Source organism: Hyperoodon ampullatus (assembly GCF_949752795.1).
Source record: "Hyperoodon ampullatus genome assembly, chromosome: 14".
NCBI lineage: Eukaryota > Metazoa > Chordata > Mammalia > Artiodactyla > Ziphiidae > Hyperoodon > Hyperoodon ampullatus.
In genome coordinates this window covers 67,429,404-67,569,481 of record NC_136927.1, presented here as the reverse complement: position 1 = coordinate 67,569,481, position 140,078 = coordinate 67,429,404, and the positions used below count along the sequence as shown (strand labels likewise).

Genomic DNA, 140,078 nt, shown 5'->3' with positions numbered 1-140,078 from the left:
TGGGTTTATTAATATTTAGTGCCAACTTTGATTACTGCTTGTCAGATAGTGTACCACGGATTTCACATAGATTTGATTCTCATAACCACGTTTTGAGATGGGTATTATTATGATCCTAATTTTACAGATGAGAAGATTGAAGGCCAGAGGCTTAATTGCTCAAGGTCACACAGCTGGTAAACAGCAGAGCAGGGATTTGAATCCACAGCGTCTGGGACCACAGCTTCTGCGTTTAACCATCATGGCATGAGCTCATCAATGGTACCACTCATTCCTCACAACAACTTCATGCCACAGAGGAGGGCAAGGTTTTTCTTTCTTTTTTTTTTTTTTTTTTTTGCGGTACGCGGGCATCTCACTGTTGTGGCCTCTCCCGTTGCGGAGCACAGGTTCCGGACGCGCAGGCTCAGCGGCCATGGCTCACGGGCCCAGCCGCTCCGCGGCATGTGGGGTCTTCCCGGACCGGGGCACGAACCCGTGTCCCCTGCATCGGCAGGCGGACTCTCAACCACTGCGCCACCAGGGAAACCCAAGGGCAAGGTTTTACCTCTACTTCTCAGAGGAGGAAATAGAGGATTAGAGAGGTTAAGTGCCATTCGGAAAGTTGTGCAGCCCAAGAGGGATTGGGTTGACACGCCTTCTTCTCTCCCCCTGTAGGGTACCCCTCCTTCATATTTAAGTCAGCATTGCCAAAAGGAGCCCCAAGTGGGCAATGCTTAACCAGAAGTGAAGCTGCTCTGATGATGAGCTTTTAGGCAGTCCAGAGTGGACAATTCAATTCTTTTTTTTTTAAAACACCTTTATCAACATATTTCACATACCATAACATCCACCCACTTCGAGTGTACAGTTCAGTGGGTTTTAGTTTAGGGTTGGCCAAAAAATTTGCTCAGGTTTTTAACGGGAAAACCCGAATGAACTTTTTGGCCAGCCCTATATATTCACAGGGTTGTGCAACTCTCACTGTAATCTAATTTTAGAAGATTTTCTGCACCCCCCCCCCCAAAGAAAGCCTGTACCCGTTAGCCATCATTTGGAGTGAGCAGTGCTTAGCCTGAAGGGAGAAGCCACTCCAACAGTGGTTTTGTAGGCAGCGTGGCAGATAATTTGGAGTGTGTTGGGGGGGATGCCCCTCACATCAGACCTCCAAACAACTGCATATTTCTCAGCCATTAGTAAGAGGTCTCCAGGGCACACTGTGTCCCACTCACCAGTCTTTTTTTTTTTTCTTTCGTTGCTGTGCATGGGCTTTCTCTAGTTGCGGCGAGCGGGGGCTACTCTTTGTTATGGTGCGCGGCGCAGGCTTTTCATTGCGGTGGCTTCTCTTTGTTGTGGAGCACAGGCTCGAGGCACGTGGGCTGCAGTAGTTGTGGCGCACGGGCTTCGTTGCTCCGCGGCATGTGGGATCTTCCCGGACCTGGGCTCGAATCCATGTCCCCTATATTGGCAGGTGGATTCTTAACCACTGAGCCACCAGGGAAGTCCCACTCACAGGTCTTTAGATCCAAGAAATAATTGTACTTTTCTCTATAGAAAGTGGGGCACGGGCTGCCTGAATGTTTTGGAAAGTAGAGGGTAGGCGTGGGAAGGGGCTGACCATCTCCAAAGAGAATGATGGGAGAGGGAGTGAGGGTGGGAAAAGGCAGGGTTATGTCCCCTTACTTATCTGTTATGCTCCCACCCCAGCCAGAGGGGTCTTTAAAAAATGTGAATTAGATTGTGTCCTTCTCCTGCTCAAAACTCTCCAGTGGCTCCCCTTACTTTTTGGAACAAAATCCAGAGTCCTTAACAGTCTTCACGGCCTCCCAGCCTCATCCCATGCTGTGCTCCATTCGCCCTCTTCCAGCCTAACAAGCTGCTTTTCTCTGTTCCTATTCAGTGCCTCCATTAGTCTTTGGCAAACAGAAAAAGCGTACCCTTTTGGAGGACAAATTAGAGAAAGGGTTTTGTTCCCTCAGCCTGGTGCCTTTTTGCAGTGCACGGCCTAGGCAACTGAAACCAGTAGTCCTGCCTTCAATACGCCAAGCCCCAAACAGGCAAGATGCGGACATCTGGAAGGAGTGGAAACAGCATGGGCTCTGATGACATAAAAGGCAGGAATCCCAGCTCTGCCACTAACCAGATGTGTAATCCGGGGAGTGACTCAATCTACAAGGACTGAACAAATCTCACCCTGGGGGATGGAAAGTGCTGTGAGGATTAGATGAAATCATTAGTGTGCTGTGCTTGATCAATGTCCCTCCCTTCCCCTGTGGCCCCAGATTCTCTACCTCCATTTAACAGAGAATCAGTGATGTTAGCAGAAGCATGTACATTTTTCTTTTAAAATTAAAAAAAGTCTTTTATCTGCTTTTCCTCACTGCAATGTTTCTCTCTATTTTTACCAGCACCAGCCTGGATGAAGTCTGAAGGACAACAGACTCCTAATTTGTGCCCACCCCTTCCACTCTTGCCCTTCTAATGCTTTCAGAAGTCACACACACACAAAAAAACGTTTTTAAAATGAAATCTGGTCATGTCATCCGTATACCACTGCCTGCTTCAAACTCTTCTTCATTCTTCTGGTCTCAGACCAAATGTCAACAACTAAGGAGGCTTTCCAGGAACGTTCAACCAGTTTCACATACAGTGCTATTAGGACCCATCTAATGGCCTGAGATAGCCACACCTGATGTTCCATGATAGGAAATGGCCCAAAGTCCCCAAGGAAACTCACCAAGAGTCCAACAACTGTCTGGGCTGGTGATCGGGCTTCCATAGCAGCCTGGAGAGTCATGGGGAAGTGTTAATTGCAGCTGAGAATGTGACTGACTAAAAACTCCACAGGGCTCTGTCCCCTGGCTCAGTGTTCTGCTTTGGGCCCAATGGCTGGGCAGGAAAGCATGGACTAAGAGAGCCATCAAGGTGGAGCCCAAGTGTGGGGCAGAGAAAACGGGCTGTGCAGGATAAGCGCTCAACAGCGACCCCGCGTGGTGGTGACAGGAGCAACAGCCGCGGTAGATGACTACACAGGAAGACAATGGGCGGTGCGGAATCACTGTTCAACAGCGACGCTATGTGGCAGTGGCAGGAACAACAGCCCAATGGACAGAGCCACTCTACAGACCTCTGCCTGACATGAGGAAGCAAGACCCACTCCCTTTGGACTAAGTAAACCCCAATTATTCTTGGGGATTGTTGAATGAGGGATGCCCTCAAAAAGGGACAGTGGGAGTTTCTGCTAAGGAAGGCATGTGGGGGGCTCAAGAAATTAATTAGAGAACTAAAAAGAGGTGATTGTATCTTGGCCACACTGCATACAGCCAATGAACGAATGAATGGACATAAAACAAGAAGAAACCATACCATCACACAGAATTCCACAGAAAAAACAGGGTTTTTGTTTTTGTTGTTTTGCTTTTTTAATGTTGTGTGAAGCACAAAGAGAAATATTGTGATTACAATTGAAATGCAATTCCTGGAGGAAATGTCCATGCAGCCTTAGCCCTTGAAAGAAATTCATAATCCCTAAAATACACACCACACACTTTTCCAAGGAACAAGGTTCCCATGTTTAGATCATTTCTGAATCTGAGTTCAGAGAAGTTTGCAAGTCTCCGAGTCAAGAGCTAGAGAGGGAAGCCTGGAGGGAGGGAGCCCGGGCCCCATGGGGCCTGTCAGGGTTAGGGTGCTGACAGCCCCTCACCTCCTGATGTGATTGACAGCCCCCAGCACCCATGGGGACTTCAGCTGTAGTGGACATCTGCACCGAACAGGAGGAAATCCTGGGGGAGAGATGAGAAGGCCATCATTAGGCGGAAGAATACCCCTCACCTGTGAATATGGGGATGCTGGGTTTTTAGAAGGAAATTTTGGGAGCCTGTCTGTTGGGAAGCAGAGAATGGCGCAGGCCTGTCTGCTGACAGAAAGGCAGGAGTGAGTGGGGCGGGGGGCACCTGGCGTCCCACCCCTGGGGTCTGCACATCAGTGGCGCTGCCAAGTCCCGTGAATCTGTCAGCAGCTTCTCTGCCAGCTGTTTTCTTCTCAGACGTGGAGACCCCCGGGCTGCTGGGAAGGCCTTCACTTGTCATCCCTGCCTCTTGGCAGCTCCAGGGAGCCCTCCTTGCAATCACAGTTGCAAAAACACTTCTCTTTTGCTCCTTCCTACCCTTCACTCAGGATTTTCAGAAATGAAGGCATTAAATTGTGCCTATGGGGTCATTTTTTTATTTTAAGAATGAACTTGGTAAAATGTAGGGAACGTGGGGAATGTGTTTCCTCTGCTCACTCAGCTATTTCTCTACTGTCTCTTAGCCCTGGTAGTTCTCCCATTAAGTTTAAAGAATCAGGGATTGACGGGCTGGATGTTGGGGGTGAGGGAGAGAGAGGAAGCTGGGCGGAGGTTTCCCAGGAGGGTCACCAGGTCATCAGGAAGCCATGGACAGCGGTAAGGAATGTAAGAGTGGGTGATGGTTTCCTTGCAGAGTTATCAGCTTTGTTGGGACACAGTGGGTTTAAGGATGGAGGCACCAAGGAAACCAGCATATGTACACTTCGGGCACGTAGAAGAGACTGGAAGCATGGCCGGGTCACTGGGTGGCACAAAGGTGGCTGTTGAGCCCAGTTGATGAAAGTGACCAGGGAAAGCAATAGCGGGGGAAGGGCCGAGGCCGGGGCAGGAACCCTGGAGAACTCCCACTGGTAGGGGAAGGAGGAACCAGCAAAGGAGACCAAACAGCCCAGTGAGAGGTGGCTGGAAAACCAGGAGAGGGAATCTTCAAAGCTAAGAGAAGAAAGCATTCCATGGATGGGGAAAATAGTGTCAGAGGCTGTTGGGGGGTCAGGCTGAGGGAAAGGGAAGAGGAGGCCGTCCATTCCCGGGATCGTAATCTGCCAGAGCCTGCGCTTTATAGCCCAGGGCCTAGAAGGATGCTGGATGCAAAGGAAGGCATGTGACACCTACTTGTCAAGTATTTAAGTGCATCCACCTTATAAAAGAGGCTTTGGGGCCACCACGTGAGTTCCATTTTTACCAAGTGGAGGGTGGGAGTGGTGCAGCCCATGGTTAAAAGCAGGGACCTGGCTTTGACTTTGGACTTCATGGAATGGCCGTGTGGCTTTTCTGAGTCTTAGCCTCTGTTCTCTGTTTAGTAACAGCGCCCACCCTCTGGGATTATTGCAAGGGTAGAAGGCGCTTGATCCAGAGCTGACATGGAGGAAGGTGCCTATTGTGATGGGAGGTTTGGTGAAGGAGAGCTTGGGGACTCACCTGGTGAGGCTGAAGCACCAGGTTGAAGAGCCGGATGGAGGCGGGCAGCGGGAGAGGGAAGCCTTTCTGCAGCTTCTCTGCATTGGAGGTTAAGGTAGAGGTTAAGGTTAAGGTACTTCCTCTGTAGGGAAGAGGGAGGTAGAGGGAGGGAGGGGCAGGGATCCGAGACAGCACCCCTGGCCCGGCTCTGGGAAGAAACCTGTGAAGAGGCTGCCTGGGATCTCCCACTCTCTCCTCCGCCGCGCTCCAAGCACCCAGGACTGGTGAATTCCCACCCCCTCGGCCCCAAGACCACCCTCCTGAGGGTGCCGGCACTGCTGGTGCACACCCAGCCCGAGTGACAGCCGGAGCGGCTGCTTGCTGGGCTGTGGAGGCCCCCCGGGGACACGTGATGGATATGCACATGAAGCCCCTCCATGTTTAGGATGAAACGAAACGGGCTGTGGTCCAGCTCCCCCGTCCCACCCCATTCTGCTGTGAAACTCTGGAGAATTCTAAACTCCAACCTGGTCCCCTCAGGTCATTATGAAGCTGCATTTGTCAAGGTAGGAGGAGCCAGAGACTATATGTCACAATTTGTTGTTTTCATTTACAATGTCTAAGTGTTCTAGTTACACAGCACGGGGGCCTCTATGTGTGCCCTTGCCCCTGGCTCTGCCAAGGTCAGGGGTTTCACCAGTGAGTGAGCTGAGTGGAAGCGTTAGCCCAGGTTGGCTCTTCTTCCCTGGTCCTTCTCTCTCAGAGTTGGAAAAAGACCTATAGGGCTCTGGCTTCAGGGCTGGGATCAAGTCCCAGTTCCATCTCTCACCTTCTCTGTGACCTGGAACAATCACTTAACTTCTCTGATCTCCCATTTCCTCCTATGAATACTGATGCTGTTGCTAGCCCCTGTCTCTAGGGGCTACCAAACGTAAAATAGAGAGCTAGTGGGAAGCAGCCGCCTAGCACAGGGAGATCAGCTCGGTGCTTTGTGACCACCTAGAGGGGTGGGATAGGGAGGGTGGGAGGGAGGGAGACGCAAGAGGGAAGGGATATGGGGACATATGTATATGTATAACTGATTCACTTTGTTATAAAGCAGAGGCTGGCACACCATTGTGGGGCAATTGTACTCCAATAAAGATGTAAAAAAAATATGTTTATAATAGAAAGAATAATTAGAAAACTAGAATAAAAAACTTATGCATGGTATGATCACAGTGTGTGAACATATGCAAAGGATAATAAAAGACTGAGAAAATCTCAATAAAAAAATAAAATAATAATAAAAAATTTAAAAAAAAGAATGTGATTTTTAATTTTTATATATTCAATAATGTTAATGTATGCCATAGTTTACTTAATGACTCCTATAACTTAATTTTGATTGGTTGTTTTCAGTTTTTCCTATTACAGACAACAGTATATTAAACATTTTTGTAAATCTTAAAAAAAAAAAAAAGGCTGGATGGGCACATAGGAGGAACTCAACCCTTTTTCCCATCCCTTTCCTGGGTCAGATGCCATTTGAGGTCCCTTTGAGGCACCACTTCCAGCTACCACAGCTGGGGCTGGGTATTCGGTGGTTTCAGGACCGAACCCCCCACCCCCACCCCGCCTCTCCCCCAGGACTGAAAATCAATCCTTTCTCCAAAATTCCTTACTGTTAATCTTGGGAATCACAACAGTGGGCACCACGTAGTTCATGATAGTCTGCAGCAATTCAACCTGGGGGTCACGAGGAGGATGTGACACACATCAGGGCGCTGTAGCATCAGCTGTCCTCCGTCACCCTCCCTCCCACGCAGGGCAACCTTGCAGCTGGGAAAACCGCTGAGAGATGGACACAGGGGTGACGCGAAAACTCTGCAGCTCGATCAAGGTCACCAGAGTGACTCTTTTTGCTTTAAAGGTTCCAGATGCAAATCACATTCTAGACTGTAGGGGGCAAGGCTGAGGTAAGGAAGGTCGTCACAGAGTATTTAAATGTGAAAAACTTTGCATAAGAAAATGCACCCGCTCAGACACTGTGGGCTAGAGAGCAAATTAGTTCAAACTTTTGGAGGGCTATTCTGCAACGTTCATCCAAAGCCTTAAAAATGTGTGTGCGTGGTGGACCAGCAAACATGCCTCTAAGGCATTTATCCTAAGGAAATGAAGTAGTGCAACAGATAGAACCAAAACAATAAATTAACAGCAACCTACATGTCCAACAATTGGGGAATCATCTGGGGAACATGGTGGCACTTTGATACTAAGAGATACTATGCATCTATTAAAAATGATATTGTAGAAATATAATTATCAGCACAAATTTTTCGTGATATCTTTTTGAGTAAGAAAAAGCAGGCTAATGTATAACTGATTCACTTTGCTGTACAGAGAAACTAAGACAGCATTGTAAATGAACTATACTCCAATAAAAATTTTTTAAAAAGTAGGCTACAGAAACCATGTAATTCCATTCTGTTATTAAATATGCATAGAAAAAAGTCAGGAAGGATGTACTCCAAATTATTAATTAAGTGGTGAAAACAGGAATGGTTTTTATTTTTTGTTTGTTTGTTTTGCAAATCTGTAGGTTCTGACTCTTCTATAATGTATATGTTTTGCTTTTGCTATAACTGAAAAAATTCAAAAATAATGTAACACCCTCAAGATGATTGCCTGTAGTGGTGACATTTACAACTTGTAAATATGTACATTTTTGTTTCTAGGACAATTGAGTTTCCTTCCCCAGACTGTAGTCCCCTGGGCTCATCAAATGTGGTGCCCTTCTTCTCATGAATCTGGGAACTTTAAACTTTATTTTCTGCGGAAGCAGAAGTTAGTCACCGACTGAGTCCAGCTGCCACCATGAGAGCCTTGGCACCAGTAAATCCATGAAAATACAATGAGGTTGCTTTGGGCCCTTCTGTTTGTTGTAATCTTATGAGATGGAAATGGCTGGCTGGATGTCCATTGGGTTTGGAGGGGATGTTGGGACTGACTTCAGGGCTGGGTGGCTTATAAGGCACCTACTCAGTAGAAATCTTGGGGGGCATTTCAGAGATCTAAGGAAATGTTCTCCAGAGGTTTAGCAAGAGGCTCTCTGGAAGATTCGGGCCATGTGCAGTAAAACACTGTGGACAGAATTAGCACACTGTGGCTTCTAATGGAAGTCACAAGAGCGATGCTCATTCAGGTCGGCTGTTGAAGTACACTTGACCTGCTATCTACAGGGGCAACTCCCCACCAGTGCCAGAGGTTGGTGATGGGGGAGCAGCAGGGGTGCGTCTATTTGACGACAGCCTGTGATTCCGGGTAGTGGAATCATCTACTTGGGCTGGCGAGACACCTGTCGTCTCCCTCCCACCACCCCTACTCAATCTCTAGGTGACTCTGTCATTCATTCACCCAGCTGCTCAAGCCAAACATCTAGGAGTCACTCTTCATTGCCTTTTCCCCCACCACACACATCAAATCTCTCACCAAGTTCTAATTCTACTTCCAAAGTGTGTCTCCAATCCACCATCTTTCTCCTTCTTCCTGGCCTAGACCCAGCCTCCATCATCTCTCACATGGGCAAATGCACCTGCCTCCCCAACGATCCGCATGGTCTGACTCTCGCCCCCCATAATCCATTCCCCCCATCCCAGCCAGAGGCATCTTTTACAAAGTATAAATCAGATCATGTCACTCCATGCATGAAACGCTCACCAGCTTCTTGCTGCCCTTTGAACACAACCTATTCTAGTCCAGAAGGCTCAGGCGAGCCAGCCCCTGCCTGCCTCTCTACAGCCCCTATTTGCTTTTTCCAGCCACACTGCTTCTCTGCATTCCCCAAACATGCCAAGCTTGTTTCACCACAGGGCCTTTTCTCCTGCTATTCCCTCTGCCTGCAACAGATCTTCACCTTGCAGGCGCCTTCAGCCCAAATATCACCTCCCCAGAGAGGCTTTCCCTGATCACATGGTCTAACCCTTAACCTCCCCCATCACTTTCTACCCTACCTCCACTTAGTTTTTCATGGCATTGATCTTGACTGAAATGATCTTCTTCATTTCTTATTGTCTGTTTCTCTACTACAATGTAGGCTCTAGAAGAAGTCACTTTCTTGTCTAATTCATCAGCACATTCCCACACCTGGGGAACAGTGCCTGCCACATAGTAGGTACTCAATAAAGTAATTAACTTGTTTTTTCAACAAACATCTGTTGAGCAGATTTTCTGTACCTGACTGTGCACATTTAATCCCATTTAAAACTCACCACACTAACTCAGGTGGAAAGGATTATCCCTGATTTGTGGGGAAGATATGAAGTTCACAGAGGGGAAGGGACTTGCCCAAGGCCCACAGTTAGTAAGCTTGGAGCAGCAATTCCAGCTCGGGTCTCTGTGCGCACAAAGCTCCCTGCATCATTACTTCACAGGCAAATTATATGTAAATGAACCAGTGGTCTATTGAAATGATGCTATGAGCCCAGGTGTCCTCAGGACAGTTATCTCAAGATCAGAGGAAGGAAGGAGCCACCAATGGCCTCAGACTCACCGGGAGGGGGCCGACATCCGAGTGCTTTAGTTCCAGGAGCAGCCTGTGAGAAGGGGAGGGGGAAGTTGAGACCACCATTAGCCTGACTCACATTAGAGTTCAGTTGCTGGGGAGAAGGGGCCCACTCTGGTGGATGCTGTCTGGTTTTCCCATCCTGTATCCATTCCCCCTTTCTATGGTGAGAGCCCCCTGATTTTTCCTTTTGGACGGTCACCCATTCCCTACATTATTAATGCTGGGTTCTGGGGTGGGCTGGCCAAAGGGCAGAGTCTATCTCCCCTGCCATGGTGATTGCTTCAAGGATGGAACTCTAGCCCATGCTGGTCCAATGAGAGTTGGTCCCAGGACTTCTGCTGGAAATATTGGAAGTGAGGTATTCTCTTTTCTCCAGCAAAATAAGGGAGATGCTGGTAACAATTTTTGCCATCACTTGGTGACAGCCTGCTGGGAAATGAAGCCAGCATAAGGGATAGTAAAGCCAAGAGATCAAGAGAGTCAGAGTTGTAAGGATATCATTTGAGCACTTGGATCCACCCTTGCCTGAAACCCTTGGACTTTTCAATTATTTGAGCCAATAAACAATCCCATATTTACAGACTTTATGGCATCTTAACTATGATCTAGGAAACAGGTAAATAAATGGCTATTTATTGAACCCCTATCATTCGCTATGTTGGTTGCTTTATCCGATTGAATTCTTGTAATACCCAAAGCCAAGGGCCATCACACTCCCATTTTACAGACGAGGTCCTTGACACTCAGAGAGGTCAAGCAATCTGCCCAAGGTCATACAGCTAACATTCAGCTAAGCAGAATTTCAAACAGGTCTCCCTGATGTCAAAGCTTTTGTTGTCTCCAGTACCCTACAAAGTTTGAAAACTCTTGCCTATGGACTCTCACCACCCCCATCCCTGCATACTTTAGAAAGTCTGTGTTCAGCCATCACCCAGCTCTATGTTCCCCAGCTCCTCTACTTGAGAGGCCCATGGGTGTTTCCAGGAAAATTAAATCCACATGTTTCTAAAGCAGTAACACTTGTCAAAATGATGCCAGGAGAAATAAGCAGCACGTAAACCTCAGGAGCCAAACTCAAGGTTAAGAAGGACAGCTCTGTGCCAGAGAGAAGGCAGAAATGGGGAGGAATGTGGGTCAAGACTCAATTTAAACAGTGTGAAAGTGATGCAGATGTAGACGCCAGGTTGGAATGCGGGGGTCACCGCATCGCACTCTGTGCGTCTCCCTCGCTCTTGATCTCTGTGTATCTGCTTGTCTCTCTCCCCTCTTTCCTCCTTTTGTGTCTCTCTGTCTCTCCTGTTAATGTGTCTCTCCATCTGTCTGTCTGTCTTGCTCTCACTCTCTCTTTCTCTGCGTCTCTCCCTCCCTTCCTTTGTCTCTCTCTGTCTCTCTGTCTCTTTCTGACTCTCCCTCATTTCTGATTTTTTTTTTTCTTTTTCTGTGTGCTCCTCTGTCTTTCTCTTTTCCTCTTGCTTATTGTATCCCTCGAAGTGTTCTAAGCACTGCAATACATATTAATACCTCATTTCACCCTCAAAATGATGCTGTTGGCAAAGAACAATTATTGGGCTTATTTTGCCAGCCAGGGAAACTGACTGAAGTTTGGAGAGTTCAGTGCTTGCCAAAGGTGAGCTGCGCTTCCCAGGCAGCAGGCTCAACCTCAGAGCCCACATCCGTAACCACAGCCTCCTCTGCTGGGATTCCAACCCAGGCACAGATTCCAGAGTCTTCCAGCAGGAGATGGCTGACGAAGTCCCAAGGAAGGGTGTGAAGAAATTGAAGTGTTTTCCAAGTGCCAAGGAAGGCCAGGGACGTGGAGTGGCTGGGGGCTGGAGCAGATTCATCAGCTGGCACTGCCCAGCCATGAGTGGGCCTAGGATGGGGTGGGGGGTGACCTGGGCTGCAGGGCTTTCAGTGCTAAAACTGGGACACTGCAGACAAACCGAGATGGTTGGTCACCCTATAATGTGTGGTCTCAGGTCACTTCATCTCTGAGCATCAGTTTCACTGTCTGCAAAATGCGGATATTGTGCCCACCATGCACTGTTTGAGGCTTAAATGTGATGGATGAACAGGAAAGCTTGGCACGTTGTAAGGTCATTGCTAGCCCACGGGCACCAAGAACAGATGGGCAGTCCCTTCCTCGCGTGCCCACAGGCCCACTTACTTGTCCAACTTGAGCTCTCCAACAAGTCTCTCTGACCTGGCACCAATATCCACAGAAACGTTCATGTACTGCAAAGAAACAATCCAGGAAGTGAAGGCCCCTGACCCAGGGGCTGGGGACTCTGCGAAGCCTCCAAGACCGGAAGGTAAGCTTCACAAAGGCTCGGCAGAGGAGCCCTCATTGTTGGGTCAGACCTGCGGGACCCACGGAGGAGAGGACTCTTCCTTTTGCAAACCTTGTGCTTGTTGATGAGTCCTGGCCTGTCAATCAATTACCATTTTCTCCCCCTGCTTCTGAGACCATTTCAGCGTTCCCAGGCCACTCCCGTGGACTGTGGGAGACAGGCTGTGGGGCTGGAGTCCAGGCCAGCCCTAGTCTCACATTCATTCATTCATTCATTCATAAAACGAATGTTTACTGAGTCAGGAAACCAAGACTCCCAACCTCAGCTTTCCTGCCCACTGTCTGTGTGGCCTTGGGCAACCCCCTCAGAACCCACTGAATCTGCAAAGTGGGGAGAATGGGCCTCAGCCTGAGACTGGGCAGACCTGAGTACCTCCTGGTGGGGAGACTCTGGCCCTCACCTTCAATTGCCAGAGTGGGTACTACCAAATGTTTGCGGTGTGACAGAGTGATCAAATGAACGAATGCACAAGTCAATCATGGAATAAATACTTGAATAAGTGAAGGATTAAACTCACAATGGACAGAATAAAGATATGCATGGATGAATAAATGATAAAGGAATGAATGAACAAACAAATATACAAATGAATGATCAATTGAACAAAGGTATAAGTAAATGAATAATGGAATAGATGAATGTATGTATGAACCAGCAAAGGTATAGTATGTTTCAAGATAGCAGTCAAATGAATAATTGAATGAATAAATGAATGAACAAATCCACAAATACATAATTGAATGACCAAAGATACAAGTGAATGAATTGGAAATAGTACGCATGTTTCAAGCCAACGACGGAACGGACAACGGAATGAATGAATGCCGGTAGAAGTAAGAAGCAGTAGGACAGTGGCTCCAGTCTCAGGCCCTGGAAACACACAGTCCAGGTTTGAGTCTGGGCAGGAGTCACACTGGTCCCTCTGACTCTGAGGGCCATGCTCTTGGCCCTGTCCAGGGCTCCCCATCTGCTCTCACCCGGGAGCAGCTTACCATCTCAAGCAGGAAGAGGGGAGCCAAAGACGAGTCTGGGAGGACAGCAACGGCCTGGGTATCCAGGGCAAAGGTGAGGTCAAGGCCAGTGGGGCACACGGCAATGTTCGGTGGGGAGGAGGCCCAGATGAGGAGTTGCATCTTCATGTCAGGGAACCTCTTAGCCATCTGCAGCCCCCAGCAGGGACAACCAACAAAAGGGGCAATTTTATTAAAATGTTTCTAAATCCAGTCTTGCCCTGGTCCTGCATAAACACCACCAATGTCTTCCCATTGCTTTTGGAATAAACCGTAAAGACTGCATAATTCAGCACTTGGTACCCTGCCAACCTCACACCCCATGCTTCTACCTCTTGCCCTTTAACTCCAGCCACAAGGGACTTCTCTTCCTCAAATATGACCTGCTCTCTTCCCATCTAAAACCCTTTGCACTCTCTGTTCCCTCTCCCTGAATGCTTGTCCTGTATTCTTCCCTAGCTTCGCTCTTTTCCTTCCTTCAAGTCTAGAGAGCAGTGGTGGCTTCAAGGGGGGGCAGAGGAGAGCTTTGGCAACACCCCCATCTCAGCTCACCTCCAATCCTCCCCCAGGTAAACTCACAGTCTGAGTAAAAAGAATGCTATTGTTATGCAAATGAAGCTTCAAGATGATTCCCCTGGCCCCCTACCAGTCACACTTCCTCTACACCAGTACCTCCTGTATAGAAATTTCTGGAAGTGCCACCACCGAAGAGGCCGTTAGGGACTGAAAGTTTGTGTCTCCCCGCCCCGCCCCCCCCACCATCCCCCGCAAAATTCATATACTGAGGCCCTAACCCACAGTGTGGCTGTATTTGGAGATGGGGCCCTAAGGAAGTAATTAAGGTTAAATAAGGTCATCAGACTGGGGCCTGGTCCAACAGGATTACTGTTCTAATAAGAAGAGACACCAGAGCTTTCTTGTTCTTTCTCCATGTGCTCAGAGGAAAGGCCATCTGAGGACACAGCAAGAAGGCAGCCAGAAAGAAAGCCCTCACCAAAAACTGAACCTGCTGGCACCTTGATCTTGGACTTCTTGGCCTCCAAAACTGTGAGAAATAAATTTCTGTTGTTTAAGCCAGCTGGTCTGTGGCATTTCCTTATGGCAGCCCAAGCAGACTGAGAGGCCTTCCCCCGCTGCCTTGTCTGAAGTGACCTCATCAACTTCAGCCAATTAGTGTTGGCTTCACTTATCACAGTCTGCATTTTCTTTTTTATTGTTTTGGGTGTCTAATAATAATTTTCTCTCTCCACTGGACTGGAGCTCCTGGAGGGCAGGGATATGGTCTGTTTTGCTGGATGCCCAGCACAGGGCCCCAGAAATGTGGTGGGCACTCAATGAATATTTGTTGAATGGATGAGCCCTCGGCATCTACCCTCACACCTGGTCACGTGGGTGCTTGGAGCCTTTCTCTGTACTGGGGATGGGCTGCACAAAGCTCTTTCCATACTCTCGGGCTGGGTTGCCTCTGGATCTGGAGAGGGGCGCTCTCGGCAGGCCACTCTGCAGAGCCCTGTCCTACTTAGCTCCCCCAGGCCTCCTCACTGAGCTGACTAAAGGGGAGCAGATCCTTTCTCACCTCGGGTATGAGGGCTCCAAAGGATTTTGTTGTCAGGAGGAACTTGGATTCCTTTGGTAACTGTAGTGAGAGAAGAAGAGAAAAGAATCTTGGAAGATTATGTTATAGATTGGGTGGCAAATTCCATATGAGGGGTGAGAGGCTGAATATACAAACAGACCATGGCCAGACCACATATGACAATAGAATGCCGACCCAGAATGGTCAGGGCATGATCAGTGACTGCCAGCTTCCCTATTTTTTGCATTGAAAAAGTCAAATATGCTCCTCAAAGCAATCCCATAGGCTGCCCGGCTTCTGTTAGCCCACCTCCAGCTTCCCCGCACCGACAACCTCCATGAGAGCCTACCTGAAGCCCTCCCTTTTTTTCACTATAAAGCTTTCCTGCCCCCTGTCTGCCTTCGAGTCTCTGCCAAACGCAAATGATAGAGGTTGACTCCCTTGCCCTGAAGAGTTCTCATTCGGGTGGTCATTCTTTATTTCCACAGGGGGGACATGTGGGGGTCAGCATCCCTTTGGTGCCTCTACAGAGAGGGAGGATCTGGCATCTCTTCAGGGAGCAGCGTAGGAGGAACCCTGTGCGGGTGGTGACCAGGGTGGGATCAGGTTGCCCCTAGACTCTGGAGAAGATGGTCATTTCCTCATTTTACAGATGGGTAAACTGAGGCCCAGAGCAGGACTCAGCCACAAATATACAATGAGGATGATGACGATAACGGTGATATGATGATAAGGCTGGATTACAGACCAACACATGGCAGGTACTCAGTCAATGCTGGCTGTTACTGTTAGTATTCAGAGGACTTCCTCCATGCTGATAAACCTGTGCTGGGGCTGCACAAGCATTCATATCTCAATTAACCCTCATTACACCCTTTGGAGGAAATAGAGGAAACCGAGGTTCTGAGAGGCTGAATAACCACCTAAGGTCACCCAGCTGGAAAAGAGGGGAGCCGGGATTTGAACTCAGGTCTGGTTGACTCTAGAGTCCAGACCTTGATCTCCCCAACTGTGAACCAAGACTCAGATCCAGACCGTCTACCGCGCTCTGAGTCTAGAGCTCTTCACACATCTACCTCTACCTGGCCTTACCATGTCATCGCTGAGGGTCATATTCAGGACTCCAGCCTCTTGATACACGAGCCCGGCCGTGTTGAAAAGATATTCGGAGATGCCCAGGTACACCATGCGGTTGTGGTTGGTGGGGAGGGTCAGCGCCGGCGGGGCAAAGGGAGGGGGCCTGCGGTGGGCCATCCTGAAAAACTCCCCCTGGGGATGGAGGCGGAAGAGTGAGCCTGGGCATCCTTCAGGATATTACAATTCGATGTCTCCATTCCAAGAAAAAATGAGCTAAGGGTACCAATCACGTATTCACAGAGGAGAAAGCCATGGCCAGAAACGAGCAATAGCATCTCCTCCTGGGGCTACTTTCTAAGTGCTTTTCCCACCAACACTGTGAGGTAGGTGAGATTATACTCATTTTACAGGAGAGGACACCGAGGCTCAGGGAGGTGAAGTGACTTGCCCAAGGTCACTCGGAAGGGTAAGTGGCAGAGTCAGGAAGTGAACCTGGGCAGCCAGAGTCCGGCAAGCACGCACCCAACCATGCCGTTGGCTCTGCCTCAACCTTGCAAAGAAGCGCAGAAATTCTCCTAAGAGAACAAGGAGGCTCTGTTTGTTTGTTTTCATCTATCAAATTAGCAAAATTTTCAAGAGAGAGGTAAACTGTTTTAAGTGTGTGTGTATTTTAAGCTCATACTACCCAGTTTTTGGTGAAAGCATTCATGTGCTGCTGGGGATTATATGTTTATGTTTCTGAAGAGTAATTTGGCAACACATGACGAAAACAGATCATTTATTTAGCTGAAAAAATAAGAATGCCGAGTTATAAAAAAGCAAATTGTAGATGGATACATATGTTAGAATATCATTTATGTAAAATTTAAAGGCCTATAAAACATACTATATAAGAATTATTGGGCTTCTCTGGTGGCGCAGTGGTTGAGAGTCCGCCTGCCGATGCAGGGGACGCGGGTTTGTGCCCCGGTCCGGGAGGATCCCACATGCCGCGGAGCGGCTGGGCCCGTGGGTCATGGCTGCTGAGCGTGCGCGTCCGGAGCCTGTGCTCCGCAACGGGAGAGGCCACAGCGGTGAGACGCCCGTGCGTCGCAAAAAAAAAAAAAGAATTATTGACACACACGGGCAAGAAGGACACACAGGGGCATCATCCATGTGGTTCCCTGGAGGGTAGAGGGTCCCCAAGGGGGCCTCAGCTATTTATTTCTACAATGTTTCATTTCAAAAAAATCAGAGGTGTATATGACAAAATATGTAACATGTCTGAAGTCTGGGTTGTGGGTACGTGAGAATGTGCCATATTCTCTGTACTTTTGGATCATCTCATTATTTACAATTAATGACCGAGACACCCATATTATAGAATAAATACCATATGCAACTCTTAAAAATATCAGGTGTAAAAAAAAGACAAAGAAAACATAAAAGACAAAAATTAAAAAAAACAGGTGGACCTATGTACCAAACAGGAACCGGCTCTAATGTATATCATTAAGTGAGAAAAGCAAGTGAAGAACAGTGTGTATTCATACGTGCAAACAGATTCTCAGCAAAACTAGATGGGCTTTCACATATGTGTATGTGAATGCTTAGGACCAGGGGACTGGAGGGCTAATACCCTCCACGGCTGACAGCCATTACCTCTGGGCAGGAGCCCCGAGTGGGGATAGGGGGCAATAAACAGGACATTCTCATTCGCTAGGGATAAATAGGAATTGTTTTAATCTTTTATTCCATCGTATCACTTAGATTTTAAAAAGCTATACTACTTGGTCCAGCAATTTCACTACTAGGAAATAGTCAAAGATGGGCAGAGATCCAGCTATAAGGATATTCGAGGCAGCTCTGGTTAAACTTGTGGGAAACATGGAAAGAGCACAGACACCCCAGGAGGGGGCACTGTCCACGTACCTTACCACAAGCTGTCCACTGAGAGACCCAAGAGCCAGTAAAAGGGCTACGGGAGGACATGTCATTGATAGATGTTCACATTATACTGTTCTGGTTTAAAAGTTGTAAAACAGAATGTAAAATATGACGTATACATGCACGTGCGTGTATGTACTTCTACGTCTATATATGTGGTTTTTATGTGTATTTGTTTCTGCCTCTGTTATGCGTGTCTCTGTGTGTGTGTGTGTGTGTGTGTGTGTAATTTCCTGTGTCTCAGCAGAGACAAGGATTGGAGGGTTAGAAGACTGTTAACTTGTGTGTCAACAGTGCATATCTCTGAGTTGTAATATTAGGATAATCTCTCTTTCCTTCTTCCCTTCCTTGTTCCCTTCCTTCCCTCCTATTTATTTCTCTGCTCCTTTGTGTTTTCTACATTTTCTTTTTGACATCAAATGTGTTTTAGAACAAACAAGTCAATAGTAAACAAACAAGCCAGTCACCGATTGTGGAGGGACTGAGGTACATCCAGAGGGGATTCAGGGAGTGGGACTTATTCCAGCTGAGGAGGTCCGAGAAGGCTGCTCGGGGAGCGATAACCCAACCCACATCCACTGGAGGATAAGAAGAAGCCAGTGGGGTAGAGGAGGGCATGGGAGGGAGGGGAGTCCAGGCAGAGGGAATGGACAGGACGAAGGCCCTGAGGTGGGAACTAGCTGGATATGTTGAGGAAGTGCAAGGCCAGTGAGTTTGGTTGGAGGCTGCGGAATGAGGGGGAAAGTGGCATGAAATGAAACTAACTCCATCTACCCATCCATCCATCCATCCATCCGTCCATCCAATACCTATTTACTGAGCACCTATGATATGCCAAGCATAGTTTGAGGTGTTACACATACAGTAAAGAACAAAGTGGGCTTCCCTGGTGGCACAGTGGTTAAGAATCCGCCTGCCAATGCAGGAGACACAGGTGCGAGCCCTGGCCCGGGAAGATCCCACATGCCACGGAGCAATTAAGCCCATGTGCCACAACTACTGAGCCTGTGCTCTAGAGCCCACGAGCCACAACTACTGAGCCCGCATGCCACAACTACTGAAGCCCACGTGCCTAGAGCCCGTGCTCTGCAACGAGAGAAGCCACCGCAATGAGAAGCCTGCGCACCGCAATGAAGAATAGCCCCCGCTCCCCGCAGCTAGATAAAGCCCGTGTGCAGCAACGAAGACCCAACACAGCCAAAAATAAATAAATTAAAAAAAAAAAAGAACAAAGCAATCACAGCCCTTTTTCTTTCATCACGTTGAGGGAGACAAGCTTGCGACAGTGTGTATTACGTGCTGCTGAGAAAAATAAAGCAGGATATAGGGGAAGAGGAGGGCGCTATTTTAGCAACAGTGGCCTGGGAGGGCCTCTTTAGGGAGAGGATATTTGAACAAAGACTTGAAGGAGGAAAGGGAGAGCTTCTGTGGATATCTGGGCCAGAGCCTCCTGTTTAGAAGGGGCAGCAAGTGCAAAGGCCCTGGGGAGGGAGCAGTCGCAGCGCATTTCAGGAATAGCCTGAAGGCCAGTGTGACTGGAACCGGGAGAAGATGAGGAGAGTGGACTGGGGAGAGCAGTGAGGATGGATAGGAAAGGGGTGGAGTCATAAGATCTGTCTCCAAGGATGATGGGGAGTCTGCGGGGGAGGTGGTCTGAGGCAAAGGTGTGAGGGTGTATGATTCTTGGTGTAAGTCTTACCTTCAACAGCACATCCAGGTTATCAGCTGTGGCTTTTGGAGGTGCAACCAGAGAGTAATCAATCCCAGCCACGTTGTCTATTTTGGTTGTCACTAGGGAGAAAGAAGATGGACCATGAGCTGGCTCCCCATGGCAGCATCTTTGGGGCCTTGGATGCAGGGACAGCATCCCCTAAAGTTGAATCAAGACCTGCAGTGCTAATTCCATTACTACCTCCTCCAGGGAGCCCTCCCTGAGGTCTCCTTAAAGGAAAATGAGCCCACACCCCACATTCACAGATACCATCTCTCTCCCTTCTTCCAACAGCCCGGAGACGTGGCTAAAACACAGACTCAAGGAGCAGAAATACCTGGGCTTGAATTGAAATCTATGTGACCTTGGACAAGTCCTTTCATTTCTCTGAGCCACATTTTTTCATTTGTAAAATGGGGTACTACTAGTGACCTTGACGATGCCCTGTACATGGTAGGAACTCAAAAGCCAGAAGGGATCATTATTAGCAGTGATAATATTCCAGGCTGAGCCCAGACTGGCTTCAGGTCTGAGTGGTTTCTCTGCTTCCCAGCAGTAATCAATGAGGATTAAATAAATATTGGTTCTTCCTTTAGCCCTTTCTTCCCATGTTAGAGGGGAATAAACTGAGTCTCAGAAAAGGTAACTAGTCTAAGATGGCAAAGCTGGTGAGTGACAAGGGTGGGACTCAAGCCAAAATCTTTTTCCTGCCTGGTGAGGCCAAACCCTGGACACTGCAACTGCACTGAACACGTCCAGGAGGGGCCCTGCGCCTGGAGGGGCTGGGGCGATGCCTCAGGGAAGGGAATGTATCTGAAATGGACATGTGCCATGTGCCAGCCAAACCAGGCTCCACAGGGAGGCAACCCAGGCAGCAGTTTGGGGCACAGGCTTGGGATCCTGTTTCTGCTTGTTACTGCCTCTTGACCTCAGGTAAGACTCGGCTCCTTTTTTTTTTTTTTTTTTTTTTTTGCGGTACGTGGGCCTCTCCCTGTCGTGGCCTCTTCCGTTGTGGAGCACAGGCTCCGGATGCGCAGGCTCAGCGGCCATGGCTCACGGGCCCAGCTGCTCCGCGGCATGTGGGATCCTCCCGGACCGGGGCACGAACCCGTATCCCCTGCATCGGCAGGCGGACTCTCAACCACTGCGCCACCAGGGAAGCCCACTGTGCCACCAGGGAAGCCCTCGGCTCCTTTCTGAGCCTCTGTTTCCTGGTGGTAAAATTGGGACAAAACAGTGATCTCAGTGGGGTGTTAGGAGGCCGAGAGGAAACCGTTCTGCTGGGTACATGACACATGGTGAGTACTTGGCCATACGGGTCCTCCCCCACCTACTGCAGCCCTTCACCATTTACCAAGCATTTGGGGAAAGAGAAGATTGTCCCCATTTTAAAGATATGGAAACTGAGGCCCTGAGAGGGGAAGCGATCAGCCTCAGATCTCAGGCCAGCTATGTATCTTTGGCTCCAGAGAGCTGCAGGTATTTGTTGTTTGGCCCCTGCAGAGCTGCTTTTCCATTAAACTTCTGGACCTGTCACAAGGACCTGGCCCAAGAGGGGATCTGATGCCAATTGCCATTTGAAAATAATCTGTGCTACCCGTTCCCACCCAAGCCCAGGCCTGCCTAGGAAAATTGCTGGCTCCATCACACTCTCCCTGTGTCCCTCACCCCCTCCCCCTTCTACTCCAGCCTCCTTACCTGGCAGTGTCTGGAAATAAGGTTGCAGCTTGGAGGATACGCTACTGGTCACTACCTCGCAGATCTGGGGAGAACAAAAGAACTGATCAGCAAAGGTTTCCTATAGTGGAAAATGTCTTCTGAGAATAATTATCCAGACATGTTTCGCTCTTCTTGAATGTTTCCTTGAAAATCATATAACTACTCAAGTTTCCCTTTTCTCTTTGGCCACCAGGAAGCTCAGAGTTCAACATGTAACTTGGAAATAGTAAGTTTATATGACTGTATGACCTGCACATCTGCATTTTATTTCCTACTCTGGCATGGAGCTTTCCTGATGGTATTTATGCTTTTTATTTTTTAATGTGAGATTTTGTTTGTTTGTTTTTGTTTGCACTCAGACCCTTTGTGGAATGAGGTGGTGAAAAAATGAACAGGAGGTGGTTAGATGTCAGCCTTCCCCTGTGTGTGCTTCTAGGAGCAGGGGGCAGGCCCTCTGCTCAAGCCTGGGTAGGCACCCTCATCTTTGCTTTGTGTGGCCAGAGAAGACTTCCCAGCAGTCCCCCTCCCATAACTCATAGGGGAACAAGCACTGGTCTGAGAAGCCCTGGGTCACATGCTGATTTTGCCACTGAGGAAGTTACTCCATTTCTATGAGAAAAGAGACCCTAAAATGGAGCGCTGCGGGTTATATTTTCCATTCCTTTTGCTCTTCTGGAATGTGGCCCTGTCACACCCATTGAGAGGTGGAGTCTGTGAACTCTCCCCTACAGTCTGGGTGGGCGGGGTGGCTACTTGCTTCTAACCAATAGAAAACAGCGGAAGTGACATTGTGTAACTTCCCAGGTGAGGTCATAAAAGGCTGTGCAACTTCCACTTTGGTCTCTCTTTTTTTTTTTTTTTTTGCAGTACGTGGGCCTCTCACTGTTGTGGCCTCTCCCATTGCAGAGCACAGGCTCCGGACGCACCGGCTCAGCGGCCATGGCCCACAGCCCCAGCCGCTCCGCGGCATGTAGGATCTTCCCGGACTGGGGCACGAACCTGTGTCCCCTGCATCGGCAGGCGGACTCTCAACCACTGCACCACCAGGGAAGCCCCACTTTGGTCTCTTGAGATGGTCACTCTGGAACCCATTGATGAGCTGTGCAAAGCCCCAGCCCCATGGAGGGGACACGGGTAGATGCTCCAGTCGACAGCCCCGGCTGAGCCGAGCATCAAGTCTTCCCAGCTCAGGCACCACGGACATGAGAGAAGATCCCATTGGATGACTCTAGCCCCAAGCTTTGGAGTTTTCCCAGATGAGGTACAGACATCATGGAGCAGAGACAAGCTACGCTGGTCCCACTGTGCCTGTTGATTTCCTGATCCACAGAATCCGTGAACATTATCAAATGGTCGTTGCTGGATGACGCTGTATTTGGGGCTATTTGTTTCGAAGCTATAGCTGGAGGAGGATTAAAATCACAGGCTTCCTTAATTTGACCCATTGGGGCTGATGGGGTAGGTGGTGCAGTAGGTGGCGGCGGTCAGATAAGCCCCGCCTTCACGACGTTGCTCTCCCCACGTCTTGAATGACCTCATTCATCCAGCGGAGTCTCTCCAGTCCTTGCCTTTCTTGACTGTTGGGCAGCCCCTGGCATGATGGGCCACTGTCTCTGACTGAGGACCCTCCCCGCTCTCCGCCTGGACCTCTACTTCCTCTTCCTTGGACACCCAGTGAGCTCCTCTTCCCTCGTGAAGATGATGATCTCCTTCCACCCAGGAGCCCCTCTGGAGCCTGCCATACATGCCCATGGCCCCTGTGGGACATTGTTGGTCCACCCCGGGGGTCCCCTGCGCTTGGCGTGACAGCTCCCTACACACCCAGCAACTCTCCCTGCCTGAGGACTTTAATCCCTGGACCTTGCTCCCAAGTGCCAAGGAGTTACAGCAGCCCGAAAGAGGGGTGAGAGTTGGTGGATAAATACCCATCTTCCCCACCCCTTTGGGACAGCTCTGAGGTGTGTGCCCCAAAGTCCCGCAGCACTGAGCCCCAGCTGTCCAGAGCGGTAGCCCACTCAATAATGTTCCTGCCCCCAGGTCCCTTCCCCACCCCTCGCCTGGGATCCCTGCCCAATAAAACACTCGCACCTGAATCTTTGTCTCAGCCATGCCTAGGGGGGTGGGGGGACCCTGATTGGGTCCCCCGCTCCACGTTCCCAACCTGTGGCCAGCACCCAGACCTTGGTTTGCAGCCAGACATCTCCCCTGAGTTCCAGCCTGAGGGTCCAGCTGCCTCCTGGACCAAGTCCCTGGAGGTCCCACAGGCCCCCAAGGCCAGCACATCTCAACCAAACCCATCAGGTTCCCACTCCTCCGCAGTGCTGGTCCCCCTATCTGCCCACAGGGCAGATAGGGCACCTCCATACTTCCCTCCCGCCTTCCCCACTGTCAATCAAGTTATTTTATCTGGGGGGTGGGAGGGAGGAAGGAGAGAAAGGAAGGAGGGAGAAATTTTGGTTTTCCTGGAGTGTGTTTCTATCACATAAAACTCTGGATGTCCCAAGGAGACTAAGAATGTCACTCTCGGAGAAACCCATGCCTCTGCTCCAAGTGGCCCAAAGGTGAGAGCAGGCGGCACATCTGGCAGGGAGGGGCCAGCTGGACACCTGGGCTGCCTGCCCTCAGCTACTGCCCTCCAATGCCAGTTACTAATGAGGGCCACCAGGGGGGCTCCAAATCACAGCAAATCACATGGCAGCCTGGCGCCTGCCTGTCTGCTGCCACCCTCCTCCGCCCCCACCCCCATCCACACCCTATATAGGCCCTTCCTTCCCTCAGACGCCCACTCTTCTCTCTGAATTCCTGGGGGGTGGACTCCCAAACTCATTCCTCGCCATTTCCAGGCCTACATAACATCATGGACACCCTGACACTTCATTTATTCATCCATTCATCCATTCATTCATTCAGGCCCATACTCTCTTCTAAACAACATCTTGGACTGATTAAGAGCTTCACCTCTGAGGTGGGGTGGCATGGGTTTGAAGCCCAGCACTATCACTTCCTCTATCTGTGTCTCAGCGTTATTATTGTTCAGCTTGGCTGCTCTCAAGGGGTCACTCTTAAGGCGTTAACAAGAAATAATCTGTTTTAATAGTTCATTATGTTAAATACATGCTAACACTCCCCTCATACTATTACTTAATTACAGAGACGGTTGAGTTATGGTTGAGCCAGGCTGGTGGGGAGCCTTAACTATTTTAGTAATCCTTACAACGGCTTGGTGAAGAAGGTATCAACGTCCCCATTTTACAGACGGTGAAACTGAGGTTTGGAAAAGTCAAGTGATTTGCTCAACATCACACAGCTAAGCCCTGGAGCCAGAATCAAAACTCAGAGACCCTGACTCTAAAACCTGTTTTATAATCTCCTCTGTTATGCATTTTGACCACCAGGCATGGATTTTTTTTTTTTTTTTAACTTTTGACAGAGTGCCTTCAGATAGATGATCTCATTTGATGGATGTCTCCCTACCCATGTTGTCAGTGCCTTTCACTGGGAGACCAAGGTCTCCCACCTGGAAGGCTGCACAAGCCTCCGCAGTGTTGCCGAGACTCCTGCCCCTGCTCTTGGTCCCTCCAGCCATTCTCACGGCAGCCAGAGAAGTTGTTCTAAAGCACAGATCTGTCCAGGTCACCCCTTTGCCTAAAACCTTCAATGGCTCCCCATTGCCCTTTGAGAAAACTCAAGCTCACTTGTCTTGGGAGATAGGCTCAGGGGTTTCCTGGAGACTGACAGTTTATTAATGGAAAACTAGCCCAAGGAATAGCCCCTTTTCTCAGCTGAAGAGGTTGGCTTGTGTGGGGCGGGGTTAGGGTGAAGGTAGGCTTGGGAAGCTCTGGTCCGTGTCTGTCTTTCGTACCAGTTCCAGCCTCAGGACATAATGTGACCACACTCTAGTCTAGCAGCTTCATCAGCTGCACGTTTTCTGGGTGGGTATCGCCACCAAGGGGGTTCGGGGTTGGGGGATGGGGAAGGAGGCTGGAGCGCTATGAGGAGAGGGGCTCAGTGCGAGAGAATGGTAGTTTCTCTGCAGGAAAGAATGATGGGGGAAGAGCAGAGGTGGTCCAAGCATGGGGGAGTTTGCTGTGGGTCATGTGTCACATGACCCTTTCTTAGTTTCTCACTGGATCCCCAGGAAAATTGACATGACTGATTTTTAGAGCTGGACATGTGCTTTCCAAGGGCTGTGGGGGACTGCTGAAGAGTTCTGGGTGAGAGCAGAGATAAACCCATGCACATATGGTCACCTTATCTTTGACAAAGGAGGCAAGAATATACAACAGAGAAAAGACAGCCTCTTCAATAAGTGGTGCTGGGGAAACTGGACAGCTAAATGTAAAAGAATGAAATTAGATCACTCACTAACACCATACACAAAAATAAACTCAAAATGGTTTAAAGACTAAATGTAAGGCCAGACACCATAAAACCTTTAGAGGAAAACGTAGGCAGGACACTCTATGACATAAATCACAGCAAGATCCTTTTTGACCCACCTCCTAGAGAAATGGAAATAAAAGAAAAAACAAACAAATGGGACCTAATGAAACTTAAAAGCTTTTGCACAGCAAAGGAAACCATAAACAAGAGAAAAGACAGCCCTCAGAATGGGAGAAAATATTTGCAAGTGAAGCAACTGACAAAGGATTAATCTCCAAAATATACAAGCAGCTCATGTAGCTCAATATCAAAAAAACAAACAACTCAATCCAAAAATGGGTGGAAGACCTAAACAGACATTTCTCCAAAGTAGATATACAGATTGCCAACAAACACATGAAAGAATGCTCAACATCATTAATCATTAGAGAAATGCAAATCAAAACCACAATGAGGTATCACCTCACACCAGTCAGAATGGCCATCATCAAAAAAAATCTAGAAACAATAAATGCTGGAGAAGGTATGGAGAAAAGGAACCCTCCTGCACTGCTGGTAGAAATGTAAATTGATACAGCCATTATGGAGAACAGTATGGAGGTTCCTTAAAAAACTAAAAATAGAACTACCATATGACCTAGCAATCTCACTACTGGGCATATACCCTGAGAAAACCATAATTCAAAAAGATAAATGTACCACAATGTTCATTGCAGCTCTATTTACAATAGCCAGGACATAGAAGCAACCTAAATGTCCATTGACAGATGAATGGATAAAGATGTGGCACACATATACACTGAAATATTACTCAGCCATAAAAATTGAGTTATTTGTAGCAAGGTGGATGGACCTAGAGTCTGTCATACAGAGTGAAGTAAGTCAGAAAGAGAAAAACAAATAACACACATATGTGGAATCTAAAAAAATGGTGCTGATGAACCTAGTTGCAGGGCAGGAATAAAGACACAGACATAGAGAACGGACTTGAGGACACAGGGGGCGAAGGGGAAGCTCTGACGAAGTGCGAGAGTAGCACTGACATATATACACTACCAAATGTAAAATAGCTAGCTAGTGGGAAGCAGCCGCATAGCACAGGGAGATCAGCTCGTGCTTTGTGATGACCTAGAGGGGTGGGATAGGGAGGCTGGGAGGGAGGCTTAAGAGGGAGGGGATGTGGGGATATATGTATACATGTAGCTGATTCACTTTGTTGTACAGCAGAAACTAACACAACACTGTAAAGCAATTATACACCAATAAAGATATATATATAAAAAAAGAGGTCTGGGTGAGAGCAGAAGTGTCCAGCGATGCGTGAGGTATGTGGACACAGAAGGCCCCACCCGCTCTGACAGGAGGTGCAACTCTGAGCCCCTCGTACCTTGCGGTTCATGCTGTTTCGGAGCGAAGACTCGATTTTTTTACGGAAGAGTCGGATCAGCCACCTGGAGATTGACACGTGGGGCCAGGCATGAGGCTTCCCAGCTGTCCCTGGGATGCATTCCAAAGGCTGCCTCATCTGGGAAGCCTTCCTCCCTTTTCCAAATAAACCTAAACTCCCTCATCCCTGGGCTCCAACTCTGTACACCCCCATCAGACACTTCTTCCCCTGTGGGCAGTGACCTGCTTCTGAGGTTATTTCTTCAATGGGTGCACGGCTGGATCCCCACCCCATCTCAGCCTCATTCCTCACCACTCCCTCTCTCTGTACTCCAGCCACACTGCTTTGCCGTACCCTCCTGTGTCCTGTGCTTCCTCTCACCGCAGGGTCTTTGCACATACTGTTCGCTCTGCTTAAAACACCCATTGTCCCCAAGTTAATTAACTCCTACTTATTCTTTTCATCTCAATTGAAATGTCATTTCATCAAAGAAAATGAAATGGCCAGCCCCCTGGCTAGGTCAGATCCTCCAGTTCTGTGAGTTCATCGCACCTGGTACCTCTTTTTCTCAGGTCTTATTGTGAGCCATTCATTCATGCAATGATTTGATTAATGTTTGTCTTCCCCACAGGCTGGAAGCTTCAAAAGAGCAGGGACTGTGCAGCTAAGACTCTGGGGCCAGCAAGTCCTGGGCTGAATCCCAATCCCTTCTCAATACTCACTAGGTATGAAAACTCAGGTTATTTCCTATTCTTTCTGTGCCTTGATCTTCTCCTCTGAATATGGGGTAATAATTGACTAACTGCACAGAGTCACTGTGTGGACTGAATGAGATAAGGAACATGCTTGAAACAGTGCCAGGCATGCAGTAAGTCTCCAATCGCTGTTAGCAAGGCCAAATTTTTAGTGACCACTGCTATTTCCTGAGCACAGTGCACAAGCCTGGTGCATAGCAGATTCTTAGTCGATATTCGTTGGATGGATGGAGAGATGAATGCTTGCAGGCTTGTGGTAAGGACTGTATAACTTGGTGCACTTAAAGTGTTTAGTGCACAGCCTGGAGCATAAGTGCTCAGTAAAGTTTGCTGAATGAATATTGAATGAGCAAGTGACTCTTCAAGGCAGGGGTGTTGTGTGTTCCATCTGTAGACCCCTGTCCCCTTACACCTGAGGCCTGGCATAGAAGTGGCATTTGGGATGTGTTTTCTGAATACAAGAATGATTAGGACAGGGACTGCCCTGGTGGCACAGTGGTTAAGAATCCACCTGCCAATGCAGGGGACACGGGTTTGAGCCCTGGTCCGGGAAGATCTCACATGCCGCGGAGCAAGTAAGCCCATGCGCCACAACTACTGAAGTCTGCACTCCTAGAGGCCGTGCTCTGCAACAAGAGAAGCCACCGCAATGAGAAGCCCATGCACCGCAGCTGAGTAGCCCCCGCTCGCCACAACTAGAGAAAGCCCATGCGCAGCAACGAAGGCCCAACACAACCCAAAATAAATAAATAAATTTATAAAAAAAAGAATAACTAAGACAGTCCTGTCCCTCCTCCCATCCACAGCCCCAGGAGATCATACCCCAGGCTGCTGCCCGAGATGTGTACGCGGACTCTGTTGATGTGGCTGCTGCAGCTGGAGCAGGCGACTGTGGCATGGCCCGAGGTGGGGTCATAACCCAGCTTGAGACCAGCCACAATGGAGATGCCCTCCACACTCAGGTCAAAGTTGCCGCTGACTTTGCTGAAGGGAAACAGAAAGAAAAGACTTGGAGCGAGCATTTTCTGCTCGCTGCCATTCAGACTTCACACCAATGCCGGAAGGCAGGTTTTGCTATTATCTCCACTCTGGGTGAGGAGATGGAGTTCAGAGAGGGAAGGCAGCTTGCCCAAGGTCACACAGCAGCTGAGTGAAAGAGCCAGGATTCCACCCCGAAGTTTGAACCCATGTCTGCCTGGCAGAGCCCTGCTCTTACCCACTGCCTCAGCCTCTGCCTGTGCGCTGTGTGGCACTGAGAATGTTTCTCAACCTCTCTGAGCTTCAGTTTCCTTACCCAGACCCTGGACCAGCAGTGGGACACCAGCTTTGCCACTAGAAAGTTGAGTCTGGGGGACAAATGACTTTAATTAATGCCCTCATTCATTAAATGGGGTTAATACCTCCTCCCTCAGGGATGAAATGAGTTTGGGATAAGACAGTGAGTGTGAATGTAGTTTGTCAACTCTTCTATAATGTGAGGAAGCATTGTTATCATTTTTTGTATGTGTGTGATCAGTAAGTGAAATGATAGATGTGAAAGAGCCCAAGTGAAGAAGTAAGCAATTCTTGTTGTGGGGAACGGACACACCCAGCAGTCCTTGTAACAGAAGGCAGACTCACGCCCCTCTCCTCACCAAAGTGTCTGTTTTCTCCCTGGATTCACCACAAAGGAGAAGTTGATAAACTGACAGGTCAGTCTGAGCCCCTGTCACTGCTGCACGGAGTCACTGCAGTGAGGGCCCAATATTTAGATTCAGAGCTGTAGTTTGGATGATCTGCCCCAATTTTCACCCCTCCCTGCATCCATACCCTCACCATTGCCTACCTTGGGGGCATATGTGTGTAGTTCCATGCTCTTGACCTTGGACTTGACCACATGACTTGCTTTGGCCAATGGCATATGAATAGAAGTGACCATGGGTCAGTTCAATCCCTCCCGGGCCTTAAGGGGGCCTGCATGTTTCTGGTTGCCCTTTTTGCACCTCCATGATCACTAAATATGCTCTGGGTAGCCCACTGGTCCAGGGAGGAGGAGGAGGAGATACATGTGTAGCAGGGCTACCTCAGCTGAGGTCAACCTACATCAGGGAACCCCAGCCAACACATAGATATGTAAGTGATGATCTATGACTTGTTTTAGGTCACTGAGTTTCGGTCACTGATGGTTTGTTACAGAGCGATAGCTAACTGATAAAGGGGTAAACTAAAGGTCCCACTTAGGGCTTCCCTGGTGGCTCAGTGGTTGAGAGTCCACCTGCCGATGCAGGGGACATGGGTTCGTGCCCCGGTCCAGGAAGATCCCACATGCTGCAGAGCAGCTGGGCCCGTGAGCCATGGCCGCTGAGCCTGCGTGTCCGGAGCCTGTGCTCCGCAACGGGAGAGGCCACAACAGTGAGCGGCCCGTGTACCGCAAAAAAAAAAAAAAAGGTCCCACTTAGCCTTCCATCCTAAGCCACATGCACCAACTCAGCCTTGCCCGCGCCCTGCGTTGAGATGTGGGAAAATTCTCAGCTATTAACCAAGGGTTCTGTTGAAAATTCTTCTGTGAAAAGTTCCCCCAGGAACTCTGAGGGGGCAAATGGTAATGGGCCAGGCAAAAATTGGGCATTCTTGAGACCTTGGCTCTCATCTCCTCCAAATATCACCAAGAGCTCACCCACACACTCAACAAACACTGAGCTTGGAAACGCACATGAAATTCTTTCGAGCCTTCCATTTTCCACTCATCTTGACACTGGCATCTTTGATGGAGAGTTCAAGGCCTTGATCAGGCAACGGTCTTATCTGGGAATTGGGAAGCTTGAATCCATGAATAACCATGCTGCAAAGAAGAAATGATCAGTTAGTCTCTAAGTGTCCCCACAAGGACTCAGTCAATGGTCAGTGCAGACTCATTCCCCTCCATCCTGGCCCTTTACCCCAGTTATTCCAAAAGAACCCAGAAGCTATGGGAGCAGCCTGGGGAGCTCTGTGGTTAGGCTTTGAAGTCAGACAAATCTGCATTTGAACCCTGCTCTTCAGTTTACTATTGTGTGACCCTGGGCACATCACTTAATCATCCTGAGCCTCAGTTTCCTCATGTTGTAAAATGAGTACAGTAACCTCTGTCTTGCAGGGTGTGTGATGATCGGTGAAGATAACAAATGTTATCCCAGTGACTACAAGTTCTGTAAAGGGTGGAATGTGTCTGCCTTTTTTTCACTATTGTAGCATAGCCTGATGAGTCAGACACATAGTAAGTGCACAAAAATATTTGTTGAATGAGTGAGTGCATAAAATTCTTTAGAGGACATTTATGGATTTCTCTCCCCAGCACCCATACCCCTCTCTTGTGATAACGGAACTGCCATTTTACTCTGGAGGAACCCTTCCCCACATCTAGTCCGTGTTGCTCCAAAGAAAGTTGACTTCACTGCCATCTTCAGGGGGTGGAGCTTGAGACGTCAGCACAAGCTCCTTCGTGTCTTCTATCCCCTGGCCACAGTGATTGGTCCAAGAGTGTGTACATAACCTAAGACGGACCAATCAGAGTGAATCTTAGGAGTTTTGCTTGAGCTGTAAGGAGAAGGTGCCCTCCTCCCACAGGGCTGGGAGTGCTGAGAACATGCTGGTGAGTGCTTCGCGGGGAGGCCCTACCCAAGAATTAGCCCTCCCGAGGGAAGTGGTGCTGAGAGGTGGCAGGAGAGAAACAGGGTCCAGTGACATTTGAGCCTTCCTCAAGCTGAACCTGAAGACAGACAATTCCAGGGACTTGTGAGCCAATACCTTCTGGTTTAGGCCATTTGGGATTAGGTTTTCTGTCCTTGAAACCTCACCCCCACCCCTAATCCTAATTAACATGTGGGCTTGGCACAGAGTTTGGGGGTTCGTGACATCCCCGCAGGAGTCATGGTGAGTGCCTGAAAGACCGTTTGTGTGGTTTCCTCCACATGCAGCTTGGGGGGTTGGATCCCCTTGGGATGGTGTGAACATTAGCTGTGGGATCCTAATGTCTCTGAGTTTAGGAGTCTGTGGCTCTGTGAGTCGAGGTCTTGGTGGCCCCAACACACTACAGTCCTGCACACTGAGGATTGAGCTTGACGGACCTTACCTGTAGAAGCTATACTTCCCTTTCCCAAGGATGTTCATCTTAAAGCTTCCTGAGAGATCGGGAATTGTGATCTTCTCCAACTCCTTCTGCAGAGTAGCCACTCCCTGCTGGCAGGCTGAGGGGAGAGAGCGGGGTCAGTGGTCAGAGGTGTGCAGCCTGTTCATGGCAGGGACGTTGGGATCGGAAAGATCTAAAGCAGGGCTCAAGCTAAGGTTTTTGTCAAGGGCCCCAGAGCAAAGATTTTCTGCTTTGTGGGTCTTACTGTCTCTGTCACAACCACTCAGCTTTGCTTTTATTGCACAAAAGCAGCCGTAGACAATACGTCAATGACTAGGTACGGTTGTGTTCCAATAAAACTTTATGGATGGACACCGAAATTTCAATTTCATATCATTTTCACATGGTGTGAGATAGGATTCTTCTTTTGACTTTTTCCAACTGTAAAAGCCATGCTTAGTTCCTGGGCCATGCAAAAACATGCGTCGGTCCAGATTTGGCCTATAGGCTGTCATTTGCCAGCCCCTAGTTTAAAATATCACCCCCTCCAAATACCCAGTCAGGCAACCTGTGGGTGTTATTGAACATCTGCTCTGTGCTCTGCCCTCATGGATACTCTCTCTCTCTGGCTTTCGGACTCTCTCGCCACAGGACCTTTGCATGTGCCATTCCTGTTGCCTAGGAAACCCTTTCCTCTCATCTTCACCTGGTCGTTCTAGTCATCACTTCCTCTAGGAACTTTCTCTGACTCATCAGATGAGAGTGATCCCCCTTGTTATCATTCTCATGATGCTGTGGGCATCTCTTCTGGAGCTCCCATTACCGTTTGTAATTATGCATTTATTCATGTGATTTTTTTGACTACTATCTCTCTTCCCTACTAGATGTAAGCCCCCCAAGGTCAGTGGTAGATGTCACGGACATCCCCTATCTTTACCACAGTGACTGGAACTTAATACCTGTTGGAGGAATGAATGAATGAATGTTCCAGGGTCAGGAATTCTGCCATCAGTTATTACGTGGTTAACAGCATCGAAAAACCAGTTAAAAGGCAAACACGTTAAATGAGAAGAGTAAGTAGCAGGGTGAGGGATCCCAGGAGCCAGTTAGGAAGTAGTAAGAATAATAATAGTAATAATAACAGTTATCAAGCTCTTACTCTGTTCCACCAGGCACAGTTCTGGGCTCTATACACATATTAAGTTACTGAATCTGAACAATCCTGGGTCGTAGGTCCTGTTACGACTCCCAGTTCACAGATGAGGAAGCTGAGACTCAGAAAGGTGACCACACAGCTGGCAGGTGATGGAGGCAGGATTTGAATCCAGGCCTTCTGGTCCCAGAGCCCGTGCCCTGGGATAGGCCTTCTGGGGTTTCAAAAGTAAACAGTGCATAGATTGACACTGCCCGGAGGGAAAAGAAAATGTGGGATGGCCACGACCTGTGGGTCTGCAGCGGCCAGGTCTTGAAGGGTCTCTAATGCCAAGCCCAAGACATCCACTGAGGGCACTAGGGAACCACTGAACAGTGTAAGTAAAGAGGGGGAATGAGCAGCTTTGCTGTATTTCACAGCTCTCACCGGTTGCCGCATGGGGTGTGAGTAGAAGGGGGAACCGAGGCTGCTGTGACAGAACATGAAGACTTCTGGGCTTAAAGGCCGAGCCCAAGCCTCTGCTCTCTGGAAGACTTCAGGACCACCCCAGCTCTGGGTAGAGAGCAGGGACATAATCCTTTCTCCTAGCTCATGGGGAACTTCCGTCTGCACCCCTGGGATTCAGAGATGTCCTGCCTGGGCTGGGGTAGGAATTCAGGGGTGGGATACCAGGTCCCTTTGGTCCTGTCCTGATTCCCCAGGGGTCCACCGCAGCCGTGGTTCTTCTGCCTTCTGGATCTGATTTCTCTGGCACTGGCTGTCCCCCACTGTTCTGCAGTTCATCTCTCTGCCACTGAGAGGCAGCATTGAGCAGCCCCACCCTGGTACATCTGACAAGACCAGAGCTCAGATCCAGGCCGCCCACTTCCCAGTCCCTCCTCCAAGTTTGTCTGCTCATTTGTAAAGGTCGCTGGTAACAGTATGTCCTTTTAGCACAGTGCCTGGCACCGATCTGAGCAGGTCAGGGGCTGCTTCATGCCAGTCTCTCCTCTGTCTGGGCCTGGATGCATGGCCTGGGGGACCCTCTCTGGGTCACCCAGATGGCTAGTGTGCACAATATGGCTGACAAACCCCTGCCCTGGGGGAGGGCCTCCCCACACTGAAGACTGAGCCAGGGACCTTGAGAAAAAAAACAGGGCTGAGAACCAGCTTGGAAGGAAGTGAAAGGCCTAGAAGCCCGAGTTGGGTATTGCGTAGAGGGAGGGGACCGTGAGGGACCTGAGCACTGGACTCAGAGTCCTCCAGACCAAGGCTCCAATCCCGGTGCTGCCGCTTCCCAGCCCTGTGACCTTGGGTAGCTCACCTTACCTCAGCTTCTTCATATGTAACACAGGGGTAAGAGGGCCTCCTTGGAGGAGCTGTGAGCAGGCCATACACTGGATTTAAAGGGCTGCACACAGCAGGTGCTCAATCAGTGCTCCTCAGAGGTTGGAGGGGAGAAAAGGAAGGCATCCAGTTACCGTAGTCCAGGCCCTTCTGGGTGATCCTGGCCACGACGCCGGGGATGGTGTTTGCCATCACAGCTGTGCCCAGGGCGGCCAGCACCACCAGGATCGCCCACCTCCGCGTGTCATCAGGGCCCCTGGCCATGTCTTCGTCCTGCACAGCTGCCAAAACCTCGAGGCCTTGGAGGGGAACCAGGGACCTATAAATGAGGCAGCTGGGGAAGCGCAAGTCAGTGGAATGTGGAAAGAGGAAGGAACAGGAGCAGGGGCGGGAGACGGGGTGGATGGCCGCCTGCCTGCGGTCCCCCACCATGGTCGGGGCCACAGCCCCAGAGCAGCCAGCAGTGGAGCCTGGGAGCCCCGTGTCTGTGTGTGTGGTGTGTGTGTGGTGTGGTATGCTGTGTGTGTTTGTATGTGTGGTGTGTGTAGGTTGAGACTTCTGGCTCTGGGCATCATTCTCCTCCTTCAGCACCCCTTCTCCCTCCCTGAATCCCCACCCCAATCCCTTTATGTAAGGACTTCCTGGATGCTGGGGGGTAGGTACATCAGTGTTCATTATATTTTTCTTTTCTTTTTTTTAATGCTTTATTGAGGTACAGTTGACAAATAAAATTGTATACAGTTGGCCCTTGAACAACACAAGCTTGAACTGCGCAGGTGCACTTATATGGGGATTTTCTTCAATAAATACATGCTACAGTACTACGCCATCTCTGGTTGGTTGAATCCACAGATGTGGAACCTCGGATATGGTGGAACCGCATATGTGGAGGGCCGACTCTAAGTTATACGTGGATTTTCGGCTGCTGTCGGGGGGGGGGGGTGGTCAGTGCCCCAACCTCTGCATTGTTCAAGGGTCTAGTGTACATTTAAAGTGTACAAGGTGATAATTCGATAAATGCGTACATTGTCAAGTGACTTTCACAACCACGCTAGTTAACTCATCCATCACCTCACGTAGTTATCATTCTGTATGTATAGTGAGAAGGCTGAAGATTTACCCTCTTAGCAAATCCCAAGTGTGCAATAGAGTACTCTTAGCTATAGTCACCACGCTGTGCATTAGATCCCCAGAACTCATTCATTTTATAACTGAAAATTATATTTGTCTTTCTACTTTTGATTTCCTTGATGTTTTCCATAGTAAAACATTTAAGGAAACAGAACATTTAGCATTTTCTTGTCCTGAGAGGCAAAAATGGTAATAATTAAATGCTTGACTTTTGGAGTCTGGTATCTTAACTGTGGTTTTAAATCTCAACTCGGCCACTCTGTGGTGGTTTGACCTTTGTCAAGCCTCTTAACCTCTCTGAGCCTCAATTTTCTCTCTGTAAAGTGGGGATAAACAGAATACCCTCCCTCCCCGGGTTTTTGTGAAGACATAAAGGGCTTTAAACCACCTAAAGCAGCTAGCACAACACCCCTGCATAATAAGCCCACAAATGGTAGCTATCAATGTCACTCTGGCTTTAAAAGTAATCCATGTTCATTGACCAAAATTTGAGAAAGAACCAAAAAATTAAAAATTACCTGCCATCCCTAATTCCAGAGAGGACAAGCAGAAGTGTATTTTAGAGTATTTCTCCTCTCCCCCTTTTGGTAAGTGTAGATAGAGTGTGTTTTTCAACGAAGAAATAAGGGATCACACTGACCAGTTCTGTAAAGTTCCCTTTTTTCAATGAACAGTATGTAGGGTTCTGTCTCCTTCTGCATGCACTGCACTGTCTTTCATTGCTTCCTCCTCCCACAGTTTTCTTCACCAAGCTTTTGTGTTTTTTTTTGTTTTGTTTTTTTTTTTTTTTTGCGGTATGTGGGCCTCTCACTGCCGCGGCCTCTCCCGCTGCGGAGCACAGGCTCCGGACACGCAGGCTCAATGGCCATGGCTCATGGGCCAAGCCGCTCCGCGGCATGTGGGATCCTCCCAGACCGGGGCACGAACCCGTGTCCCCTGCATCGGCAGGCGGACCCTCAACCACTGCGCCACCAGGGAAGCCCCAAGCTTTTGTTTTTATTCCTTTTTACCGCTTCCTTTGACAGATGTGGAACCTGAGGGTTCGAGAGGGGAAGTGTTCTTCCCACAGTCAGGCAGCTAGCTGCTAGCAGAGCTGGAAATCAAACGCAGACGCATCCCACACCATCCTGAGTCCTTCAGTGTCTTGGGGCTTGAGGGGGGTGGTGACCAGCACATACTCCCCACACCAGCTTTCCAGAAGGATCTCTGTCTGCTCTGCAGGCCCAGTGTGGGCGGGAATCCCGCTGGGCAGCCGCACCATCTCCATGGTGATTAGAGGAGGGGCGGGGCTGCAGAGGGGGAGGATGGCTTCTCTTCCGCTGAGTCTTCATCAGCCCCCTGGCGCCCTGTCTCCCCGACTCTGATTTGATGAAAGTTTAATGAAGCCCATTGATCCAGGAGGACATGAGACCTCCTGAGGTTTTTTTGTTTTTTTTTTCCTTTTCTTCTCTTCCTCTGTATCTAAAAGGGTCTCCCTTCCTGCCCCAACCTGCCACAACAAGAATCCTTCTGGCTTGCTTAAGAATGAAAACAGTGACCATTTACGGAGCATCTACTATGTGACAGACACTTTACATACATTGTCTCCAAGCCTAAAAACAACCTGTGAGGGTGGGATAATTATTCTCCATTTTGGAGTTGAGGAAACTGAGTCACAGAGCGATTATGTCCCTATCAAGGTCACACTGCCTTTCATGGAGAGAAGAATTCTTCCCTCTAGCTTTCCAAGAGGACTTGTCACCCTGGGTCCTCACCCTAGCTCTACCTTCCTGGGCCCCCAGACTCACATGTCTGTATCTGTACAAGGAAGATAGATGCCAAAACACATAGATCCATGACTTGTCAGAAAATTAGATTTTTGAAGAGTTATCTTACACAGTTTTGAACACCTGCAGCTCTAACTGCCCCAAATTCCTGAGTCCCCTGGGTTCAGGCAGATGTTGCATCTGTGAGGGTGTCAGAGAGGAAAGAAGTATTAAGACGAAACTCACATGACGATGACTTACACTGCCACTGCATCAGAATCTTCAAACCAACTGGCACGTTTTTGAAGCAGCCAGCCCCACTGGCTTCCCTCTGATGTTCATGCTCAGTCAAATCCAGATGAGTCCATCAGCGACCCTCTGGCCTCCTTTTCAGCTCTGCCACTGGCCATGGAGGTGTCCTACTGCTTCAGGCCTGACTCTCTACTCGGTATGAGTGACAATGTCTTCAACCCAAGGAATAGAAATCCCCAGCTCACGTTGGCTTCAACAATAAACACATATAATATCTCAGAGACGAAGTCCAGAGAGAGGGCAGGTTTGAGGTTCTGATTAATTCAACAACTAACAGGACTTCCCAGATGTCCAGTGGTTAAGACTCTGTGCTTCCACTGAAGGGGGTGTGGGTTTGATCCCTGGTTGGGGAACTAAGATCCCACATGCTGTGCAGCCAAGAAAAACAAAAACAGATTTGCAATAAAAATGGGAATTAAAAAAAAAATTCAACAGTTAACAGACATTTACCATCTCTCCACACCTGTCTGCTCTGCCATCCTAGTGTCTCAGATTTACCCTCACACTGGCTTCTTTCATGGTTGTGTGAAATCAAATTCACATTTAATGGCAAGACAAGAAAATTTAAACGTAAAAAATTTTCTCTGCCCTTTGGCCTCCTCTCTCCCCTCTACTGTGCATTGAGTTAGGCATTGACCAAAACTTCCCCGTTGGCAGAAATACCTGCACATCTGAATTGTGTAAAATGTCAATAATATGTCATCTAACGTACAGCCCTCTGTCTCAAAAAACGTATGTAACTGTGTTTTGACTTCTAATGGGTGGAACAGCATCTCAGAGCTTTCTGAGATGCTGTTCCTGGGGTTTTATTTTTTTCGTTTTTTCATTTTGTTTTGTTTTGTTTTAGATTGAAACAATACAAGCTTTATTCAGTGGCCAGAGAATGGAGAAGCAGGAACTAAGTTAACAGATTAACTTCTCCGGTTCCTGGGTTATAATCCTCAACTTGGCGTGAATAAAATTTTTCATTTCTTTCTTAGATCTACTGATTAATTTTTCATTGACAGTTGCAAGATGGTTGCAACAGCTCCAGCCATTGCGTCTAAACAGGCTTCTTCCAATGTCTCCTCCTCCTTTTCCTCCTCTTCTTCTTCTTCCTCCTCTTTTTTGGTCTTTTTATCATTATTGTAAAATACTTCAAACATATAGATAAGAATAGACTACCCAGGCTTACAAAATCTTAACATTATGACGTATTTACTTCTTATAGTTTCTTTTAGTTCTGTGAATTGTAATGCATATATAGCTATGTGTATGTAACCAGGATCACAATAAGAATATAGAAAAATTCTCTCATCCACTCAAATTCTCTCCTGCTATCCCAACTCAACATGGCTTAAATTATAGGAAAATATATTACCTCAGCAGGAGTTTAGAGGTGGGATGGGTCAAGGGTGGTTAATTCGGGGGCTGGCTCTGTCCATCTTTCTAATCCATGCTCCTTAGGATGTCGAGTTTTTCCAGAGGAAAGTCCATTGGGCTTGGAGCCCTGGGTTCATAGTTTCAGCCAGGCTACCTACTCTGGTCAAGTTATTTGACCCTTCTGAAATTTGGGTTCCTCATTTAAATATAGGGAAACAGTGCCCATCGTGGGGGTTGTTCTGAGGATTAAATGAGATAACAGGTGTGGATCAATTTGCATAGAGAAGGTGCTCAACAAATAGTCATAACTTAACCTTCATGGCTAGCTGGCTGGAGAGTCCTGGAGCCCCCAGGAAAACACACTAGGGGCACAACATACTGAGCGCTCGGTCCTCGGGTCTTTGGGTTTGGGCTGGACATGTGCAGAGGGAGAGGAATCCAGGGCTCCCATGGCCTCTGTGAGCCGCCACTCCTCGGCCAGGCGCTCTGCGGAGGAACATCCACTCCCAGCACAGCAAGATGGTTAGGAGCGGAGGCTGAAACCTCACTGATCTGGGTGCAGATTCCAGCTGGCCACTTACTCACTCTGTGAGTTTGACCTTGTCACTTAACCTTGCTGAATCTGTTTCCTCATTTGTCCCCACACTCCATCCTCAGGGGCAGCTCTTCATCAGGCCTCGATGCTCAGGTGTTACCATGAGGTCATCCTTGCGGTCAGTGGAGGCCCCATAAACTTCTCCCTCCCCCTCAGCCCGATCCTCCAGCTCTTTCCCTCCTGGTCCCAATTTCTCTGTGTGTCTGGCTTCTGGTGTATGTTGTCAGTTATTTTCTGATCATGGATTGGGGATGCAGGAACAGGAAGGAGCTCGTGGTGGATCCGAGGGGTGGAGGGGAGGAGAAGAATAGGACCTCGTGGAGATCAGGCCTCAAGGTGTGTAGTATCTAAAAGGCAATCAGACGTTTTGTACCATGGAGAAAACCTCTTGAGAGGGTGTCCCTCCTACCTTGTTATGCTAAAAAAATATCTCTTTCTGAGCCTTAAATCTCAGAAAAAGACCCCTTTGGGTACCCTGGTCTTGGATGTGAGGGAAGGTCTTTCTCATGGTGCTGTTATTATTATTACTTTTTAAATTATTACTAGTGCAGTCCTGGGGTAGATCACAATGAATACAGCAAACTAGTGAATATAATATAAAAGAAGCAGACTCATGAGAACAAACTAGTGGTTACCAGTGGGGGGTGGAGAGACAACATAGGGGTGGGGCAGTGGGAGGTACAAACTATTGGGTGTAATGTAGGCTCAAGGATGTACTGTACAGCACAGGGAATATAGCCAATATTTTATAATAATTGTAAATGGAAAGTAACCTTTAAAATTTTATAAAAATTAAACATTTAAAAAAATGCCAATGAATACATGAAAGAAGGGTCAGAACCCAGAGCATAAATTCCAGACAATAAATGTATGTAGACTGAGAAGGACAAGCTCAGCCTGACAATCCCCAGAGGCTTCCGGGAGGAGGTGAGAATTGACCTTGGCCCTGGGGTGGCAGCCTTGGGGTTGAGAGAAGGAGGGCCACTTCTGAGTCTGAAGGCATTAGCTTTGCAGGAAGGACAGTTTCTGGGGAGAGCTGAAGGCTGAGGGAAAGGGAAGCAGAAAGCAATGTTGTTCTCCCAGGGGGCAGAGGGGAGAGAGAGTGTCACTCTTGCTTCTCCGCTCTCTCTGGAAGCTGAGAGTGTTGGCTCTAGCAGGCTGGGCCTCCTCCAGCCCCACGGTGGATCACAGGAAGTAAAGAAACACACAGTTGCCAAATGTCCAAGGAGCATCCAGAACCATTTCCCCTCAGGCACATTAGGAAATAGGTGTGTGCTCAGCCAGCCCTGGGGGTCTGTGGCTGGTAAAGGGCAAACCACTGCCAGCCTGGCCCTGCGCAATAGTGGTAAGAGCACAGAGATGGAGACACAGGCGGGCTGGGACCACGGAAGGCCAGTGAGGAAAGGCCTGGCTTTGAGCCCTGGCTTGCCTCTACACGGCTATGTGAACTTGGACAAGTCTTTGCTCCTCTCTGGGCCCAGGGTCCTCATCCATAAGAGCAGCCCCCTCTTTGGAGGGTTTAAACCACACTGGCAACCAAGCCAAACCCTTGGCTAACATTCCCTTTTAATAATCCTCACCCATCCCTGAAAGTAGGTATCACTGGCTCCATTTCACAGGTGAGAAAATTGAGGCTCAGAGAAGTTAAGTAGCTTGCCCGAGGCCACACAACTGAGGAATGGCACATGGGTGCTGAGGGCCTCAAGAAGAGGGGAGGGAGTGCTTCCTGTTGGGTTGCATGATGGAGTTGACTCTGCAATGTCAGGACTCCCTGAGAAACACATCCCCTTAGCCCCCTGAGCATTTTCCATGGACTGTGTGGGGGGAGGCCAGGTGGAGGGAACAGGTAAGCAAAGGCATGTTGTGGTATTGTTCTCAAAGCCCACTGACTCCCAAGTTTTTCAAGTATGAAGGTCCTCCGTGATAATAATTAACGTTTGCAACCAGGAGGTTGAGGAAAAGCCACTGCAAATTTAGCCACTCTTTTAAATGAATTTGCATTTTTCGAGCTCAGGGTTTAGACATTTGAGATGAGGAGCCAGGGGCACGTTCAGATGATAGTTGATAGTTTGGCAAAGGGACCTCTAAACGCCCAAAACTTGTCTGCCAGTTCCCCGCCGCCTGGCCCCCACTACACCTGGGGAGCTGAATTCAGAGACTGTCAAGCTCAGAAACAAAGTACTGATTCATTGTCAGCGGGACCAGTGGCCAGTGGCTTAGCCTGGCCAGGAGCACAGACGCCAGGGGGACGGGTCTCTTCCCATGGCTCATCCCGTCCCCTCCCAGCCTTTGACTGACCGCGTGGTGGAGAAATCCCAACAATGGCTGCCTTGCGTGGAAAGAGAGGTGGGGGAGAAAGCCAGAGTGAGCTTGGGTTTGGCTTACTGGTCACAAGGCACAGAGCAAAAGAACAGAGAAAGGGCACTTGAGTGTGTGGTCCTTTAGCCCCAGAGACTCCTGCCCAACAGCAAACAAGAACCCATCAGCGTCCTGGAATCCAGCCACTTGGAGTAGCAATTCCAAATTCCTAGCGGAGGGGGAAAGATGGCAAGAGCAGGGAAGCAGGTGGGGTTGAGAGCGTTTCTTACCCTCCTTGGGGATGTGAGCTGGCTTCCAGACAACGCTTCCTGACTATCTGGGTTCACAGATCCTTTGAAAGAATTCAGATCCTCCATCCCCACCTGCACCACAGCCCGAGGCCAGGACTACCTTGGTGACAGTAGGAGCCATTAAAGGATTTTGAGCAGAGGCGTAACATAAGATTATTCTTATCTTAGATAACATTTATGGAGCACTAACTCTGCGAAAGACACAACGTTATGTGTGCCTCTCAATTCATTTTAATGAAGTTCACTCTGTCTTCAGAGTAAAGGCCCGGAGATTCCTGTGATTCTGTGAAGCAAATTTTTATCCTTTCCATACATTGCTTTTCCTGCTCAAATCGGCCACAGTTGCCTTCTGTTGCTTGCAGTTAGGATCCCTGGTTAGAATATCCATAATTGCCTCGTGTGTGTGTGTGTGTGTGTGTGTGGTGTACACAAGCTTGCATGTGTAGATCTGCAGTGACCGCAGTGATAAGATCCATGAGAAGCAGTGTACTGGGTTCTGTTCCCGGGTGTCTGATAGTCTGAAGGTGGAGGATTTTTCTGAGAGAAAAGGGCAGACAAACATTAACAAAATGCTTCTGTGTACCACCTTTCATTGAATCCTCTCCACCCAGGAAGGGGTTAACATTTGTATTTTTTTATAGAAGAAGACACTGAGGGTCAGGAAGGTTGTCAAGGCTTCAGCACTACTAAGGGTGGAGCTGAGGACAAGTCCAAACCCTGGCCTCCTCCCACCGTATCCACTGTCTGTCCCCTGGAGCTCACAGGTGCATCTTGAGGACTAAACGTGTGGCAGACTGGCCAGGTGGGGTCTTCAAAAGGGGCAGAATGCTCTGCCAGCGTGGGGCGCTGTTATTTCTGTAAGTGCACGGAAAACCCTGGCTGGGCTGGTGAGTCCCACCCCCTTCCCCACACACCTCCCCAGCATATCAGTGGATTCTGACGTGGGCCATCCATGGCCTCTAAAAGAGATCTGTCCATGGGGTGCCCTACGGGGCCCCATTGGCCACCAAGAGCCTACTGCGCGCCTTGCCCTGTGGTGTACCTTCCCCAAGGACCGAACAACAGTGGGCTCTGTCCTGGAAGTTGCTGCCAGTCCAACTGGGGTTGAGATGACCGCTGTAAAATGAGGCCACCATGGCTAAGCCTTTTCCTGTGTGCCCGGCCAGAGCTGGAAATCTCCGTCTGTAATGGACATGGCTGTTGATGACTGGAGGTGCCCAGGCTCTGCTTGAGCCCTGCCTGCTAAAGAGAGGCTGGCTCAGCTTCTTCCTGTCCTCCGCCCTCTGTAGAGGGGGCTGCAGGGATCTGGGTGCTCTGAGTGGCAAAATGATGAAGCAGGGGTGGGGGAAGAAAGAGGGAAAAGACCAGGTTCCAGGGCTAGCTCTGGGGGATGGCTCTGTAATCTACATATGGATAAAAGGATTCTTATCTATTTTGCTCCTAAGTACCTAGACTGGCTTCTGGCACACAGTAGGTGCCTGTTGGCTGAATTAAGGGAGTTTGGAGAAGGGAGACCTCCAAAGAGATGACAGTGATGGTGGTGAGGGATGTGAACCATTGAGGAGAGGGAAATATTAAGAAGTATCTCAGGAGATTGTGCCTATTCATTTCTGGGTGCTCTAAATCACAATGAGTTGTTTAAAAATTATTTGGGGGATATCAGGACAGTGACCCTGTGAGCACCGCATGCCCTGAGATGGGACCAGTAGGCTCATACATCTATCAGCGGGATTTTCACAGCAATCCTCCTAATCATTTGCCGAGCACTTAAATGGTGCCAGGCATCATTCAAAACCCTTTGCACATGTGTGCGTGCTCATATACACATATGACATCCTGATGAAGGAGGCACCATCTTTATCCTCATGCTACAGAGGACAGCGAAGTTGAGTTCCTGGCCCAGGGACACACAGTTGATAAGTGATTAATTGCGAGTCGATCCAGGGGGCGCCAGAGCCCGCCCTCTTGACCTTATCCTCATATACTAGAGCCCAGGGTGTAGGGCCTCTGCCTGGGAGATGGCCAGCCTGCCTTGTGGCAACTGAAGGGGGCTTCTGGGTCTGAAGTTCTGCCCCCCTGTCCCAGTCTCCTGGCTTGTCTGCTCAGGGAGGAAAAATAAACACTGACAGGACGGGGCTCAGGGTTCATGTGAGGGCTGCTGTTTTCCCAACTGTGGAATGGCCACATCCTCCCAGCCTCCTGGACTCCAGTGGTTCCAAGGAGCCAGGACAAAGCGTGGTCATCGTGGGAAAATCAGCAAAAAGAGGGGCAGGGCTTCCCTGGTGGCGCAGTGGTTGAGAGTCCGCCTGCTGATGCAGGGGACACAGGTTCGTGCCCCGGTCCGGGAAGATCCTACATGCCGCGGAGCGGCTGGGGCCGTGAGCCATGGCCGCTGAGCTTGCGCGTCCGGAGCCTGTGCTCCGCAACGGGAGAGGCCACAACAGTGAGAGGCCCGCGTACAGCAAAAAAAAAAAAAAGAGAGGCAAAAGAGAATAAAGATCAGCTATGACCCCTCCACTCGGAGAGACGTGGACACCATTTCTGGTGTTGAGCCAGCAGTGTGTCTTCCTACCAGTGTGTGTGTGTATGTGTGCATTTGTGTGTATACACATTTGTGTATACACACATATACACACAAGCAGATGGAAGTCTATTACTTAGTTGTGTGCCATGGATATGCATTTGACAATGTTGGGAATGTTTTTCCATATCATTAAATGCTCTTACACAGCATATTTTTTCTAGCTTTCACGTGGTTGGCTTGTTTTAATTTATAAAGGTATTATACGCGTCACATTATACGCATCACCTTTTATACTTAGAATTTTTTAAATTGAGGTGTAATGTGCATACAGTAAGTCACCCTTTTTAGTGTTTATGTCTGAGTTTTGACAAACCCATAGTTGTCTAATCACCACATAATCAACATACAGAACAGTTCCTTCACCCCCAAAAGTTTCTTTGTACCTTTTTGCAGTCAGCCCCTCCCACCAGCCCTACCCTGGCAACCCCTGATATTTTCTTTTTCTATACATTTGCCTTTTCCCAAATGTCATAAATGGAGCGTATAGCCTTTTGAGCCTCGCTTCTTTTACAGAACGGAGCATGGAGGTATATCCATCTCATAGCAGTGTTTTGTTTTCTTTTTTAATTTCTGAGTAATATTCCATTGTATGGATGTATTACAGTTTGTCCATTCACCAGATGAGGGAATCTGTTTGTAGTTTTGGTGATTATGAGTGGATCTGCTATAAACATTCACATACAGGCTTTTGTGTTTAATTTTTTATTTCTCTTGGATAAGAACCTAGGAGTAGGATATCTGGGTCCTACTAACATAGGCAACATTATTTTTTAACATAGGAAAAACTAATTGTGTGTTATTTATGTTTGTCTGATAGCACTGTGAAAAACTCGAACAATACACATAAACTGCTGGTATTTTAACAAATTCTTCCCCTTCTTTGAAATGTATCTATGAACAGATTATATAAAGAGAATTATACTATAGATGTGGCTCTACAGTCTGCTTTTCTCAGTATTTCTTTCCATGTGTGAACGAAAAATGTCACCTACCGTATCAGTGGACAAAGGAGGTTGTGGCCAGCAAGCCATCAGCCACTGCAGCACCCCCAGCTGTGTACCCTGAGGGGCTTCAGGATGGAGGAAAACAGGATACTGGCCCTAGATAGTTAAGGTGCGTATCAAAGGAATGATTTCAATGAACCCAGACTCTTGCATCTTCCCATACATACAAAAGCACTAAATTCATTAAGTTGAGATGTTTGTTTTTTCTTTAATTAACAGTAATCTTTTGATGTTCTGACTACCTGGTTTTTGTTGCAAAATCTCCTATATATCCTGGCTTCTCCCTTACCTCTTCAGAGCAGTCCCTCAGAGCTATCTGAGAGGCTGCCTCCTGGGCTTAAGTCCTCAGCAAGTCTGCCAAATAAAACATAATTCTCAACTTTTAGGTGGTGCATTTTTTTTCGGTCAACATATATCACCACATTAAAACCTGCCACATCTTTTTAGATTACTATACTGTGTTCCAATGCATGGAGGTACCGTAATATATTTAAACAATCCCCTCTTGTTGGATATGCAAATAGATAGTTTCCTTTTTTTTTTTTTTTTTAGGTCTTATGAACAACATCCTTGAGCTAAGTGTTCTTTTGCATTTATAATTATTCCTTTAGGATAAATTCCTAGACGTGGACTTGCTGGGATGAAGACTTGCATGCCACTTTATTTCATTCTACTTTTTCCTTAACACTTTTTTTTCCTCATGCATATATGAGAAGTTGGTATACAACACAACTTGCATTGCAAATACAGAAGGAAATATTGGTCTTTCCAATAAAGTGCCAGAATAATTGGCTATTCATAAGGAAGAAAATGAAAATGATTCCCTACCTCATGCCATATATTAAAAACCCATTCCAGATGAATTAAGAATTTAAATGTAAGTGGTAAATCTTACAACTTTAGAATAAAATGTAGGAGAGCATTTTTATGGAAAGATCCTTTAACCAAAGCTTTTAAAAACAAGATACAAAAGGTTTAAACTGTAAAGGAAATATATGATAAGTTTGACTACATGAAAATTGAGAACTTCCATTCATCAAAAGACCCCATTAAGAGAATGAAAAGACAAGTCACAATCTGCTATATTTGCAACACACATAACTAACCAAAGAGTAGCAACTATAATATATAAAAACACCTATGAATCAATAAAAGACTAATAAATTACACCATAGAAAATGAGCAAAAATATGAACAGAAATTTCAAAAAAGAAGCAGAAATGATCCATAAACATGAGAAAAGACACTCCACCTGTTTTGTGCTCATCTCAGTCTATCAATAAGCAATGTGGTTGGACCGGCCTTTGTGGTTCTTATTATGATTACAAGATGTCCTTCAGAAGTAACCATCAGGAAACTTTGAGAAAATAAAGGTTTATTACTTACAGGATCTGAAAGTACACAGCACACCTGGGGCCACACAGCAAGGCTGCAAGAAGCAGTAGAGAGAACACATGTGAGGGCCTGAGGTTCTGCTTTTATTGGGGCAGAGGGTGGGGTCTTCAGGTTTCCTGGGCTCTCTCTCTATTGGTGAATTTAAAACATAAGAGCAGGAATGTAAAGTGCAGGAAGAGAAAAAACAAGTGGTCCATATGGTCAATTATTGAAATTAACCAGGATGCCTAAAACAAAGGAGCTTCAGTGGGGATGCGGCCTTGCTCTTTACCTAGTTGTTTATTCAAGATAGCCCTCTTTGAAGTAGATGCTTGAGCAATCACAGCTTAAGTCAGGCACATCCATTACAAAAAGAAAAGCCAGTCGTCAAGGCTTACACTACAATCTACCCTGTGATGTGGAGGCAACAGAGTCAACAATGAGTCAACTAACTGCCTGGATAGCTGGACGCTAAAAGTCAGGGGTAGGGCACGTTTCAACCCAGAAATTATACACCTAAATAAGATTACGTTAGCAAATTCTACAATAATTATACAGCCAATAGTCTGAAATCCAGTTCGTGGCCATTGTCTCAAACTTGAAAGGCCTCATGATGGAACTAAGTCAGTGATCTGGGAGCCCTAGCAATCTGTTCAAAGATTTGAGTAGTATTATGAAATATTTTAACATCTTGGGCCATTTGGTATAAGTAGGTTTGAACCTGTCCTGATTTGGTAGATTGCGCCATATCTAATTGAATCAGCCTCTTAGTCCTGACAATAGGTTGCTTCAGTTAAAGGGTTGTGTCTTCAGTTGGCTGTGATGCAGGTGAGTTCTCCAAGTTAGGCCAACATGGTGCAAGTACTTGCATAAGAGGCATTTCTATGGAAACAAAAGATTCTGAGTTTTGAAGGCAACCAGTTGAGAAGATTTCTAGATGCTGAGCTTGAAGCATCTTCAGATGGAGTGAGGGCAGGCAGTGGTGATCTGACAAATTTTCCTGGTTTGCAGTTTGAATGCCTCTGGTGATCTTTCTGAGGGGCCCACATAGCAACAGGCATGAAGATCATCCATATATGAGCTAGTGTGGTGATTTCTCTGAAGTTTATTTCAAGTTGTTCCACTTTAGCTTTTGCGACTTTGGGAAAGGGCAGTTTTAGTTCTCAGTGGTTCCAAGTCAGAAAGCAGGAGAAAAATTGGAAACATTAGTTTGGAGAGTTGGAGCCAGATATCAGAGGAAATGAAAAGGGTTCAGTGTCCATTCCAGTTTACAGGTTGAAAACAAAACCACAAAGACCACTAACAGAACTAGAATCTAAAAACCACAAAGACCACTCACTAACAGAACTAGAATCTAAAAACCACAAAGACCACTAACAGAACTAGAATCTAGTATCCACAAGTGTGTATATACTTTCTACTGAAACATAATTTTTTTTCTATGGTCACCCCTTTTTCTATCAGAGACAATCAAAGTAAGACTAATTTGTTCACAAAAGAAATCTAATCTCATTAAACTTGGCCTTATTATTCACATAAGTGCAGCAAGAATAGTGATTGACCATACAGACTCTTTTATGTCTGATTTGCTGGAACTTTTCATAAGGAATCTCAGATTGCACTTTTAAAGGCTAGGAAGACAAGCCAAACATTTACCATCAGACTTTGCCTGCAATACCTATAGATTTAGATGAATTCCTCTCTTCTCGAGGTCTCCCAAATATCCTGAGGTTCCTGGGCCTGCCAGGGAGTGACCTTTCTTAACCACTTGGTAAGGCTGCCAGAAACCCTATAAGAAAGGTGCCAGGCTGATTTTCCAAGGGGCTGTTACTGGGCAAGGGCTCATGTGCCCCTGGTGCAGAAAACCAAATTCTAACAGTGAGTGTTTGCAACAAAATAAGGGTTTATTTGTCAGGCACCAAGCAAGGGAGTGGGAGACAAGTCTCAGATCCACTCCAACTTGGTCTTTGAGTTAGGGATGTATTAAAGGGGAAGAACAAAGAAACTGGGACTAAACATCACGTTGGGACATTTCTGTGACATTTCTTAATCATAGTTTTGGAAGTCAGGATGTCTTTGTTTTACAATTCTCAGGTCAGGTGGTCCATGGCTTGGGGGTCTGTTCGTTTCATCTTGCCCTGGAGAAACAAACTGAATTTGTATATTAATGATGATACTATAATGGCAATTTTAATACATTAACGATATTATTGACCACAGCAATCTTAGTCTTCTGACTCTTGTTGATTAGTGTTTGGTTAGCACCAGATTGAAGTCAGAGGGGACGAGAAAGGGATTAAGGTCAAAAGAGACAAGGGGGGGAATAAAGTTTTGGATAGAGAGATTAATCATACACTCAGTAAGGGCACTCAATTTTAGGGAGACTTGGTATCGGGCTTTACTGGCTCAATATAGTCAGCCTTAGCTCCTTAAACCTGGTCGTGTGTATTTTTATGCACATTCTCAAATACGATGTTCCAGCCAAAGCCTTGGTAATATAACCAATGATTCAAATTTTATCCTGTCACAAGGAGAACAGATTCTTATTGAAGTTATGCAAATAATTATACTGCTATGAATGTAAGAATACTCAATGAGAGTTTCTAAATTCTGGAGGGATCAGGTAGTGAGAAAAAAAAGTACAGGTGACCCTTGAACAACACGGGTTTGAATTGTGTGGATCCACTTATAATCTTAAATTACCTCCTGGAGTTTTAAATTTCAAAGACATGGGGAGATTTATATCTTCAAGAGACAGAGAAAGAATGTAAGTTTTCTTCTAGAAGTTTTAGTGTCCTTTGGATGGTTTTGACAGTCCCAATAAAATGTAGTAGCATTGCCCTGCAATTAGGGAAGGCCCCTGTAAAAATAATTCCTTGGATTTAAGGTCAAATGGGGCCTCTTCAGGGTTGGAAGTGAAGAGGGGGTCTTTTGAGTCACAGTGTTCATGTAAATGATAAACCCATTGGACCAGGTCAACTTTGTGCACCAGGAGATAGGTCTCATCTTAATGTTTTTCATTCACTGTGAGCCTTAGCAGTGATCCTCACTGGAGGCCTCAATAACCCTGCCAGCTTTTCCCTTGGTGGCAGGGACTCCTAGTGAGGTGTGTATTTTAGTTTTGCCCCATTCAAGGGAAAGCCGAGGGGACTTAGGATCTGTGGTATCTTGAAGACAATGAGCATGTAGCCTGGATGGATCTTTAAGAAAATTATGGAATTTAGGGTCCTCAGAGATACAAACCAGTTGATGCATTTTGGCGGCCATGAATAATAATCCGGAGCCTGGGGCTTCCCTGGTGGCGCAGTGGTTGGGAGTCTGCCTGCCAATGCAGGGGACACGGGTTCGTGCCCCGGTCCGGGAAGATCCCACATGCCGTGGAGCGGCTGGGCCGGTGAGCCATGGCCGCTGAGCCTGCGCGTCCGGAGCCTGTGCTCCGCAATGGGAGAGGCCACAACAGTGAGAGGCCCGCGTACTGCAAAAAAAAAAAAAAAAATCCGGAGCCCGTTTTGGACAAACAAACAAAAACCTACAATAGCCAATTAGTTCCTCTCTCTACTGCATAAAATTTTGCTGCGTAAAATTTTTAGAAAGGTTTGAAGGTCTCCTGCTGCGTAAAATTTTTAGAAAGGCTTGAAATAGCCAATTCGTTCCTCTCTCTCCTTCCTGTTGCATAAAATCTTTAAGAAAGGTTTGAATTTTGATTAAGGTACAGTTTCTGATCTCAGTTTCTACCTCTTGATTTCTCCTGTTACCTTAATCTTTTGTGTTGTTCCTGGCAAATTTTGGATGACATCACTGTGAGCCCTCTTTCACTTCTTTTTTTCCACCCCTAGGGTATCCCAAGAGACCTCTTAGGGATTGGCTTTTGCCAGCAACATCACACCAGGGATTGAATCCATAGTAAACTGAAGAGCAACGAAGAGCAACAGTTGTGAGTGAAGTGGTGACACAGAGACCATAGGCCTCTGTTGTATTTTCCCTCTGGTGTTACCATTGGTTTCCGGTTGTAAGGCTATTTGACTCCTGGGGTAGGACACGTAGTCCAGGCACAACCCACTGACTCAGCGGCTGCAGGCTGAGGTCTCCCACCCTCTTTGTCCTCCTTACTTTTTCTTGGTGCCTTTACCCCAGAACCTCTCCCTGGGCAGTGACAATAGCCTTGTGATCCAATCCACTCTCCTTAGCTCCCCTTAGTCTTGACACGTGGAGGACCCTTATGCACATTTATAGTCAACTAAAGCCTTTATAAGTAATTGTCTAATTGTCTCTTTAAACCATATGTCCTTGATCACGCTGCTCTGGGGAGATCTTTGGATTATTATGGCGGCCATTACCTTTTGGGTTGGATACTGCAGGCAACACACCACAAAGGCAATATGCAAAAGCACACAGCAGTGCAACAAGCCCAGCAAGCGGTGCTCTTTCCCAGATGGGAGTCCCCACCTGAGTTAGGTGGTTAGTAAGAAGGTTGCAGGTAAAAGGGGCATTCCCCTTGATTCATTGCAAGGGCAATCACAGAATCCAGCCAACTTTACTAATTGTTGTGTGCTGGTCTCAGCCCATCAGTAAACAATGCTTGGCATGGACCGGCCCTTGTGGTTCATATGATTGCAAGATGCCCTTCAGCATGAAAAAATAAAGCTTTATTACTTACAGGAACCAGAAATTACACAGCACACCTGGGGCCACACAGCAAGGTTCGAGCAGAGAGAGAGGGTGAGGGCATGGGGTCCTGCTTTAATGGGGGTCAAGGGTGGGGACCTAGGGTTTCTCAGGCTCTCTCTTTATTGGAAAATTTGAAGCATAAGAGTGGGAATTTGAAGCACAGGAAGAGGAAACAACCAAAAACAAGTAGCCCAAAAGCTCAATTACTGAAATCAACCAAGATCTCTAAAACAAAAGAGCCTCAGTTGGGGCAGGTGGCCAGGCTCTTTACCTAGTCCTGTGGCCAGCCATGTGTTTATTTGAGATAGCCCTCTTGGAAGTGGATGCCCGGGCAATCAAAGCTTAAGTCAGGCACCTCCATTACGAAAAGAAAAGCCAACAGTCAGGACTGACACCTGATTATCAATCAAAGAAGTAGAGATTAAGACCCAATCAGATATCCTTACATACCCACTAGATTGGCAAAATTTTGAAAGTCAGAGATGATGTCACCAAGAGATGATGAGGGTCTGAAAGGGAGCTGGCAGGCATGTAAACTTTGGAAAACAGTTTTCCGTTATCCTCAGTAATGCTGAAGATGCTGTGCTTTGATGTGAACGTATTTGTACGTGCCCTTCCACTGCTAGGTTTACCCAAAAGAAGCACATCTGTATATCAGCAATATCTGCAGGAATACTCAGAGAAACGTTGTTCACAACAGAAAAACAACAACAGCGAAAACCTGGAGAAGATGCAAGTATCCATCCACAATAGAACATACATACATTGTAATTTGCATTGTACAATATACATTGTAATATGCAGACAACGAAGTACTATACAGCAGTGAAGGCAAATGAAACTGTCTGCTGCTTGTGTTCACATGGATGAATCTTAAAAGCAGAAGTTTCGGGAGGATTGGGAGGAAGCAACTCACAGAGGAATGTATTCAGTATGACTCCATTTATGTAAAGTTTGAAAACTGACAAAGCAAAAGAATATTTTGTTTAGGAAATTATATATAAAGAGTAAAACTATAGCGAAAAACAAGGGAATGGGTTTCCTGAGATGAGGCAGCGGGAGCATGGAGGGAGGGGGGCATATTAATCGTTTTGTTTTGGCCACGCGGCACAGCTAGTGGCTTGTGGGGTCTCAGTTCCCGACCAGGGAATTGAAACTGGGCCACAGCAGTGAAAGCCAAGAATCCTAACCACTAGACCACCAGGGAACTGATGGTCTTTTTATTTTCTGTTATCTTATGGTGTTTTGACATTTGGAAAATCTTGCTGGCCCAAGAGAGATGGCACTGCAGGGTAGCCAATTCTTAGAGATAGCAAAGGGTTTCTCGGGGAGTGTGCTTTTTACATGTAAACCAACGAATCCAGAGTCCATACCCACTACTACCCACTTTATCTAACTCTCACACACCAAACCAATACTTCCCTGCCCTAAATCATCCAGCTAACCAGGCAATTAGAGACCACCCCTACAGCCATGGAAACCCCAGTAAAGGACCTTAAGCTCCCTACATCCTTGCTTCTGACTCCTAATCACCCAGGTGTCTTTCTCATGTGACCCTGAGTGGCCTGGGGCAACCCCCTTCCCTTGGAAAGTGTAAGTAATCAATTCTTTTTTCAGTGACATTAGCCTCTCTGAGTCGTCACTCAGTCACCTCCATAAATTAAAATCTGTGGGTACAATCATTGAGACGAGGGGACTTGATCAGGGAGGAGCATACAGAGATCTTCAAGGTAACAGTAAGGTTCTATTTCTTAAATGGACTGGTGGGTTCAAGGGCATTATCATTATTCTTCAAACTGCACATATATGCCTTTGTATTTGTGATATATTCCACAATAAAAATGAAAAAATCCATAAGCGTCTTTATTTATTATAAAAGTAACGCAACGTTGCACCAACATTAATTTCTTAGCTTTGATAAATGTACTATAGTGAGGTAGGATGGCAACATTAGGGGAACCTAGGCAAAGGGTATGTTGGAATTCTTTATATTGTCTTTGCAAGTCTTCTGCAAACCTGAAATTACTTCAAAATGAAAAAGTTTTTAAAAAGTACTAGAGAGGGACTTTCCTGGTGGTGCAGTGGTTAAGACTCTGCACTTTAGGGACTTCCCTGGTGGCGCAGTGGTTAAGAATCCGCCTGCCAATGCAGGGGACATGGGTTTGAGCCCTGGTCCAGGAAGATCCCACATGCTGCGGAGCAACTAAGCCCGTGAGCCACAACTACTGAGCCTGCGCTCTAGAGCCCGCGTACCACAACTACTGAAGCCCACGCACCACAACTACTGAAGCCCGCCCGCCTAGAGCCCTTGCTCCACAACAAGAGAAGCCACCGCAATGAGAAGCCCGCGCACCACAACGAAGAGTAGCCCCTGCTCGCCGCAACTAGAGAAAGCCCGCGCGCAGCAACGAAAACCCAACACAGCCAAAAATAAATAAATAAATAAAATAAATTTTTAAAAAAAGACTCTGCACTTCCGTTTCAGGGGACGCGGGTTCGATCCCTGGTCGTGGAATTAAGATCCCGCATGTGCAATGTGGAAAAAAAAAAAAAGTACTGAAGAAGCCAAACCATGCAGGGCCTTCCTTGGAGGCCACTCTGAAGTGTTTGGATTCTGTCCTCTGAGCAACAGGGCATCACTGGAGGGTTTTCAAAAGGTGGGGCAGAGTCCAATGGATGTGAAAAGACAAAACACAGCTTCTCATAAAAATTGAAGACAAAAAAACCCAAAAACAAACCACCACACAGCTTTTGTTTTTTTATAAGCAGATACTCATTTTTAATTATTATTTATTTATTTTTGGCTGTGTTGGGTCTTCGTTTCTGTGCGAGGGCTTTCTCTAGTTGTGGCAAGTGGGGGCCACTCTTCATCGTGGTGCACGGGCCTCTCACTGTCGCGGTCTCTCTTGTTGCAGAGCACAGGCTCCAGACGCGCAGGCTCAGTAATTGTGGTTCACGGGCCTAGTTGCTCCGCGGTATGTGGGATCCTCCCAGACCAGGGCTCGAACCCGTGTCTCCTGCACCAGCAGGCAGATACTCAACCACTGCGCCACCAGGAAAGCCCCGCACAGCTTCTTAAGAATTTCCGAATTGTCATAATGTGGAGGCAGAGCTTCCCTGCCACTAGATGGAGGTGGCCTTGACTGACCCCGGGCCATGTGGTCCCTGTGACGGTGGACACATGGTGGGGGGAACGCCAGAGAGAACACAGCATCCATTGATGGAGTGGACAGCGGTGGGGAGGGAGTGTCCCACAGCCGTGTCATAGGAGAGTCCTGGGGGAGACGGGGAGGAAATGGGAAGGACGGAGGCTGCCGGGGCTGGTGGGGGATTGGGAGGGAGGCCTGTGGGCAGAGAGGGCTGGGGAGCCCCCACCCTGAAGCTTCCTGTGTCCCTCAGCCAAGCCCTCAGCCTTCTCCTCATACCTACCCTGACACTCATGCTGATACCCCCGCCTCTTCACTCCCTCCCTCCCTTCCTCATAGCTCCCAGAAGAGGCCCAGCTCTCCACCTGGGGTCTTGCCCCGCTTTCCTGAATTTTTTTGAGTCTTCTCAGCTCATGAAATTCTTCCTCGTAAAATTAGATGAAACTTCCCTTTGATCCCAGGCCTCTCTCCAGCTGTCATCCTCCAGCCCCTCCTCAGCCAAACCTCCACAAAGCCCCATTTGTCTCCTTGGCCCAGACTCCCACTTCCTGCCCTCAGGCCACCCCTCCCCACTCAGCCCCTGGAACCTTCCATCCCACAGATAAGAGCCACACCTTTCCTTTGGCCTACTCATCCCCTAGTGCTGCTGTCTCTCTCTCCATTACACCCCTCACCTCCTGAGGATTCATATGCTTATTGGCTTATCATCTGTCTCTCTCACTAGATTATAAGGTGAGGTTATGAGCTGAATAGTGTTCCCTCCAAATTCATACATTGGAGTCCTAACTCCCAGTACCTTGCAATGTGGCCGTATTTGGACATACAGTCTTTAGAGAGGTAATCACATTAAAATAAAGTCATGAGAGGGGGCCCTAATCCAATATGATGGGTGGCTTTATAAAAAGGGGGAAATCTGGACACATATACACAGGGAGAAGGCTTTGGAACATGAAGATGGCCGTTCTTAAACCAGGGAGAGAGGCCTGGAATGGATTCTTCTCTCAGAGCCTTGGGAGGAACTAACCTTGCTGACACCTTGATTTTGGATGTCTAGCTTCCAGAGCTGTGAGAAAATAAATTTCTGTTTTTTTAGCTCTGCAGTCTGTAGTGTTTTGTTATGGTGGCCCTAGCAAACAAATCAGTTGACAACAGCAAGAGCTTTGTTTTGCTCACTTCACTGTTTCTGGTGCCAAGAGCAATGCCTGGCACACAGTAGGAACTCAATACAAGTGTCTGTTGTTTGAAGGAATGAAAGAACTCCTTTCCAAACTCAATGGACACTTCTTCCAGTCACCTGATAATTATTGTTTAAAATATATTTATTAGAATAGGGGAAACATGTAAAAGATACAAAGGGATTAAACAGTGAAAAGCATATCTGCCCAGAGATGTTCTATGAAATAAGCATCACATGCTTATGTAGATGGGTGGCCTTTGAAAGACTTCCACAAATCATTGTGCACCAAACATGCTGCTGGGCACTTGATGGTCTTCCTGTCTTCACCTTGTGAAGCCAGCCTCCAAGATGACCCCCAGTGACCCCTGCCTTTATGTAGAGTCCCCTCCCACACTGAATAGGACTGACTATGATAGGATATTGTGGAAATAACAGTGTGTGACTTCTGAGGTGAGGTCATAAGATATTGTGGCTTCCACATGCTCTCTTGGATCACTTGCTGGGGGAGCAAGCCAGTCGCTACGTTGTGAGGCTGCTCAAGCAGCCCTGTGGAGAGGCCCGCTGGGTGAGGAACTGAGGCCTCCTGACAGTAGCCAGCACCAAATCAACAGCCATGTAAGTGCGCCATCTTGGAAGCAGGTCTGTCAGCCCCAGTCGAGCCTTCAGATAACTGTAGCCCTGGCCACCATCTTGACTGCAACTTCGTGAGACACTCTGAGCCAGAACAGGGCAGCTAAACCTTCCCAAATTCCTGATCCACAGCAACTGTGAGACACAATAAATGTTCACTGTTGCTTTAAGCTGCTGAGTTGTCAGTCATTTGTTACCCAGCAGTAGATAATGAATACAGTCTTGAAGACAGCTCCACATCAGCTCATTGAGAGCAGTGTCATTCTATTTAATGCCTGACAAAGATCCCATGGGCATATTTTAGTCCCTGATTGAATGTGTCTCTGAGCGCCCTTAACACAGCCTGTCTTTCTCCCGTTGAAGCATCCCCTGGCTTCACCCAAAAAACTCTCTCCTCACTTCCTTGGGTCCCAGCTCCCTGGTTCTTATTCCCTTGTGGGTGTCTATTCCACCCCTTAAACGCTGGGGCTTCCTGGGGTTCTGTTCTGGGCCCCCTTTCCTTCCCATTCAACATTCATGAACCATCTCAAATGACCAATCTGTCCAGCCTCTCCCCAGCCCCTCATTATGCTGCCAACTCCCCAACCCCCCTCTCTGTCCCAGATCCCTCTAGAGCCCTAGATCATCCTCCCTCTGGACAGGGGCATCCCACAGGAACCCCAGGCTCAGGAGCTAAAAACTAAATGTATCTTTTTCCCCAGTCCTGCTCGTCCAGGTCCAAGTATGCCTCCAACTAAGAGATGGTCATGCCTCCCACCTATAACCTGATGCCATCCTGGACACCTCCTTCTCTCCCAACAATAGCAACCAATCCAGCCTTGTGGATTTTGCTTCTTGGAGAGTTAGTTTAGCATTTCTTTTCTCTTCCTCATCAACCCCCTCAGTCCAGGCCACCATCTCCTCCCACCTGGACAGCCATAGCAGCCTCCTCACTGGTCTTCCTGCTGCCATCTGCTCCATTCTCTAAATGACAGTCAGAAGGAACTTTAAAGTCTACATTTGACTTTGTCCCCTCCTCTGCTTAAATCTTTTGCTGACTTATACTTTCCATAACGAAGAAAATCAAAATTCTTAACATGTTGCATAAGTTCCTCCTTGAATTGACCCCCACCAACATTTCTCCATCTCACTCCTGCCTCAGGACATTTGCACTTGCTACTCCCTCTTCCTAGAACACATTCCACTCAGATACTTTATGACTCACTGCCTTGTTTCCTTTAAGTCTCCACTAATGGCCATTTTCTCCAGGAGGCCTTCCTGTCTGTCCCTCATGAAACAGGAACCCCCAGCCTCTTACCCTACTTTATATTCCTCCTCAGCACTTATCACCTCATGCATGTTATTTGCTTGTTTGCTTACCAGTTTGTGTTTTTCTCTCCTTCCCACTAGAATGTAAGTCCCACAAGGGCAAAGATTTTGTCCACTTTGTTCACTGTGCCCAAACCCAGTGCCTGAAAAAGGTCCAGCATACAGCAAGCACTCAATAGATAGAATCAGTGAGTGAAATTCTACTTCTTCCTCCCTCAGATTTTGGGCTTCAGCCACACTGAACTGCTTTTGGCTGCCCAAGCACACCATGCTGTTTATCACCTCCAAGCCTTTACTCATGCTGATCCACCTTCCTGGAGGGCCTTTCCTCCGCTACATAGATATTTCATAGGATTCCTTGAAGAACCTGCTTGGGTTATCACCTCCTCCAGGCAGCCTTCCCTGATTACTGCTCCTTTGCCTGGTTAAGTACCCTTTTTTGGGCTCCTGCAGTATCTTGGACATCTCAATGGTCAGACTTATCATTGTGCTTTTGAAGGACCCGTTTGTTGCTTGTTTGCTTATTGTGAGCATCTTGTTAGCAAACCTTCTTTCTGGTAAATCCTTAACATATAGTCTGGTAGAGTCAGCACTGAGTGAATGCTTTTGTGACTGACTGAATGAGTTGGCTTGGGTCTAGCCATAAAAATCACTCTGTGACTGTGAGCAGCTCTCTGTGGACCTCCGTTTTTCTCAATCTGTGAAACCAGGTGTCTCATCAACCAGCTGTGTTTATGAAAATATACAATTTCCATTCCCAGCCCTGGAGGTCCTGATTCTGGAGAAGAAAGGGACTTCTGCATATAATATACCCCATGGGTCATTCTGATGTGGCGACAGCTGGACACCATGGCTTCTGAGACCCCCTTCTCACTCTGCAGACCTGAGATTCTGCTTTGACAAGAAACCAGAAAGGGAAAGTGGCACTTGATAGCCCTTGTAGAATAGTCCTAGGGGATTCCCTGGGGGTGGGGGGTAGAACACAGGCAGGAAGAAAGCGACCTTCCCCCCTCCCCTATCAGCGCTGCCGATTGAAAGAGGAGGAAAAAAACAAGCACAGCTGCACAGGACAATTTAGCCCTTTCATTAGGAGCTAAGTTCTTGGCTGGCTGGTGGGAAGAGGCCGCAGTATGACCCTGGCCCCCTCCCTGTCACCATTGCCATAGCACCATCTGCCCAGTTTTTTCGCACTGCCCAGGCCTTTTCACCACAGCAAGAGGCCTGGGGTGTCCTTGGGTGGCCCTAGAGCCTTGAAGTATGGCCACAAGGGGAAAAGGCATTCTCGTGAGAAAAGAGGGGGAAAGAGCTAGAGATTTGGGGAAGGAGACATTTTAGGGCTGAGAATTCCAGGGATGAAGGTAAATCAGGCTAAGCTGTGGCTGTTGGGGGCATACATAACTTGGGAAGCCACATATCCTATTTTTTTTGCAGCTCTGCCACTCCAAGGTGATGCGGGAGAAATTCTACCAGCCCCTCGAGCCCCACTTACCTTTTCTGTGAAATGGGTGTCCCCACAGTGGCAGCTTGGGTAATATTGTAAATAGGCCTGTTGTGTGCCTCCCATTTCCAGCACTCTGGAATTTGGGGGTAGATTCCTGGGCTAGAGGTCAGGGTAGAGGGTTTGAATCTTGATCTGCCATGGACACTCTGTGTGTCCTTGGAGAAGACTATTGCCCTGTCTGGGTATTTTTGCAAGGTAGGTGGGAACAGAATCAAGGCTGTCTAAGGCAGTTTGTACCTCAATTACCTTATCCTTGCCCACATATGAAGAGTATTTACTACCAACAGGATTTATCACTGTTGTTGTTGACCTTGATCACCTGGCTGAGGTAGTGTTTGTCAGGTTTCTCCATGTAAAGTTACTCTTTTTTTTCCTTTCCATCCTGTGCTCTTTGGAAGGAAGTCACTATGTGCAGCCCATACTTTAGGAGTGACAAATTATGCTCCATCTCCTTGAAGGTGATGTATCTACATAAATTATTTGGAATTCTTCTGCAAGGAGATTTGTCTATTTTCTCCCACTTATTTATCCACTCATTTATTTATATCAGTATAATGCTTTATTTTCTTGCTCAAATTGTCCCAGCTTTGGTCATTAGAAACTCTTTCAGTTGGTTCCTGTGTCCCTTTGACATGCTGCCATCATTGTGGGTTTTGTTTGTTTTTTAGCACTTCCTTACTTTCTGGCACTGCAAGATGATCCAGGCTCATCTTGTGTATTCCTATCCCAGTCCTAGCATAAGCCACTTTTCCAAGGAGCCCTGGTTCTTTTATTGGAGAATGGTATTAGAAACCAAGTTGTGAATGCTAGGTGGGCTCATTGTTACTGGGGTGTTGTTGTTTCTAAGCCCTCTCAGCTGATGGAGAAAAGAAATAAGTGTGTATAGGCTAACTTCTGTGTACACACATATCCATACTTTTTTTTTTTTTTTTTTTTTTTTTTTTCGGTATGTGGGCCTCTCACTGTTGTGGCCTCTCCCGTTGTGGAGCACAGGCTCCGGACACGCAGGCTCAGCGGCCATGGCTCATGGGCCCAGCCGCTCCGCGGCATGTGGGATCTTCCCGGACCAGGGCACGAACCCGTGTCCCCTGCATCGGCAGGCAGACTCTCAACCACTGCGCCACCAGGGAAGCCCCTATATTATGAATCTGACATACAATAAAGCTCATTTTTTTCTCTTTGTTTTCAAGCTTAGGGTCTAGGTTTTCATCTTCTCATTTAATTTTATTTTTGAAAATGTATACATGGTTAAAAAATCAAAACTGTATAAAAATATATTCAGAGAAGTCTCACTCCCATCTCTTTATTCTCTACTGCATTGCCACAGACTCCTTATAAGTAACTGTTTGGGGTTGGCCAAAAGTTTGTTTGGGTTTTTCCAAAAAACCCAAATGAACTTTTTGGCCAACCCAATAATAAGTTTCTGATTTATCCTTCCTGGGTTTCTTTTGCATGATCAAATAAATACATACATGCGAAAATATATAATTAAAAATTTTTTTCTTACATGAAATGTAGCATACTATACATAATCCTTTACACTTGTTTTTATTTTATCTTTTGGTTTAACAATGTATGTTTTAAATCACTCCATACAGGTTCATAGAGATCTTCCTCCCAGCTTTTATGGCTGCATAACATTCAGCCATATTCAGCCGTTGTATGGTACCAAAACCCATTTTGCTATTACACATAATACCTCAGTGAATAATCTTGTATGTAAGTTTTAAAATATTTGTGTAATTATAGCTTTAGAATAAGTCCTAGAAGTAAGAATCCTGGGTCAGAGGGTACAGCATGTCATTCTGCTGATATTACCAAATTCCCATCAATGATATATAAAAGTGCTTATTTGCTCAAAGGCTCATCAACACGTGCTGTCAAGCTTTTGAACTTTTGCCAATTTGATGGATGAGAAATGGCATCTCAGTGCAGTCTGATTTGCATTGAAACTTCTCCTATATGTCAGTCCCATTCATATATACATTGCCCCAGAAGTGCTGGGCCATTTCAAACAACCCCAGTAGACTGGATTTCAGGGTTGACCTAACCCCATGTTTGGTTGGTGGCCATGGCTCCCGTCATGCCCAGGGCCAGTGGGGTCTCCACAGAGGATCGCAGCCCCTCACTCCCCCTCTCTGGTTCCTGAAGGCCACTGACCCTACCCTCAGCCCCCCACCAGGCAAGGGAGAAACTGCTTCCTCCACACAAAGAAGACTCTGAGTGAGAGGATGACTAGGCCTCTGAGAAATGCTGAAGTCTTGACCTCCTCCACAGCTCAGAGGGCCAGCTGGGGCCAAGGAATGACGAAGCCAGGACCTCAGGGTGCAAAAGACTGTGGTAGGACTGCTTTTCGAGGAAGTTGGATTTGGAGACACAGGGCACCCAGTCTCCCCAGGATGACTGACACAGCCTCTTGCTTACCTCTCAGACTTAAGGCTCTTCCACTCCATCCTCCCCTAGCTGGCTGCCTGTGTGACATGCCTAAAACTTAGAGATGACTACGGCACTCCTGTATTACAAGCTTTTTTTGGCTTTCTAGTTCGGATCTGACCTCTACTCACTTTCTGAATAGAATCTCCCTCCCTCCCTACATACGCTATATCCATCCAACCTCTCATCCATCCATTTATCCCTTCATTCGTTCATCCATCCATCCATCTATATTAGTTAGATGCACAACAAATTACCTCCAGCTCAGCATTTGAAACAAAAATAAATACTTATTTTTTTACACAATTTCTGTGGATCAGGAGTTTGGAAGCAGCTTAGCTGGGTAGTTCTAGCTCAGGGTCTCTCATGAGGTTGCAATCAAGTTGTCAGCTGGGGCTGCAGACACCCAAAGGCTTGTCGGGCTGGAAGGTCCACTTCCAAGATGGCTTGCTTGCATGGCTGCTAAGTTGAGCAATATGGCTATTGACAGAAGTCCTCAGTCCCTCGACACGTGGGCGTTTCTGTAGAGCCTCTTGAGTGTCCCAACAACATGGTGGCTGGCTTCCCCCACAGCAAATGATCCAAGAGACAGCAAGGTGGAAGCCACAATGTCTTTTATGACCTAGTCTCAGAAGTCACACACCGTCACTTCCTCCACATTTGATTCTTTCAAGGTAAGTCTCTAGATCCAGCCCACAATGAAGGGGGCTCCACTTTGGGAAAGGAAGAGTTAAGAAATTCGTGGAGACTTCCCTGGTGGCTCAGTGGTTAAGAATCCGCCTGCCAATGCAGGGGACACGGGCTCGAGCCCTGGTCCAGGAAGATCCCACATGCTGCAGAGCAACTAAGGCCGTGCACAACTACTGTGCCTGCGCCCTAGAGTCCGCAAGCTGCAGCTACTGAGCCCACGTGCCACAACTACTGAAGCCCGCACGCCTAGAGCCCATGCTCTGCGACAAGAGAAGCCACTGCACTGAGAAGCCCATGCACGACAACGAAGAGTAGTCCCCGCTTGCCGCAACTAGAGAAAGCCCAGGCACAGCAATGAAGACCCAATGCAGCCAAAAATAAATAAATAAATAAATAATTTTTAAAAAAGAAAGAAATTCGTGCATGTTTTAGAATCACCATGCTATCCATCCACCTAGCTAACAAACATTAATTGAGCACCTGTTGTGTGCCTGGCCTTGTGAGCAACTCATGGTCCAGAACCTTAAAAGAAGCATATTATCTGGATCAGGGGTGCAAACTCAGAAGTCCGCAGGGTCCAGGAAGTACCATGAACAAGTAAAGTGAACCAGGTGGGGACTCTGGTGAGCTGACTACCAAGTGCCTCAGCGAAGGGAGAGTTTGCTGCCCAGCTTCAGAAGTTTATGTGAAGCCTTCTTATTTTTAGACATTGACAACTGATTCGCTTTGGTTTTTTTTAAACCTTCTGTTTGCCTGGTTTGGCTCATAAGCCACCAGTTTGCAGCCGCATTGAATTTTCTCAGTGTTCTTCCCAAACATTCATTTATTCATCACAAACATTTGAATGCACGGGGTCCCTTTCACACATTACAGATATTACCTGCCATCAGCCCCTGCACATCCTGTTTCTTTCTCCCCACAGTGAACTCCTATTCTTCCTTCACAACCCCGCTGCCAGTGTCCCTCCTGTGGGAAAACTCCTTGGATCCCACCTCTAGGGGGTGTTACTGGTTCCCTCCTCTAGGCTCCTAACATATTTGTGTCCACAACTCCATTCCAGCAGTTTCCTGCTTCCTTTACCAGAAAGTGAGTTCCTGAGGGATGAATGAAAAGACAGGTGCTGCTGAGCAGAGCGGGGAAGATCGCCTGGGGCCACCAGGCAGGGCTTCCCAGAGGAGGTGTTCCTGGGAGGATGAACAGGACTTGCAGAAAGGGGGTCCCCTGGTGAGGGGAAGAGGATGAATAAATCCACAGAGGCAGGAAGGTGTAGGTCATGGCTGAGGCTGACAGAGGCCAGCTCCTTCCTCCTTGGACCTCCCCTCAGCTGGGGGGCTCTTGGCTGCCTCCCCAGATGGTGAGGGGCGAGGTCTGCAGGCCCTGAGGAGCTCCAAGTGGCCAGGGGCGGGGACATGGCTGGAACGAGAAAGCCAACTCCTGGATGAGTCATCCATGGAGTCAATCCTACAATAACAAGCAAGGGCTGGACTAAGAGGAAAAGAGACGGGGGGATGGGGGGGCTAATGGATAGACTGAGGGAAGCAGGATGGCCCTCAGTGCCCCCTGCCTTGGGGTCTCCAGCCCCAAGTTCCCCTGGGGCCTTGGTTCCTGGTTTCCACTGCCCTTGGAGCTAGACACTTCTCCAGCCCTCCATAGCGCCCTTGCTGGTGGGTCTCCCTTCAGCCCCTGCCTTCCTTCTACTGTGTTCTCTACCCAGCAGCTAGAGGAATCTTGATTTTAAAAAAAGCTGATCACATTACTCCCTCCTTAATTCCCTCCATGGCTTTTTCAGGGCTCTAAGGAGACAATTCAAACTCTCTGTGATCTGCAGAACCCTGCCCACCTCTCCCACTTCTCACGTCCCTGTCCCTCTCACTCTGTCTCTTTTGTGCCTTCAACCCGCTCTCCTGCCACAGGACTTCTGCATGTGCTGTTCCCTCTGACTGTAATGCTCTTCCCTGCCTTCTTTCACTAGTTAATGCTTCCTCTCTTGTCAGATCTCGGCTTAAGCCTTCAGGGCACCTCTCCCAGATCCCTAGAATCTACTGGGTTCCTTTGATATATACTCTTTTTTCCCTTTAACAACCATACCCCCATTTGTATGAAGTGTTCATTATTAAGATTTGATCCCTTATCACACTGTGTGCTACACGAGGGCAGGGACCCTCTGTTATGTTCACCCTGCTACTCCAGCTCCCAGTACACATGCTGTCCCTGGAATAGAGTGGGCGATCAATCAGTGCATCTCAGGAACCACTATCCCATGCAGGACATGAAAAGTGCTTGTGGCTATTGCCTCACAACAGGCAAGGGAGGGAGCCAAAGCAGAGGCTACTGGTCCCATTGTACAGCCGAGAAAACCGAGGTTCAGAGAATTTAGGCAAACCCCCATGATCTCCCAGGGAGGTAGTGGGCAGCCAGGGGCTTGAACTCAGTGGCCTTACATATATATCATGGGCTCCTCTACCACGAAGCAGTTTTAAGAGCTGACCAAGTAAGAAAGATAGTAGTTCTGGCTGGGCAGTGTGACACTGCGTGAGTCACCCCTCTCTGGGTGGATCTCCCTGCTGTAAATTAGGACAGTTAAACAAGTTAAGTTTTAAGTTTCATGGGCCCTGAGAGGTTCTGTTCTCATGGATTTCCTTCTCTGTCCCTGCTACCAGATTGTGGGCATCCTAGGAGAAGTTGGGACAGTGTCTAAAGTACCTGTGTGTCCACAGGCGTCCTCCACTCCCAACCCAAGACCTGGTATCAGGGAGCTCACTTAAACATCATGTTTTCCCCTGCAAGAAGAGAAGGTCACTGAGGGAGAAAGCCATGTCTTTTCTGTCTTTTTTCTTCCTACTATTTATGAAGTGGGCAATGATCATCAAAGCTTTTGTTGGCTTAACCTGCATTTCCATCTCCCTCCTTCTGGTTTCTTCAAGAAGTTCTCCCCACTCCATGCAGTCCTGGTAGAGCTACCACCATGTGTTCCCACCTGAGGGGTGGGCACAAAATCTATTCTGGCCAATCAGTTTATCCTTGTTACCCTGACCATAGTGATTGGTTCAGGAATAGACATGTGACCCAAGCAAGGCCAATCAGGATCTTCCCTAGAATTAGTATATAGATGTAGGGGTAAAAACTTCTTGTCATTGTACTAGGACCTGAGTAAGCCTGGAGTTCCTGGAGGCCTTCTTCCTTGGCCGCAGGGAAAAAACCACCAGAAGAATGATGACAGAGCTCTGGCACCAGTTCTCACTTTTAAGACCCTAAATCCCTTTTTTATTTAAGCTAGGTTGAGTTGAACTTCTGTCATTTACAATCAAGAGTCCTTGATGGGTAAGGCCAATTTCATCCAGGGGAGGCCATGGGTTATGTTACTGTGCCCTTCAGCCTCCCTGTTCTCAGTCGCTCTTGGCCCCCAGCCCTCACAATCATCTCTGTGCCACTCCCTACTGTCACCATCAGAGAAGAGGAACAAATCACTCCTTTCCAGCCCAGACTTACGCAGCTCAGTGCTGTGTTAGTTGCAGCCTCTGAGAAACAGAAGCCAGAGACAGAGTTAGAAGTGCAAGAGATTCATTGGGGGTGATGCTTGTGAGGAGGATAAAGGGGAGAGGGAGCAGGGAGAGTCAAGGAAGAGCCTTCAAACCATGCCACAGGTTCGACATCTGGGAAAGGAAAGGGGGAGGAAAGGAGGATTGGGTAGAGAGAACTTCAACCTGTGCTAGAGCACTGAGGAAGCCTCAGCCAGCCCAGTGGGGAGCTCTGGCACAGAGGCTGTTTATAGAAGAGTCCCATATCAGGCAGAAGGGGCAAACCCTTGGACACAGGGTGCTCAACCAGGGGCTGTCCAGGAAGCATGTGGCCTCAGCCACAAGCTGTATCCTGAGTCATCCACAGCTCACCGAACTTCCTGCAGCAGGCTTTCTGTTGAAGGGACATGTGAGTGGCACACTCCATGGCTGATACAATACCTTGGAACCTACTCATGTTAAGAAGGGTGTGTAGGGGGCTAGATTCAAACCCAAGCCTTCTGTCTGCAGAGCCTGTGTCTTCTCCAGTGTCAATCTTCCTTGTACATTAGGGACCACAGATGGTAAATAAGCCTTGTCTGTAATGCCAGCTCATATTGATTGGTAGCAGCTGCCTGGGCTCTGTGTTGAGGAGGATTCTGAGGCTGCTTTTAGGTTCAGCAGGAAGTTCCACAATTGATTAATGATGTCTACTGTGGGTAGGAGAGGGGTGAATGTACACACGTGTTGTGCTAAGTATTTGCTATCCTGATAGTAGGAACAAATAAGTATTTATTGAATGAATAAATTCTGAACCCCATGACATTTTTTTTTTTTTTTTTTTTTTTTTTTGCGGTGCGCGGGCCTCTCACTGTTGTGGCCTCTCCCGTTGTGCAGCACAGGTTCCGGACGCGCAGGCTCAGCGGCCATGGCTCACGGGCCCAGCCGCTCCGCGGCATGTGGGGTCTTCGCGGACCGGGGCACGAACCCGCGTCCCCTGCGTCGGCAGGCGGACTCTCAACCACTGCGCCACCGTGGAAGCCCCCCCCCCCACATGACATTTTTTAAAAATCAGGCAGCTGTCTTCCCCCAAGTAAGACTGTCCCCTGATGAGATGTCCTGGCATCTGGCCCTCGGAATCTCAGAATCATAGGTAGAGCTGCCACTTGCCAGGGACCTATTATATGCCAGGCACTGTGTGAAGCCCTTTCAATGCATTATCTCATTGGATTCTCACTAAAATCTCATGAGGAGAGGATTATAACCTCCATTTTATGCTGAGGATACTGTGGCCTCAATCTGTGCAAGGCTACTCAGCACATCAGTAGCAGAGCCCATTTCCACATCCCTTCCCGGTTTTCTCCACTCTACCATACGTAAGACCGGTGATGGATTTTGTTATTTCTCCAAATTCAGTGTAGCAATTGGAGCAAGATTCAGTTATTCATTTACCAAAGAGAGAGGAAATGAATACTTGAATAGTCCTTGGAAAATCCTTTGGAAATTTCCTGAGAGATGAACCAAATCCAATCCAGCAGTTAAATTCTTGTATTTAGAGGCTGATTTCACAACCATTCGTCCCTAACACAAACACCACCATTTTATGTGTTGTATATTAATTCTGCTGTGTACCAGACACAGTGCAAAGCACCTTACACTCATTAATTTACTTAATCCCCACCATGATCCTATGAGGTAGTAAATATTATTCTCTCTGGCTTACAAAGGATGAAGCTGAGGCTCAGGAAGGTGAACTTTTTTGAGGTCACACACAATATGAGGCCAAGGGTGTATGGATATGTATGTGTGTGTATATCTTTGGTTGGATGTGGAATTGAACCATCTAAGTAGAAAGTATTTTTGGAAGAACATGTAATAGTAATAAAGTTGCAAAGAATGTCAAGAGACCCAAGGAATGGACTTTATAATGAGAACTTGTGGTTTATATGCAATTTCAGATCCATTCCCACCCTTCATACGCAACCTAATTTCCTTTTGGATGACCAGCTGTTCCTGATATGTTCAGGGTTAGTGGAACCTTGGGCACATGGCCCAATGAGCATCGCTCTTTTAAGTCTTTGAACCTGTCAAGGAGAGACGCATAGCTTGGGATTCATTGTGGTAGCACAGGAAGGTAGTTTGTACCATCATTTCTAGAAATGGATAGGCTTGTTCAATTTTGGACTCCACAGTTAACTCCTATCCAACTTTAGGCAAGCTACATAACCTCTCTGTGCCTCATTTTTTTTCTTCATCTGCAAAATGAGGACAACAATAGAATCTTCATCATAACTCCGTATTACACACTTAGAGAAGTATCTGACACAAGGAAAGTTCTACTTTGGTGTGTTTGTCTGTCTTGATGTAATTCCATCGGTCATCAAGGGTTTACAACTCATTCCTGCCCATGAGACTCCTGGAGCATCTCACTTATCTTGTGCTTTTCAGAGGATGGACCCAAGCCTTCTCACTGATTCTGTGAGCACCCGATACTCCACCAGTCCTGCATTTCTCTGCCTAACTCACAGTCAGTCCTGCTGCCTGCAAACCCAGAACACTAGATGTCATGTCAATTCTGTCTCACTGCAAAGCTGGAACTCTAGAACCTCCAAGTTACGATCCCCCCAACTCCCAGCGGAATTCTGCACCTGACATCAACAAGTCTGTTCTCTCGAAAACTCGGGTCTGGAGTAGTGACACCAAAACCATCCAGACCGGCTCTTGCAGGTTGGAGAGGGTTTATTTGATTGCTGAATACATACCATCGAGGGATTCCCCCAGGCTGAATGGCACGGTGGAGCTAGTGGGGATTCTTAGTCCCGAATTAACAATGAACCAATGGAGGTCCAGGGATGTGAAGGGACTTGTTGAAAGCTACATAGCAAGATGGAATGGCTCCTAGCTCGGGTTCTATCTGCTAAAAGACTGGTTAACCTATGAGGGTTGGGAGATGGGCTGTGAATGTTGCTTGGACTTTGAACTTAAACCCTTACTACTATACTCTGTTTCAGTTCTTCACTTACTCCCTTTTTTTTTTTTTTTTTTTTGCGGTACGTGGGCCTCTCACCGTTGTGGCCTCTCCCATTGCGGAGCACAGGCTCCGGACGCACAGGCTCAGCAGCCATGGCTCACAGGCCCAGCCGCTCCGCGGCATGTGGGATCTTCCCGGACCGGGGCACGAACCCGTGTCCCCTGCATCGGCAGGCGGACTCTCTGCGCCACCAGGGAAGCCCTACTCCCAATTTTTTTAAGCTTAGTACCACCTCAGGTCCTTTGTACATGCTTTTTTTTTTTTTGCCTGGAACTCTGATTCTCCCCCCCACCCCACCCCCCACTCTTCACCTAATTCCTTCCCCCTTTAGATCTAGGCTTCTCTCCTCCTTCCTAGACCACCAGCTCTAGGCTGATCCCCCTACTGTGTCCAATGCTAACATTTGTCTGTTTCCTTATTAGCAGTTCCCACACTCAGGTATTACTTTTTTCTGTTTTTCTGTTTCTTGCCAATCTTCCCCACTAGGTTGTACATTATCTGAGGGCAGGGGCTCTGTCTTGCCCTGGCTCAGTGCTTGGTACAATGTTTGATAAAGTAATGGGTGAATCCGAGAGTCATCCAACCAGAAATAACTTTAGTTATCATCTAGTTTCCCAGTCTCCCTCCAAAGCTGAGGCCTAGCAGGGAGCGATGGCTTGGCCACAGTCACACAGCCAGTCACTATTTGAAAGAAACAAGACCAGAACTCACAAACAGCCGCCATCATCTCTAAGCCACGAGTTGGGTGGTACTGGTGGGGTGTATGCAGGTGGGCTTCACAGGGGAAGGGCGTTGGGACATATGCTTACTCCTCACCACCAAATCTAAGAGGCAGGTACTATCATCACCATCATCACCATCACCATCAGCATCCCCATCTTACAGATGAGGAAACTGAGACTTAGGAGAGTTCGTGACTTGCTGGAATGCCCCAACGGGCAAATGCATGAGGAAGAGATTCGACCCCTGTTCTGAATCCGAAGTCAGTACGCGCTTCACCCAGTGTCTGGACTGCGCTGGAGCCTCGCTCTGTGAAATGGGCGCTTCCCGGGGATGGGCGGGCTGCGAGACAAGGGAGGCGGGAGTGCGGGGAAGGAGAGAGGAGCAGCGCCGGCTCGAGTTCCCCTTGGCAGCCGCGCGGTCCTGGGCCGGGAGGGGGGCGTCTGGTTCTCATCACACGCCGCGGCGGGCGGGGTGGGAGAAAGGCGCCGGCTCGTAGGGGCGGCCATTGGCCGCCGCCGGGTCCCACGCAGGGAGCAGCTCCCGCCCCGCCCGCCCCGCCCCTGCGGCCGCCCTCGGTGATGGCCCGGCTGGCGCCGCCCGCTGCTCTTCCAGTCTCTCCCTGTCTCCAGTCTCGGTCTCCGCGCGTCTCTCCCGCACCCCTTCTCTCTGTCTCTCTCACCGTCTCCCCAGCTCCCTTCGAAGATGAGGCAGGGGTCGGCGCCCAGGGCCAGCCCGCTCCGCCCGCTCCAGGGCTAGGCGGGGGGCCGGGGGCTGCACCGGACAGACCGACGCGCGGACCGGACCCAGTGAGCCGTCGCCCAGGAGAGAAGCAGCCGCCGCCGCCGCCGCCACCGCTTGTACCCCGTCACCATGGTAACGCCTGCCAAGGCCTGGACCACCTTGCCCTGTCCCCTTTTGATGGGGCACAGCCCTCGAGGGGGTGTCCAGGGCAGACCCCCTACCTTTGACACTGAGACAACCCTCAGTTCCTGGCTGGGGGTCTGTGCTTAACTGCCTCCACCAGCAGGGGAGGGGTGGAGGGTGCAGGAATCCATCTCTGGCAACGATGTCCTCGCCATTTGTCCATGTGTGAAGTGGATGGAATAAGATTGCATGTCTGGTAAACTTTGATACTGCCCCATCCCATAGCACAGATCAGAGCTGGAAACCTACCTCTGGGCCTTGGACAAACTTGAGGCGGTGTTGCATTTCAGACTTGGGGCTGAGGGTCAGATATGCCCACTGTTGCCACACGAGTTTGGATGGGGTTGGGGGTTAAAGTCCCCTCTCAGCCCAGTCAGGCAGCACAGGGCAAGGAGGGTTAGGGTACAGAGTGGAGAGAAGGGAATTGCTCACCAGAACTTGGGGTGTTGTTGCTCCTTTAAACTCAGGGCAGCAGTGTCAGATCTGCACATTGGCCCAACATGAGGTGCTCCCATGGGAACTGGGTGGCGCGGTAGGCCTAGGGGAGGGGGAGGACAGAGGGCAATACCCCACACCGTGTCTTCCTGGGCTGGCACCTCAAGAAGGCTGCGGTGTTGTGTGTTTGTGTTTGTGTCAATATCTGGTAACAGAAAATGAAAGAAAAGCCTGTTAGCAGGGAATCTCAGCCCAGCTCCAGCCAGGCCGAGGAGCCCCAGGCCGGTTCACAGGAGAGTAGGGATTTGGAACAGGGCTGTGGGGACAGGTCAGGGCTTTAGCCCCTTGACTGTGATTGACCAGGTTGAATTTGTGTCGGTTGAATTTGTGCACACGCAGAATTCTCTACAGACATGTTCACACATACACACAGAGAGCAACCAAACATTCTCCCACTGACTCACACGGCTGAATACACGTGCCCTCTCACACACGAGCCGTGTCCACCTGCTCTCCCAGATTGCTGGAATATGAGCATACACCTGCATACATACTACAGACATACTACAAAACCAGGCTCCTAAATCCATGTACTGCAGGGCAGGTGTACACACACGTCACTCTTGGAGCTGTTTGGCAGTAATCATCATAAGCTAATGGTTATTCACCTCTCACCACAGGCAAGGCTCTGAGCAGGGCAGTTTACATGCGGGAGATCACGTAACTCACACCTACTCTAACAGTAAACCTGCTGGTGTCTCCACTCCACAGATGGAGACCCAAGGCTCTGGGAACTTAACTGGCTGCCCAAGGTCACTCTACCAGGAAGTGGCAGTTCGGACAGCCTGAATTCTGAACGTGACTCGGCTGTCATGGCCACCCCAGAGCCACCTGCACCAGGTGGTGTTTGCCAAACTTTGCCTGGCTTCAGACTTAGCCCAATTATTAGTTTTCGAATCCAGAAATTCCTCGCTGAACCCCAGACCCCTCAGATCAAGGGTCAGGCACTGGGTGGCTCCTCTCAAAGGGTGAACAACTCTTTTCTGAATGGGAGTGAGGGACAAGTTTTCCTCCCACCTTTGTCTTTAAATATTAAAGGTTGTCACCTGCCCATCTCTCTGGCTTCACCTCTATACTCCAGCCACTCTGACTTTGGTTCAGAGCCTCTTGTGTTTCGTGCTCCCTCCTGCCACAGGGCCTTTGCACATCCTGTTCCTGCTAAGTGGAGCACCTTCCCCTAATGAATTCCTGTTCATCCTGTGAATCTCCACCCAAATGTCACCTCCTCAGGAAAACCTTTCCCGAGTCCCCTGACTTTCACTCTAGCATGCTGTATACCTCTCCTTCATGGTACCCATCACAGTTGTAATGTTTGTGGGGCAATTTGATTAATGGCTATTTAGTGTTCTGGTGCAGCCCAAGGTCAGAGCATCTTATGACAGGGGGATGTAGGGTTTATCCCATCCCACATTTCTGAAGTTTCAGTATTGTCATAACAAATTTTGCATATCCACTTACTGGATAAGGTATTATAAAAAAATTATAAAATTTACTACTTATTATTTGCTTAATATTTTTCTTTAAATCAACTTACTTTATAAACTGAAAAATATATTTAAATAGAAAATTTTATATCATGACCATGAAAAATCAGTATTCATTGTCATAAATAGAAAGTAACTGTCAAAATACATACAATGAAGGCAAATATATGTTAGAAAATTCTGGCTCCATCAGGTTGGCTATGGATGATTCTAAGCCTGAGGATGATTTTCTTTTTCTTAAAAGGAGTAATAACTAAGTGTCTGAGAGGTGTCCAAGGTATACTGGCACTGGGGCTTCCCTGGTGGTGCAGTGGTTGAGAGTCCGCCTGCCAAGGCAGGGGACGCAGGTTCGTGCCCCGGTCCAGGAAGATCCCACATGCCGCAGAGAGGCTGGGCCTGTGAGCCATGGCCGCTGAGCCATGGCCGCTGAGACTGCGCCTCCAGAGCCTGTGCTCCACAACGGGAGAGGCCACAACAGTGAGAGGCCCGCGTACCGCAAAAAAAAAAAAAAAAAGATATACTGGCACTGAACTTTCTCTTTGGTGTCATCAAGAGGACTGGGAGAGAATTGGAGTAACTTTCTTACTGTGATTTCACGTCAGGTTCGTGTCCGCCCCACATCGTCTTGTGGGCCACCTGTGATCCCATCACATGCTTTGAGAAAAACTGATTGAGTCCAATTCAGTTCATTCAGCATTGCCAAAGTACTTACCTGATGGTGGTCCCCCAAAGTACCTACTGTGTGCCAGGCCCTGTGTAAGGATCAGGGCCTGGAGATGAGTCAGCCCTGCTCCCTGCCTGGGGGGCTTGCAGTCCCTGGTGAAGGCAGACCATTCACTGAGAATTCTGTGCTGTATGATGGGTAGTGGGAGTCTATCCCTTTGCCTAGAAGCACATGTATCATGAAAAAGAGATGTGGGTCGAGCAGGGCTCTGAAGGGTGGGAAGGAGCTCACCCAGTCTGGAGAGGGGTGAGTGAGAGTTCAGGCAGTGCTTCCCAAAGTGAGGAACCCACCAAGGGTCCTAGGAGGGGAGACTTTTGATGGCACTTAGATGAACATATTTTATATAGCTTTTCATCTTAATGGGTGTTAGGAAGTGATTTAAACAGCACAATCACATGATAATAAATACAAATAAATTTAAGTTGAAAATGAAGTGACAAAAAGACTAAAATGAAGTAAATAATTAATATTAAGGAAACAATAAATTAGGTTAGGTGAACAGCAAGAAAAACTCATGAATGCGACGCATGGGTCTTCGGGAAGCCCCGAGCTACAGTGTTGTGTGTATTAGACATAGGAAGGGTATGCTGGGTGTAGATTGATGGGCCACTGATGCCAGGCTGAGTAGCTCAGGCAATGGGGAGCCACTCAAGATCGTTGAGCAGTAGAGGGTCACAGTTGGATCTGTGTGTTAGAAAGGCTATTGTCGTGGCCAAAGGGGAGCCTGGCCTGGTGGCAGAGAGCCTGGGGAAGAGGCAGAGGAAATGGGAGTTATGTGGGCAGGTTCATACCCCAGCTCTACCATATACTTGGGCTCAGTTTCTTAATCTGTAAAATGGGAATAAATATACCCATCCCATAGAGTTGTTGGGAAGATGAAATAAAAGAATGTACAAAAAGTTCTTAGGATAAGGCATGTCACAGAAGCCTTGCTCAGTAAGAAGAAGCTCTAGTAAAATTGTTATTATCCTTATGTGGTTTAGGTGGGGGATGGTGAACCCCACGGCAGAGGCAAAGGGGATAAGAGGGAAAGGAACAAACACAAAACTAAGGCCCAGAGAGGTGAACTGACTTGCTCAAGGTCACACAGATGATACATAACAAAGCTGGACTTGAATGTGGGTCATCTAACGCCCACTTGTTTCTCAGTTCACTGCATCTGGGTTGTTTTTCCAGTTTCTGAAAGGTTTTATTAAGGAGCCAATTCTCACTCATACTTCCACCCACACAAAAAAGGATTTAAAGCAGGAGAAGCTTTAGTTGGATGTGAGCAATAACTTCCTGGCAGCCAGAGCAACAGAACGCTGGGTTTAGACTCTCCAGCCTGGAGAAGTTCAAGAGGAGGGCCCCTGGTATTGAGCCTTGTGGTCGCAGCTTGACACCCACTGGGCTGCATCTGGCTTACAGATGTGTTTGGTTTGGCCAACCTTTAAAATTTTGGGAGGTTTTACTAAAATTTCAATAGACCTGGCAATGCTGGGCAAAAACAACTCTTGGCTGGAGCTGATGAGATGCGGTGTGTGCCCCAGGCCCCACCACTCCCTATTGTTTCCCTGACACTGAGGCCGACTGTCAGGGGCCACTTACCAAGGGGCTAGAGGGGTTATTTTCTCACACTTGGACCAATTCTGTCTTCCATGTCAACTCTCAGGACCCTGTAGGCATTTGTATTTGTGGCTGCTGGTTTAGACCCTCCCTGGACCTGAATAGGGAGATGGATGAGACAGACCTTTGTTAACTTTCTCACCAACTGTGGGTTAACTGATCCCATTTGGGAGCCATCCCAGCTCCAAACCTTCCTGAACCTGATTGTACCTTGAATTCTAGAATGGCCCCACTTGGAAGGACCCTTAGAGATAGATAAGCCCAATGGTCCCATTTTACAGATGGGGAAACTGAGGCTAAGATAACCCAGTGAGTCAAAGGTGGAATCTCACCTTTCCTAGGCGTTTCTGCCACGGAGGAGAACAGGGGTTGAAGGTAGTAGCCCTCGGACACTGCCTACCTCAGCTTTTCTTAGTTCTCTCTCTTCCCAAGCTGGGAGGTGTCGATGCTGAGTGATGCTAAAATTTTTGCCTGTTGGAGTAAATGGATAAATCTGGACCTTTAAGAAGAGTTCAGCCCACCTCTCAGAAGGCCCAACTAACAGCATCTGGTGAGACCATTTAAAAAGGGAACCAGACTTAAAAACACACACACACAATCACACTTTTATATCCCCACCCCCAATTATAAGAGCTCCACAGTCTGTTAACTGAACGTTTGGAAAATCCAGCAACTATGAGGAAAATTAAAACTGTGACTTACAAGGCCCCTGTCCCTCACAGCCCTCAGGGGTAACTGCAGTTAACACTTTATTTCATGGCCTCACGGCTTACACACATTTTTACACAGTGGAGATCACACTGCATGGGAATTTTTTTAAAAATTCCAATGGTCAGAAGAGTAGTTACTGCTGGACTGGGGGCTTGGCTTTGGAGGGGGCTTCTTTCTGGGGTGGTGGAAATCTTGTCTGTCCATCTGGGTAGTGGTTCCAAGGGTACATACAGAGGTAAAAATGCATCAACCTATGCACTTTATACTTGTTTATTTTACTTGATAAGGCTTAAGATCACAATAATAATAGAGGCTCATTGCAAAGACATTGATCAGAAATTTACAAACACCTGTACTTCTACTCCTCCTTTGCCCAGACAGGACTGCTGGGAACAGACACTCTTCTGTGTCCTTTGGTACCATACAAGGTTCCTTGGGTCAGTCCAGAAGGTCTGTGAGCATCATATAGGTGCCAGCCCCCTTGGTGGGCTCTGTCTCTGGCCCTGAGTCGCAGGGAAGGGGGCTGAAGGGCTTCAGACTGGCTCTGGCCTGTGACACCCTCTTCTTTCTCAGCTCACACCGTCTCCTGCCTCAGCTCCTGTCGAGGAACAGTTAAAGGCCCGGCTGGGCTACGCTTATGGGGGAGAAATGGAAACATGTCGATTAAGTTTCACGGAAATCATTTTGAGGGGCCCACGTCTGGCCGATGGTGTTTGGGTTCCTGTGGTCCCAGGCTAGGCTGCCTGTTTGATTTTGAGTGGAGAGTAGCCAGCTTTCCTCCCTGCAGCCGCCTGGGCCTTGTCACCGTGTGCTTCCCCCAATACTTGGACAGCTTTTGAGCCCCTGGGGCTCAGGCCTGTAGCAGGTAATGCTCTGGCCAAGAGCTCGGAGTCCCGTTGACTTGGAACATTCTTCCTTTTTACTGGCTGCCCCTTATATGGTTACAGTGTGCGGCCCGCTGAGCCAGTGTGTGAAAGCCAAGGCGTTCCAGGCTGCAAGCCTTGGTCTGTGAGAGGCAAACATCATTATTGGGCCCCACTTGAAACAGTGCAGGATAGACAGCTGGGAAGGCCGCCTCCAAGGCTGGTGGCTGGTGGTGGCCCCAAGGCAGACACCCAGGGACAGAGGCAGAGGGTAGACTTGACCCGTCCAGACCTGCGTTGGATCCTGGCTCTGTCTTTCTCCCCTTCTCTGTGATCTTGGACCAGATAAAGAGTCTTAGTTTCTTTATCTGCAGAATGGGATGTTCCTACTTTGCCCCTAGGATGGTTGTGTGGCCAAGAAAGAGAATGTGAGTAGAGGGCCTGGTGAATCGCAGGCACCTAGAAACTGTCATTATTATGGGGGTGACCCTTGTGGATTCAGGAAGGGACCAGGAGGGGAAAGATGTCTTCAAACAGAGGCTGAGACTTGAGCTTTGTCCGACGGGATGAGTAAAAATAAATAACAACAGCAAAAACAACAGCAGCAACAACTTTACTTTTCTTAAGACTCCTATATCTGTTATCCCCTTCTATCTCCAGAATAGTCATCTGAGCAAGGCAGGATGGGAACTAGAATCCCCATTTACAGATGGGGAAACTGAGGCAGGTCACTGTTTTCCAGAAGTTGGAATGCAGACCAAAGTTGAGACACAGGTGGTCACAGACCAAAACTAAATAACACGGAATCGTGTGGTGAGAATCAGTCTCTTTTGAACTTTCCTCTGATCTTCTGAGGACCCAGGGAGAAAGTCTCCCTCTGGTGAAAAGATGTCTTTAACACCTTTCTAGGGTGTGGCAATCTCCTTTTGGAAGAAAGAGAGATGTCTTCACTTTCAGGAGATCACCAGATGTCCCTAGAATTTAATGGCAGTATTTCTTTTCATTGTTTACTTTTTCTTGTCAATATTTTTTTTTACTGAAGTATAGTTGATTTACAAGGTTGTGTTAATTTCTGCTGTACAGCAGAGTGGTGCAGTTATACATATGTACACATCTTTTGATATTCTTTTCCATTATGGTTTACCATAGGATATTGAATATAGTTCTCTGTGCTATACAGTAGGACCTTGTTATTTATCCATCACTTTTTCTTTTAAAAATAGTTTATTTTTCTAGAAATTGAATGGTAAAAATAGATTTTATATAATAAATGTGTAATTATTTTATAGTTCTATATTAAATTATATAAATATATACATAGCTATTATAATCATACATATAAATATACTTATGAAGAAATATAAAAATATATATTTAAATAAATTTTAAAAATATAAATATATATATTTAAATAAATAAAATAATATAAAAACCACCCAATGCATCATTGATTTATTTTTGGAGTTACATTCTATTTATGCCAATTGATACTGATTTTTCCACTTAAAGTAGTGATATCCATATAACAGTAACTATAATCTGACTACAAAAATAGAAGTGATGGCTGTTGTTTAAAGAGCACCTACTAAGTGCTAGTCCTGTGCAGAGAATCTACATGTATTCTCTCATTCAACCTCACTCAACTCTTTAAGACAGGTACAATGACAGTCTCCAGGTTTTTCTTTGTTTTGTTTTATGTATTTATTTGGCTGCGCTGGGTCTTAGTTGCAGCGTGCAGGATCTAGGTCCCTGACCAGGGATCAAACCTGGGCCCCCTGCATTGGGAGTGTGGAGTATTAACCGCTGGACCACCAGGGAAGTCCCAATCTCCAGGTTTAAAGATAAGGAAACTCGGTCTTCCCTGGTGGCGCAGTGGTTGAGAGTCTGCCTGCCGATGCAGGGGACGCGGGTTCGTGCCCCGGTCCGGGAGGATCCCGCATGCTGCGGAGAGGCTGGGCCCGTGAGCCATGGCTGCTGAGCCTGCGCGTCCGGAGACTGTGCTCCGCAACAGGAGAGGCCACAGCGGTGAGAGGCCCGCGTACCGCAAAAAAAAAAAAAAAAAAAAGGAAACTAAAGCAGAGAGGGGCAAGTAACTTGCCAGGTCACATGACCAGTAAGTGGCAGAGCCAGAATTTGAACTCGGGCAGTCTGGCCACATTCTCATAACCAGTATGGTGACATAGAGTCTCCACTTAAAATGCAATTATGTACATTTTTTAAAGTAAGTGGATTTGGGGAAAACCAGTAAGTGATAATAGTACAAAAGGTATTCAGCTATGCTAACATTCATGAAGGTGACAGTGAATGATTAAATTTCCAAAAACAAAACAAAATACAGCTAGCCCAACTCCATGTGCACACGAGGAAAGAGGCCCAGAGAGGGAAAACGATTACTCAAGGCAGCACAGTGAAGTAGAACCTAGGAGAGGGGAGGGATGTGGCAGGGGAGGGGTATTGGCCTAACTGACTTAGTGTGTCTATGTATTCACGGATGTCAGAGATGTCAGATGGGGTCCCCCAACTTCGTGTCCTCACTGCTGTCCTCAGTATTACATGGTCGGGGAGGGGAGGTGGTATTGGGCATGCTTGGGGTTTGGCCTTGCTTGGAGGGAGGTGAGGCATTGGCAGAGGTCACGAGGCCAGATGAGCCTTTCCCTGTTCTGCCAAATTGAACTCGCACCCCGACTTCAATGTGAAAGTAGCCCCTCCTCAGCTTGTACACTTGTGTGTGTGTGTGTGTGTGTGTGTCCCCTCTGGACTTACCAATGATGGTGCCAGGACCCTTTTTCCTTCAGAATGGGGGCTGTAGACATTCATTCATTCCTTCATTCATATATTCATTCTATAGATAGCGATGGAGGGCCCACCTTGTGCTCAGCTCTGTGTGGGTGCTGGGGACACAGCAGTGACACCAACATTTGTCTAAATGCCCTGGGCTAGCGTCTCCTATTTTACGGCCTCCTGGCATTAGAATCTTTCTGGGATGGAGACATGCTCTCTTCCTCTCCCTCAAAGTCTTTATTTTATTTCCCTGTCTCCAGGGGCCTCATTTATAAAAGTGATTTTTCTGTTCTAAATAAGCTCCCTTTATGCTGGATTCTTGTTTATTCTCATCTTCCTTTACATCCTTCAGCGATACATAGACTCAGAACTTGCAGCCAGTCTGGGGCAACCAGAATGGCTTTCATCAGGCTTTTTTAAGAGTCGAAAATCACAACCCTTGGATCCTAGTACCATACCTGGTTGGGACCCTCTGGCCTTGTCCCACTTGCCTATTTTACAGATGGAAAAGGTGTGGTCCAGAGAGGGACACTTTATTTTTCCTTCCACATTACTGAGCACCTATATTGTGCCAGGCACTGAAAACCCTAGAAGAATAGGAGTCAGTGCCGGCTGTGTTAGTTTCCATTGCTGCTGAAATTAACGACCACAAATTTAGTAGCTTACAGCAGCATAAATGTGTCATCTTGCAGCTCTACAGATCAGCTGTCCAATGTGGGCCTCGCTGGGCTCAAATCAAGGTGTTGATGGGCTGCATTCTTTTCTGGAGACTCTCAGTGAGAATCTGTCTGCCTTTCCCAGCTTCCAGGAGTCGCCCACATTCCTTGGCTTTGCCTCCGTTTTCAAAGCCAGCATCATTGCCTCTCTCTGATGCTTCTTCCACAGTCACCTTTCCTTCTGACTCTCGCCCCTTCTGCATTCTCTTCTACTTTTGAGGACACGTGATTGGATTGGACTCACTTGGATAATCCAGGATATCTCTCTACTCTAAGGCCAGCTGACTAGCAACTTTTATTCCATCTGCAACCTTAATTCCTCTTTGCCATGTAAGGTTCCAGAGATTAGGATGTGGGCATTGGGTGGCTGGGGGAGCATTATTCTGCTTACCACTCCTGTCCTCAGGGAGCCCTGGGTCCACTGAGGGAGACAAAAATCAGTGTGGGATTTGCCATGGGAGCCCAGAAATGGGGACACCTGACCCAGCTAGGGTGGGAGTGGGAGATCAGAGAAAATCTCCTAGAATAGACGAGGGCTGACCTGGATCTTGCAGAACGGGGAGTTAGCCTGGTGGGAATGGAAGTAGAAGGCATCCCTGGAGGAAGGAACAGCATGTGCAAAGTCCTGGAGGCAAGGGAGGGAACGTGTGTGTCATAGTGGCAGAAGCCTAGGGAGAGCAGTGAGGCTGGAGGTGAGGCCAGGTGCTTTTTGAAGGCAGTGGCGAACCTTTGAGCAGGAGACTGACAAGGCCAGATTTGCATTTGAGAAAGATCACCCTGGGGTCCTGGTGGAGAAATGCTGGAGAGGAGGGAGACTAGAGATGGGAAACCAGTGAGGAGGTGATTCAGTGGAAGAGGTGACGGGGGCCTGGATCTGGGCGGGGCAGGCGAACAGAGCAGAGAGAGTGGGTTGGTGAGCTGATGGAGGCGAGAAGACTGTATAGGATGTGGCTGAGGGTTGTCTGTGGGCAGGGGAGGCAGGAGGAAGGGGCGGGATGATGAGCAGATTTCTGGTTTAGGAGTCTGACTGGATGGGGAGGCAATCACTAAGGTAGGGATGTGGGGAGGGGTAAGCTTAGGAGGGTATTGAGTTAGATTTATGTATTGATGGTCTGTGCCCCATAAACATCTAGAGGAGGCATCCTGGATAGATGAAGATGGAGCTCGCATCAATCATATCAACTTGTGTCAGTTAGTTACTGCTGTGTAACAAACCACCCCAACTGAGTGGTATGAAACAGCAATCACTCATTATCACTCATGCGTCTGCACGTGGACTGGGGCTTGTCTCATCTAGGCTGGGCTTCGCTGGTGGCTCAGCTTCAAACTGCAGCTCTGCAGGTCTGCAGGTCTGCAGGTCAGCCAGGTGGTGAGATTTGGGGATGCTGACCTCTCCTTTCCCTCTGGCCCTGACCTGGATGCCTTCCCCTGTTTCTCTACTCCACCTTGGATCAGCAGATGACATTTGAGCAAAGATCTGCAGGAGGTGAGGGAATGAGGATGTCTTAAGGAGGAGTATTCTAGGCAGAGGGAACAGCCAGTGCAAAGGCCCTGAGATGGGATTGTGCCTGGGATGTTTGAAGAACAGGAAAGAAGGCCAATGTGGCTGAAGGGGGTGTGTGAGTGGGAGGGTGTAGCAGAGGAGTTCAGAGTTAGCAGGAGCCTTAGTTATCTGAGGCCAGGAAGGTCAGGGGATGTGGCCCCTACCCTTATTATTATTGCTACTATCACTTTTCATCCTCTCCTCCTGTCCCCCACAGGACCCCCCATCCTTGGATGCAGCCATCCAGCATGCCCTGGCAGGCCTCTATCCCCCTTTTGAGGCCACAGCACCCACCATCCTGGGTCAGGTGTTCCGTCTCCTGGATTCTGACTTCCGGGGCGATGGACTGAACTTCCTCCTGGATTTCCTGATCCCTGCCAAGCGCCTGTGTGAACAAGTGCGCGAAGCAGCCTGTGTAAGTCAGAGGGATGTGGGACCAGGGGACAAGCTCTCCCAGAAGGCCAGGGGCTGGAGGTTTGCACTTTGACTAACAGGGAGGGAGGCCAGCCTTGTGGGTTCTCTGGCCCCCCAGGAACTGGCATTGTTGGCATCGTCTGGCTGTCTTGGCTGAAGTGGTGCAGCTTCAATGGAAATAGTAGAGAATGTCCCAGACCTTCCCTGGAGCCCTCATGGCATCAGGACTCTCACTTTCTTCCCTGGAGACTCCTTCAACCCAGATCTCAGGGAGGCCTCTCCTCAGGCAAAGGGGAAAGAAAAGTGTTTTAGGCAGGACTCACTGGCTGCAAATGACAGATCCTTACTCAGACCAGGACAGGGTGATTCGGACCAAGGCCCGAGATGTTCCACTGATCAGACTCCTCCAGGACTCTTTCTGTCTCTTGTCTCTGCTTCTACTGCTTGCCAGAATCATTCTTACAGGCTAGGTGTTTCTCAAGGCTGGAGCCCAGGGCAGCACTAGGATCAAAATCCTACTCTGGAGAGGAAAATGAACTCCTCCCCATCAGCTGCAGATAGAAAATCACAAGGAAGGATCCTGATTGGCCAGGCTTGGCTCCTGTGTCCCTGCTTGGACCAATCACTGTGGCAAGAGGAATGGGGTACCAGGATTGGCCAGGCTTGAATCCTGTGTCCATGCTTGGACCAATTATTGCAGCCAGAGGAATGGGATACCAGGATTGGCCACGCTTGAGTCATACGCCTACCTCTAAGCTCAGAGGGTGGAGACTGTTTTAAGAAAGGGTGGGGAGAGGCCTTTGGAGACTAAAGCCTCAGAGGCCCACTGCTAGAGCTTACCCACACCCTTCACAGAGTTGCTGACTCTGCCCTACTCTTCTGTTATTCAGTGCCCACCCCAGCGTCAAGAATCGCTAACAGCATCTTAGGTCCTACTAGCCTTTCCTGAGTTGCTCATGCCTGTCAGGGACCTGGCACATCGGGAGGACAAATAAGCAGAGGGACCATGTGCGTCGTTTCAGTGATAGAAAGAAATTGAATGTAGCAGCTAAAAGTTCAGGCTTAGGAGCCAGAATTAGAGATGGTTGGAACTGGAAGGAAATAGATCATTCATTTAAGCTACTTAGCACAGTGCCTGACACACAGAAATAGCTCCATGCACATTTGCTGTTCTTTTAGGAGAAGGAAGAGTCTTACTGAAACATTGCAGCCAGTTTCCACATATCCATGTTGACATTATTTAAGCCATATCCTCCCCATCCTTATTTCTTCTCCCTGACAAGCTGTACAACTGCCTCCTTCCTTTATTTGGCCATTAAAACTGCATTTGCACGGTCTCTTTCCCCATTTCTTTCAGGGACAAGGGTCACAACATTTAGATTTCTTTATTTCCAATTATCTTTAACTTTAATCATAATTATAGATGAATTCGTGTCGTCTCAGAGCAGGGGGTAGTAGCATGGGATTAATGTATGCCCCCAGGTTCAAATCCAGGCTCCATCACTATGAAGTTGGGGGATCTATGTCACCTCTCTGAGCTTCAGTTTTCTTATGTAGGAAGTGGGAATGTTAATAACACAGGATGTATGTACCTCACCGAGATGATACACGCAGCTTAGCCCAGAGCCTGGCATGAAGTAATTGCTCAGTAGCTGCTGGCTGTTACTTTCCCACTGTCTCCTTTCTCCCTCTGAAATAAGAATGTGCCAGCCTCAAAGTCTGCCTTTATAACCACCAGCACCCAGAAAGACAGCCACCATCAATGAAGTCTAGAGGGACTAAGGACAGATACAGCCGACTCCAAATGTGAAAGTCTAGGCACAGGTCCCGCTTTTGCTACTTTTCAGCTGTGTGACTATGAGGCAATTCTTTAGCCTAGGTTTCCTCATCTGTAAAGTTGAGGAACTTTCCTGAACTGCCTGCACCACTGAGTTACTGAGAGTCAAATAAGCTGATCGTAACAGTCATTTCTATGGTGCTTTGCTATTTGCAAAATACCTCTGGACTGTTTCGTCTCGTTCACTGAGAAGGTGACGGAAAGGATGCTGTAAACAGCAGAAGGCCATGTGAAAAGGCTGGAGTAACACAGACTCGTGGGGTTTATGGATATGAAGCTTCTTGGAGACAGCCGAATCTGCAGTGTAACTGAAATGAACTGGTTTAGCAACATGGTAGGTTCAAGTATGGTCAGATCACATTATTTCCCCAATTAATAATTCCAGGAAACACCTGCTTAATTAACAGGAAGTTTAGTGTCACCCTCTGGAGGTCTCCTATATACACATCCAAATTATATATGAGATTATCCAGGGCTTATTCAATCTGTAGGAATCAGATCAGACTCTTTTCCAGAAGTCAGGTAGAGAAAGACCTGTTGTCAGTCTGGTGGAGCTGTTGTTTCTGTTGTTGCCACATGGTGTCACTGTTGAACACTGGGTCTGCACAGCCCTGACAGCCCCCTGGAGAGGCCCCAGGATGACTTGCTGCGTCTACCTATATAGAGAATTGCTGGCACCTTCTGTTTAAAATTTTTTTTTTTTATTGTTTAGCCTCACCTGCCGTGTTGTTAACTGCTAATGGGAAATAAATAAATAATAAACAAACAGATAAATATTCTGGGTCTGACTTTCAGACCCAGAAGAGCAGAATGATTTTTCAGGGCCATCCAGCAAGTTCGTGGCAGGGTCAGATTTCCTATCTTCTCACTTAGTAGTGTTTCTACTTCACTCTGTAATCTCTCTACTTTACAAATTAGAGAATGGAATAAAGGCAGTAAGTAACCTTTTTTAAAGGTTGAAAATCCTACAACTTTTCAAAAGGTAAATATTGTCAAAGGGAGAGGGAAATAATATTTATTGAATGTCTACTTATTATAAGTTATGCATTGTGTTGGTTTTTAAAAAAACATAAATGTACTTATAATCTAACTTAATCCTCATACCAACCCAATAATACCACTATGTATCATTATTCCTATTTGCAAATAGGGAAATTGAGACTCAAAGAAGTTAAGTCATTTGCACAAATTAGTGATTCAGACCTTGGAAGCCACGTCTCCCTGGCCCTAAAGGGGAGGGTTTAGCTTGAGCTGGCTTGAGAGAAGTTTTGATAGATGGAGAGGAGAAGGGAGCCAGCAGGACGATCCTCATGGGAAAGGTGCTTGCTAACTGGTGCCTGGCACTCAGAGCTTTTCTCCTTTGGACCAGTAGGCTAGCAAGTATTTTCAAGGTCAGGGCCAGGACTAGGGTGAGCAGGAGGTGTGGGAGGCACAACATTTAAGGATGCGCTCCCTCTTGGGTCTGTGTGACTTGCAGGATGCTGAGAGTAGGGCCTCCTTGGATGCTGTGTCCTAGGCACCTTTCTTGCCTCACCTGAGTCCCCGACCCATTCAGCGTTCCTTCTGGGAGAGGGAAAGAAGCAAACCCGTGGGTGGGGTTTTCAGGGCCAGATTCTCTGATGCTATCCCCTTCTCTCTGTAGACCCCCTACTCACACCACCTCTTCCTGCATGAAGGCTGGCCGCTGTGCCTGCGGGATGAGGTTGTGGTCCACCTGGCATCCCTCAATCCCCTGTTATTGCGCCAAGGTGACTTCTACCTCCAAGTTGAGCCCCGGGAGGAGCAGTCCGTCTGCATCATGATCAAGTGCCTCTCTGTGGACCTCCACACAGTGGACACGAAGCCTGTTCCTGAGTCATCCTACCCTATACTTTTCACCCAAGCCTGGCTGGAGGCCATCAACAGTGACTTTGAGGGCAGTCCCCTACACAACTGCCTGGTAGCTTCAGAAGATGGGATTGCCCCTGTGCCCTGGACCAAAATAACCAGCCCAGAGTTTGTGGATGACAGACCCCAAGCAGTAAATGTCCTCTCCCCAGCCTGGAGATCCCTTCAATTAGAGGCACTGGATTTGAGCAGCCCCCAAGAGCTGCACCAGGCCAGGTCCCCAGGCAGCCAGGTGCTACTTGCCCAGAGTTTGGCCAAGGGCAAGGGCAGGACACATGGGGACAAGTATCCAGGACTCATCAAAGTGGAGCAAGCTGGGCCTGGGGAGGTGGGCTTCAGGATGGACGAAGTGGCCAGCCAGGACTTGGAGGGAGATTATGTGGCTCTCCTGGACTTTTCCCAAGAGAACCGAGGAGGGCCTCCCAGTAAGGAGGTGGAGACGCCCAGTGGGTTTCCTTCTGGGGCACAGGAGGAGCTATCTGGAACTAAGGAAATCCCTTTCTCTCAAAGGATACTGCCTCTCTCAGGGGCCAATGGGGCGCCTTCTTTGGAAAAATGGACTTGTGAGAAGCCAGCAAGTTCGGGGGAGAAACCCTGTGTTTGGGACTTGAGGAGAAAGGTTAATCATAAAGTTCCTACCCAAGACTCAGAACACCAGCCCCAAGAGCCCTACCTCAGCGTCCTTGTAAACCCACTGCATTGTGCCTCTGGCCTCGGGCCAGGTGTCTCAGAAGAGCCAGCTCCCTCCAAGACACAGGGACCTCTGGGAGACTCAGAGAACATAGTCCAGTTCAATCCGGGACCAAAACAAGCATCCTCTGCCCAGCTGCGCCCAGCTTCCCCTCCTGCTTCTCCAGCCCCTGCAACCAAGATGGAAGAAAGGACCCAACAGGAAAATGGGAGACTTCCCAAGCCTGTGACCAAGCCGTGTCAAAACACTTCCCCCACTCCTGGGCTCAAATTCTCTTTCTTAAAGTGGCAGAGGCAAGGCCCTGTGACTCAGGAGAAAGCCTCGTTCCAGCATGACGGGCCCTGGAAAGTCTTGTGTTCACTCTACTCTCCCAAACCCAACCGAGACAAGTGCTTGGGGAAAGGTAAGTTGCCCACTCACTCAGCTGGACAGGGGAACTGTTCTCTGCATGTGATCAGGTGACAAGGCGGCACAGGCTGTCAGGGGCAGAGACCCACCTGGGCTGTCTCTGTCTCAGGGATTTAGAGCATGGGGTGGCATGTCAAAAGGCGTGAGGTCTCATGGGCCTGGAATTGAGCAAGGTTCTATGATTGTGTTGAGATGGCCTGAGTCTACACCCCAGCTTGGCCACACACTGGCTGGGTGACCTTGATCAAGAACGTAACCTCTCTAAGTCCAGGTCTCCCTGTCTATACAATGGGGATCTCGTCTGCCTCCTCAAGTTGTTTTGAGGGTCAAAGACACACCAGAAGTAAGGAGCTTAGCACAATGCCTGCCCCATAGAAGGAGATCAGTATTGTAAGCTGTTACTATTAGAATGTGAAAGAGAAAACATTTTCCCTGGGAAAATCCATCTTCTGCTTAACATTCTTTGTTGTTTTTTTTCCCCAGCTGGAACAACTCAGACCAAAACATCTGGTCCAGACGCTGACTCAGACCCACTGACCGAGGAAAAGTCTGGCTTCCCAGAAGCTTCTGCAGGCCCTCCAGAAAAAGGCCCCACTCTGAATGAGGAGCCCCCAGGGCCTGAGCCCAGGTTTGGGGCTCTGAGCATGGAGATCTTCCATTCCAGGATAGCATGCCTGCCAGGTCCTCAGGGATTGTAGGGGCAAGTGGAGGTGGAGGGGAGAGAGCTGTGGGGATGGGGAATGGGGCTGGGGTCCCTGAGTACCCTCAGATGCGGGTGGGTAGAGGGGAGGCAGGGAAAGTCCTAGAGGCCTGTGTTCTGGATCAAGCCTCCCTGGGACTCAGGTTCCATATGTTTCCAATGAAGGAGGTTAAAGCAATTTCTAGCAATCCATCCATCCATCCATCCTTCCACCTTACTTTCAGCGAGGCCATCAAGGTGGATGTCTTAGGTCAGGTTCCCTAGAAGCAGAGCCTAAGACAGGGATCTGTGAAAAAGTGATTTATTTTACTGAGGGTTGCTGTCAGGGGAAGTGGGTAAGGGAAGCAGGGCAGGGCAAGGGAGGAGCTAAGCCTGGATGTGGCCTGATTCCCCGGGGCGGGGGGTGGGGGATGAGGGGTGGCTCCTGGAGCATGAATTCCATCACAGAGATGGTTCCATCTTAAGGTCCAGGGGCTGACTTTGGTACCCTGGATCTGTCAGTCATCATCTGCAGCCTGATCCTGGGATGGGGATGCAGGTGAGCCCATGATCCAGTTCAGCCGAGGGCAATTCTTCAGACAAGGGGACATCTCTAAGCCAATTTACAGCCAATAATTACAGTCTCTGGGGGATGGGTGCCCTGGCCTGATGAAGGGGTCTGGTTGGGCATTAACATCATCCAATACCGAGAGCATTATCACTCCTGTTTAATATTTATTCATCTTTGCAATGAATATTTATTGAGCACCACTGTGTGCCACGCCCTGGGCTTAGCACTGAGGATTCAGCAGGGAACCAAGCCTGCCCTCAGGAGGCCTATATTCTAGTGGTGGAGAAAATTCAACAGGTTATTACAATACAGTGTAAAAAAATTGTGACTGTGGGGCAGTACAGGGGGCTGTGGGAAGACAGATGAGGCCCCTGGCCCAGGCTTGGGGTGGAGGAAGTAATGTGAAGCTCAGTCCTGTAGTATGAGTAGGTGTTATCCATGTAAAGTGGTGCGAATGGTGTTGCAAGCTGAGGGAACAGCATGTGCAAAGTTCTGGCAGCAAGAGAAACCACTGTGCTTTCTGGGAACGGACTGTTCTGCAATTGTTTTACTTCATAGACTTCTAAATCTCTGCAGGACACGTCTGGGGGGACATTGCTCTGTCATTTTGAAGCTCCTGGGGAGCATTGTCTGTCATCTTCTTGGTCCTCGCTGTTGAAGCACATGCTGTTTATTCCCATATTAATGTACACAGAATCTCACGATCCTTTTAGGGCTGTCATGTTACAAGAGCTCAGATTTTATACATCCAAGTCCCTGTTCTTAGAGGCTGGAGACCTTCATTCTAGTTCCAGCTCTACCCCTAGCTCCCTGTGTGACCTTGGAAGAGTCACTTGCCCTCTCTGAGCCTCATGCTCCTCCTTGTGTAAGAGGAGAAGGAGAGGAAGCAGACTGGACTTGACTTGCTGTCACTCTTTCCCCAATTACTCTCTTGTAATTTGTTTGGCTTGCAACATACACTGATGGGTCCCAAGTGCCCAAACAGTGCCTGGCACATAGTCAGTGCTCAAAAATACTGGAGTGAATGAACATTCTCCACATGGACGTTCTTTCCATTCCCTTCCTCAGCCTCCTCTTCATCAGCGATCTTGTCCTCATTACCCCAGCTACTCCTCCCATGGCCGTCCCCCATAACTCACTGCTCCCTCCCTCATTACAGTGTCTCTCTTCCCAGATCACACATTACCTCAATTTTTTTTTTTTTTTTTTTTTTGCAGTACACAGGCCTCTCACTGTTGTGGTCTCTCCCGTTGCGGAGCACAGGCTCCGGACGCGCAGGCTCAGTGGCCATGGCTCACGGGCCCAGCCGCTCCGCGGCATGTGGGATCTTCCCAGACCGGGGCACAAACCCGTGTCCCCTGCATCGTCAGGCGGACTCTCAACCACTGCGCCACCAGGGAAGCCCGCACATTACCTCAATTTTAATAGCCCTTTTGTCCCCCAGAACTCTCAACCCATTGATCCAACCACCTTTTCACTGTCCCTCCCCACCCTCCATCATGTCCCCACTTCCTCCTTCCCAGCCTCCATTCCATGGCTCATCAATGTGATCACTTCCTTTTAAATACTCTCATCTCCCTTGCCTTTCTCTTCTGCCTTCGTACTTTCCTGGAGAAATCCCAACCTCAGTTAAATCCAACTCTCTGCCTGCTTTCCCCCCTTGCGCCTTTACAGCTGAACAAAGCCAGAAAATCCACATAACCACACCGACTGGTTGCCCATTTGATTCCTGATCACTGGCCTCCAGTGGGTACCACTGGTGCCCATGGATCCTGTTACTCTTCCAGAGTCTTGAAAGGTGCCCCCACTGTCCTTCCTGAATGACGATTTCACACCTGCTCCCTCCTCTGACCTTCACCACCATCTCCCTCAGCCTTACTCTCAGCTGATGACCTTCCTTCTTGTTTCACTGAGCAAGTAGAAGCAATCAAAAGGAAAGTCCACAAACTCCTACCACCCCATTTAGCTACCTACCTGCATCGGTACCCACCCCCTCAGCATTCTATTCCAGATACAGGGAACAATCCCTCCACTGGTGCACTGCACCTCCCCACCTACTCAAAGACACCCCTCTGGCAAGATTCTCCTCTCTTCTCTACATAATCACCTTTCCTCCTCTCCATTGGACCATTTCCATCAGCATAAGAGCGTGCCCAGCTTGGAATGACCCATTCTAGGCCCCTGTTCTCATCTTTCTTTTACATCAAAACCCCACATAAGAGTTGTCTGTGCTCTGTATCTCAGTACCTCCTCTCCTCTTATTCTCTCTTCAACTCACTCTAATCAGAGTATTTCCTCCACCTTGACATTGGAGCAGGTCTTTTCAAGGTCACCAATGACTTCCATGTTTCTAGATCCAATCGTCAATTCTCAGTCCTCATCATCCTTGACCCATCAGAAGCATTTGACACAGATGACTGCTCCCTCCTTACTGAAAGGCCTTCTCAACTTGTCTTTCAGTCTTTACTCTCATCTGGGTTTCTTCCTATTTCACCGGCCACACCGTCTCAGCCTCCTTTGCTGCCTCCTCCTCATGTCTCAACCTGGAAACCTTGGAGGCTCCCCAAAGCTCAGTCCTTGGACCCCTTCTCCTCTCCCCCTAGACTCACTTCCTTGGTGATCTCATCCCATCTCACTGGTGAATATTTGTTTTAAATGTTGTCTCTACACTGATAACCCCCACATTTATTTTTCCAGCCTGGACTCTGCCCATGAACTCCATACTCATCCATCCATCCGTGTACTTGATGTTTCTACTTAGATGTCTAACAGGCATCTCTAACTTAACATGACCAAAGATGGACTCCTGATTTCACACCCCCCTGCACCCTTCCTAGCCTTCTAGTCTTTCCTAAAACACTAGATCCTGGAGGACTTTCTCTTACACCATACATCCAATTTGTTAGCAAGTCCTGTCAACTCTTCCATCAAATTATGTACAGAATTTGATGACTTCACACCACCCAGGGCCAAACCAGCATAGTTGCTTGCCTATTACAGTAGTATCCTCACTGGTCTCTTTGCTTCCATTGGAGTTTCCTTGTAGCGGAAACAGTCTCTAAAGTCTGTGCTCCAAGATCAAGATCTGCTCCAGGCCCGTGTGAAGCAGGCATCCCAGGCTCCCTATTAGGATCTTTCCCTCACCTCCTTGCCTCCTTTCTTCTCCTCAGGTCCCTTCAGCTCCAAACTTTCCACAAAGATCTGTTCTCAGGAAAGAGACTAATCAACACTAAGGTGTGAATGACTGCTCCCATTCTGAGGGTGGGAGTTACATATTCCTTTCCAATTGTGGTCATAGCAAATTACCAGAAACTCAGTGGCTTTAAAAAACATAAATGTAATATCCTACAGTTCTATAGGTTAGAAAGCCCAGATCTCGCTGGGCTGAGATCAAGGTGTCAGTGGACTGTGTTCTTTTCTGGACGCTCTAGGGGAGAATCCATACCTTGTCTTTTCCAGCTTTTAGAAGCTGCCTGCCTTCCTTGGCTTGTGGTCCCTTCCTTCACCTTCACATCTAGCAACAGCACATCCCTCTGACACTTCATCTGTCTTGATATCTTTCTCTGACTGGCTGAAGCCAGGAAAGGGTCTCTACTTTTAAGAATCATGTGATTAGATTGGGCCCACTTAGATAACCTAGGCCTAGATTATCTCCCCATCTCAAGGTCCTACCTTAGTGACATCTGCGAAGTCCCTTTGCCAGGTAAGCTAGCACATCCGCAGGCTCTGGGGATTCCAGAATGGACATCTTTGGAGCCATGAGTCTGCCAACCACAGGCACAGAGCCTCTGGAGAGGGCTTTTCACAAAAAGCCCCTGATGCAGAAGAGAGGGAACAGGGTCCCAGGGGTTGAGACCTCACCCTGAGCTTTCAATTGCTCTGTACATATCTTTAAAATCTTTGTCTTTAAAATTTCTATACATTATTATAATTCTTATAATTAAGAATTATAATTACACTTTCATATAAAAATGTATATTTCAATATTTTTAAAATGCTTTAAATTGCTTGCCAGTTAAATTACTAACATCCCCCCCACCAAGACTTGGAGTGAGTGCTTCAGAAGGTACAATAAGTTTTTCAGTGCCTTTGGGTAACACCACCCACCATCTCCCAACCTGCTGTCTCCATTTCTTCCTGAGATCATAACCCATTGTGAACAGCGCAGCTTCCAGCCAGGCTCTGAGATGCTAACGATGGTATTCCTGGCACCAGCTGTCAGACAGGGCAGCATCTGGGGCAAAGGGGCCTTCCAGGTGAAAGCAGATCAGGTGGACAGCTGTCCATCACTCCAGCGCACTCAGCCAGCATCTGCATGCTCAGCCGGCCCTGGCTGTGTGCAGAGCCCTGTGCCAGGCAGAGCTTGGCGGGGGGACCAGACACTTGAACTGGTCACTGTGTCCCAGCATGGAATGTCCTGAGTGCTTGAACCTTTTGCTACTCAAAGTGTGGTCTGGGGACCAGATACATCAGCATCACGTGGAGCTAGAGAGAGATGAAGAATCTCAGGCTTGCTGGACCACGGTGTGCACTGTAGCAAGATCCCTAGCACACCAAAGTTTGAGAGGCCCTACTCTGACCATTTATTCATTGGTCAATTCCTGACATTGATTATTGGCTCCCATCCTGTGCTGAGCACTGGGATATAAAGAGTTTGAGCCAGTGAACACCCTTAAGGAGCCCTCAGTCTTGCAGGATCTAAAAGAGGCCTAGGTTTGCTGGGGGAACCTGGGGTGGGAGAAAGGTCTCTCTAGAGGGCAGGGAGGATGTCTTCCTGGAGGAGGTGGCATCTCAGCTGGACTTTGAAAGCTGAGGAGAGTTTCACCAGATGGAGAGGGGACAGGGAAGGGAACCTCTGGCAGAACAGTGTGAACAAAGGTGGGGAGGTGGGAAGGGGTCAGGCTAATTTACGCAGTGACAGATGACCCATTCCAGTTGGGCCATTGGTGACAAGGAGAGACATAGTGTATTAGTCTGCTAGAGCCGCCCTAACAAAGTGTCATAGACTGGGGGGCTTAAATAACAGGAATTTATTTCTCACAGTTCTGGAGGCTGGAGGTCCAAGATCAAGGTGTTGGCAGGGCTGGTTTCTTCTGAGCCTCTCTCCTTGGCTTGTAGATGGCCGTCTTCTCCCTGTGTCCTCACATGGTCTTCCCACTGTGTGTCTGTGTCCAAATTTCCTCTTCTTATAAGGACACCGGTCATATTAGATTAGGGCCCACCCTAATGGCCTCACTTTAACATAATCACCCCTTTAAAGACCTTATCTCCAAATGCAGTCACATTTTGAGGTATTAGGGGGTTAAGACTTCGACATATGAATTTAGGGGGAGAGGACACAATTCAGGTCATAACCCAAAGTATATGAAATGAGACTGGAAGAGTGTGCAAATCCTGGGGAGACTTAAGTGCCACCAGGTTGAGAAATTTGTGCTTTCTGCATGAGGCCATGAGGAGCCATGGAAGGTTCTAGAGCAGGGGAGTAGCACCACTGGAGCTGTGACTGAGCTCCAATACAGCAGACAAGAGCTCATTTCTCGGTGTGGTCCAGGGTTAAGGGCTGAATCAGGCATGACCCCCACCTTAACTGGCAAGTTGGGTACCGTGGCAGACGGGGAAGCTGCTTCCTCTTTCCAGGCCTCAGTCTCCTCATCAATAAAATGGGCCCAGGGACATAATGTAGCATTTCCTGACCTGAGGGACCCAATGGCTCTGAGAGGATTTCAGAGGGATATGTACAAACATCTCTAACTTTGCAAGTTATGTAATTTTTTTCATGGTTTAATTATTTCACTTTTTAAAAACTTTCTTTTATGAATAATTTCAAACAGAGAGAAAAGTAGAGACTATAGAATAATGAAAACCCACATACCCATTACTCAGATTTAATAAGTCTTAATATTTTGGCATGTTTCATCTTTTTTTTTTCTTGAAGTATTTAAAAGTAAATTACAGATCTTCATATTTTACCTGTAAATATTTTAATGCGCATCTCTAAACTACAAGGACATTTTCCCTAATAACCACCATGTCATTAAGCACACCTAAAAAACTTAAAAATAATTCCTAATACTACTCAATACCCAGCTCATATTCAAATTTCCCATATCGTCCCCAACAAAATGTATTTCCTTTTGGAATTTAGTATAAATGAATATTAGGAAAAATCAAACCCATGATATCAAGAGGATATAAAAATATATATATACATATATATGCACATATATGTAGAAATATATATATTTGTGTGTATATACAAATGTATATATTAATGTATATATTTTTGCATAAAATGTATATACAAATGTAGATTTTTAAATTTTAAAATTTTCAAACATATGTGAAAGAAAGAATGCTCTAGATGGTTGCACCCCTGTGTAAGGCAGCACTTGTGAAGGTGGTTAAGTTTGTCCAAGGCTTCATGAGCTACAAAGGGTCTCACACACTTATACACTGCGGAGGGTTGTACCTGCATGCAGTAGATCTTGCTCATTGCAGGGTGGCCTTGAGTGAGGTGTCTCTGGGGGGCAGGGCTCCGAGCCCAGGGTGCAGGACAGGCTCAGTTTCCAGAGGCCTGGGACTCTTTCCCCCTGTACTTCCCCTTCCCCGCAGCGTAGACAGGCTGTGCTGACCCCCTGGGACTCAGACTCTTGACCCCTGTGGGGAGCACGGAGCACCCTGTCCTGATTCCTGGAACAGGAAATAGTCGGTGGAGAACTCGTGGCTGGAAGTCAGCAAGAATAAATAATGAGCTGGCAGCCATGGGCTGCACACTCACCACACGGGGAGCTGAGATGAGGACAGAAATGATGATTGTTATAACGACTGCTTTTATTAGGCCCTTGCCCTGTGGCAAGTGCTTCTCAGGAACTGTTTCATTTAGTCTTCAAAATACCTTCATAAGTTCAGTATTGTATTCTCCCCACTTAACAGATGACGAAACTGAGACTCAGAGACACACTGACTTGCCTAAGGACACACAGCAAGTCAGTGTGTCCCTTAAACATGGGTTTAAGCTGGGACTTAAACCCATGTCTGTGTGACCCCAAAGCTCATTCCGTGAGCTTCGTTTCCCAGGTTGCCCAGTACAGAGGGTGACCAGAGGAGGGTGAGGCTGCCTCTGCATGGAGGAGTGTTTCAGGGATGACTTTTCTGAGGAAGTGGCTTTTGAGCTGGGTCTTGAGGGATGAATAAGAGTTCAGAGTTCACAGGGGGAGTAGAGAAAGGGTATTCCAGGCAGAGGGACCGGTACAGGCAAAGGCTTGGAGGCCACAGAGCAGGTTCCCGTAGAGGGGGCTCCACCAAAATTCTCAATGTGTGTGCTTTCTCCTGTAGGAGGTCGAGACAGGGCAGGGCGGCCCCTGCTTCTGGTGTCAACCACCAAGGGGCCCTGGGAGGCACCATGGTGCACGGCCTCAGAGGTCACCAAGCTGTTCTCCTACCTGTGCACCATCCCCAGGTAAGGGGCTGGGCTAGCCTGACCACCCCATCCCCCCTTGACCTCTCAGTCCAGAGCCCAGCACCAGGTAGCAGATGGAGAGATCCTTCAATCCAGTCATCTGTTTCCAGAGCTGGTCCTGAGCCAGATGCTGGGGGGAAAGCAGGACAGACTTGGTCCCTGCCATCAGGGCGTTCACAGGCTGGCAGGGGAGGTGGATGGTGTGCAAGAAACAGACATGGACAAGCAGCTCTCAGGGGTGTTAATGTGGTGAAGAAAACAGGGATGTTGTAGATCAGTGGTTCTCAAACTCAACAGGCATCAGAATCATCCAGAGGTCTGTAAAAACAGATGGCTGGGCCCTATCCCCAGAGTTTCTGATTCACTAAGTCTGGATAAGGACTGAGAACATGTATTTCTAACAAGTTCCTGGTGATGCTGATACTGCTGAGCTGAGGACACATTTTGAGAGCCACTGTTGTAGAGTGAGAAGGGGGTTGGGGGCAGCTAATTTCAGTTGAGAAATCAGGGAAGCCTTCTCTGAGGAGGTGATAATTGAGCTGGCATATGAATTATAAATATTTTTGAACAAATGAAGGAAAAGGTGAATGGATGAATGAATGAATAAGTGAGAGAGTAAAAGAATGAATGAGTGATGAGTGACCAGGCTGATTTCTAACACCTCCCCTTCCCTCCACCCCCCCATTCAGACTTCATGTTGGACTGGCTGGGGAAGAGGCACCATCTTTCCTCTGAGTCCCAGCCCCCAGCCAGAGTGGTCTCAGAGGTGGTGTTTGCTTGGGACTGTGGCTATAGATCCCAACCTAGAGGTTCTGCTGCTGGGGTAGGGGGTGGAGGGACAGATGGAACCCTTTGGAACCTTCTCCACCTCACAGGAGCCATCACCACCACCTGCTGGCCACTGAGATTTTTCTTCTTGTCCAAAGTGGAGTGGCTTTTCTGGTCTGAGGAGGAGATGGAAACCCCCATTCTGTGCTAAGTGTCATGGTAGACAGAATGCTGGAATCCCACCAACCTGCTGTGTTACCTGTAGGTGGTAACCTTCCCTCTCTGAGGCTTCCCTGAAAAGGGGGGATGACTAAGTGGGCTCTGAGGACCAAGCATGGTCACAAGAGGTGGGGGTGAAGTGCAGTGTGAACTATGCATGGGGTTCTCATATGCTGGGCTGGCTTCTCCACTCCATTGCTGGGCACCTGCCCTGGGCCAGGCTTCATGCTGGGCCATGCTAGGGACCCAGATACTCCTATATTGGGCCTTGACCTCTAGGGGCATCCAGGCTGGTAGTGGAGGCAGGTGGAGAAATAAACCTCTCTCCCAGCATGGGCATAGCGAGAGGCAGGTGAGGTGTGGGGCACAAAGTCAGAGCCCTGGCCTCACCTCCGAGAGCCTCCTCTCACTATCTGCTATGGCACCGCCGTGTACCTCGGTTCCCCCCCCTAGGATAGTGATGACAGCAGACATTGACATGCCTGTTACTCTGTGCAGTCCCTGAGTACTTTACAGTAATGAATCCATCAGCCCTCGGCACAGACCCCTGAAGCCCGCACGATTATTATCCTCCCAGACAGGTGAAACAGCGTGCCGGGGTGACTGCCATAGCTCCACCCCTCCACTGGCCACCTCTGGTTTCGTCTATGAACTGGGTGGTTGTAAGACTTGAAGGCGGTTGGGGGTTATTTTCCCAATTTGGCTGAATGGTCAGGGCACTTGGAAGCATAGACTCCCTGGTTCCACCCCCAGCCTGCTGGACAGATTTCTTGGGGGGTGGAGCGGGGGTGGGGGTGAGGAATTGGTATTTTAACAAGTCCTGCAATTGGGCCACTTTGGAAAATCCTAAGGTAATCACTGAAAAGTGCACTGTGAACCCATGAGTGTGTTTTGGCTGCAAGTAACAAATTCCAATTCAAAATGTCTTACCTGGTAAGGAAATGTATCAGTCTATGTCTCTGCCTTATATCTCTTTGTAAGAACTTTTTAAAGGAGAGGATATCTTTCCCAAAAGCCCCCAGCAAACATCCCCTGACATCTCATTGGCCAGAAAATGTCACATGTTTCCTATCTAAACCAATCATTGGCCAGGGGAATTGGGTCTACTGTGGGCCTCAACCAATCAGAAACCAGCCCCTGGCGGAGGGGGGACGTGATTATATGGAGGGAATTGAATTCTTGACCAAAGTGAACCTTCTGCCCACACAAAAGGGGTGGATGAAGGTTAGGTGACTCCTACTGCAACTGGGATAGTAGCTTATAGTTCATGATTATTAGGGTGTAAGAGAGAGCTGTGTGAGGTACTGTGGGAGCACCGAAGAGGGAATAACAGACTCTGCCTGGAGAAGAATCATGGAGGGCTTCCTGGAAGTGGTGTGTGTCAGAGGCACAGGGAGACACTGGAACTTAGTCCCATGGGATGAAAAGTTCACCAGTAAATCCAGGCTTCTAGCAGCCAGTTTCCCTCACCTTCCACCAGGTCCTTCCCCCTCGAGGGCCCTAGTTCATCCAGCAAGACTGCCAATTCTGTTTACCACCCACAGGCCTGAAGATAAAACCAAGGGGCTGGCAGTCGTGATTGATGCCAGGAAACAGCCCCCACATCCTGGTCTGGTTAGTGCCTTGCAGGCCACCCAGGTGAGTGGGAGGTGGACAGCCTCAGCCTCGCAAGTCTTGCGAGCACCGGGGGCCTTAGGATATTCACAGATCCTGAGGGGCTCAGAGCTGGGACCAGGAGCCCAGGTAGGGAGCCTTAGCTGCACATAACAGAAACCCCAGCCCAGCCACGCTTAAAGACAAGGGTCATTCATTCATTTATCTGACTCGACTGTCCGGGAGTTAAATCCAACTTCAGGTATGGCTTGATTCAGGGGCTCAAATATTGCCACCAAGATCGGGTTGCTATCTCCCTATTTCTGGCCCCATTCTCCTGGGAGAGTGCCATTCTCAGCCAGGTCCCCCTCTTGGTGGCAGTGTGGTTCCCTGCAGCTCTAACTTCATATGGGCTTTCATTTAAGTCCAGTAGTAAAGAGTGATTCTTTTCCCACAAGTCTCAGCAAAAGTTTCTTTGTGTCTCCTTAGCCCAGGTTCGTTCAGCTGTCCATCCATCAGCCAATCTCTGTGTCAGGGGAATGCGACATACTGATTGGCTTAGGCTTAGCTCATGAACTGAGAATGGGGGAGGGAAGAGATTGCTAACTCACCAGTATGGGCAGCAGCATAAATGGAAGTTGGGCATATGCTCATCTCATGACCTCCACCCCCTCTTCCTCTTCCTTCTCCCTTTACAGATGAGGAAACTGAGACCCAGAGGGGGTGGGGCACCTGGGAAGTTTGCAGTCCAGCTTGGACCTGCTGTTCTCTTGACTTCCAATGACTCCCAATAAGTCATTTGACTCACCCTCCAAATAAGGATCCAAGCCCTCCATACCACATAAGGGTCCCAGCCATGGGGAACCCTCACCCCATCCCTGTGGCCCATTTGCCTACATCTTAGCCGGGAGGCTCAGTGAAAGCCTAGGCAGATCAGCTCTGAAATGATTCTCTCTGACAGGCTCTGGTCCCAACCTGCATCCGTGCTCTGCTCTTCCTGGGGGAACAGGAGGCCGCTCTCCAGCTGGAGGCATTATCTGACATCCAGGTGAGGGGAAGGCAGCATCGGCTGAGGCGGAGGGGAGGTGGGCTGGAGCTGAGCTGGGGTGAAGAATGGCAGAATTCACAAGCTAGGAGAGGCCCTGAAATAATCAAGTGTAAGTCCATTAGATATGAGTCCAGGATGCTACAACTCTTCTGCCCAGCCCCCATGGCAAGCATTGCCAAATCAGCCCCAGAATTATTTCTCCCTGGCAACCCTAGCAGCTGCCGGTGGGCACGACCACGTGATTGAGAGCTGCGCACAGCACGAAACCCACTTAAAAGCTTCATCTTGTCAACCCCTCCCCCCTTCTTCTCAGATGGGGAAACTGAGGTCCAAGGCCACACAGCAAGCTAGAGGGGCCGTTTCCACACCTCACCTGGCCCTTCCTGTATCTCTCTCCCTAGTTTCTCTCAGCATCTCCAACTTAGATGCTAAGTTGATTCGGGACTTCACGGGAAAGAGCACTGCAGGTCCCTTTAATCAGTGCCATGTACCACAGTCACGAGCGTGGGCACCCTGCCCTCTGCCCTGTTTCAGGAAATGATTTTAAAGGTCTCCTTCTACCTCCTGGTTAGCAAAGAGGCACATTGTAAACTAGAGATATACTTTTCAAGCTTTTAGGTGCCTATGAATTTCTTGGGGATTGTCAGAGTGCAGGTTCTGATTAAGTAGTTCTGGATGGGAGCTGGGATTCTGCCTTCTAATGTGCTCTTAAGTCATGCTGGTGCTCCTGGTCCTTGGACCACACTTTAAATACCAGGCATGAAAAATGGGCTCCAAAACGCCACAGAATTCTCCCCATGCCAAGCTTAGGTATCTGGAGCCATTCATAGCATAGCCTCAAGTATCACTGCCTGGGAGATGCGGTCACCTAGTCCCTGCTCCATATCTTAGGGGATACTGTTAGGATTTGGTGACCTTTCTCAACAACCCCAAGAAGATAGTACCTTGATGGGTCTCCAGAGAACAGTACAGTGATTACAAAGAAGTTACATGACGTGGGCCAGCTTCAGTCGGTTTGTTTGATTGCCTGGACAACTGTGCTGGGAAAGAGCCCAGCTCAGAAGGAAGGGGTTCCGTGATTGATTAATGTCTGCCTCGGGCACAGGCTAGGAGAGTGGCAGTACGAATGCTGTTTACTTGCCATTCCTTACCCAGGGTCTGGTTCTCAATTTTGATTTGTCAGAGTTTCCAGAGAAGATCCCTTGCCCAGAAAGCAGCTCTTAAAGCCAGGGCCAGCCTTACCCATGGGAAGTGGAGTGGTGCTGGGGCGTGGGTCTGGGCAGGACCTTCTCAAGCATCTGTCTCTACACTGAGTCCCCTGGTCCTTCTGACTCGCTTCTTTGTCTGCAGGTAGAGGTGCTGACCTCACTGAAGGCCCTCAGCCACCACGTGGACCCCAGCCAGCTGCCCGTGGCCCTGGAAGGCCCCTTCCCCTACTGCCACGGTGAATGGGTGCAATTCTTCCAGGTGTCTACCATCACAGCCTTCACCCCACACCCTCACCCCTTCTGTTTCTCCCTTCACCGTCCTGCCCCATGGATCCACTGAACTTATCAGGTTCAAAGACAGTCATTCAACAAGTGTTTATAATGAGGGTGCAGAGTGGAGTGACTAAGAGCTCAAGCTCTGGGGCCAGAAGGCCTGGGTTTCACTCCCAGCTCTGCTGTGTGACCTTGGGTAAGTTATACACCTTCTCAGAGCCCTCCTCCTCAATGACGAAATGGGGCTTATGGGAGGCTTGAGTTACTGTGTGTAAAGATCTTAGAAGAGTGTCTGGCACGTGCTAAGAGTGATGTTAGTGTTAACTGCAAATACATTTACAGACATCTGCTTTGTGGACACACAAAACTCGGGGAGCTTGGGGTCTGGTGAGGAAGGCAGATGTGCTCCCTCCTGTAAGAGGGAGGAAGTAAGGAAACTTCCAGGGCTGGGCTCCTTTCCTGTGAGACCTCAATCCTTCTTCACCGCAACCCTGCGAGGGGGCACCTCATGCCCAGTTTAACACATGAGGATGCATAGGATGAGCACAACTTCCACAGCCACACACAGGAGCTTATGGGCTTAAACCACAGCAGGACCAGTGCCCATAGTTGCCCGCCCAGGGCTTTCTCTAGACCAGGGCAGCTCGACTTCAGCACTATTCACATTTGGGGTCAGATAATTCTTTTCTGGAGGAGCTGTTGGTGCACTGTCATGTGACTAGCACCGTCCTTGGCCCCTACCCACTCTGACAATAGCATCCTCCAAATTATGACAACCCAAAGTGTCTCCAGACATTGCCAGATGTCCCCTGGGGTACGAAGGCATCACCCACGCAGAAGCACTGGTCTATAGTCTAACGTGGCTGTTTGCTTATTTGCTTTTGGCCTGATGCTCTTCTTTTTAAGATTGGGTCTATTTTTGAATAGACCCTGTGTTCAAAATTCAAATGGTACAAAAGGGTATATACTGGATGAAAGGGGAAGATGGCGGAAGAGTAAGACGCGGAGATCACCTTCCTCCCCACAGATACATCAGAAATTCATCTACACGTGGAACAACTCCAACAGAACACCTACTGAACGCTGACAGAAGACCTCAGACCCCCCAAAAGGCAAGAAACTCCCCACATACCTGGGTAGGTCAAAAGAAAAAAAGAATAAACAGAGACAATAGGATATGGACGGGACCTGCACCAGTGGGAGGGAGCCGTGAAGGAGGGAAGGTTTCTACACACTACAAGCCCCTTCGAGGGCGGAGACTGCAGGTGGCAGAGGGGGAAAGCTTCGGAGTAGCGGAGGAGAGCACAGCAACAGGGGTGTGGAGGGCAAAGCAGAGAGATTTTGGCACAGAGGATCGGTGCCCTCAGGCACACACCAGCCCGAGAGACTTGTCTGCTCGGCCGCCAGGGCGGGCGGGGCTGGGAGCTGAGGCTCGGGTATCGGCTTTCAGTCGGAGCGCAGGGAGAGGTCTGGGGCTGGCGGCAGGAAGAGAGCCTGAAGGGGTTAGTGCTAGCCCGGAGGGAGTCCGGGGAAAGGGTCTGGAGCTACCGGAGAGGCAAGAGACTTTTTTCCCTTTTGTTGCCTGGTGCGCGAGGAGAGGGCATTCCCCTCCCTCCCCTCTGCCTGAGTGAGCCAGAGCCCCCGAATCAGCGGCTCCTTTAAACCCGTCCTGTCTGAGCGAAGAACGGACGCCCTCCGGCGACCTACGCGCAGAGGCGGGGCCAGGTCCAAGGCTGAGACCCGGGAGCTGTGAGAGCAGAGACAGGGAAATCTCTCTGTGCAGCCTCCGAGGCAGCGGATTAAAGCTCCACGGTCCATTTGATGTGCCCTGCGTCTGTGGAGTGCATGAATAGACAGCGAATCATCCCAAATTGAGGAAGTGGACCTTGAGGACAAGATTTAAGAATTTCCCCCCTTTTTTTTCCCTCTTTTTACAACGAATTATCTCAAATTAAGGAGGTGGACTTAGCAAGATTTCAGACTTTTCGCCCTTTTCCTCTTTTTACAACGAATTATCCCAAATCGAGGAGGTGGACTTGGAGAGCAAGATTTTTGATTTTTCCCCCTGCTCTCTTTTTGTGAATGTGTATGTGTAATCTTCTGTGTAAGATTCTCTCTGTATAGCTTTGCTTCCACCATATGTCCCAGGGTTCTTTCGGTCCGTGTTTTTTTTCAATAATTACTTTTTAATTTTAATAACGCTACTATATTTCATACTTTATTCTATTTTACTTTACCTGCTCTTTCTTTTTTTCCTCCCTTCCCTTCCTCCCTCCCTCCCTCCGCTCCTCCTTTCCTTCTTTCTTTTTCTTTCCTCCATCCCTCCCTCCCTCCCACCCTTCTTCTTTCCACTTTCTTTTTCTTTCCTTCCTCCCTCCCTCCCTCTCTTCTTCCATTCACTCTTCCTTTTGCTTTCATTCCTCCCTCCCTCCCTCCTTTCTTTCCTTTCTTTCCATCCTTCCTCCCTCCCTCCTTTCTTTCTTTCTTCCTTCCTTCCTTCCTTACTTCCCTTCTTCCTTTCTTTCAATCTCTCTTTCTTTCTTCTACTAATTATTTCTTTCTACTTTTTCTCACTGTTATTCTGAGCCGGGTGGATGAAAGGCTCTTGGTGTTGCAGCCAGGAGTTAGTGCTGTGCCTCTGAAGTGGGAGAGCCAACTTCAGGACACGGGTCCACAAGAGACCTCCCAGCTCCACATAATATCAAGCAGCGAAAATCTCCCAGGGATCTCCATCTCAACACCAGCACCCAGCTTCAGTCAACGACCAGCAAGCTACAGTGCTGGTCACCCTATGCCAAGCAACTAGCAAGGCAGGAACACAACCCCACCCATTAGCAGAGAGGATACCTAAAAACATAATAAGGCCACAGGCACCCCAAAACACACCACCAGACGTGGACCTGTCCACCAGAAAGACAAGATCGAGCTTCAACCACCAGAACACAGGCATTAGTCCCCCCCACCAGGAAGCCTACACAACCTACTGAAACAACCTTAGCCACGGGGGACAGACACCAAAAACAACGGGAACTACGAATCTGCAGCCTGCAAAAAGGAGACCCCAAACACAGTAACATAAGCAAAATGAGAAAGCAGAAAAACACACAGCAGGTGAAGGAGCAAGATAAAAACCTACCAGACCTAACAAATGAAGAGGTAATAGGCAGTCTACCTGAAAAAGAATTCAGAATAATGATAGTAAAGCTGATCCAAGATTCTATTTCCCAGATCCAAAATCTTGGAAATAGAATAGACAATATGCAAGAAACAGTTAACAAGGACCTAGAAGAACTAAAGATGAATCAAGCATTGATTAAAAACACAATAAATGAAATGAAAAATACTCTAGATGGGATCAATAGCAGAATAACTGAGGCAGAAGAACGGATAAGTGAGGTGGAAGATAAAATAGTGGAAATAACTGATGCAGAGCAAAATAAAGAAAAAAGAATGAAAAGAACAGAGGACAGTCTCAGAGACCTCTGGGACAACATTAAACGCACCAACATTCGAATTATAGGGGTTCCAGAAGAAGAAGAGAAAAAGAAAGGGACTGAGAAAATATTTGAAGAGATTATAGTTGAAAACTTCCCTAATATGGGAAAGGAAATAGTTAATCAAGTCCAGGAGGCACAGAGAGTCCCATACAGAATAAATCCAAGAAGAAATACGCCAAGACACATATTAATCAAACTGTCAAAAATTAAACACAAAGAAATCATATTAAAAGCAGCAAGGGAAAAACAACAAATAACACACAAGGGAATCCCCATCAGGTTAACAGCTGATCTCTCAGCAGAAACTCTACAAGCCAGAAGGGAGTGGCAGGACATAATTAAAGTGATGAAGGAGAGAAACCTGCAACCAAGATTACTCTACCCAGCAAGGATCTCATTCAGATTTGATGGAGAAATTAAAACGTTTACAGACAAGCAAAAGCTGAGAGAGTTCAGCACCACCAAACCAGCTTTACAACAAATGCTAAAGGAACTTCTCTAGGCAAGAAACACAACAGAAGGACTATACCTACAATAACGAACCCAAAGCCATTAAGGAAATGGGAATAGGAACATACATATCAATAATTACCTTAAATGTAAATGGACTAAATGCTCCCACCAAAAGACACAGAGTGGCTGAATGGATACAAAAACAAGACCCATATATATGCTGTCTACAAGAGACCCACTTCAGACCTAGAGACACATACAGATTGAAAGTAAGGGGATGGAAAAAGATATTCCATGCAAATGGAAATCAAAAGAAAGCTGGAGTAGCAATTCTTATATCAGACAAAATAGACTTTAAAATAAAGACTATTAGAAGAGACAAAGAAGGACACTACATAACGATAAAGGGATCGATCCAAGAAGAAGATATAACAATTGTAAATATTTATGCACCCAACATAGGAGCACCTCAATACATAAGGCAAATACTAACAGCCATAAAAGGGGAAATCGACAGTAACACAATCATAGTAGGGGACTTTAACACCCCACTTTCACCAATGGACAGATCATCCAAAATGAAAATAAATAAGGAAACACAAGCTTTAAATGATACATTAAACAAGATGGACTTAATTGATATTTATAGGACATTCCACCCAAAAACAACAGAATACACATTTTTCTCAAGTGCTCATGGAACATTCTCCAGGATAGATCATATCTTGGGTCACAAATCAAGCCTTGGTAAATTTAAGAAAATTGAAATTGTATCAAGTATCTTTTCCGACCACAATGCTATGAGACTAGACATCAATTACAGGAAAAGATCTGTAAAAAATACAAACACATGGAGGCTAAACAATACACTACTCAATAACGAAGTGATCACTGAAGAAATCAAAGAGGAAATTAAGAAATACTTAGAAACAAATGACAATGGAGACACGACGACCCAAAACCTATGGGACGCAGCAAAAGCAGTTCTAAGGGGGAAGTTTATAGCAATACAATCCCACCTTAAGAAACAGGAAACATTTCGAGTAAACAACCTGACCCTGCACCTAAAGCAATTAGAGAAAGAAGAACAAAAAACCCCCAAAGTTAGCAGAAGGAAAGAAATCATAAAGATCAGATCAGAAATAAATGAAAAAGAAATGAAGGAAACGATAGCAAAGATCAACCAAACTAAAAGCTGGTTCTTTGAGAAGATAAACAAAATTGACAAACCATTAGCCAGACTCATCAAGAAAAGAAGGGAGAAGACTCAAATCAGTAGAATTAGAAATGAAAAAGGAGAAGTAACAACTGACACTGCAGAAATACAAAAGATCATGAGAGATTACTATAAGCAACTCTATGCCAATAAAATGGACAACCTGGAAGAAATGGACAAATTCTTAGAAATGCACAACCTACCAAGACTGACTCAGGAAGAAATAGAAAATATGAATAGACCAATCACAAGCACTGAAATTGAAACTGTGATTAAAAATCTTCCATCAAACAAAAGCCCAGGACCAGATGGCTTCACAGGCGAATTCTATCAAACATTTAGAGAAGAGCTAACACCCATCCTTCTCAAACTCTTCCAAACAATGTCAGAGGAAGGAACACTCCCAAACTCATTCTACGAGGCCACCATCACCTTGATACCAAAACCAGGCAAGGATGTCACAAAGAAAGAAAACTACAGGCCAATATCACTGATGAACATAGATGCAAAAATCCTCAACAAAATACTAGCAAACAGAATCCAACAGCACATTAAAAGGATCATACACCATGATCAAGTGGGGTTTATTCCAGGAATGCAAGGATTCTTCAATATACGCAAATCAATCAATGTGATACAGCATATTAACAAGTTGAAGGAGAAAAACCATATGATCATCTCAATAGATGCAGAGAAAGCTTTCGACAAAATTCAACACCCATTTATGATAAAAACCCTGCAGAAAGTAGGCATAGAGGGAACTTTCCTCAACATAATAAAGGCCATATATGACAAACCCACAGCCAACATTGTCCTCAATGGTGAAAAACTGAAACCATTTCCACTAAGATCAGGAACAAGACAAGGCTGCCCACTCTCACCACTCTTATTCAACCTAGTTTTGGAAGTTTTAGCCACAGCAATCAGAGAAGAAAAGGAAATAAAAGGAATCCAAATTGGAAAAGAAGAAGTAAAGCTGTCACTGTTTGCAGATGACATGATACTATACATAGAGAATCCTAAAGATGCTACCGAAAAACTACTAGAGCTAATCAATGAATTTGGTAAAGTAGCAGGATACAAAATTAATGCACAGAAATCTCTGGCATTCCTGTACACTAATGATGAAAAATCTGAAAATGAAATCAAGAAAACACTCCCATTTACCATTGCAACCAAAAGAATAAAATATCTAGGAATAAACCTACCTAAGGAGACAAAAGACCTGTATGCAGAAAATTATAAGACACTGATGAAAGAAATTAAAGATGATATAAATAGATGGAGAGATATACCATGCTCCTGGATTGGAAGAATCAATATTGTGAAAATGACTCTACTACCCAAAGCAATCTACAGATTCAATGCAATCCCTATCAAACTACCACTGGCATTTTTCACAGAAGTAGAACAAAAAATTTCAAAATTTGTTTGGAAAAACAAAAGACCCCGAATAGCCAAAGCAATCTTGAGAACGAAAAACGGAGCTGGAGGAATCAGGCTGCCTGACTTCAGACTATACTACAAAGCTACAGTAATTAAGACAGTGTGGTACTGGCATAAAAACAGAAAGATAGATCAGTGGATCAGGATAGAAAGCCCAGAGATAAACCCACGCACATATGGCCAACTTATCTTTGATAAAGGAGGCAGGAATGTACAGTGGAGAAAGGACAGCCTCTTCAATAAGTGGTGCTGGGAAAACTGGACAGGGACATGTAAAAGTATGAGATTAGATCATTCCCTAACACCATACACAAAAATAAGCTCAAAATGGATTAAAGACCTAAATGTAAGGCCAGAAACTATCAAACTCTTAGAGGAAAACATAGGTAGAACACTCTATGACATAAATCACAGCAAGATCCTTTTGGACCCACCTCCTAGAGAAGTGGAACTAAAAACAAAGATAAACAAATGGGACCTAATGAAACTTCAAAGCTTTTGCACAGCAAAGGAAACCATAAACAAGACCAAAAGACAACCCTCAGAATGGGAGAAAATATTTGCAAATGAAGCAACTGACAAAGGATTAATCTCCAAAATTTATAAACAGCTCATGCAGCTCAATAGCAAAAAAACAAACAACCCAATCCAAAAATGGGCAGAAGACTTAAATAGGCATTTCTCCAAAGAAGATATACAGACTGCCAACAAACACATGAAAGAATGCTCAACATCATTAATCATTAGAGAAATGCAAATCAAAACTACAATGAGATATCATCTCACACCAGTCAGAATGGCCATCATCAAGAAATCTAGAAACAATAAATGCTGGAGAGGGTGTGGAGAAAAGGGAACACTCTTGCACTGCTGGTGGGAATGTGAATTGGTACAGCCACTATGGAGAACAGTATGGAGGTTCCTTAAAAAACTAAAAATAGAACTACCATATGACCCAGCAATCCCACTACTAGGCATATACCCTGAGAAAACCATAATTCAAAAAGAGACATGTACCAAAATGTTCATTGCAGCTCTATTCACAATAGCCCGGAGCTGGAAACAACCTAAGTGTCCATCATCGGATGAATGGATAAAGAAGATGTGGCACATATATACAATGGAATATTACTCAGCCATAAAAAGAAACGAAACTGAGCTATTTGTAATGAGGTGGATAGACCTAGAGTCTGTCATACAGAGTGAAGTAAGTCAGAAAGAGAAAGACAAATACCGTATGCTAACACATATATATGGAATTAAAAAAAAAAAAATGTCATGAAGAACCTAGGGGTAAAACGGGAATAAAGACACAGACCTACTTGAGAATGGACTTGAGGATATGGGGAAGGGGAAGGGTAAGCTGTGACAAAGGGAAAGAGAGGCATGGACATATATACACTACCAAACGTAAGGTAGATAGATAGTGGGAAGCAGCCACAGAGCACAGGGAGATCAGCTCGGTGCTTTGTGACCGCCTGGAGGGGTGGGATGGGGAGGGTGGGAGGGAGGGAGATGCATGAGGGAGGGGATGTGGGAACAGATGTATATGTATGACTGATTCACTTTGTTATAAAGCAGAAACTAATAAAAAAAAAAAAAAAGCATAAAAAAAAAAAAAAAGGGTATATACTGAAAAAGTCTCTTTTCCTATTTGTCCCACAGGCCCCCAGTTCCCCTCTCCAGAGGCCTCCAATGAATCCAGGGGCTTTTGAACTATATTTTGGCTTTAAAACCTTCCCTTTAAATGAAATCTTACCTATAGAGCCAGCATATAAAACTGATAATGAGGATGAGTATCGGTGCTATTCTAAGTGCCTGACACAAATAAACCCATTTAGTCCTCCCACAAGCCTCTAAGGGAGGAAATGGGGAAATGGTCCCATTTTGCAGAAGAGGAAGTAGAGGCACAGAGAGGTTAAGAAACTTGCCCAAGGCCTCAGAGCTAGTAAGTGGTGGAGCTGGGCTGAAGCGGGACCCGGAGAGGATGTCCTCTACCCCTGCCCTCTCACCCCCTCCTACCACTCCCTCTCCCACAGGCCTGGGAGTAGGTCAGGCCTGTCTTCTCTCTTTTTCTCTCTCATTCCCAGCATGAGTGGTTCTCAAACTGTGGTCCCTGGACCAGCAGCATCAGCGTCACCTGGGAACCTGTTAGAAATGCACACTCTCAGGACCCACCCCAGAGAAACTAAACCAGAAACTCAGGAGGAAGGCTCAGCAGCCTGCTTTTTAACTGACTTTCCAGGTGATTCTGATGCAGCTAAAGTTTGAGAACCACCACGCCGCGTGTCCTCCTGGTGGGAGGAGGGGCGAGGCACCCTCTTCACCGGCCCAGGCTCACATCCCCACTCTTGCCTCCTTTCCTGCAGAAGCTGGACCCTTTCCTTGCTGACCTCCGCCAGGCCTCCTCGCTGCTAAAGGCTTCCATCAAGGAGTTTGAGAAGGGTGACCCCCCTGGAGGGATGCAGGTGAGACAAGAGCCTGAGGTGGGGAAACCACACCACATCCCTTATTTCATGAACCAAGGGCTCAGTGAAGGGGCTCTGTTTTCACTCATTCACTCAACCGATATTTAGTGGGCAGTCACCATGTGTCACGGCCTGGAGACCCAGCCTGGAGACCCAGCCTGGGGCAAATCGACTTGTCCCTGCCCTCATGGGGCTCATGGTACAGTGCGAGAGGTCATAATTTAAAAAATAAACAGAAATGGACATGTCATTACAAGTGATGCTGAGTGCTGTGAAAGTAAGATTGAGAAAAATGGGGAAGGAGGGTATAGAAGTTGAGCCTTGAAGGATGAGACGGAGCCATGGGACTTGGTCTGTGCTTGGTCTGTTCAGGAAGAGCAAGGAGGCCAGTGTGGAACAGAGTGGGGGAGGGGAGGATAGAACGAGAGGATCTTCTGGATCCACGGGGCTGTATCAGGGAGGAGTTGGGTTGGGATTTGATTCTAAATGGGCAGAGACGCCGCTGGAGAGTTCTAAGCAGCGGCACTGGGATGATCAGATTGGCACTTTGAGATCCATCCGGTTGTCATTCAGAGAACAGACTGCAGGGGGAGCCAGAGTGCCTCAGAGATATCAGTGAAGAGGCTGGGATGGGCATCCCAGCAAGAGATGAAGGTGCTTGGACCAGTGAGGTTTCCACGGTGATGAGAGGAAGCTCGGCTTGCGGAGATGTTTTAGAGGTAGAAAGGAGAGACTTTCTGTAGAACCTTGAACGCCAAACTGGGGGAGTCAGGCGTGATTGGGGTGTGGGGAGCCCTGGAAGGTTATAGAAGGAAAGTGGGGATTGAGCCTCAGACTACCTCCCTACCCTGGCAGGAGGCCTCCAGGTGTCTGAGCAAGTCCAAGGAGCTGATGGAGGCTGTGCTGAGGGACCCAGGCCTGTTGGGCCTCCAGCAGGAAGGCGGAGCCACCCTGGCCAGGCTGCGACAGGAAGGCAGCAGGCTGAACTTCAACCCGGACGTCAGGTACGGACACCAGGCTTTTCCTTCCCCGCCCCATCCTGTTCCCCAGGCTGGGACTCGGGGCTGGGGTCACTTCGCTGAGGGGACACATAGGGTGGGCTCTGAAGATGCCCAGGATGGGGTGTTTGCTGGGCCCATATCCTGGGCTGAGGCCTGATCACAGGCCCCCAGCCTATACCTTGGCAAGTTCCTTCTCTGCTGCTCCTCCTCGGCCCAGGCATCAGAGGACAGCACCCCCATTTCTGGTCACTGTCATGGACCAAGGACGCTCTCTGACCCAGACACTGGGCTGAGCCCCTTTAAGAGCCCACCTCTTATTCCTCAAAAGACCATGTGAGTCTCATATCCTCCTATTTGGCTGATAAATACCTGAGGCTAAGCGAAGGGAAGTAACAGCCAGACCAGCTGAGCACTAACCCCTGCACTGCCCTACCCTTCGTGGGAGAGGCCAGGGGAACCTCGTGCTGTGCCAGGGTCACAGAACCACAGAGCAAGAAATACGCATTCCTAGAAAGAACCAATTTTCTTAAATTTAGGAGTGGGGTGGAGGAGAGGTGCAAATCAGTCATTAAATCAGCCGGTCGTTGTATATATTTTATCTCTGTTAGAATGAACACAATTACAAAGTTTGCATAATCCAAGAACATTTAATTTATTTAACCTCCTCCTCCCAATAGCACTTAGTATGAACACAGCATTGTTCTGAGAGCTTTAAGAATATTAATGTGGTTAATTCCCACCCACGAAGGGGCTCCTAGTGTTATCCTCATTCTACAGTGGAGGAGCCTGAGGTTCAGAGAGAGGTTAAGTGACTTGCCCAGGGCCACACAGCTGGGATGTGGTGGGGCTGAGACTTGAACCCAGGCAGCCTAGCCCAGAATCTTGAACACACCACCCTGAGCTCTGCCCACAGAGAGATTCATGCTGATGTGAGCGCTGGGCAGCAGTGGACCCTGGTGCTCGGTGTGGAGTTGTCCTCACTACCCCTCACACAGCCTGGTGGGGCTGGCACTGCCTTTCCCAGCATGCCCCTGCCTCACTGACTGGGCCCCCAAGCCCCTTTGGTCCAACATAGGCCCCTCCAGACCGTTGGCCACCAGCAGCTCCACCAGGGGGCGCTGTGGTCCCACGTGAGCCGCTGCGTGTTTCTCAGGCAGCTCCTGCCTGCCCGCCCGTTTCTCCCTCCCTTTGCCAGACAGACTGGCATTTTCCATCCCGTTAATGCACCCTGGGTGCTCACCCCTTCCATGGGAGGGCAGTGACCTGTGGGAAGCTACAGTCAGATAAGGAGGCTTAGGGCAAGGCTCCCTCCAGGAAAACGGGCTCTCCTTCCATCTCCTCTTTTTCCTTTTCCTTCTAAAGGACCCCAAGGGCAGAGGAGGGTGGGGTGGGATTTGAGGGGTGTTGGGAAAGCCCTGAGATTCCTCCCTTCACCCAAGTTTCTCCTGAAATCCCATCTGCACCCCTTCATTTATGTCTTGCTGGCTTTGATCATTTTTTTAAATCATGTGCAGAAAAGGGCGTGGGCTGAGTTCCAATTCAGACTGCCATGTGTGTGAGTCAGAACCTCTCTCTGGAGGATCAGTTTTCCTAAGTGTAAATGTTTTCCTATCTGTAAAATAGAGGCCAGAGTGGAGAGGTGTGTTACAGCCACTTGTCATCATTACAATTGAAATAACAAGCGCTTTGTAAATAAGTTCATTCGTACCATTTTTTTAGATTCCACATAAGCAAATGAACTTATTTACAAAACAGAAATAGAGTCACAGAAGTAGAAAATAAACCTGTGGTTACCAGGGGGAAGGGGGGGCAGGGATAAATTGGGAAATCGGGCTTGACATATACACACGACTGTATATAAAATAGACAACTAATAAGAACCTACTGTATAGCACAGGGACCTCTGCTCAATACTCTGTAATGACCTATATGGGAAAAGAATCTTAAAAAGAGTAGATATATGTATATGTATAACTGATTCACTTTGCTGTACAGCAGAAACTAATGCAACATTTTAAGTCAGCTACACTCCAATAAAAATTAATTAAAAAAAAAAAGAAATAACAAGCGCTAACAGCACCGTGGGCCAGGCACTGTGTTAAGTGTTTTGAGTGCGTGAGGGCGGGTTTGCCTGAGGAGCTTTGGAAAGCGCTGAAGTCCAGGCCACTCTCTGAGCAGGACTCCGGTGGGTCGGGGAGGGGCCTGGGCATTGAGATTTTTAAAGCTCCCAGAGCAGGTTCTAATTGTGTTGCCAGGGTTGAGAGCCAAGGGGTTAGATCATTTAATTCTCACAACCCCCCTGTGAAATGGGTTCTGTTATCCCCATTTTTTATAGCTGAAGAAACGGAGACAGAAAGGTTGAGAAATTTGCACAAGGTTCTGTTCCTAGAATGTAGCAAGGCTGGGATTTGAACCTAGGTCTCTCCAGCTCGGTTCCTACCCTCCTGGGGAAAGGGAGGGTCATTTGGTTTCTCGCTGTGTCCTCTGGTCCTCCCAGTCCCACGGAAGGCCAAGGCTGAGGCCCGGAGAGGTGTAGGGACCTGCCCAAGCTCACACAGCAAGTCAGCAGCTGAAATACCCAGGCCAGGGCCACAGAGCTGGTGGGAGCTGGGGAGGCATGCCTATGCTGGGCAGGAGTGCTGGGGCTCCAGGGCAGGGGGTCAGCATCTTGGGTTTTCTCTCACACTCCTCGGCCTCCCAGGAGCCATCTGGCCGAAGCTGCTGCCCTGTACAGCCTCGTGGATGAACAGCTGCATGTCCTCGTCACTGTGTCCAACCACCTCCTGAGGAGGCTGGAGCTCCGCGTCCGCCTGGGCCGCCTGGAAGCTGCCATCCACCAGGTGAGAGAGGAGGAGGAGGCTGGCCCTGGGACGTGAGGGGGGGTGGGCGGCTCCTGCCTCTCCAGGCCCCACCCCAGCCAGGCGCTTTGCTCTGGTAAAACGACAGGAGGCAGGCATTCTTGGAGCACATGACATGCACTCCATAGTGCTTGATAGGTGAAGACATAACTCCAGAAGCTGCATTTCTTTTTTTTTTTTTTTTTTTTTTTTTTTTTTTTTTTTTGCGATATGCGGGCCTCTCACTGCTGTGGCCTCTCCCGTTGCGGAGCACAGGCTCCAGACGCGCAGGCTCAGCGGCCATGGCTCACGGGCCCAGCCTCTCCGCGGCATGTGGGATCCTCCCAGACCGGGGCACGAACCCGTGTCCCCTGCATCGACAGGCGGACTCCCAACCACTGCGCCACCAGGGGAGCCCCAGAAGCTGCATTTCTTAAACACCAACTTTGCGCCAAGCCCTGGGCCAGAGCCTTTGTGTCCATCACTGCTTTCCAACCGCATCCCTTACCAGTGATGTGGGGAAGATGCTAGGATTTCTCCTACTCATCGATAAGGAAACTGAGACTGGGAGACATTATGTCATCTGCCCGTGGTCGCACACCTAGGGATCTGATCCTGGAGCCCACACCTGGCACCACTCTGTCCAGCTGTTGATGCCTAGAACCAACGCATCCCTTCATGCTCTGGGCCGTGGGACACAGTGTGCCTGGAACCAGACGGCCTGGTTCCAATGCTGGCTCTAGCACTTACTAGCGGTGTGACCCTAGACAAGGAATTTAACTATTCAGTGCCTCGGTTTCCTCACCTGTTCAATGGGGGATAATATTAGTGCCTGCCGCATGGGGCTTTGTGAGGATAAAGTGGGTGATGCTCTTTTAAGACACCCCAGAATACGAAGAAGACTCCTGATTATGGGATCGAGAGCCATTTTATCCCCTCTGTCCTTCCTTGAATCCTCACGTCTACCCCATTTTGCCACTGAATAAACTGAAGCCCAGGAAGGGGAAGGGACTTGCGCAGTTCACACAGGGAGTTCATGGCAGGTCCGTGCACCTTCCTCTGGCGCTGTTTGGATGGTGTGAACCACGCCCCACCCCCACCCCAAGCTGTCTCTTCTCCTCCCCAGAGTTGGGAGGGTTTCAGTCCAGGCCGGTGGCATAGGCCCAGCCCCCAGATGACTGAGGCCAAGACTTCAGCTTCCCAGGAGGGCGGCGAACTGGCCTAAGGATGTCTCCTCAGCAGCCCCTCATGTCCAAACCTCCCTCCCTTGCCCCAGGTCAGCAACTGGATGGAGCAGGAAGGAAGCCAGTGCCTGCAAGTGCTGACCCCCAAGGACGGAAGCTTGGAGACAGTGGAGAAAGCCCACGCAGAGTTTGAGGACTTCTTCCTTCAGGCTGCGGTGTGTTTCTAAAACTGAGGGGGGCAGTGGGAGCAGATAGAGAGGGCAGGATATGGGGGTGGCACTGCTGGGGAAAAGTTGCGGAGGCGGGAAAGTGGAAGAAAGCTTCCCAAGACAGTGAGGAGAGCAACTTGGAACACAAAACATTCAGCTTAGATATTGTCTCCTCCAGGAAGTCTTCCCTGACTACCAAGTGCAAAGATGACCCATCTCAGAATGCCTGGAGGGTTTCTTAAAATACACATTCCAGGGTCCCACCCTAGCCCTACTGAGTCAGCCTCAGAGAGCTGGGGTGGGGGGAGAGAATCTGCATCCTTGATTTGCTGGGTCCTGGGGCACAGTGTGATTCAGCCTCTGTTTCAGCCCTCGGTGAACTTCCAGGCCAGTGGAGGGCGGAGACAAGATGAGGGGCTGGGGGCAACAGGGAAATAGCCAGAAAGGGAGAACTGTGGGGACACAGATGAGGAGCCTGTAACCCAGACTCTGGGGTTGGAGAATTTTGCCAGAAGAGGGTGACGCTAAGCAGAATCCCAGCAGGCAAAGTAAACCCTGGGTTCCCATTTTATAGATGAGGAAACTGAGGCTCAGGAAGTCTCATAACCCGGTAGTAAGGCTGGAGCTGAGTAGACACCCCTCCCCTCCCTGCTCAGGCCCAGTACCGCCGTGGCCTGGAGCTGTGCAAGCAGGCGGCCCAGCTGGGATCTGCAGCCAGGGCCAGGGAGGCGGGAGGAACAGAGCTCCCGGAGCTGGCAGGCTTCACCTTCACCCAGCGGGCCTTCCAGGCTAAGCTGACCCACTTCTACATGGCAGCCGAACGGCAACGCACAGACCTGGAGACGCTGCTCCACCTCCACCACTTCTGCAAGAAGGTGAGCCTGGCGGCCCACCTGCATAGACTCCCCTCCCAACACCTAGGATATAGGGTGGGGGCAGGGAACAGCCTAGACACAGCACTAGGCTCTTTTCATTCCATAGTCCCCGTGAGGGGGAAAACGCATTACCTGCATTTTCCAGAAGGGAAACAAGGTTTGCAAGGTTAAGTTACCCTCCTTAAACCAGGTCCAGCTAATCCCTGACCCCAGCTTGTCCCACTACACAGGCAGTCTCCCAGTGACCCGGATATCATCTCTCAAAGGAAATCACCTGCTTCTTAAACGTTGGGATTAGGGGAAGGATCCTGGGGATTTCTGAGAATCTGATCGAAGCCATAGACTTTCCCTCCACACATAGACCTCTGCAGGCAACTTCACAGGGTCAGGACCAGGCTCAGAACCTTGATCTCGTCCCACCCCTCTATTGCAGTGTTAGGGAAACAGGATCAGAGACGTGCCATCACTTAGCCAAGGTCACACAGCAAGCCATGGCACCATTCTTGTGCTCTTTCCCATGCCCCACCTTGCCCTGCACAGATGGGTTGGAGGGGACAGCTGGGGGAGGAAGGAAGGGACAGCTGGCTGAGGGTGGGCCCAGAGGCTGCTCTGAGCATCCTCAGAACAGAGGCCTCAGTCCTCACCAGGAACCCAGCGTTTGGCCAGGAGGGAGGAGGAGGGGCTAGGGCTACTGGGGCAAGAGTCGGGGACACGGGCAGAGGTGAGTTAGGAAGCAAGAATAACTCCGTTACTTTGCATCTGTCATCTCTTGGAACCCAGTGTGGCAAGGTTGACCAGCTCCATTGTACAGATGAGGAAACTGAGGGCCCAGAGAGGAGCAGCATCTTGCCCAAGGCCACACGGCTAGAGAAAAGAAGAGCTGGAATTTGAACCCAGATGTGTCCATGTGCTATGTTCTTCTCCAAAGGGGAGGGAAATGACAAGCAGTTCTTGTGTCCAAGCAGACGTGATGACGATGGTGATGAGGGTTAGATGACTATTATGGGGTAGCCCACATTATTGACTGTGTTCACCACGCCAGACCCTCCTAAAAGCACTTTGCATACCTTGCCCGATTTAATTCTCATCGTATCTTTGTGAGGGAGGGGCACCAACATTGTTTCCATTTTACAGATGAGGAAACTGAGGTCCAAAGAGGAAAGTGGCTTTCTCAACATCCCCTAGCCCAGTTGGTCAAGCAGGATTTGACTTCCGAGCCCCCGCCCCTCTTAAATCCATTTAGCCAAATCCCTCGTTTTTCTGATGGGGAAACTGAGGCCCAGGGGGAGCAAGGGAGCAGCCTGAGAGAGCTGTAACCCAGATGAGAGAAGAACCCACACCTCTGGCCTGGGCCCAGTGCCCTCAGCTGCCCCTCGCAATGGCCACTGACGATGGAGCATGGGAAGGGCCTGACCCCAGCCTCCCAGCTGTCAGGCCAGCCCAGCACACAGGGCACCAAGAACGCAGATGCTTCGGGGGCAGCGGGAGGGACTCGGTCAATTCACACCTGGGGCACTGGAAGGACAGGCCACTCTCTGTCTCCCTCAGGCAAGGGAGGTAGATGTGGGCAGAGGCAGCGAAGGGATCCCCCGCGCCCAGCTGTTCAGAAGTTAGAGAGCGAGACAGCAGCAGGATCTGAGACTTAGTCAGGGATAGGCCTGCATGGGCTCTGTGATCTCAACAGTGGCCTTCACTGCTCTGGGCCTCAGCTCCTTGTCAAGAATAATGATGGGGCTTCCCTGGTGGCACAGTGGTTGAGAATCCGCCTGTCGATGCAGGGGACACGGGTTCATGCCCCGGTCCGGGAGGATCCCGCGTGCCGCGGAGTGGCTAGGCCTGTGAGCCATGGCCGCTGAGCCTGCGCGTCCGGAGCCTGTGCTCCACAATGGGAGAGGCCACAACAATGAGAGGCCCGCAAACCGCAAAAAAAAAAAAAAAAGAAAGAAAGAAGAAGAACGATGATAATAATAATAACCAATGCTTAGGTACAGAGTTCTTATTGTCTGCAGGCCCTGTTCTAGTCATTTCACATATGGTTTTATGGTCACTCCAACCCTGTGAGGCAGGAAACACAGAGAAATCAAGTCACTTACCCAGGGTCACACAGCTAGGAAGTGGCATAGTTGAGATTCAAACCCAGGTCATCTGGCTCTAGTGCAGAGAAGTGAGAATTAAATTAAACGTAAGTAACCCCTCCCCCCGCCCCTACACCCGACTTTGCTCAAATCTGGAATTATTATTTTTAACACCGATATTATTATTGTCATTAGTAGTAGTGGTAGGAGGAGTAATGCCTCATGGGTTAAGGGGATCTGGAAGCTTCTCTCCCTTGTTTACTAATTTTAGCTGATTTCAGCCCCATCAGCCTTCCCTGGAGAAAGCAAACTGGCTCCAGCACTGAGGCCTTTGCACTGGCTGTTCCCTCAGCCTGGAAAGCTCTTCCCCTCGACAGCCCCTTCTCCTCTCTGGCCCTGAATTTTAATCCACACAGCAAGGGGTGGGGTAAGGTGACTTCTGAGGTGTTCTCCGCCTCTGTCCAGCTTGGCCTGGAATATCTGGTCCCAGACAGACGGACAGACGGACAGACAGGACAGCTCAGTGCTGGGCTCGGCCCCAGGTGGAGAGTAGGCACGCGGCAGCTTTGGCACTAAATAATAATAACACGATTGTGTCGCTAACGGAGATTTATGGAGCCCTTTCCCAGCCATGAGCTCAATGTGCTTCTACAAATATGAAGCCATTTATCTAAAGACAAGTTCCCTTAATCCGCGGAAAGATGGTTTCCTCGGAGAAAATTGTTCTCCAATCCCCACTACCTAACAGCTTGCTTCTAAATTAATGGAGAGAAAGATGATGTTTTTCACGAGCTGCTGGGAACATGTTGGCTCCTTTGCAGCCTGCAGACATTTTGTGGGTGAAGTGGGGACAGGCAGGATCCTAAAATGTGGCAGAGGCCCGGCCAGAGCGAGGGGGCCTCCGGGCCTGGGCTGGCTGACAGTCTCACTGTGTGACTGCAAGGGCAGGGCCCTGCCTGGGCCAGTTTCTCCTGTGCAAGGAGGTGCTTGGAAGATACCCTCTTGAGGGCTGGTCAGAGCTGAGTTTGAATCCCAGCTCCTCCCTGACTTGCAGTGTGACCTGGGACAAGTGATTTCACGTGTGTGAGCCTCAGTTTCCTCCTCTGTAAAATGGGCTGCTGGTTCAGTGTGATCCTACATGAGATGCACAGAGCCTGGCAAACAGTCAGTGTTCAATAAATATTAGCCAGACTCCTCCCTCAGCACCACTTATGAGGGGTTCATACAATCTGAGAATCCAAATTTTCGGCACTCAAATTTTCCGGATTATGTATCACAACCTCTACTTTACTGAGGGGGAAACTGAGCCCCAGAGAGGGGTGAGTCCTTGCTGGCCCCTAAGTCTGTAAGACTGTGCCTGAAGATCCCAAGGGTGCTGGGGACTGTTTCCCGGTGGGTAACGGAGGGTGGTGTTCCCTGGGGAAGAAAGGGAAATATTGTCGTCATCAGCAGTGGAGAAAATCACAGCTGTGCTAAGAGAGGCCCTAACACTGATTGGACATTTTTGTATTAATTCAGTCTAGCTATATTTATTCTTTAAGCCTCCTCTTGGCTCAGAGAGGCATATCCCTGGCCTCATGGAACCCCCATCCCCCTCTCTTCTTGTCTCCCAGATGACCTGGTTCCACATGGACTGCCAGGACCTGATGGCCCAGCTCAGGCTGGGCAAGGCCCAAAGGGCCAGCCCTGGGGACCAGCGCCGCCTCCACCGCTACCTGCAGCGCCTGACGTCCGAGTTCCCTGCTGAGAAGCTCACGGCCATGCGGCTGCAGGTGGCCTCTCTGAGCTGGGAGGGCCTGGGCCAGGACCTGTGGGAGGAGGCCCGAGAGAGGCACGAGGAGATCCAGACCCTCCTGAAGAAGGCACTGGCCCACTGTCCACGCCCGGCAGGTCCCCCGTCCCACCCGGCGGGCCGGGAACTCAGAGGGGCGGCCGCCGAGGGCCAGGACCTGAATGGAGAAGTCACTTACAAGGGAAGATGGGACCTGCCCCTCCAGGACTCACTGGGTCTGGATCATTCGCCAAAATCCTGTTGGCCTCCTTGGACCCCCGGACGTGTACAGAACAGAAATTTCCAAGCAGCCCCTCCACCCCAGGAAGCTGGCCAGGCTTTTGAAGCTGATGAAGGCAGAAGCCCGCATGGGCCCCTGGATCCTGCCCCTGAGCGTTTTCTCACCACCCTCCTCTCCTGGCAGCGGCTCCCCAGGCAGAGTCAGATCCCCCGGCCCACTGCGGGCAGCTTCTCCTCGGAGGGGATGGACTCACAGACGTCTCTGGAGGACTCACCCCACACAAGTCCCCCTGCATCCCTCTAGCTGGGAGTTCCCGTCAATCACACCAGGCTCCGGCAGGGATGGGTAGGGTTTGGGTGGGGCCCAGCTAAAGACAGAGCTGGGGAGCCCTGGACCATCCGTCAGGACGTGGCTACTGAGTTTGGCCCGTGCTCGGTGGATAAGAACTCACGCCTGCTCCCGGCCCCAGGAAGCTCTGGGAAGATGCGACTCTCACATTCAGAATAGTGAGAGGGCAGGGGAGGGCAGGGCAGGACGCGGAAGAGTGTGAGATGGGCTCCAAAACCCTGGAGTCTCATCATGGAAAGAGCTGTTGGTACAGATCCTTCCAGAGATCTCCGACCTAGGCAGGCCAGATCCCTACCTGGGGTTCAGGGGTATGTAAGCTTCCCCTTGGGGCACAAGGGACAAAGTTGCCCTCATAATAGAACCGAGGGTGGGGAGATTGGGGGAGTGGCTTCTTGTCTTAGGGGCCTACGAAACAGACCACACAAGGATTCGAGTGCGCATTTATTTGGCGGAGGAGCGGGGGAGCGAGTCTGGGAAGGGAATAAAGGGGGTGCTGTCAAGTGAATGACCACATGTAATTTATCCACTGACGCCACTGGGCTCGGGCAAAGAGAATCACCTGCTGGAGGCCAGTTAGTGCACAAGGAAGGGGTAAGGGAGGGGGACTGTCTGCTGCACCTCTACTCTGTCACTTGGCTTCTCCAGCAGACATGAGCATCAGTCTCAAGTTCAAGGAACCCCAGAGAGGACCACCTCCCTCTCCCATGATCTCTGCCTTCTTCCCCTCCCCACCACAGCTCCTCAGACCCACCTCCAAGCCCGACCTGTCTTTAGGCACAGCCTCTGGTGCCTGGCGTCATTGGGTTCTGCTATGGTTGGGGCTGGAGGTTAGGGAGCCTTGTCCCCATCCAGCAGGTGGTGCGGGAGGACAGTGAGAAGAGGCTTGAGATGCTCTGATTTCAGATAGAGCATCTAGAAGATAGCCCAGAGTGACCATGGCTAGCGCCTCCCCTGAATGTCATTATCCTGAGAATGTGCACCCATCTCTGCCCTAGGATGCATCACCAAGATGGCCTCTGGTAGCCCAGCCCTGGAATTTTCCTGGCTCCAGGAAGAGGGTGGGGTGCACATCCTCCCACAAGATGAGGCTGTGGAAGGAGAGGGAGGCAGGACTGGAGTGGGCCTGGGAGGACAAACAGGGTTTCTCAAGGGTAATCTTGGGCTTCCCTGGTGGCGCAGTGGTTAAGCATCTGCCTGCCAATGCAGGGGACATGGGTTCAAGCCCTGGTCTGGGAAGATCCCACATGCCGCGGAGCAACTAAACCTGTGCGCCACAACTACTGACCCTGCGCTCTAGGGCCTGCAAGCCACAACCACTGAGCCCATGCGCCACAACAACTGAAGCCTGTGCGCCTAGAGCCCATGCTTCGCCACAAGAGAGGCCACCACGATGAGAAGCCCACACACTGCAACGAAGAGTAGCCCCCTCTCGCCACAACTAGAGAAAGCCCGTGCGCAGCAACGAAGACCCAACTCAGCCAAAAATAAGTAAATTTTAAAAAAATTATTTAAAAAAAGAGTAATCTCAGCAGAGAGAGCCACACAAACCTCAATGCCCAAAATACCTTCGGGAATCTTCCAGGACTCAAGATTTCATCAAGAGTGGTCTGGGGCCTGTCTGCCTCAGAACCACGAGCAGAGCTGATCAAAGGCAGTGTCTTAGGGGATCTCACCCCAGATAGTTAAAACCAGACCCTTGGGGCAGGGGTGGCTGGAGTCTGCACGTGTAACCAAGTGCTCATGCAACACAGTGAGGTGGGGTGCTGTTGGGAAACCCTTGGGGCTGAGGCCTGAGCCGCCCCCAACCCCCACCCCAAGCCAGCTCTGATTCTTGCATTCCAGTCTCCTGCCTTCTGTCCAGACAGGCCTGAGGATGCAGGAGGCATTTGATCAGTCCATCTCCATCCAGGCCTGTTGCCTCAGAAGGGGGCCAAAGGCTCTTAAAATGCTGTTGCCATAACAACAGCATCCAGCCAGTAGGGACCACAGGCAGGGAGCCAGGGTACCCGGGGTGCAAGGATGAAAACTGACTTCTGAGAGACTACAGCTATGGCTAGTGCTCAGGGGGGCTGAGGAGGGGTATGGATAATACAAGAATCCTTGGGAGGGAGGGGCCCCCAAAGCCATCTTGTACATCCCTCTGTCTCCAGAAAGAGCCGAACGCCCACAACTTGTCTACTCACAGCAGCCCAAAGGGGAGAAGGGGATGCAGAAATGAAATATAATAATGAATAATAATATTACTAGCCAACATTTAGTCTGCATTTTCTTTGTGCCTGACTTGGTGCTAAGCCCTTTAAAAGCTTTGTGGGGCTTGTTGAAATGTTCACAACAATCCAATGAAGCCAATACTAGTTTCACCCCATTTTACTGAGGAGGAAACTGCTTTTCAAGCTCCAGGGGTTGGTGGGCAAGAGGTGATAGGAGGAGCATGGCCTGGGAGTTAGGGACCTCACGTGACACTTCCGCCCTGCTGCCAGCTGCCTGTGTGACCCTGGGCAGGTTGCTTCCCCTTTCTGGCCCTTGGTTTACCCTATCTGTACAATCAGGTCATTGAATGGATAAGGATCTTTCTTGTCTTTGGAATCAGAGAGGCCAGCCTTTGAATCCAGGCTTAATAGCCTGGTGATTCTGAGCAGATGGCCACCTCTCAGTTTTCCCATCTGTCCAATGGGTTTGTCAAGCCTGCTGGGCCAGGATAATAAGATCCTGGGATCTCTGAGCTCCACACCAGGCCTCTTCCTCTCCAGAGGGGTGGCCATCTTGTAAAGTCTGAGAAACCCACTGGGGCAGTGGTAGGACTGAACCCAAATTGTAGTTTAGGCACTTTACAGTTTATGGTGTATTTTTTTGTCCATACATTTCTTCATCCAATATTCCCTACAACCCTGAGGGCACAAAAAGTCACACTGTAGGATGTCTCCATTTTACAGATGAGAAGACTGAGGACTGGAGAGGGGAGGGGACTGGCCCAAGGTCACACAGCAAGGAAAGGAATGACTAGAGAAGGGGAAACCTCAAAATCTGGACCTAGTTCTTGTCCATGCCTAATCCAGGAGAGCAGATGTCAGCCACTCTGAGGTGGGCACCCCACACCTTCATGCCTTCAAGTTACCCACATCAGACCCTGACAGGGCAGTAGGCAGCACAGGCTGCCCTCCTGAAACAGAGATGTTCTGTTCTTTGCGAGCTGTGAACTGGCTTCCAGCCCAGGACAAACCCATCAGGCCCGAAACCCCACCCACTCCCAGCTGCAAAATAGCTGTCTGAGGCCAGAGCCAGTGGGCCTCCTGGAGAATAAACAAGCCCTCTGGCTGGGCGGCAGGATCCTTGGATCCCATCCCCTTCAGTCTGCGGCATGACGGGGACCTGGGTGAACCACCGCACTTCCTCAGGCCTCATTTTCTCCATCTTTGAAGTGGGGGGATTGGGCAAGACCAGGGATGGCAAACGGGTGTTGTCTGGCCTGTGGAACTCCTGATCTGCCCTCCCAATCCTGCCTCCCTCTCTGTGTACTGACCATGCATCCAGGCACCCAGGCTGAAAACCTGCAAGATGTCCTTGAACTTCCCCAGAGCCCCCAGATCCACCCCCCTCACCTCTCTCTAATCTTCTTCTTTCTCCCTCCACCTCCCCATCCTCATCCCAGTCTCCATCCTCTCTCCCCCTGGACAGTTGTAACAGTATCCTCAGTGGTCCTCCTGCAGCCACTTGGGCCCTTTTATCCATCCTCCACAGAGAGGCTAGAGGGACCTTTGCAAAATGTAAAATAATGCCAGTCCCTGCTTAACAGAGCCCAGTGGCATCCCATGGCTCTCCAGATAACCCCCATCCTGCCCATCTCGCTGTAATCTACAAAGCTCTGTGGGGTCAGGCCTCTGCCCACCACTCTAGCCTCACCTTACTCCCCAGTCTCCATGTTCTCTGAGTTCCAACAACACTGACTTCCTTTTAGTTCCTCAGCCATTCCAAGCTCTTTCAAGTTCCCCTAGAAGGACACCTGGCAACAAGGATTCAGGTACAGGTGATTTGCTGAAGGGATCATGAGAGAGACCACAGGAAGGGGAAACAGGACAGAGAAGGGAAGGAAACCAATGTACAATTTCAGATCAAGGCTCAGCCTCTGCCTGATCACATGGGGAATGCTGGAGGGTATTTTTCACCTCCCGAGGCACTGCAGGCCTCAGCAAAGGCCAGTCACACAAAGCAGGGTCCAGGAACCCTAGGGCAGTGCTTGCTTGGAGGAGGGTTGCTGGTGTGGGCCCATAGAAGATAATATTCTGTATTACAAATATATAGAATGCTCTCACCACTAAATTATAAATTTTTAAAACTCCAACTTAAAAATAGGTAAAGGGGGGCTTCCTTGGTGGCGCAGTGGTTGAGAGTCCGCCTGCGGATGGAGGGGACACGGGTTCGAGCCCCAGTCTGGGAAGATCCCACATGCCACGGAGTGGCTGGGCCCATGAGCCATGGTCGCTGAGCCTGTGCGTCCGGAGCCTGTGCTCCATAACGGGAGAGGCCATAACAGTGAGAGGCCCGCGTACCACAAAAAAAAAAAAAAAAAAAAAAAAATAGGTAAAGGATCTGAATGAGCATTTCTCCAAATAAGATGCATAAAATTCTAATAAGGACATGAAAAAATGCTCAACCTCATTAGCCATCAAGGAAATACAAATCAAAACCACAATGAGATATCACTACACATTTACTAGGATGGCTAAAATTTAAAAGTCCAATAGTAAACGTTGGCAGGATGTGGAGAAATTGGAACCCTCATACATTGCTGGGGGAATGTAAAATGATGCAACTGCTTTGGGAAACAGTTGGGCAGGGCTTCAAATAGTTAAACATCCATTTACAATATAACCCAGCAATTCCATTCCTAGGTATACACCCCAAAGAAACAAAACCATATGTCCACACAAGAATTTCTACATAAAGGTTTATAGCAGAATTATTCATCATAGTTAAAAGGAAGAAGCAACCCAAATATTGGTCAACCAATGAATGAATAAACAAAATGTAGTATATCCATACAAAAGGATGTTATTCAGCCATAAAAAGGAATGAAGTCACTTCCTAACTTATTCTGTGAAGCAAGCATTATCCTGATACCAAAGCCAAATATATCACAAGAAAAGAAAATTACAGGTCAATATAACTTGTGAGTATAGATGTAAAAATCCTCAACAAGATACTAGCAAACCAAAGACAATAGCACATTAAAAGAATTATGCAGGGGCTTCCCTGGTGGCGCAGTGGTTAAGAATCCGCCTGCCGATGCAGGGCACATGGGTTCGTGCCCCGGTCCGGGAAGATCCCACATGCCGCGGAGCGGCTGGGCCCGTGAGCCATGGCCGCTGAGCCTGCGCGTCTGGAGCCTGTGCTCCGCAACGGGAGAGGCCACAACAGTGAGAGGCCCACGTACCGCAAAAAAAAAAAAAAAAAAAAGAATTATGCAGTGTGACCAAGTGGGATTTATCCCAGGTATGCAAGGGTTGTTAAAGATAAGAAAATCAATCAATGTAATATACCACATTAATAGCATGAAGGGAGAAAAACACGATCATCTCAGTTGTCTCAGAAAAGACATTTGACAAAATCCAACAGCTTTCATGATTAAAACCAAAACAAAACAAAAACAAGAACAACAAGAAAAAACACTACTCTGAAAACAAAGAATAAAAGGGAACTTATTCAACATGATAAATGGCATTCATGAAAAACCCACAACTAAGATCAAACTCAATGGTGAAAGACTGAAAGCTTTCTCCCTAAGGTCAGGAGCAAAACAGGTTGCCTATTTTCACCACTGCTATTCAACGTTGTATTGGAAATTCTAGACAAGAAAATTAGATAAGAAAAACAAATAAAAGGAATCCAATTAGACAAGAAAAATAGCAGTTACCCTGCAAAAGAAAGAAAAGTCATCCAAACTGGAAAGGAAGGAATAAAGTTGTTTCTATTCACAGATGGCACGATTCTGTGTATAGAAAATACAAAATAATCCACAAGAAAGATACTAGAGCTAATAAACAAATTCAGCAAAGTTGTGGGTTACAAGATCAACACACAAAAATCTGTGTTTTTACACACCAGCAATGAACAATCTGAAAAGGAAATTAAGAAAGCAATTTCATTTCTAAAAGCATCTGAAAGAATAAAATACTTAGTAATAAATTTAAGGAGGTGAAAGACATTGTATTCATAGGTAGGAAGACTTAACATTGTTAAAATGTCAATACTATCCAAAGTGATCCTCAGATTCAACATAATCCCTATCAAAATTCCAACAGCCTTTTTTGGGACAGAAATAGAAAAGCCAATCCTCAAATTCTTATAGAATTTCAAGAGGCCCCCCAAGTAGCCAAAACAACTTGAAAAAGAAGAACAAACTTGGAGGACTCTCAGTTTCCAATTTCAAAACTTACTGCAAACCTACAGTAATCAGAAGAGTGTGGGACTGCCATGAGAATGGACATCTAGACACATAGAATCAAAATAAACCCATAGGTCTACAGTCAATTGATTTTCAACAAGGCTGCCAAGTCCATTCAATGGGGAAAGAGTAAGTTCTTAAACAAATGGTGCTGGAACAACTGGATTTCTTCACGTAAAAGAATGAAGTTGGACCTCTGCTTCACGCCATATACAAAAATTAACTCAAAACGGATCAACAACCTAGATTTAAGAGATAAAACTATAAAACTCTTAGAAGAAAACATAAGGGTAGATCTTCATGAGCTTAGATTTGGCAGTGGGTTCTTAGATATGATACCAAAAGCATGAGCAACAAAGGTAAAAGTTGATAAATAGGACTTCATCAAAATTAAAAACTGTACATCAAAAGACATTATCAAGAAAATGAAAAGGCAACCTACAGAATGGGAGAAAATATTTACAGATCTTATATTTGATGAGAGTTTAATATCCAGAATATATAAAGCACTGCTACAACTCAGCAAAAAATGACAAGCAACCCAATTTTAAAATGGGTAAAGAACTTGAATAGACATTGCCCCCAAAGAAGATATACAAATGGCTAACAAGCACATAAAAAGATGCTCAACATCATTAGTCATTAGGGAAATGCAAGTCAAAACCACAATGAGACACCACCTCACACCTACTAGGATGAATATAATCAAAAAAGCAGAAAATAACAAATATTGGTGAGGATGTAGAGATTTGGAACCCTTGTACCTTGCTGGTGGGAATGTAAAATGGTGCAGCCCCTGTGGAAACCATTTTGGTGGTTCCTCAAAAAGGTAAACATAGAATGACCCAGCAATTCCACTCCTAGGTATATACCCAAAAGAATTGAAAACAGGGACTCAAACAGATACTTGTACACCAATGTTCACAGCAGCATTATTCATAATAGCCAAAAGGTGGAAATAATCCAAATGCCTATCAAAATGTGGTATATACATACAATGGAATATTTTCCAGCTGTAAAAAGAATGATGTTCTGGTACATGCTACAGTATGGATGATCCTTGAAAACATTCTGCTAAATGAAATAAATCAGACAAAAAGGACCAATATTGTATAATTCCATGAAATATCTAGAATAGGCAAATTCATAGAGACATAAAGTAGGTTAGAGTATATCAGGGGCTGGGAGGAGGGAGGAATAAAGAATTAGTATTTAATGGGTCCAGAACAGGCAAGTCTATAGAAACAGAAATTAGATTAGTGGTTGCTTAGGGCTGGAGTGTGGGGTGGGAGGAGATGAATCCCTAAAGAGCAAAGGGTTTCTTTTTGAGGTCATGAAAATGTTCCCAAATTGACTATGGTAGAGGTTGCACGTATCTGTGAATACAGTAAAAGCTATTGATTTGTACACTTTAAATGGGTGAATTGTATGGTATGTGAACTATATCTCAATAAAGCTTTTTCTTTTCTTTAAACAAACAAACAAACAAACAAAAACAGATAGAAGCCAGAGGAGGGATGCACAGAAACAAAAAATGATCATAGGGAATCTAGTGTAGCGCTGACAATTTCTGCTTACAAGCTCTTTCTTGTCTCAATACCTGGAATATCCTTCCCCTATCTTTTCAATTAGTTAAGCACTCTTTATCCTTCAGATATCAGCAACAGGGTCAGGCTTTCCGGGTCACTCTGAAGGAGTCAAAATCCCCCTTTATAAAGACCACGTAGTTCTCTTTCATAGCACTTATCTCAATTGCCATTTTGCAGTATTTTATTAATGCTCATATCCCCCACTAAACTGTGAGTTTCACAAGAGCAGGAACTGAACCCGCCTGTTCAATGTATCCTTGGCACAGGGAAGAAAATCACCAAAATTTGTTAGACGAATTGATGAATGAATGAATGAATGAATGCCAACTTTGATTGATTAGTAGGGTCTGCCTAGAGCACCTGGTTGGCTCAGTAAGAAGGAATTCTATGACTGATTAATGATGTCTGCCATGGAGGAGGGCCGCTATAGAGATACTAGCCTTGTCCCAAATTTGCCATACCTGAATTACAGAGGACCATCCCTCAGCGTCCCCCATCAGAGGGCACTCTAGAAACAGTCTCATCTCCGCCAGCTCCCAGGAGGAGAGTGCAGCTGTCATCCCAGCTGGCCTTGATAATCAATCACACAGCCATGCGGTGTCATTAGGATTTGTCACTGAGCCACATCCAGGTGCACCAGGCAGGAGTAAGCAAGCTCATTTGCATTTCATCTGCATGGAAATTTGCATACGCCTCCACAGCTCTGTCTCCTTGCAATTTTCATGTTAAAATGTCATTATCACTCCTGTGAAGCCTGTTATTTCTTGATTTCATTCTCCCTGCTCCTCTAACCTGACTCCCGCCTAAGCCTCAGACACTCAAGCCTGGGCTGGGAGAAGGAAATGGTTTGAGCTTTGGTTCTGCTGCTGATTCACTTGTGATTTCCCTCTCTGGGCCATGTCTGTGCCACTAGGCACAGAGACAGGGATGGTCCTATGGGAGCTGCCCTTTAAGCAGTCACAGGAGGGCTGCCACAAACTTAGCCACTCAGGACTGTCCCCATGAAGCCTCCAATTCCCCACCTCTAAGCCTTTGACCTTGCTGTGCCCTCCTCCTGGAAGAGCCTTCTCCCTTTCCTACAGGGTGAATGTCCAACATCCGCCCCTTTCTTTCTCTGCTTATACCGTGCCACAGCCCCTCAGTGGTAAACCGGTTGGATGAAAAGATAGACATGTGACCCAAGCTCATCAATAAGATTCTTTTTCCAGGATTTGGATTTGGGAATCAGATATGCTAGGCAGTTTCTGAACTGAGCATGTGTAAACTTGAGTTCAGAGGGCCACTGTGTCCAGCTGTGTACATAGAAAGCAGAAAAGTAGTCCTGGGGGTGGAGGACCAAAGCTGATCACCCAGAGTCAGCCTCAAGAGATGGAGAGGTAGCAAAGGCCCTGGCTCCCGGTCTAGCCCCCATCCCTAAGCCCCAACCCTGAGGCCTGGCTGCCCTGCTCAGTACTGCTTCCAGCACTCACCACCTCTGCTCCCTGTCTCTTTTCATGCTTCAGCAAGCCCTAGGGCCTTGTGTTCCTTGCAACTGGGATGAAACAATAGAAGATGAAATGTGAGCTCAAGGATCCCAAAAGGAAGTTTTTTTAAAAAATATTTATTTATTTATTAATTTAGCCTGCGCCAGGTCTTAGTTGTGGCATGCGGACTCTTAGTTGCCACATGTGGAATCTCGTTTCCTGACCAGGGATCGAACCTGGGTCCCCTGCATTGAGAGCACAGAGTCACCCACTGGACCACCAGGGAAGTCCCCCAAAAGGAACTTTTGAGGGAAAAAAATTTGATACTTGACGTCTCAAAAAGAGCATGGAAATTGTTGTGAAGATAGAAAGCAGAACTTGAATGAACTTTCTTTTTTGGTGTTTATACCGAGAAAAGGGGGCATCATTAAGTTCTTCAGAAACAGGAGCTCTGACTTTTTCTTTCTTTTTAAAAATTTTTTATTGAGGTATCATTGATTTACAATATTATATGTTTCAGGTGTATAACATAGCTGTTCACAATTTTTTTTATTTCATAATTTCTTTATTTCCTCTAATTTGTTTTTTTTCTCACCGTTTTTTTTTTTTTTTTTTTTTTTTGCTTTATAACAAATTTAATCAGTTATACATACACATATGTGCCCATATCCCCTCCCTTTTGCGTCTCCCTCCCACCCTCCCTATCCCACCCCTCCAGGCGGTCACAAAGCACCGAGCTGATCTCCCTGTGCTATGCGGCTGCTTCCCACTAGCTATCTACCTTACGTTTGGTAGTGTATATATGTCCATGCCGCTCTTTCACTTTGTCACAGCTTACCCTTCTCCCTCCCCATATCCTCAAGTCCATTCTCTAGTAGGTCTGTGTCTTTATTCCTGTCTTACCCCTATGTTCTTCATGACATTTTTTTTTCTTAAATTCCATATATATGTGTCAGCATACAGTATTTGTCTTTCTCTTTCTGACTTACTTCACTCTGTATGACAGACTCTAGGTCCATCCACCTCATTACAAATAGCTCAATTTCGTTTCTTTTTATGGCTGAGTAATATTCCATTGTATATATGTGCCACATCTTCTTTACCCATTCATCCGATGATGGACACCTAGGTTGTTTCCATCTCCGGGCTATTGTAAATAGGGCTGCTATGAACATTTTGGTACATGTCTCTTTTTGAATTATGGTTTTCTCAGGGTATATGCCCAGTAGTGGGATTGCTGGGTCATATGGTAGTTCTATTTGTAGTTTTTTAAGGAACCTCCATACTGTTCTCCATAGTGGCTGTACCAATTCACATTCCCACCAGCAATGCAAGAGTGTTCCCTTTTCTCCACACCCTCTCCAGCATTTATTGTTTCTAGATTTTTTGATGATGGCCATTCTGACTGGTGTGAGAGGATATCTCATTGTAGTTTTGATTTGCATTTCTCTAATGAGTAAAGATGTTGAGCATCCTTTCATGTGTTTGTTGGCAGTCTGTATATCTTCTGTGGAGAAATGTCTGTTTAGGTCTTCTGCCCATTTTTGGATTGGGTTGTTTGTTTTTTTGTTATTGAGCTGCATGAGCTGCTTATAAATTTTGGAGATTAATCCTTTGTCAATTGCTTCATTTGCAAATATTTTCTCCCATTCTGAGGGTTGTCTTTTGGTCTTCTTTATGGTTTCCTTTGCTGTGCAAAAGCTTTGAAGTTTCATTAGGTCCCATGTGTTTATTTTTGTCTTTATTTCCATTTCTCTAGGAGGTGGGTCAAAAAGGATCTTGCTGTGATTTATGTCATAGAGTGTTCTGCCTATGTTTTCCTCTAAGAGTTTGATAGTGTCTGGCCTTACATTTAGGTCTTTAATCCATTTTGAGTTTATTTTTGTGTATGGTGTTAGGGAGTGATCTAATCTCATACTTTTACACGTCCCTATCCAGTTTTCCCAGCACCACTTATTGAAGAGACTGTCCTTTCTCCACTGTATATTCCTGCCTCCTTTATCAAAGATAAGTTGACCATATGTCCGTGGGTTTATCTCTGGGCTTTCTATCCTGTTCCATTGATCTATCTTTCTGTTTTTGTGTCAGTACCATACTGTCTTGATTACTGTAGCTTTGTAGTATAGTCTGAAGTCAGGGAGCCTGATTCCTCCAGCTCCATTTTTCGTTCTCAAGATTGCTTTGGCTATTCGGGGTCTTTTGTGTTTCCATACAAATTGTGAAATTTTTTGTTCTAGTTCTGTGAAAAATGCCAGTGGTAGTTTGATAGGGATTGCATTGAATCTGTAGATTGCTTTGGGTAGTAGAGTCATTTTCACAATGTTGATTCTTCCAATCCAAGAACATGGTACATCTCTCCATCTATTTGTATCATCTTTAATTTCTTTCATCAGTGTCTTATAATTTTCTGCATACAGGTCTTTTATCTCCTTAGGTAGGTTTATTCCTAGATATTTTATTCTTTTTGTTGCAATGGTAAATGGGAGTGTTTCCTTGATTTCACTTTCAGATTTTTCATCATTAGTATATAGGAATGCCAGAGATTTCTGTGAATTACTTTTGTATCCTGCAACTTTACCAAATTCATTGATTAGCTCTAGTAGTTTTCTGGTAGCATCTTTAGGATTCTCTATGTATAGTATCATGTCATCTGCAAACAGTGACAGCTTTACTTCTTCTTTTCCGATTTGGATTCCTTTTATTTCCTTTTCTTCTCTGATTGCTGTGGCTAAAACTTCCAAAACTAGGTTGAATAAGAGTGGTGAGAGTGGGCAACCTTGTCTTGTTCCTGATCTTAGTGGAAATGGTTTCAGTTTTTCACCATTGAGGACGATGTTGGCTGTGGGTTTGTCATATACGGCCTTTATTATGTTGAGGAAAGTTCCCTCTATGCCTACTTTCTGCAGGGTTTTTATCATAAATGGGTGTTGAATTTTGTCGAAAGCTTTCTCTGCATCTATTGAGATGACCATATGGTTTTTCTCCTTCAATTTGTTAATATGGTGTATCACGTTGATTGATTTGCGTATATTGAAGAATCCTTGCATTCCTGGAATAAACCCCACTTGATCATGGTGTATGATCCTTTTAATGGGCTGTTGGATTCTGTTTGCTAGTATTTTGTTGAGGATTTTTGCATCTATGTTCATCAGTGATATTGGCCTGTAGTTTTCTTTCTTTGTGAGATCCTTGTCTGGTTTTGGTATCAAGGTGATGGTGGCCTTGTAGAATGAGTTTGGGAGTGTTCCTCCCTCTGCTATATTTTGGAAGAGTTTGAGAAGGATAGGTGTTAGCTCTTCTCTAAATGCTTGATAGAATTCGCCTGTGAAGCCATCTGGTCCTGGGCTTTTGTTTGTTGGAAGATTTTTTATCACAGTTTCAATTTCAGTGCTTGTGATTGGTCTGTTCATATTTTCTATTTCTTCCTGATTCAGTCTTGGCAGGTTGTTCATTTCTAAGAATTTGTCCATTTCTTCCACGTTGTCCATTTTATTGGCATAGAGTTGCTTATAGTAATCTCTCATGATCTTTTGTATTTCTGCAGTGTCAGTTGTTACTTCTCCTTTTTCATTTCTAATTTTATTGATTTGAGTCCTCTCCCTTTTTTTCTTGATGAGTCTGGCTAATGGTTTATCAATTTTGTTTATCTTCTCAAAGAACCAGCTTTTAGTTTTATTGATCTTTGCTATCATTTCCTTCATTTCTTTTTCATTTATTTCTGATCTGATTTTTATGATTTCGTTCCTTCTGCTAACTTTGGGATGTTTTTGTTCTTCTTTCTCTAATTGCTTTAGGTGCAAGGTTAGGTTGTTTATTCGAGATGTTTCCTGTTTCTTAAGGTGGGATTGTATTGCTATAAACTTCCCTCTTAGAACTGTTTTTGCTGCATCCCATAGGTTTTGGGTCGTCGTGTCTCCATTGTCATTTGTTTCTAGGTATTTTTTAATTTCCTCTTTGATTTCTTCAGTGATCACTTCGTTATTAAGTAGTGTATTGTTTAGCCTCCATGTGTTTGTATTTTTTACCGCTCTTTTCCTGTAATTGATATCTAGTCTCATAGCATTGTGGTCGGAAAAGATACTTGATACAATTTCAATTTTCTTAAATTTACCAAGGCTTGATTTGTGACCCAAGATATGATCTATCCTGGAGAATGTTCCATGAGCACTTGAGAAAAATGTGTATTCTGTTGTTTTTGGATGGAATGTCCTATAAATATCAATTAAGTCCATCTTGTTTAATGTATCATTTAAAGCTTGTGTTTCCTTATTTATTTTCATTTTGGATGATCTGTCCATTGGTGAAAGTGGGGTGTTAAAGTCCCCTACTATGATTGTGTTACTGTCGATTTCTCCTTTTATGGCTGTTAGTATTTGCCTTATGTATTGAGGTGCTCCTATGTTTGGTGCATAAATATTTACAATTGTTATATCTTCTTCTTGGATCGATCCCTGGATCATTATGTAGTGTCCTTCTTTGTCTCTTCTAGTAGTCTTTATTTTAAAGTCTATTTTGTCTGATATGAGAATTGCTACTCCAGCTTTCTTTTGGTTTCCATTTGCATGGAATATCTTTTTCCATCCCCTTACTTTCAGTCTGTATGTGTCTCTAGGTCTGAAGTGGGTCTCTTGTAGACAGCATATATATGGGTCTTGTTTTTGTATCCGTTCAGCCGATCTGTGTCTTTTGGTGGGAGCATTTAGTCCATTTACATTTAAGGTAATTATCGATATGTATGTTCCTATTCCCATTTTCTTAATTGTTTTGGGTTCGTTATTGTAGGTCTTTTCCTTCTGTTGTGTTTCTTGCCTAGAGAAGTTCCTTTAGCATTTGTTGTAAAGCTGGTTTGGTGGTGCTGAACTCTCTCAGCTTTTGCTTGTCTGTAAACGTTTTAATTTCTCCATCAAATCTGAATGAGATCCTTGCTGGGTAGAGTAATCTTGGTTGCAGGTTTTTCTCCTTCATCACTTTAATTATGTCCTGCCACTCCCTTCTGCCTTGTAGAGTTTCTGCTGAGAGATCAGCTGTTAACCTGATGGGGATTCCCTTGTGTGTTATTTGTTGTTTTTGCCTTGCTGCTTTTAATATGATTTCTTTGTGTTTAATTTTTGACAGTTTGATTAATATGTGTCTTGGCGTATTTCTCCTTGGATTTATTCTGTATGGGACTCTCTGTGCCTCCTGGACTTGATTAACTATTTCCTTTCCCATATTAGGGAAGTTTTCAACTATAATCTCTTCAAATATTTTCTCAGTCCCTTTCTTTTTCTCTTCTTCTTCTGGAACCCCTATAATTCGAATGTTGGTGCGTTTAATGTTGTCCCAGAGGTCTCTGAGACTGTCCTCTGTTCTTTTCATTCTTTTTTCTTTATTTTGCTCTGCAGCAGTTATTTCCACTATTTTATCTTCCACCTCACTTATCCGTTCTTCTGCCTCAGTTATTCTGCTATTGATCCCATCTAGAGTATTTTTTATTTCATTTATTGTGTTTTTAATCGATGCTTGATTCATCTTTAGTTCTTCTAGGTCCTTGTTAACTGTTTCTTGCATTTTGTCTATTCTATTTCCAAGATTTTGGATCTTGGAAATAGAATCTTGGATCATCTTTACCATCATTATTCTGAATTCTTTTTCAGGTAGACTGCCTATTACCTCTTCATTTGTTAGGTCTGGTGGGTTTTTATCTTGCTCCTTCTCCTGCTGTGTGTTTTTCTGTCTTCTCATTTTGCTTATGTTACTGTGTTTGGGGTCTCCTTTTTGCAGGCTGCAGGTTCGTAGTTCCCGTTGTTTTTGGTGTCTGTCCCCAGTGGCTAAGGTTGGTTTAGTGGGTTGTGTAGGCTTCCTGGTGGAGGGGACTAGTGCCTGTGTTCTGGTGGATGAGGCTGGATCTTGTCTTTCTGGTGGGCAGGTCCACGTCTGGTGGTGTGTTTTGGGGTGTCTGTGGACTTTTTATGATTTTAGGCCACCTCTCTGCTAATGGGTGGCGTTGTGTTCCTGTCTTGCTAGTTGTTTGGCATAGGGTGTCCAGCACTGTAGCTTGCTGGTCGTTGAGTGAAGCTGGGTGCTGGTGTTGAGATGGAGATCTCTGGAAGATTTTCGCCGTTTGATATTATGTGGAGCTGGGAGGTCTCTTGTGGACCAGTGTCCTGAAGTTGGCTCTCCCACCTCAGAGGCACAGCACTGACTCCTGGCTCCTCAATTTGGGATGATTTGTTGTCTATTCATGTATTCCACAGATGCAGGGTACATCAAGTTGATTGTGGAGCTTTAATCCGCTGCTTCTGAGGCTGCTGGGAGAGGTTTCCCTTTCTCTTCTTTGTTCTCACAGCTCCTGGGTCTCAGCTTTGGATTTGGCACCGCCTCTGCGTGTAGGTCGCCGGAGGGCGTCTGTTCTTCGCTCAGACAGGACAGGGTTAAAGGAGCAGCCTCTTCGGGGACTCTGGCTCACTCAGGCCGGGCGGGAGGGAGGGGCACGGAGTGCGGGGCGAGCCTGCAGCGGCAGAGGTCGGCGTGACGTTGCACCAGCCCGAGGCGCGCCGTGCGTTCTCCCAGGGAAGCCGCCCGTGGATCCCGGGACCCCGGCAGTGGCGGGCTGCACAGGCTCCCGGAAGGGCGGTGTGGACAGTGACCTGCGCTCGCACACAGGCTTCTTGGCGGCGGCAGCAGCAGCCCCAGCGTCCCACGCCCGTCTCTGGGCTCCGCGCTTTCAGCCGCGACTCGCGCCCGTCTGTGGAGCCCCTTTAAGCAGCGCTCTTAATCCCCTCTCCTCGCGCACCAGGAAACCAAGAGGGAAGAAAAAGTCTCTTGCCTCTTCGGCAGCTCCAGAGTTTTCCCGGACTCCCTCCCGGCTAGCTGTGGCACATTAGCCCCCTTCAGGCTGAGTTCTCGCCGCCAGCCCCAGTCCTCTCCCTGCGCTCTGACCGAAGCCCGAGCCTCAGCTTCCAGCGCCGCCCGCCCCGGCGGGCGAGCAGACAAGCCTCTCGGGCTGGTGAGTACCGCTCGGCACCGATCCTCTGTGCGGGAATCTCTCCGCTTTGCCCTACCCAGGTATGTGGGGAGTTTCTTGCCTTTTGGGAGGTCTGGGGTCTTCTGCCAGCGTTCAGTAGGTGTTCTGTAGGAGTTGTTCCACGTGTAGCTGTATTTCTGGTGTATCCGTGGGGAGGAAGGTAATCTCCGCGTCTTACTCTTCCGCCATCTTACCCGGAAGTCGCTGTTCACAATTTTTAAAGGTTGTACTCCATTTATAGTTGTTATAAAATATTGGCTATATACCCTGTGCTGTACAATATATCCTTGTAGCTTATTTATTTATACATAGTAGTTGGTACCTCTTAGTCCTCTATGCCCATCTTGCCCCTCACCCCTTCCCTCTTCCCACTGGCAACTGCTTGTTCTCTATATCTGTGAGCCTGTTTCTTTTTTGTTATATCACTAGTTCGTTACACCTTTTAGATTCCACTTAAGTAATATCATACAGTATTTGTCCTCTGTCTGACTTATTTCACTTGCATAATACCCTCCAAGTCCATCCATGTTGTTGCAAATGGCAAAATTTCGTTTTATTTATGGCTGAGTAGTATTCCAGAGATGCATGTAACGCTCAGCATCGGAGGGCTATAAATGGGAGGTGGCATCATTATTGATGATCCATTTGCAAGGGACTCTGAAACCTAAGAGACATCTGCTGGACCACCTCAGTGGAAGGAGATGGGGCCCCAGGTTCAAGTCCCAGCTTGGCCACTGGTTTACTGTGAGACCCCAGGCAAGTCCCTCCCCTTCTCTAGGCCCCAAATTCTCCTCTGGTTACTGGGGAGAGTATCAGATGGTGGAGGAGGTGGAAGTCTGGAATCATCTGGATCAGGGAGCTGTTGCTAATCTACCCGGGGGCTGGCCTGGTTCTCACATCTTGCCCCTGAATCTCAGCAACCCTGATCTCAATGATTCTTTCTCTGAAATCTGTTCATGACCATGTAACCCAGGGGTGCCCTTGGCCTCTTAAAGGGGCCTTATTTCTACCATCTGCTCTCCAAGGGTCTCTGCTCTGTGGGTCCAGCCCAGGATCCCAGCTCCACCCTCCAGCCCTCAACACATAATCACGTCCTGTGGCTCGAGGAAGCATTTCCCAGCTGTTTTGTTTGTTTGTTTGTTTGTTTTTTGTGGTACGCGGGCCTCTCACTGCTGTGGCCTCTCCCATTGCGGAGCACAGGCTTCGGACGCACAGGCTCAGTGGCCATGGCTCACGGGCCCAGCCACTCCGCGGCATGTGGGATCTTCCCAGACCGGGGCATGAACCCGTGTCCCCTGCATCGGCAGGCGGACTCTCAACCACTGCGCCACCAGGGAAGCCCTCCCAGCTGGTTTTGTCTCAACATTTCCCTACCTGCTTGGCCAACCATCCTGCAAAGCTGGGGTCACCAGGGCTGCTGTGTGCGTGGAGGTCGCTGCTCTTGTTTCCTTCGTTGTTTGTAAGAAAAAGGCTTAGCAGCTCTGACTGTTAATATGTTCCCGCTGAGGAAGAGACCCAGGATTAGCTCTGGAAGAAGATATAAGACTGAGCATGAGCTGGGTTTGACCAGAATAGGCATGATGTGGTCTGAGGGAGGGGTCTGAGCCATATGGGCTCCCAGTGACAGCGCCGATGCTGCCTTGAACCAGGAGATCTTGGGCCCAGACCCCACTAGGGGGCCCTCACACCACGTGTATGGGTCGGGTTGCATTTCCCAAAGGCGGCTGTGAGAGCCTCTACCATCTCATATGCTTTTCTTTTCTTTCTTTTTTTTTTTTTAAATATGGAAAAAAAAATTTTTAATAAATTTATTTATTTTTGGCTGCGTTGGGTCTTCGTTGCTGCGCGCGGGGGCTACTCTTCGTTGTGGTGCATGGGCTTCTCATTGCGGTGGCTTCTCTTGTTGTGGAGCACGGGCTCTAGGCGGGCAGGCTTCAGTAGTTGTGGCTCGCAGGCTCTAGAGTGCAGGCTCAGTAGTTGTGGCTTGCGGGCTTAGTTGCTCCACGGCATGTGGGATCTTCCCGGACCAGGGCTCGAACCCGTGTCCCCTGCATTGGCAGGCGGATTCTTAACCACTGCACCACCAGTGATGCAAGGCTTACTCTAGGTTGACAAAATCCAGACACTTAGTTGAGTGAAATCATGAGGGTCAGCAAAGGTCAGTATCTTCATTCCTTAGGCTCCAGTTAGTCTGGTGGTTGAGTGCTCGAGGGGGTTGGATCCTGCAAAACAACTCAAAAATGTGCTTCAAGCTGATCTCTACCTTTGAAACAGAACTGGGAGTCTTCACGATTGACTTATTACCTTTGCTATAGTTACTTCTCTTGCCTGATCACTGTCGTTTGTTCCTGCATTCTTTGTTCTTTTTAAAATCATTAATTACAGAGACCTATTCTTTGTTTCCACGTGAAGACCTATAGGAGGCTATAGTTCACCTTTCTTCCAATCATCAGTAAGGAGAACACAGAGGGGTTCTGAAATTCACACTCTGGTTCTTAATTTAAGCTGTTCCAGCGCATGTTACACTTTCTCTTATTGCCTTGTATTCTACTTCCGCAAAATACAATGTAGTCTGGTTTAACCCCATCCTTTCCTTATAACTGTCTGGCTAACATCTTGGAACTCAGCCACCAGACTGTAATACAGTCCAAAATTGTCCACATAGAAGGGACCACCAGGAGGGGCCCTATGTAGGTGTTTTGGCGACAGCCCGACTGAGCCCCTAGCTGACAGCCAGCATCAATCTCCAGACGTGCAAGTGAGGATGCTTCCGTGTGATTCCAGCCTCCAGCCACTGAATCACCCTTCGAGTGTTCCCAGCTGATAACATGGATCAGGACAAACTGTCCCTAATTGTGCCATGTCCAAATTCCTGGCCCACAGAACCAGGGAGCATCATAAAATGCTTGTCTTAGACCATGAAGTTTTGGGTGGTTTGTACTGCTGAGAGTGTACGAGAGCAGTGGCCTTGCTAGAGGGTGCCCACCCAAAGTCCTGAGCCCTCCCCCACCGTGTGGGTCTCATCTCCCTCTCCTTACTGAACCTCACCCAGAACATCCCCTCTTATTCAGATGAAGAAGCAGGTTCAGGGGGACCAGGGAGTTGCCTAGGATACCACAAACTTCAGTGGCTAGCTGCTCTGCTGCGGAGAAGCTCTGATTAAACAAGGTCTCTTAGAGCAATTGCAAATGACAGCCATGGGGTTGGTCCACTGCCTGTTTTTATAAATAAAGTTTTATTGTAACACAGCCACGTCCATTTATTTACATATCTCCTGTGGCTGCTTTAACACTACAAGCGCA

General features: G+C 47.9%; 2 protein-coding genes across 2 annotated transcripts; one reads left to right on the top strand and one right to left on the bottom strand.

Moving 5' to 3' along the window:
* Positions 1-3,725: 3,725 nt before the first annotated feature.
* Positions 3,726-34,498, bottom strand: BPI (bactericidal permeability increasing protein; the record flags this gene model as incomplete). The annotated part of the gene is made up of 15 exons (XM_079718409.1): positions 3,726-3,764; positions 5,249-5,325; positions 6,892-6,955; positions 9,759-9,801; positions 11,941-12,008; positions 13,117-13,284; positions 14,711-14,770; positions 15,803-15,979; positions 19,413-19,504; positions 21,123-21,186; positions 26,914-26,977; positions 28,491-28,652; positions 30,361-30,489; positions 31,759-31,873; positions 34,369-34,498. 15 exons carry the CDS (start codon positions 34,496-34,498, stop codon positions 3,726-3,728), a joined length of 1,452 nt encoding a protein of 483 aa, XP_079574535.1.
* Positions 34,499-70,084: 35,586 nt separating this feature from the next.
* Positions 70,085-120,231, top strand: KIAA1755 (the record flags this gene model as incomplete). The annotated part of the gene is made up of 15 exons (XM_079719097.1): positions 70,085-70,280; positions 70,445-70,611; positions 81,818-82,015; positions 85,494-86,832; positions 87,321-87,518; positions 95,423-95,546; positions 98,078-98,171; positions 99,088-99,174; positions 100,525-100,641; positions 109,637-109,735; positions 110,591-110,739; positions 113,438-113,576; positions 114,850-114,972; positions 115,623-115,841; positions 119,530-120,231. 15 exons carry the CDS (start codon positions 70,085-70,087, stop codon positions 120,229-120,231), a joined length of 3,951 nt encoding a protein of 1,316 aa, XP_079575223.1.
* Positions 120,232-140,078: the final 19,847 nt, after the last annotated feature.